The 121,896-nt window shown below is 50.5% G+C and overlaps 5 protein-coding genes across 14 annotated transcripts in view; 4 read left to right on the forward strand and 1 right to left on the reverse strand.

Annotated features, from left to right (window-relative positions):
• Positions 1-11,646, forward strand: part of HEATR6 (HEAT repeat containing 6) — a 17,576-nt gene extending 5,930 nt beyond the window's left edge. The window contains exons 8-20 of the mRNA XM_086624638.1: positions 492-781; positions 1,153-1,330; positions 1,640-1,846; positions 2,403-2,502; positions 3,069-3,418; positions 4,331-4,453; positions 5,009-5,095; positions 6,093-6,227; positions 7,411-7,533; positions 8,566-8,690; positions 9,357-9,453; positions 9,960-10,164; positions 10,617-11,646. Coding sequence (XP_086480764.1) covers positions 492-781; positions 1,153-1,330; positions 1,640-1,846; positions 2,403-2,502; positions 3,069-3,418; positions 4,331-4,453; positions 5,009-5,095; positions 6,093-6,227; positions 7,411-7,533; positions 8,566-8,690; positions 9,357-9,453; positions 9,960-10,164; positions 10,617-11,167 — 2,571 coding nt within the window. The 3' untranslated portion in view covers positions 11,168-11,646. The remainder of the gene's footprint in view (positions 1-491; positions 782-1,152; positions 1,331-1,639; positions 1,847-2,402; positions 2,503-3,068; positions 3,419-4,330; positions 4,454-5,008; positions 5,096-6,092; positions 6,228-7,410; positions 7,534-8,565; positions 8,691-9,356; positions 9,454-9,959; positions 10,165-10,616) is intronic.
• A 12,586-nt stretch (positions 11,647-24,232) lies between these two features.
• HNF1B (HNF1 homeobox B) lies at positions 24,233-46,139 on the forward strand. Of its 2 annotated transcripts, none has more exons than XM_086624600.1 (9): positions 24,233-24,639; positions 29,505-29,704; positions 30,989-31,253; positions 31,830-32,071; positions 39,047-39,210; positions 42,100-42,232; positions 42,360-42,551; positions 43,251-43,369; positions 46,119-46,139. In XM_086624600.1, the coding sequence occupies exons 1-9, from the start codon at positions 24,302-24,304 to the stop codon at positions 46,137-46,139; spliced, it is 1,674 nt and encodes a 557-aa protein (XP_086480726.1). In that variant the 5' UTR covers positions 24,233-24,301. The 2 variants fall into 2 exon arrangements, with proteins under 2 accessions (XP_086480726.1, XP_086480724.1); XM_086624598.1 differs by having other exon boundaries at positions 24,302-24,639; positions 31,067-31,253.
• A 10,422-nt stretch (positions 46,140-56,561) lies between these two features.
• On the forward strand, positions 56,562-64,344 carry DDX52 (DExD-box helicase 52). 2 transcript variants are annotated; one of them, XM_009985612.2, is made up of 15 exons: positions 56,562-56,648; positions 56,782-56,998; positions 57,521-57,651; positions 57,847-58,032; positions 58,292-58,435; positions 59,094-59,205; positions 59,504-59,576; positions 59,728-59,931; positions 60,305-60,395; positions 60,919-61,041; positions 61,267-61,417; positions 61,805-61,880; positions 62,621-62,692; positions 63,344-63,436; positions 64,017-64,344. In XM_009985612.2, exons 1-15 carry the CDS (start codon positions 56,562-56,564, stop codon positions 64,102-64,104), a joined length of 1,848 nt encoding a protein of 615 aa, XP_009983914.2. In that variant the 3' UTR covers positions 64,105-64,344. The 2 variants fall into 2 exon arrangements, with proteins under 2 accessions (XP_009983914.2, XP_086480772.1); XM_086624646.1 differs by having other exon boundaries at positions 57,527-57,651.
• Positions 64,345-65,585: 1,241 nt separating this feature from the next.
• SYNRG (synergin gamma) lies at positions 65,586-105,477 on the forward strand. Of its 8 annotated transcripts, none has more exons than XM_086624563.1 (23): positions 65,586-65,668; positions 70,349-70,395; positions 71,737-71,855; positions 73,738-73,868; positions 74,190-74,295; positions 74,875-74,986; positions 76,127-76,426; positions 77,139-77,363; positions 79,829-79,906; positions 80,604-80,800; positions 81,623-81,871; positions 82,710-82,846; positions 85,317-85,435; positions 85,613-85,675; positions 88,167-89,117; positions 97,417-98,016; positions 98,373-98,536; positions 99,268-99,321; positions 100,039-100,135; positions 100,403-100,551; positions 103,382-103,492; positions 103,952-103,987; positions 105,006-105,477. In XM_086624563.1, the coding sequence occupies exons 1-23, from the start codon at positions 65,586-65,588 to the stop codon at positions 105,135-105,137; spliced, it is 4,260 nt and encodes a 1,419-aa protein (XP_086480689.1). In that variant the 3' UTR covers positions 105,138-105,477. The 8 variants fall into 8 exon arrangements, with proteins under 8 accessions (XP_086480689.1, XP_086480690.1, XP_086480692.1 ...); XM_086624564.1 differs by having other exon boundaries at positions 70,349-70,389; XM_086624566.1 differs by lacking the exon at positions 76,127-76,426.
• A 6,833-nt stretch (positions 105,478-112,310) lies between these two features.
• Positions 112,311-112,907, reverse strand: DUSP14 (dual specificity phosphatase 14). The gene has a single exon (XM_009989528.2). It carries the CDS (start codon positions 112,905-112,907, stop codon positions 112,311-112,313), a length of 597 nt encoding a protein of 198 aa, XP_009987830.2.
• Between the last annotated feature and the right edge of the window lie 8,989 nt (positions 112,908-121,896).

Genomic DNA, 121,896 nt, shown 5'->3' on the forward strand with positions numbered 1-121,896 from the left:
TCAACTAAAAGTTTTGTTGGAAATGTCTTGCTTTACTGACGAAGAGGCCAAAGTTTAATTTTTGAGGCTATTCAGATATAAACTGCTTACTTACACTAAGGGATTACTATACTGATGTTACTGTTGCTACTAATAAGCAAAGTTTGCAAACTCTCAGGTACTACAGAAGTATCTGTATGTACAGTGTTGTTTCTGTATGTACAGTATTGCAGATACGTGTAATTGCACTTACGTGCAGAATTGCTGCATCAGAAGATGCTAGATAGCTGTGATGACTCTTGGTTAGACTAAATCTCATCCGAAAACTCAGGTAGAAACTTGTATAATTTAATGTACTATACAGGGGGCTTTTATTCTGGATTAGCAATTAGTTTTGTTTTCAGATGAGACTTATTTCCCTTAGCTTTACAGCTATTAAATGTTTGCGCATCTTTCGAGATGTTATTTCAAAAGATTAAAAAAAAACACCTCTATTTTTTGTCTTGAAACAGAACCGAAGAAAAAAGTCCAAAGGGAAACAAAAGAAGGGAGAGTGTGGGGAGGAAGGAAAAGATCTGGGTGATGGGGGAAATGAATCAGTTCTTGGAGCAGACCTGCGGAAGTTACACTTGGGGGATGTGCAGAACAGTCCTTGCTCGGATCCCCGGACTCGTGCATCGGGTGTGGCGTGCGTGCCTGCTGGAAAGGATCCCTTGTCTTCACATTGTAGCAGTTGGAAAAGAATCAGCAGCAGTGAGTCGGAATATTCTGATGCTGAAGGTGGAATGCAGAGCAAAACGAGGTGATTGTTGTTGGTGTAAACAGAAGGCACGGTAGCAGAGTGTCCTGTTCGTAACAGTTCCAGCTCAGGTATCGCGTTAAAGCAGACCTTCTGTTCCTGCAGGTCTGGCACAAGTTTTACTTTGTGCAGACTCTTCCACAGGATCCTAGCACGCTGTTCTTAATCAAAACTGTTGAGAAAACCGCCGTTCCTTTTGATTTATGTGGTGATACAAGAAAATTGGCAGGCAGTAATTCATATTGGATTGAAAGTAAATTTGTTCTTCCTCTGAAAAATTTCTTCTCACAGCTAGCCACTGATACGAGTGAAAGAGGTGAAGTCCATTACTTTTCAGTGCTGCTGTTTCATCAGTCTTTTTGTTTGTTTTTCAGATCTTATCAAGCCAATGTTCGTCAAGGGGCTCTAGCCTGTTTCCTGTCTGCTGTAAAATCAATAGAAAAAAGAATTCTTTATGGCTACTGGTCAGCGTTTGTTCCTGATGCACCTGGTATTGGCAGCCCCCAGTCAGTGTCCTTGATGACTATTGCTTTGAAGGACCCTTCTCCAAAGGTGAGGCAGTTCTGAGTAGAAAAAGCATTGTATTTTTCCTGTAGTATCTTAAGAGTTGTGTGCTCTGGCCTTCAGTAAGTACTTTGGCTACTGTAGCTGTGTTGCTTGGTCACTGTACCGCAAGGAGTAAAAGAGGGTGTATTGGTTAAGGAAACAAAAGATTGTTTGTATACTGCTTAAAGTTATGAGAAAAGATAGCTGGAGTTGAATTTTCTCTTACCGGAGAAAGAGGCTTTCATAAATTTTAAAATTCTCCATCAGCTTGAAGGAGGTGTTAAAAGTGGTAACAGAAATGTTTTATCATTTCAGACCCGTGCCTGTGCTCTTCAAGTTCTTTCAGCCATCCTGGAAGGTTCTAAGCAGTTTCTTTCTGTAGCTGAAGACGCTAATGATCACAAGAGAGCTTTTACTCCCTTCTCTGTAACTATTGCTTCTAGCATCCGGGAGCTGCACCGCTGCCTGCTGCTAGCCCTGGTGGCAGAATCCTCTTCTCAAACACTGACACAAATAGTCAAGGTAACTGTGCTCTGAGTGTTTCAAAGAGATGATCTTGTTCTCTAGATGAAGTCTTGAAGAAAGATTGCACAGAAGTTATTGTAGCTGTTGAGGCCTAAATTGGGGGAGGAAATAGACCGTTGTCATCTCACGAGGCTGCATTGACTGAGTGTTCCTACAGAGTTCTAAGGTTTCTTTTCTCTTGAGCCCAATTCTCTTGTCCCTGCATTTCTTTCGTGTAGTCTTTTTGGAGCTGAGTGAGCCTATGAAATGATTTGGAAGACTCACTTTGGCTTGAAAACTGGAATCCAAGTTGGAAAAAAACCCCAACAAATGCTTTCCATGGGCTACTGGAGTTCCTTGGCCTTTATGCCAGGTCACAGTAGTTAAATACTTATTCTTAGGAGCCAAGGTTGCAACCAGTTTTCAAACAGCAGATAATTGAGGCATTTGTTTTCGGGTGCCCTCAGATAATTAGCTATGTAAATGACATAAATTGCATATGTAAAACCAGATCTGTTGCAGGCTGAGCCGACTTTGTAACCACCACTCAATGTGTGTTCTTTGTGTGTTTCAGTGCCTCGCAAATTTGGTTTCAAATGCACCATACAGCCGTTTAAAACCTGGGTTGCTGACAAGAGTTTGGAACCAGATAAAGCCATACATTTCTCATAAAGGTTTGCATTCTGTTTGGCTGGAGCCTCTTTGCACATGTCATATCTTAATTCAGCATTAGTTACTACAAAATAGTTGTGGATTTCCACGCCTCCTGCTTCGTGAATACATAAACATATGTATTAGATATAGATGTAAGGAAGAAATTATTCTTAGATATAAGGAAGATATAGGATAGATACAAGGAAAAGATATAGGGAAGACAGGATAGATATAAGGAAGATATATTCCTTCTTTAGATCTAAGGAAGAAATTTTTCACTCTTGAGGGTGGTGAGGCACTGGCACAGGTTGCCCAGAGAAGCTGTGGCTGCCCCATCCCTGGCAGTGTTCAAGGCCAGGTTGGATGAGGCTTTGGGCAAGCTGGTGTAGTGGAGGGTGTCCCTGCCCATGGCAGGGGGTTGGAACTAGATGATCTTAGAGGTCCCTTCCAACCCAAACCATTCCATGATTCCTGTCGAATTATATGTTATGATCTGTCTTGTCTGAAAACTGCTGGAGAAGGATGCTGACCTGTCAGTGAGAAGCTAACGGACTGGCTTTTTCTTCCCCCACCCTGTTTCTTGCAGATGTGAACGTTCGCGTTTCTAGCCTCACATTATTAGGGGCTATAGTATCTGTCCAAGCACCTTTACCAGAGGTGCAGTTGCTTTTGCAACAGCCCAGTTCTTCAGGGCTAAACAGCAGTGGTAGCACAACCCCTCACCGTTCAAGTTCTTCTGAGCAGTGGAGAAAAGCACTCCCCTCGGAAGGGGAGCCTCCAGCAGGATGTACGTCTTCAGAACCATGCTGGCTTCTCCGTCTCTGTGTTTCTATCATCATTCTGCCCAGAGAGGATTCCTGTTCTGACAGCGATGCCAACTTTCCAGCATTTTCCAGCATTTATGAGCCGTGTCCCCTTCGACTGGAGTCCTTGCAGGTGGGGATGAACAGCCAGCTTCTGAAATGAGCAGCCTGGTGTCAGCCAAGCCTCAGTCGAGGGTTGCCTTTGCCCCCAGCTCTTTCAGCGAGATGTAGGCTAAAGCATTTGCTGGTGCAGCATGTCTGAGCTGCTGTGATGGAAGGAGCAGTAACGTTTTGATTCCATGCCTGTGGCCACAGCATAACCATCCCATAGTAAACCTGCTGCAGCAAGTTCATGTGCCTGTGATTTTTTGTTACCTTCGTTATTTTAAAATATTATTTGGTTGTGTGCATGCTGGCATCTGGTGAAGGCTGTGAGTCTTGCCCATGCAAACTCCTCCATACAGAAGCTAAATTAAAGTTTTGCTAGAGCACAGCGGGGAATAACCTCACAGTCAAAGAACAGTCTGCAAGGAGCTATGGAGTGATGCTGGTAAGACTAAAGGGGTACCTGTGAGTGTTGAGACTTGGCTTTGTTTTTTTTCGTGTCACCACAGAAAATAGTAAGATTTTGTAACGTACATCCCAAGGAGTCTCACTCTTTTTCTAGAACAATGAATATTTGTTAAATCCAGCTTCACAGAATGCAGCAGCAATGTGACAAGGAGATACAGAATGTGTTGCTCTTACAGGCACTCTCCTGCTTAGTGTTTTAGCTAGAGGAGACCTCACTTACATTAAATAATTCATTGTGTTGCTACCTGATAGTGCTTTTGTGGCCTTTTTTTGAGCAAGGTAATGGAATATGGAGGGTTTTAATTAGCTCTAGTATTCTAGAAGCTGTGCTGTGAGGTGTATCTCTTGCATCAGAGTTTAGCATATTGTCCCAGTGTTGTTTAGCTTGTTATCCTCTCAGTATTTATTTGGGGTGTTTTGGTTTAATAGAAGGAAAAAAATGCTGAATGGAATTTCTTTTGTTTGTGTTTAGGTGTTGGCTCTTCTTGTAAAGGGTTATTTCTGCATGGCTCAGAGCTATTTCCTAGAACTTGGAGAAGTGGCTTGCAGATGCATGGAAGAAATGGATCCATCCATTCAGCTCCATGGAGCCAAAGTAAGAGCATGAGGAAACACCAACGTTGTTTTACCCAGTCAATTTTAGCTATTTGTGTGCTTTGCAAATACAGATGAGTAGCGATGAATATTCGGAGCATCTTTGTGTGTTTGATGTAGCACACCATAAAGAGCTGGTGCCTGCTGTAGCTCTTTGGGAAATGCAGTACCCTGACACTTTGAGAAATGCACCTTCTGCTTCCAGTCTTGAATTCTTACCAGAATTTCGTTGCTCTGCTGAGCCTGCAGGGAGCCTGGGACATGCAAGGACTGTAACACTGGCCTGGTGCAGGAACTGTAGTCTGTCACCCAAAGGAAAGCTCAGAGAGATTTCATCTTTGCTCAGCAACTTGTTATGCTGTTCTGGCTGGGACTTTATGTAAGAAAGGCTGTTCATCTAATTTCTTCTTAGGGGCAGATAGAGTCCAAAACAATACTGAATCTTTTATTTTTGTTCCCTGGGTAAGTAGGTACAGTCTTAGGTAAAGGTTGCTCTAGTTCTGTGGTACTTGAGTCATCTCTGATAAAGACCTAGTTGCTTTTTGTTGTCTTGCAGCTTCTGGAGGAGCTGGGCACAGGTGTACTGCAGCAGTACAAACCCGATTCAGCCGTTGCCCCTGATCAGAGAGTGCCTGTCAGTGTGGTAAGTGCGTGGGCTCCCTCTGCGATCCCACTTCACTCAGCTTCCTTTCTTGAACCCTCTGCAAAGTCCCTGGTGTGGATACGGATAAATCAATTGCAGGAAAGCAGAAAGGGACTCGGTACTCTGCAGCTTTATAGGTGCTGATATGTACAATTTTTGTAGACTTCCTGCATTATTTTGGCATTTGTTTTTGTCTGTAGACAGGTGTGGTGGTGTGTTTGTTTTTTTTTTTCCTTTTACATGATGTTAACACTGCCTCTGCCTTTTCTCATCTCTCCCCTTCCTGCCTGCTGGAAGAACAGCGCAGGTTTTGCGTGTGTCTACTGCTGCGTGAAACCTAGCCATACACAGTTTTGGTGTATTTGTGTTGTTACAAGAACCAGCCTACGTGTTCTGGTTGCTCACAAGGGCAGAGAGAGTGGCCAGAACCATAATATGTGTGACTTCAGAAAAATCTGTTGTTTGAGGCTGTTTGTTGGGTGAGTTTGTGGAAGAACTGGCATTCTAGTAGTAACACAGGCCTGTTTAAGTCTTGCTTCTGTGAACAGAAGGCAAGTTTAAAAATTTCTTCAGTGTATGATAAGTTTTGAGCTGGTCACCAGTGACCCTACAAGATAGGAAACGTGTCCAGTAGCACCAGCTTCCTGTTACTTGATAGGAATGTAAATTGTCAGGTAAATGAAAATACCCACTGTGTGAATTCGAGAACGGGATCGTAATTCTGCCTAATGCAACCTAATCCGAGTGTGTGTGGCCTTGGGAAGGAAACAAACAGAACTCAGTGAGTAAGTACTTGATAGCAGTACTAAAATGTCTTTAAAATGTTTCTGAATGCTGAGTATTTTAGGCTTCCAAACAGTTGTAATCACTTGCATGTCTGATTATGCTGCCTGCTGTAAGTATGTCTTACAGATGATCACAGGAAAAGACAATCTGGTGTAGAATTTAGGCATGACTGCTGAGTTTAAGTGGGTAAACCTGGCTGCTTCTTCTGTAGGTTGTAACTTTCTGGACGATGATGTTGAATGGCCCCTTACCTGGCACTCTTCAGAACTCGCCGCACGCGACTCTTCAGACCAGCGCCTGTGATGCCCTGTCCTCCATCTTGCCAGAAGCTTTCAGCAGCCTGCAGGTGAGAGCACTCCTTCCTGCATGGCATTCTTACCTCGAGGCTTCGTTCTTGGCTACCAGGTTACAGTACTGTAAAGCCTTTTGAAACTTATGATGGTAGAGAAGCCTTCCAGAATTTATTTTTTTTTTTACATTCCGAACAAGTTGTAGCTATTGAAGACTGGAAAAGGCAATGTTGGGAGTAATTACTCTGTCAAAACAGTCAAACTGTGGGTCACAGAAGCTGTTTGGCCTTGCCCTGAATACTGAGCCTTGGTGATGATGCATGGGAGATGGAGGGCAAGAATTTCGTTGCATGAGGGAGAAGTGAAGGGTTGTTATTTTGCTGGTTAAGTCTTTGAAGAGACAGCTGAGCTAACAGCCACGGACAGACGCTGTTCGCCCGTTTGCATGCATGTTTTTTCTTTTGGCTGGCTTTAAAACACCAACCTGCGGTGATTACCCTGGCAGAAGTGAAGAAATGTGTTGGCCTTACTCTCCTTTTGCAGCATGAAATATGCTTTTAGACATGAAAGCCTTGGCAGTGTATCACCGCTGCATTGTACAGCTCCTTTCATGTCACTGTGCCCTTCTTGATGGGGAGCACTCTGCCAGATCTCATTTGCCCAAGAATTGCTGGTACAGCAGTATCTCTGGAATTCTCCGTCTGGTTTCTCCAAGTACAGCATGTGCTTCATCACCCCGTACTTTGATCCCATATACTCTTGTCCCTGTGGCCATGTGGGGTCAAGTCAGTGCCCACTCTGACCCTTTGCTCTGATGAAACAAAGATCTTTGTCATGGTTTGGTAAACTGACAATCTGTCCGGGATGAACTTAGTCTGCCTGGCTGTCCTTGTTAATGAAGGGGAAAGAGTGAAGTAAGACAGGAAAAAGCAACTGATCCAGCCTGTTTTAACTCTGCTGGGCCATGCCTTCTGCCTTTGGATGATAGTTAATATTTTGGTTTCCTTCGTGGTCTTATCTAACAGCAACAAGATCATGTTTGCTGGAAGCATTCCCGTTTCCTGTGTGGTGTCCTGAAACGCCAGTCCATTTTTCTTTAAAGAAAAGAGCACGCTCTGGCTGGTAGCTTCTATAAATTCCACATATTAGGGTCTTTCAGGGTATTTGTCAGTTGTCTGTCTTTGTGGGACAGAGATCTTTTCAGTTTCTCTCTGTTGCCATGACTGCTCATCGTTTCAGAGTGACCAGCAGGTACTGTGTGTCACACTGCTGCTCGGCCTGAACCACAGCGAGAACCCCCTGGTGAAAGCCGCTGCCGCGCGCGCGCTTGGAGTCTACATCCTCTTCTCTTGCCTTCGGCAGGTCAGAACTGGCCCGTTTTTCTTATTTTGAGCTGTTTTCGAATGGTTTGATGAACCATGAGATGTGGGACGCGAGTTCTTTTGGAATGAGTTGGCCTTTCGTCTTGGTTGTGGTCTGTAGTGTGTAACAGCTGTTCTTTACTGTCTCCAGACCTGCTCTTGCCTTCTGTGTGGTGAAGGGGACGAGTGCAGTTTTGAGTGAGATGAAGCAGAAGCCAGAGTGCCTCATAAGTGAGAGCGAAAGGAGGGAGGTCAGGGCTTTCCCCAAGCTCGCAGGGACGGAAGTGGGAAAGGCCACGTTGACACAAAGATGCTGCAAGAGATGAGGTAGAGGTGGGAAGAAGGAAACAGCTGTACAGCGCTCAGTGGAGTTTAGCGAGTTGTTATGGGAAGGCTTCAGTTTTGCTTAAAACTAAGTAAAGCTTATTTAGAGAAAAACGCTGATTTGTTTCCACCAAAAAAAAAATGATCTTAGCTTGGCCGAGCTGGAAGACTGTAGTTTTCGCAATGTGGCCTTAAATGGATGATTGCAATAAAAAAAAATCTATGCGGTAGCTGACGCTGAGATTCGAGTCCAGAATATTTTGAAAGAAAATCCTTTACCATAGGCAAGGGAAGGAAAACGTGCCATAGAAGAGAAGATTACACGGGCAGCTCAACAGGGAGTTTGGAGAAGCAATTAATTTCTTAAGAGTGGTATAAGATTGGCAGTCCAGGTAATGATGTTAAAATCCAAAGTAACTAAAGCACCGATAAAATTAAATAATACACTGAGAGCTTTCAGCAACAGCCACCCGAGAGAGCAGTGAACTTGGTCAGCACGCAGGCTTAGACCGTTAATTAAAGATCAAAGCTGTACAGAGAGCACCATAAACACGTTAAAAGTTGTCGCCTCAAAAAAGAAGAGTTTATTAATAGAGCTGGTCTCTGAGCAGGTGTCATTTTCCCTAGAAAGTCTGGAATGTGTATGCTACTAAGGAATTCACCTATGTGTTTAAACTTTCTAACTCTGCAGCAGTTTTTACTTTTATAGGATGTGATGTTTGTGGCAGACACGGCGAACGCTATTCTGAATTCCCTCCATGACAAGTCTCCCAACGTCCGTGCCAAAGCAGCCTGGTCCCTGGGCAATCTGACAGACACTCTGATCATCAACATGTACGTAAGCGGCCCCGGAGCTCCTCTCTCTGCCCGTATTCCCATGGCATCACACAAAGGGAATTGATCTACTTAGTATCAAAAAAGCCCAAATTTGTTTTGGGCTGTGTGTCTGCCAGTGTGTGACACTGTAGTAGGAGTATCCTGTATCCATTGGGGGTTGAGTTCTACTAAACTGCTTGGGTTTGGGTCTTTCTGATCCTTAGTTCTAGAGTATATTCCAAGTTTGCTTTTCAGTTTTCTATTTCTCGTACGTTACTTTGTGTAATTGCGTGTTCCCCGGTTCCTTTACTTCCAACGTAACACAGAAGTAAAATTAATAAATATTTAACACTTCCTCAAGCCAAAGACTGAAGGAAGTCTGACCTACTGTTACATTTTTAACAGGAGAAATAATGATCATATATTCCTGCTAAAGAATTGCCTCTGGGCAATTCATTGCCCTCTGTTTTTTATTACAGACTTAATGCATTGCTAACCGGCTTTCTTGCATTGATAGTTTGGTTTTAAATTAATAAACATAGTGGTCACATGTAGTGAGGTCTGCCTTACATATTAGCCTTCTAACGAGTGAAGGTTGTTCATGCGCCTTCACAAAGGATTGTATCACATCCTTGGGGATGGGTTGTCCGAGCTGGCCTTTCCCAGTGTGATCCTTCTGCTTAGGGAAACGATGGGACAAAGTTTTCAAGAGGAATTTTCTGATCTGCTGCTATTGAAAATGTTACGGTCTGCGACTGAAGCATCCAAGGACAGAGACAAGGTATGACTGAGGGGAAGGAGGGTGGAGTTATCCTAATGTAGTTAACGCTTGCATTTTTATTTCCAAAAAAAAGAAAAGAAAAAAAAAAAGAAAAAAAAAAAAGAAGGAAGAAAGGCACCAGTTTCTTTGGGGCGTTTTGCCCCAACAAACAGGGAGCTGCAGCTCAGCATCTTCTCTCGAGGGCTGGTGTTTGGAGGTTTCCCGTGTTGTTCGACCTGCAGGGTGTTCGAGTGTACTTTTCCACAGTGCAGAGTGGGTTTTTTATTGTGGATGTTTATTGTTTCGGGTTTTTTTTCCGGGGCGACCACTTGCAGAGAACGATCTTTCTGGTGGCATTTAGGAAGTTACCACCTGAGACACCAGTTGTGATTCCAGATGGGCTCCTTGTTAGCTCTGAGCGTGGTTTCACAGCAGGCTTGATAAAAGTCCAAGTCTGCACGCTCTGCCTATGAGCTGGAAGCCAGAACAGTGGGGTTTTGAGGTTGTTTTGTGCATGTGTGTTCCAGGTAAAGAGCAATGCAGTCCGGGCCCTTGGAAACGTGCTTCATTTCCTTCAGCCGTATCACATAGCAAACCCCAGGTTCAGGGAAGCCATCGAGGAATCTCTTCAGGCCCTTATTTCCACTGTGGAGAGCGAGGCCACTATGAAAGTGCGCTGGAATGCTTGTTACGCGCTGGGGAATGTGTTTAAGAACCCTGCCTTGCCACTCGGTGAGTAACTCGTCCCACTGGCTTTGGATTTGCACAGCAGCTTGTGGTTTTGATAAGGAGGTCTCTGTTACAAATGCGTTGGGGAAAAGGGGAGAAAGCAAACTGGGCTGAATCTTGCTGTCGTCGCTTTCCTCGAACTCCTGCCAGTGAAACGGGTCAGATCCTGCGAATGCCGATACGGGCGTAATTGTGCTGGATTCAGTTGGATCTGTCATGTTAGAAAAGAGCATGAGGGTGGGATTGTGACTGTGAATAGATGCAAAATGTCATTTTTCCTCTTATGAAACTTCAGAAGATTAACAGGTTTTTTTAACTAATTTTTCATTTCGTAACCTCTGACTCACATTTATTCTGGTCTAAATGAATCTCCTAAATATTTAATGGGCTTACATGTACTGTATTTACAGTGTTGTGTATTTTGATTGTGGGTTTTGTTGTTTTTTTTTTTTTAGGAGAGGCTGCTTGGACCGCGCAAGCATACAGTGCACTTTCCTCAGTAGTGAAGTCCTGCAAGAATTTTAAAGTCCGGATCAAATCAGCCATGGCCCTCTCCATCCCTAGCAAGAGGGAATGCTATGGCTCCACTGAGCAGTTCTGCCAAATCTGGAGTGCCTTGGTGGTAGCCTTGCAGAAGAGTGAAGACACTGAGGACTTCCTGGAATTCAAGTACAGTGCCAGCCTCAGGACACAGATCTGCCAGGCTCTGCTTCATTTGTTAAGTCTGGCAAAGAGCACAGACCTGCCAGTCATCAGGGACACCATAACGGCAAACGGGGATGCAATCAAATCCTATGTCTTGCAATATCTGAAATGTGGAGCTGAAGAAAACGAAGCAGGAATGCACACGGACTCGGGCGAGAGGGAGAGAGTATTAAAAGGAGCTATCGAACATCTCAGTGGGATCGAGAAACAGCTGGGGGGCAAAGCTAGGGTCCGAGTGGCTGTTTATCTGGAAGATGTCCTGGCCAACCATGCCAATGCCACGGAATTAACAGAGGCTTAGAAAGAAACACCCGCTTCAGTGACCAGTAGCTTACCCTTCTGACTGGGCGCAGAGAAGGAACACACTGCCTTCTCTTACACGGGGTATCCAGAAGAAAAGTTTCCTGTTGCTGGTATTGAACAATTTATTTCAGACTTACTGAAGTCATTCATAATGCCTGACGAAAAGATCTGTAGAACTTAACTTTTTAATATGTTTTTTTGTGTGTTTAGTCAACTCTTAAGTTGTCCTCGCTGGGTTTTGTTTGTACACTTAATTACAGTGTTACCACTTGGAAAACACATGCCTTTTCCTTCTTTGTTTTATAAAAACAACCTGTTCTCTGAGCTCATCTAAAAGTGTTTTGTTGCTGCTGCTGCTGTGTTCAAAATCATGTTTGTAAAGGAGAGGTCTGGAAGAATTTTGTTTTTCTGAGCACTGCAAATGTTGTCACTCTTGTGTTCCTGCAATAAACCTAAACATGCCAAGATTTGAATAATCCCTTGGAGCAAAACACTTTGCCTTTACCTGTCTGTGTTCCTGGTGTCTGACACCTGGCCTGCACCTCCCTGCTGCCTTCGCACATCCTGTCTTCCAAAAACCTGAAATTCCTTGTTTTCAGGTGGATGGTACTGTGCTGCGTAAGCCAGAAAACTCAAAGTCAGTCCTCCGAGGCTGGAATTTTGACTCTTGGAGTGCTGCCCCTGGCGCTCTGTCCCCTTTCTGGGGGAGAGGCAGCCATGTTCTAAACGGTGTGTGGGTTCCTTTGTTATCCCGGAGTTCTGTCCCCTTCCTGTTCCTTCAGGACGCTGTTCCCTGCTCTCTGTTTGCTCTGTGCAAACTGGGGGAGGACGGAGCTCTCTGATGTTGCTGGGGGCAAATCGGTGCCTCCAGGAATGAGCCGGTCTGGGGGGCACTTGGAGCCCTAAGTGCCTGTTGTCCTTGCCGCTGGGTGGGTGTTTGAACAGAGCTCAGGGCAAGCCTTGGCTGTCATAAAAGTTCTTTGGGATGCAACATTGGTCTGCTTTGTTTTTCCATCCTCGCCGCTGATTTCAGTGGGGCTCAAGTATCCGAAACCCCTTCGGAGTAATGGAGCTGTTCTCGCTGGACGTATGGAGCTGGTTCCCTGCCAGGAGCAAGTACTTCTCCTGCTGTACCAGCCCGCAGCAGGAGCAGCTCTGCCAGCGGCTGGCACACAGTCAGGCTTGTCTGTGCCATGAAGTGCTGAGCAGCTGCCTGGCTTGGAGGCTGAGGAAGAGCGCAGCAGAAGTGAGCATCGCTGCTGGGCCCCATCCTGCCTCGGGAGCACCCCTGGCTGTGCTTCCGATGACAAATCCACACTGAAGCTGACACTTGCTCCTCCTCTCCCTCTTCGGCTGCCGCAATTGTGCCTGTACCCAGCTTTTGAGTTTCCACCACGTGAATCAAACCTGTGTTTGGCTCTAGAAGGAATCTGTCCAGATACCAATGGAAACATGACTGTGCCTGGGTTTCTTGCCCAGCTTTGCTGACAGCCGTAGAGCCGCCTGTGTACTGGACCAGCCGAAATACTGGTGGTAAGGCAGCTGTGGGACTCGGTGTCCGGCGCGTGGTCGGGCACCAGATGTACCAGTGCTGTGTCTGTCCCAGCAGCCCACACCCGATGTCAGTACTGGGAGGAGGATGGCTGTTCTGAATGGAAAAATCCGTATTGATTCAAGAATTACTTTGCTTTGAGAAGAGTTTTGCCTTTGTGCACGGAATCACACGAGTGATGTAGCATCTCTGCCCGCGGAGCACCGCTGTGCCGCTGCAGAGACGGGGCCGCGAGCCTGAGCCTCCGTTCCCCAGTTGCAGCAAAGAGGCTGCGTGGGCACCCCACGACCACACCAGAAGCAACTGGCTTGTTCCCAGCGCTGAGAAATCCACCTCCACAGGTATTTCACGTGACCCATGGAGCAAGTGGGAGCTGCTGCGATTCTCAACAGCGTGTAGCCAGCGTCTGTGGTTTTTATTACAAACTTCTGTGAAGTCTCACCTGGCTCCTGAAACACCTAAGGGCTTTTGAAGAAACGTGGCCTTGTGCTCGGAGCGGCACTGAGCGAGAGCGGTGGAGGCAAACCAAGAGCTCCAGTGCCTGGATGAAGGAGGTGAGCGTCCCTGCTGAGCGTGGGAGCAGCCCGCCCGCTCGGCGCATGGCCCAAATAACCACGTCCAGTGCTTCACCCCATATTGGGGAACCTGCAGCTTTTCTCAGACGGAGAGATAGGAGTGTCTTGTACCTTCGGAAGCAAAAGCAGTTTCTCGGTGGCCTTGGCTGAGGGTGGCGTAAGCAGTTTTCTCCGGCTGAGCCATCCGTTCAACGCAGCGCACAACGTGTTGCCAGATGCTGACGCAGAAGAGGTTCAGCACCTCCGGATCCGCTGAGCCTCTTCCTCAACATCTGGCTACTGTCTTTCCCTCAAGACCGGACAAGAACAAGGCCACGTGTCTGAATGGCAGATGGAGTTCAGGTCACTGGAAAGGGACCGAATTGGCGGGTTGGGCTTCGTCGGTTGGTTGTGCACACCGCCAGTTTCTCTCTTCTGTAGCTGTTTCCCCAGGGATGCTCGTAGTCTCCGAGCATCCCAGGCATCGACTCGACCCATCCCAATAAGCACTGAAACACCAGTTTGGGTAGAGAGTCTGGATTTTGTGATCTCACCACACACACTCATTACAAACCTCCTGCCTGCGAAGAGGAGGACGTAAGGTGGGTCTCACGCTGCCACCAGCCTTTCATTCTCCTGTAGGAACACCCTTTCCCCACCTTCTGGACACCCTTAGCTGACTCTGTGGGGAAAAACAGTGCGTGCACAAGGGAAGGCGGGGAAGCAGGAGCTGGTTTTCACTCTGCCTGGTGGAACTCCATCCAGCATCTTACGAAGATAAAGACAAACAGGGCGTCACCTCTGCCTCCCGCCAGGGCCAGCAGCGCAGGGCTCGGCCCCGCTCAGCAGCTGCACCCCCTCCCCTGCCAGTACATGGGTGTTGCTGGGGGAATGCACATCATAGTGGGGTGGAGGGGGTAGCTACAGAGATTCAGGCCTAATTTTTGTGGGCAACATCTAAAAAGCTGCTGGGTGGGGCCTGGGTCAGTCATGGGGGTCAGCTGTGCCTGGCTCCTGCCCCGTGGGATAGTTCTGCTGCTGGTTGCACCTGGGTGCAGTCCTGGGGATGCTGGAGCAGAGCTGGGAGGGGTTCTCCTGCCTGACCCCATGGTGATATGAAGGTCAGTGATTTTACGTGTCCCTTTAGCGTCACATACTCATTTTTGGTGTCCTGTGGAGCAGCGTGGGCTGTGCACGCCCCGTGCCGCTCGCAGGGCGGATGCAGCCTCCGTGCTCGGCCGGGGCCTGGCGAAGCACGAGGTGCTCTGGGCCAGCGAAAGGCAGCACCTTCCCCACCCCGGCCAAGGTTTTATTGTCCTGCCTCTTTATTGTTGTGTTTACAAGCCAGGCGCTTTATAGGTTTTCCTATGAATAGTTTCAAGGAGAAGGTAATTACCTTATCACATGCAGGATGATTTATAGCCAAGGTGGCAAGGGACATTCGAGCTCCACATCGGCTCCGTTTGAAAGACAATCTGCCCGTTCTTCTGCACGGGGTCACCGGGTGGGTGCAAACAAAAGGGGCTTTAGTGCCCAGTCCCAGCACTGGGACATCTCCTGCGGCGGAGCCCCGGAGGGAGCGTTTCCCTGGGCCTTGCTGATGGCGCTCGTGCCCACCAGCAGCTCCGGGGGCTTCTGCGGGGCCGCTGGCGGTGGTGGGCTCTCCCCAGTGCAGCCCAGCAAGAAACAACCCCGGGAGTTCAAAGCTCAGGTTGTAAAGCCCTTGTTGTAATCGAATTGCGTTACCTGGATCAGCGAACACGCGGCGCGCTGGGCGAGAGCCGGCGTGGCACCAGCGTGCCTCTCGGTGGGACCGCGCTGGCGTGTGCGGCGTGTCTTGGCACTTGCTTTCGGTGGGCGAAACCCCTTGCCAGCAGCACGGGACTCGGCTCACAGCGGCTGCGGGGCTTGTAACACATCTCCCCTTACCTTCACGCAACGATTTTTATTTTTGGGTTGGTTTGTTGGGTTTTTTTTTCCTTCCCCTGCCCCCGTAACTGCCTTTTTATGGGTTCTGAGCAAAGGCGATTAATTGATCCGGATCGATCCGATCCCTCGGGGCTGTGGCGCTCCGAGCATTCCGCCGCAGCCGCTCCCGGTGGGAAGGGCCGCGGTCCGGTACCCCCGCGGTGGGAGGGAAGGGGCCCGCTGGCCCCGGGACCTGCCCCGGCCACCGGGCCACGAGGTGGCACCACGTCCCCGGCCACCGCCGAGCGCCGTCCCGGCGGTGCGGGCTGCCCACGGGGGGCGGCCGCGGGACCACCCCAGCGTGGGTTGGTGGGTACCCGGGGGGTCCCCTTTGCAGAGCATGGGGGTGCCGCCTGCCCGCGCACCCACTGCCCACGCCGAGGAGGTGCCCACGAATGGCGCGACCCACGCGGGGCACCGGCACGAGGGCGCGGGCGCGTTTCTCCGTGTAATAAACGGAACCGTTCTTCTCCCGGCTCGGCGGGGGCTGGCGGGCAGGGGGGCTCCGTGCAGCCCCCGGGGATCCGGATGGTGCGTGGCCTCGCTGGTGCCCACCTCCCCGGGCAAGGGGCAGTGGGGGGCTCCTCCCCTGGCCCCTCCACAGAACTGGGGTGGGGGGTCACAGCCGCAGTGCTGAGCGCTGCGGGGCCGCGGCTCCGGTGGCAGTAACGGGCCATGGGCACATGAGCAATGGGGTGGCGATGGCAGGGGTGACTTCCAGTGGCGGGGTCAGAGGGAAGGGGCCGAGCCTGGGTTCATGCCTGCTGTCTCTGCCATAAAAAATGGCTCTGTGCTATCTCGCAGGCCGGCCCTCCCTAGCACCCGCTAATTCGGTGATTTTTATCCTGTCTGTTTTCCTTTTCTCCCCTCTGCCCCACTGCAACCTCCCGTCACTCCTCCCTGGGGCAGCTCCGGGGTCGTGCTGATGGATGGTCCCCGGAGGAGGCGATGGCCGGTGAGGGGGCTTTTGGCACAGCCCGACCCCTCCAGCGGGTCTGACCCGGCCGTTGCACCAACCTCCGCTCCGAGGCGATGCCCTTCGCCGGGCTGAAATCCCAGTGCAGGAAGGATCAGAGCAGGAAGGGTGCAGGCAATGGGCGAAGGAGTGCAGAAAAAAACAATGAGACATCCTGGACACGAGCAGTGCCAAGCAGAGATGGGGACAGGGACTATAAAGGGGCTTGGCGAGACCTGGGGAGTGGAGCCATCCCTGGGCTCACTTCTCCCCGTGCCACCTAGGGGAATGGGAGCCCACGCTGCCCTGGGGGGGTCCTCCGGCTCCCCGGGAGCCCAGACTGGTATTTCAGTCTAGACGTCCTGGTATTTTTTCCGTCCAGCAAATTTCCTTGATGGCCCAGTGGCGAAGCACAAGCACGCTTGATGTGCTGGCACGGGCGCTGCCGAAGGGTGGGGGGTTCCCGTAGGGGCACAGGGGACAGAGGCTGGGCAGAAAGTCCTGGCGAGGCTGCGGGGGACCGGGAACTGATGAAGGGATGACCGATGCACCCGCCACCCGCTCCTGGGGAGGCGGGAGGAACGTTTGTGCTGCAAGGGGAAGGAAAACTATGTGAAACTTGAAATTTGCTCATAAAACCAGGCTTGCTGGGTGGAAAACTTGCCGCATCTTGCTTGAGCATTGGCCCGGTGTGCAGAGGGCTGCAATGGGCTTGCGTGAAAACCTTTATTCAACAGCCGCCGCCGTTCCTGCTGCGCCGCGTGCGGCCGCCCCGTCCCGCGCACCCGGCAGGGTTGGGCTGGGTAAATACTTTGGGGGGGCGATGGGCTCGGTGCTGCCGGAAACATCGCGGTGACTCAGGGGTCAGTCCCTTCCCCTCGGTGCTGTGGGCACCGGGCTGATGGTTTCACCAGCCTGCCCGCCCCAGCGGTGCTCGTCCCATTGAGGGACCCTGACACCCAGCCCGGGGACCAGCTGGGTGGACAAAGGTGGCTTTCATGGCCCCGGCGGGGCTGGCCGTGCTTGGGCGGCCTCCGAGATGTGTGAAATTCGGCTTTCGCCTGGCTCCTTCCTGGAGCGGAACTGTTCTCAGCGAAACCGTCCCCGCCGCCCGCCCTAATGGCTTTTCTCTGTGCGCCCGCATTAATGAACGCGAGGCCCAGCCTAATCGGAGGGAAGCCATGCAAGTAATTGCTTGAATTTTTAATTCGGGGTTATGATAGGGGAATCAAAGTCACACGGCAGCCGCTGAGGCCGCCCGCGGCTCCGCACCATTGACTCCCGCAATTTGCTTTTGATTTTTGCCCTCCCGGCTCCCCCCACGGCTCGGCGGAGACCCCGCTGGGGCCGGGGCTGGACCCTCCCAGGGAGGGCACCCGGTGGAGAAACACATTTGGGGTGGGGGTCCCACCTGCAGTGGGAGGTGGGGCGTGCTGGGCCAGCGTGGCATTGCCCGCGGGGGACCTTGCTGCGGGCGCGAAGGCGTTTGCAAACCTCCAACGGCGTTTGCGTGCCTCCAAAACCCTCTCCCAGTGACACCCACACCCACACTGGGCTGTGCTGCCTGCGGGGAGTCGGGGTTTATTTTCCTTTTTCCATTGCGGCAGCTCTTGCCATCAGCCCTGGGAGCTGCCAGCAGTGACCCCCTGCCCGCTGCGCAGCCGGTGCCACTGTCCTTGCACAACGGGGCTAGCGACACACGGACGGGCACTCTCAGCCACAGGGTGCGCCGTGGGACGGCGGGCCTGGCCAGGCTTTGGGTGGGGGTACCCGGGCTAGGGGCTCCCTGCGGCGCAGCCGGGGCTGGCACCAAAGCTGCCCCCAGGGAGGGCACCCCGTCAGCAGGGAGCTCCTCCAGCCCCGAGCATCTCCCGGGCCGCGGCACGCTGCCACGCTGCTTTTTGTTTTCCCAGAAAACAACCCCACCTCCCGCGCCGGTTCCAGCTCGCTTCCCCCCTCTTTGTCTTAAAATTAATAAAAAGCCGGAGGACGCGCGGCTGCTCGGCAAAGCAGAATGGCATCTGCAAAATGTCCCCGCGTGGCGAGGCGGCGGCTGGCGAGGCTGCCCCCGAGCCCCCACTCGGGGCTGGGGTCTTGGGAACCGGGCGCACTGGGAGAAGCCGTGCTGGTGCCGCGCTGCGCCATTTGGCACGGCCACGTGTGCGCCGGACCCCGCGTGCTCTCGGGGAGCCGCTGGCTGGCAGGCGCTGCCCCGTGACCCCGTGTTTGGGGTTTGGGCCGCCGTGGTGTTCTTTGTGCCGCGATTCCCGGGCAGATAGCATTGTTTGCCCTGACACGTAAGCCGGTGACAACCTGCGAGAGCTCTGGCATGGATTCCGGCGACGCGGCTCCCAGCCTGCCCCGCTTCCAGCGCCTTTTTATAGCCCAGCAGAACTTGTTTTGCCGTGGTAGCAAAGCAGAACCCGAGCGTGGGCTGGCAGCCGCGGGGGGACACACAGGTGGCTCGCGGTGGGCACTGGGTCACGTTTGCGTCCCCACACCTCCAAATGCCCCCGAGGCAGGACCCGGCTCCCCACCGTCACCCGGCCGCAGCGCCCGCCTCTGGATCAAGACTTGGGGAGGTTGAGGGAAGCTCCCAGGCTCTGAAAATGGGGGGATCTGGGGTTTTGGGGGGTCCCAGAGAGGGCTGGGAGCATTCTGCCAGGGAGGGGATGTGGTGGGCACAGAAAGGCACACTGCCACGGCCATGGGCAGGGGATGTGGCGAGGCAGTGCTGAGCCCTGGAGGGGTCCCACCTGCGGGTGAGGGGCCGCGGGCACCCCTGTGCCCCCCCCACAGAGCAGCAGAGCCTCAGGAAAGGACAGGGGGGTGAAGCCGGATTATGAAAGTGTTTCTTTGCTTTGCTTTTGAGAAAGGAGAACTTCAAAGGGGCCATTTATCACCAGACAAAGAGAGTCGCGAGTTATTTGCAAAGTGTAAGGGAGAAGCATTAATTATCGGAGTGACAGACAACGCCGCTGCCGGGTGTCCTCCTGCCCACCCCTCCGCCCCGTCCCGGCAGCTCCCGGCAAGCCCTGGGTGGCACCCGCCCCCCTGGCCCTCCTGCTGTGCCGGCCCCGGCCCCGGCCCCCGCCACGTCTCCCCTCTGGCTGGGGCTGGGTGTGCTGGGTGCTGCCGCAGCACCCGAGCTCCTGCCCGGCACTGGGTGGTGGGACCAGGACGATGGACGTCCCCAGAATGGGTGCACCCACGTGGCTGCTGCAGCTGGAGGGGCAGCATGGGGAGGTTCCCTGTTGTGTTCCCAGTGCTGATGCTCCACTGAAAGGCTGGGAGCTGCTGGCAAAGCCCACCTGGTGCCCCAACCCTGCCCTGGTGCTCCTGTCTGGTGAGACAAGGCCACGGTGGGAACCAGCTGGGGACAAATTCGGTGCCTTGGAGGCCGTTGAGCAGCCTGGGAGCATCTTTCCCCACGGCAGCCCGGCTTGCCCCAGCTGTCTGTGAAGCCCGGGTTCTACCGGGACTCTCTGCGCTCGGAGCGGGGCCACGTGGATGGAAGAAGAGCCATTCGGGGCTGCCTCGTGCTGCAGCTCCGCGGCCCCTCAGGCACGTCCCGTCCCCTTCCCCAGGAGCCCCTGCCAGGCCCAGCCTCATGCCGAGCGGGTTGTGCAGCGTGGCCGGTGACAGGGTGTCCGTGCTGGTGGGATCTCCGTGCGGGGGACCGCGGGTGATGGGTGATGGCCGTGGCTGTGGGATGTGGGCAGCAGGGCTCAGCCTGGAGCTGGGCCACCAGACCCCTGCAACTCAGCCCCCATCCCAGAAGCGCTGCAGGGGGAGAGCCACAGCTTCATCCATCATCCAGGAGGGAGAAGACGAGGAGCAAGAGCATTTAGATCCCAAACTAAAGTGCCAACAGACCCAGCCACCCTCGGAGGGTGAACGTGGCACCGTCCGCCCCACCTCTGCAATGTTGGAGGGCTGCAAATATTGGGTCCCCCGGGGCCCGAGGGGTCCCCGCAGCCCCGCAGAGCGAGCCCCGCGCGGGGCAGGCAGCTCTCCCTTTCATGTCTGATCCCTCCCGAAACCACAGCTTCCCTTCGCCCCGCGCGGGGATCAACCGCGGGTCATATTTAATAAAGGTGGGGATGGGAGAAGGCTTCAAAACATTACGTCACCGCGGTGTGGGGGAGGCGGAGGCAGGCAGGGAATGCGAAAATCTCGGCCCAAGTGAGGGCAGAGGAGAAAAAATATCAGTGAGGGGATTTAATGGCCCTGTTTTGGTGGGAACTCTCTTGCCCACTGCCCGCGAGGTCAGAGGCGGTGTGTCTGCACGCGCTCAGGCGTTAAATGAAACTGTACGAAAAAAATGAGAGGCATATACGAAATGCACAAGCGCGTCCGCGGCAGAAATCCCCCGGCGCCGCGTGAGTCACGGCGCTGTGCCCGGCGCTGTGCCCGGCTGGCCCGCCATGGCGGCTCGCGGGAGAAATCCCCGCGGCTCCATGCTGCCCGTGTGAGTGGGCACGAGGCTGCCCCAGCGGGGACATCGGGGTGCCCGGGCAGGTGTCCCTGCCTGCCCCAAGGTTTCCTCTGCCCGAGACGCAGCCGCACGGTGCCAGGAGCAAAGTCCCCCGTGCCGCAGCCTTGCCCGTGCCCGACCCCACGGGGGTGGCCATGGTGGCCACGTGTGGCACGGGCGGCTCTGGTGTTCGGGTGAGAGCTGCTGCCCGTGCTCGGGGCAAACGCTGCCGGTCCCTCCGTGGGCAATGGAGGAGGTGGTGGCTGCGGGCGAGAGATTGCCCAGCAGAGGCAATCGCACCGGGATGGTTATTCCCTTTCATGGCTGCGAGGGGATGGGCTTCTAGTCTGGCACTGGGGAGGCCTTTTGGTGCTGTGGGTGACGGGGGAGCAGGTGGTGACGCTGCATCCAGCTGTGGGAGCTGGTGGCTAGCACCGGGCACCCAGACTCTCCTGTGACACGCACGGGCTGGTTGCAAACCAGGCAGCTTCGGAGGGCTGGCGGGGAGAGCAGAGCGTGTTTGGCTTGGAAAAAAACCCAACCAGCCCTGTGCAGCCATCCTGCGTTCCCAGCCGCAGTCACCTCCCAGTGAAAGCTCAGGCTGATGCTCACGCTGGGCTGGTGCCTTCCCCCGGCTGGGAAACTATGTGCTCCCAGCCCCGTGGGGCACCCACTGGCCCCCCGAGCCGTAATGACCACGCTCTTCTGCTGAGAGGAGTTAATGAGCTGTGCCGGACAACGATGGGAAAAGGCGGATTGCAGTGAGGCTCCTGACACTGCTCGGAGGAGCTGGGCATGGAGGAAGGGGGAAGAGCAACAGGGTGAGAGAGATGGACCAAAACCGATCTCCACTTCATTAGCCAGGTGGCTCCAAATGTGTGGAAACAGGACAAGGTCCAGGTCACCCACTGTGACAGAACATTATTATCATGCAATGCCATGAAGCCTGTGCAAAGACCAAGTCAAAGCTCACCAGCCCACTTGAAAGGGAGAGGGGACCTTCTCGGAGCAAGAGCCAGGCGGTTCCCAGGCTGATGGCAGGGTGGGGGTATCCATGGGTGGGCACAGCCCATGCCGGGGGATCTGGGCACTCAGCCCGGCTTCCTGCTCGCCCCTGACACCTGCAGAGCCCCCCACAAGCTCTGCCCCAGGCAGAAGCCTGCGCAGGGGGCAGCGGTGGGAGGACAGCCTGGGGGCACAGCAGGTGTGAGCCCACGTCCTGCTGGCAGCTAGTTGTTGCCCAGGGATGGCAGCAGCTCTGCGTGGTGCCCCAGCCCCAAAGTGAGGTGGGTGGTTTGGCATCTCACCCATCACCTGGGATCAGGGAAACTTTGGGGTGATCAGAGACCCACCACAGTGTAAGATGAGAGCACCTATGGGTGTGAGGGACCCGGTGGGCACGTATCGCTTGCTTGCCCTCCCAGGTGGGGACACTCACCCAGCAGCCTGGTCCCTGCACCCTACAGACACTGGGAGGCTTGTCCATTCGGGCACTGGACTCCTTTGGAGCACACCTGAGCAGGGCTGGCATCGGGAGAGGACCAACCTGCTGGTGCCAGGCGCAGCAGAGCCTGGGGCCCCCCACCCCCCCACTGCGGGCACAGCAGAGCAGGGGCTTGCGCGGCGCAGGACGGGTACGAGGGGGCCACCTTCGCCTCCCCAGCTCTGCAGCCCTGAGCACACGGGAGCAGAGCAGGGATGATGCTCAGCCAGGCTGGGGGCTCCAGGCAGGGAGTCAGGAGGGGCTTTTGGGTTTTTTTCTGTCCTCTCTTCATTAGGTTGTGCTCAGCGTGCCACATGCCCGCAAAAAACCCTGCCCAGCCATCGTGCCCTCGTCCCCAAGCTCCCCCCAAGCACGCAGAGAGGTTTCTCACTGCCTTTGCGATACCCTTGACCCCCAGCCCTCCCACCCCCAGCTGTGGCTCTGCCCCCCATCCCCCGAAGGGCAGGGGGGCTCCGAGGGTGCTGCGCTGCCGCCCCGGCCCTGGGCTGCTCCTGCGCTGCTCCGCGGAGCAGGAATGGCTCCATCTGACCCCGCACCAGTGGTGCGAGCCGTGCAGCCCCCAGCACGCTGGCTCCCGCAGACGGGCACAGGATGTTCCCAGCCAGGCTGCGGGGCTTTTCCTGTCGCTCTCCCTGGCTCTGCTGGAATCTGAACTGCTGCCACCAGCTCCCCGGAGTGTTTTGCAGGGGGGGACCCATGGCCTGTGGCAGCAGAGACCCACAGCTGGATCCCATGGGGCTCAGGTGCTGTGCTGTGAAGTGCTCAGGGTCTTCATGGGTGCTAGCAGCTGGCAGGATTTCGGGCGAGCTTTTAAGATGGGCAGACAGCTACAGCTTTGGGTACCCAGGAAAAGTCTGAATCTGGGCTGGAAAACGCTGGGTTTAAAGCTACCATCGTCTGCCACAGCTGACGTCCCCGTGCCAGCGAAAAGCGGTGGGGAGGGAGGCTACCGAACTGAGAGCGCTTTGGGAGGCTGGGGGGGGCATGACCAAAGATTTCAGACACCAGCTCTGCCTTCCCTGCAGGGTCCCAGGCCGCTCCGTGTTGGGCTCTGGGTTTGGTGGTGCCTCTCGTACTCGCTTTGATTGAAATGAATTTGTTGATCTTTGGGACTCGGTGCATTTACACCGTTAGGAAAAGCAGATTTTGTTCAGATCCTGGAGCCTGGCTTGGGCCTCTTCTTCTGCCCACTTCCCACCCCACTTCCGGCTCCCACCCCTGACGGCTGCCAACCTTCAACAGGGGTTTTGTGTCCCCTCAGCACCCCGTCCCCGCAGGGTGCCCTTTGCTGACTCGCTGACAGTCCTTCCGTGCTGCCCGCAGCTGAGTTGCGCTGAGCCTGTCCCCAAAGCTGCCCCACAGCGGGGGCCAAGACCCCCATTGGAAACCCCTGGCTTGGGGGTGCTCTCCTGGGGCCTGGAGCCTCATAGCCTGTACCCGCTGCGTGCCGGAGTTTGGGCAATGGGACCCCGCACGGTGGGGGATGCCAGGGGCCTGCGAGGCCTGGGGGGAGTTTTCTCAGCTTGGCCCCCTTTCAGCGCAGGGCACAGCCCCTGAGGGAGCCGGACCCGCCGTGGGGTCATCACCCGGCCCCGGGGGTGCGGGCAGAGGGGTGCCCGTTGCCGCCCTGGGGCTGTCGGGGCGGTGCCGGACGGCGGGGGGGGGGGGATGATGCCCGCGGCGCTGGAGGGGACAGCGCGTCCCCACCCCCGGGGCTGCGGCTGCCACCGGCACCGCGGCCGAGCCCCCCGACGGCAGCCGGGGCTCCAGCGCTCGGAGCCGCCGTCCCGTCCCGTCCCGTCCCATCTCGCCGCTGGCCCCGCCGCTCCTTCGGGGCCTCCCGGCGGCCGCGGGCAAAGTCCGTCCCAGCGAAGCCGATAAGGGCCGGGGCGGGGGCGGGGGCGCGGGTCTCGGGCGGGGACCGGAGCCGGAGGAGAGGCCTGCCGGGCTGATTTGCATAGCATATATGCCAAGGATATATGCCAATGGAGGCCGAAATGGCTTAGTAGAGGGCGGCCCGCGCCCCGCAGCAGCCCGCCGGCCGGGGCGGAGCGGCAGGCGGCCGGAGGGAGGGCGGGAGGCGCGGGGCGAGCGGCGGGGCGCGCCGCGGGCGCCCGGGAGGATGGTGTCCCAGCTGAGCGCCCTGCAACGGGAGCTGCTGGGCGCCCTGCTCAGCTCCGGAGCCACCAAGGAGGGGCTGATCCGCGCCCTGGAGGACATGGTGCCCGCCGCCGGCTTCGGCGTCAAGCTGGAGAGCCTGCCGCTCTCCCCCGGCGGACCGCCCGACGGCAAGGCCGCCTTCCCGCCGCTGGCCAACGGGCACGGCAAGGGCAAGCTCCCTGGCGACGAGGGCTCGGAGGACAGCGACGACTTCGACACGCCGCAGATCCTCCGCGAGCTGCAGGCGCTCAACACGGAGGAGGCCGCGGAGCAGCGGGCTGAGGTGGACAGGATGATCAGGTACCGGTGGGCACCGGGACCGGACGGGTACGGGTCGCACCCGGCAGCGCGCCGGAGTCCGTCCGCAGGCGCTCGGTCCGACGGCCCCGGCCCCAAGCGCCTTACCCGGTGCGTCCCGCCCGGTGGTGGGTCCCGGTGCGCCCTGCCAGCCCCGTGGGTAATCCCGGTGTGCCCTGCCCGGTGTGCGCTGCCCGGTGGCGGGTCCCGGTGCTTCCGACTTGCCCCGTGGTTGTTAGTCCCGGTGGCCGGTCCCGCTGTGCCCTGGACCGGTGGGGCTGTGCGGCGGTCCCCGTGGTGGCGGGGAGCCGGAGGAGCTGGGAGCCCTCTCCGAAGGGGAGCGGGCAGGGAGAGGGGTCGGGGCTCGGCGGCCGCGTCCTCCCGCCCCGTCGGGTGCTGCCAGCGCGCCCATCGCGGCGGGGCCGGGGGGCGGCCGGGGCTGCCGGGCCGCGGAGGCTCGGACCGGCCGCCGGCTCCGTCCCTCCGCCCACCCTCCGCACCGGGTGATAAAACATAAACTGCAGCACGTGGAGCCCGGGGTGTTATTAATTTATTTCTACAAATCATCAACAGAAAGATACACAAAGGGCCGCGATTAGGGCGAGCGGAGCGGCGGGTTATTCATTGCCGAGGTTGTAAACGGGCGGGGAGGGAGGAAGGAGGAAACCCCCGAAGGCGGCGGGCTGGGCTCCTGCCCGGCCCGGGGATGCGGCTCCGGGCCGCGCCGAGCCGCGCCGATCCCGGCCGTGCCGCGCCACCGGCAGCGGGGCCGCCGTCGGGGCGCGGCGGAGCAGCCCCGGGCTCAGCGGGCACCACCTACCCCGGGACGGCATCGGCTGCCCTCCGTACCCCGGGGCGAGGAGCGGTGCCGAGGCGGGCAGCCGCCGCTTCTCCCGTAGCCGGTGGCGCCGGGGCGATCGTGGCTCCCCCGACAGTGCACCCGGGACCATCCCTGGGTGCAGCGGGGGCCCCTCTGTGTGTGCCCTCCTCCCCCCTGAACTGCAGTTTTCATACCTGTCTTGATGCCCCGTCAGCACCCCGAGTGCGGCACTCATCCTGCCCCTGGCTCTTGCCCCCGAACAGCCCGGGTGCCTTGGCAGCGGCACGTCAGGGCCTGGATGGGGATGGGGGCACCGGCGCGGGCGATGTGGTGTGCGTAGCCCTCGGCTCCAGGCCTGCCCTGGCATCGGCAGGGCAGATGGTGCCTTTTAGGGATAGGGCTGGGCAGCAGCACCTGTACCCTGCGTAGCACCGTGCCCTGCACCTCTGGGTGCTCCTGGCTGCACCCGTGCCCGGGGTGGCAGTGGGGGTGCAGAGGAGGCTCAGCCCCAGGTTTGCTGCGCTCCCACAGGTGTTTCTGTGCAAAGTTTGCCTTTGGTGCAAGCAAGAGCAGGCACATGTCCCTGAGGAGCCTTTGCAACGAGCTGGTGTTTGCTCTAAGAGGCCTTTGTACTTGGAGAGGCAGCCGGGTAGAGGAGTCAGGAACCATTTATTGCGGCCATGCACGGGGGCCAAACCCCCTCTGCTCCCTATCCCCCAGTATCAGTGTCCTCTCCCCAGAACTGGCTCAGACTCGGGCTATTCCGCTGTCCCTGGGGGTGCTCAGCCCTGCGGCTCTTTTTGGGACCGCTGCGGCGCGGGTGGAGGCCGGAGTTGCCCGTTGCGGTGCCGTGATCCCAAGCGGTTCGCCTCAGCCGTGGCCCCTCGGCAAGCAGCGCCTTCCCTTGGGCCTGTTCATGGCACCCAAAGGGCTTCAGCTGATCGAGCGGGAGAGGAGAGACCGCCGCACCGCGGGCACGATGGCCCCGACGCCGGCACGGCGGTTTCTCGCCCACGGGTTGCCATGGCACGCAGAGCCCAGCTCCGGGACGAGACACCCCGTGGTTCCCTCCCTGCCCCGTCCCACCTGCCAGGGCTCGCCCAGACCCCAGTAATGTATCCCGGTAGCACCCAGATCCCATGGGCCTGAGGACCGCGGGAAAGCCACCCGCCCTCGGGAACCCGGCCGGAGATGACCCAAAGCGGCTCCGAAAGGCGTGGGGGGCGGCGGGTGAGCCCACCTCCCCGCGCCGATGCCCTGTGTGCACAGGGAGATGCAGATTAGATAGATCATTTCTGTAGGGAGCCGGGGTTATAATCCATCTGTATAAATTCTTGGCATTTTTCTCCCAGGATGTGGAGTGTATTTACCTGTTTTCAAGGCTGACAAAGGGGGTGAGCGGGTCCGGGGATCCCTGGGGAGAGGGACAGGGATTTGCCCCCAGCTTGTGCCTGAGCCTGGGGTGGGAAATGCCTTTTTCCCAGGTGCCAGCATTGACCGAGCTTTGTTGGGTTAATTTTGTACAAGAAAAAACCACCTTTCCTTGATTTTGGTGGAGAAGGACCGTGGAGCCTGGGCTGTAAACTGGTTTTCCAGTATTACAAAGCACTCCTCTGTGGGGTTGGGTTGTTGTTTTTTTTTTTTCATGTAAAGTCCTGGTGAAGATTGGACAATTAATGTGTTTTTTTTTTTTTCATTTCGGTGACAGAACCGAAAAAAATGGGCTTGTGTTGAATCAAAAGGTTTTCCTCTCTGGCTTTTTAGGTTAACCGAAAAAGAAAAAAAAAAAAAGGCCAAACAAACACTCAAACGTTTCATATTGGGTCAAGTCCAAACATTTTGTTTAACATGAAACAAAATGTTTGGGTTTGGTTTCAGGTTGTTTAACCCTTTTGAATACGGTCGAGTTGATTTGTAAAGAAAATCACTGCTGAGAAATTAAGAGCCCAATAATTGTTTTGAAAGTGTAAGTGTGAAACACGCTGGGAATATCAAGGTGAAGCCTTTCTTAAAATAATAAAATGAGGGGAAACTTTGGGATTTTTTTTTTTCCTGATTCTCACAGATTTTTTTCCAGCCAAAACACTGCCAAATTTTATTTAAATTCAGAAATCACGTCTGTAACCCCCCCGAGTCACTCGTTTGACATTTTAAAGCGTGCTCCATTGCACTGCCTCGAGATTTAGCTCTGGGAAAACGATGCCCTTGGCTGCGTTGTGAACCAACCCGCCATTAGGAACCATAACGAGCTCTGTTCCATTAACTTATTAGTAATCAGTAATTAGTAGGATCAGTTAGGTGGCACGAACCGCTTGTGACATAAGTCCGTGTGAGCCCCTCGGCTTGAGCGTGGCGAGAGCCGCGGTCGGCACGGCGGCCGGTGGCTTCGCTGGGAAGGAGCGCGCGGAGGAGAGCGGCGCTGGAAGGACGTTTTCTTCACATCCTTCTTCTTGGCTCCCGGCTTCTCCTGGGGCACTGCGAAGACCCCAGAGCCCCAAACCCCCCTGTGCTGTGGCCATCCCTACAGGCTCCTGGTGCCAACTGGTTTCCCCGCGCCGGCAGCCGGTGCCTGGCAGCGAAGTGCCCCTGCCTGCTGTCGGCACCCCCGTTTGCTGCGGGGAGCGCTGAGCCGATGGCCCGGCCACACGCTGCCGCGTGGTTTGGGGCCAGGAGCGGGCTTTTCTGTTCACACCACGCTTAACCCGGACAGGGGTCCGGGCTGTTGGGAAAACTGGAGTCAGCGCGTCCGTATGCCCGTGCATCCATACGGCTCCACAGGTCCGTGGGACCGTCGCCGTATAGAGGACCCCGTATATGCGGTGGGGTTCCTCTGCCCAGAGGATGCCAGGTTGGGCACAGGGACAACATCTCTGGAATGGCTCCGTGCCTCCTTCCCTGGGTCTGACAAGCCCCCGCCGCCGTCAGCGGTGGCCCTGCTTGGCTACTTTTGCTTCGGATCCAACCAGCTTTGTTTTCACGCTGCATTCGGGACAAAAAGTAAGAAATCTAGTTGGTTTTTTTTTTTTTAACCTCTGACAAGTTGAAGGATCCGAAATAAGTAATGAATTGGGAAAGCAGTGGGACGGTTATTCCAAGCGCGGCGTTAGAGTATCGCATTATTTGAGTGCAGGACTGTGACCAGGGTCAGGCTCCACACCAATTTTTTCAGAGTTTAAGAACTTCCTTTTAGTCCAGCGTCCTCCTGTCGTGCCGGATAAAGCCAGGGGTCCGGAGCACAGCGAAGGGGTATCGGCCCGTTCCTCTGCCGTCGCGTTGGGCTTTCGTTGGCGCTAAAGACCGCAGACAGCGTTTCGATTTTTGGCTGTAATTTTATTTGTTTCCTAGACTGGTGTCAGCTACCTGAAGGACACCGAAATAATGTGGATTTAGGAAAAACTCGTTTTACACCTGGATCTTGCGGGAGCCAAATTCAAGTCTTTAAAAATATCGAAGAATGACTTAAAATTGTTGGGAGTGAGGGTTGGTTTTGGTTTCCCGTTCGGGGAGTCACTTGGCTTTGTGTGCCTGGTCTGACCTTCGCTTCTCGGCGTTTCGCGTGTGGCCCGTGTGTGCGCCTCGATTGTTGGGGCAATCGGGTCTCTTTTAAATGAATATTGAGATTTTTAGGTAATTATCCCTGCAGGAATGGAAGGGAGAAGCTAAAGCAGCAAGCGTGGCGGGTGGGGTGCGGTGGGCAGGTGGGGGTCCTGCGGCAAGCCCGAGGGCATGGGGCATGGTGCGGGTACTGCACCCGGGAGCGGGGGCAGGAGAAGCATCCACAGCACCTCCAGATGACAGATTTCTGTTAATTCAGAGAAATAGGCAGTGTGGGATTCTCCCACAAGCCCCTGTCCCGCCAGCCCCTGCCTCCCCCGTTTTGGGGGGTCAGGGTGGCAATCGGGGAAGGACATACGCTCAAGGGATCTCGTGTCCTTCCGAAACAGGTTTTGGAATAATAATAATGGGTTTCCATCATGGGAAGAAGCAAATACTGGGTAATTTCCCCACCTCCAGCAGAGATTAACCCTTCGTTTCCCTCCCCCCTCAGTGAGGACCCGTGGCGGGCGGCGAAGATGATCAAGGGGTACATGCAGCAGCACAACATCCCGCAGCGGGAGGTGGTGGACGTCACCGGCCTCAACCAGTCACACCTCTCCCAGCACCTCAACAAGGGCACCCCCATGAAGACGCGGAAACGAGCCGCCCTCTACGCGTGGTACGTCTGCAAGCAGCGGGAGATCCTCCGGCGTAAGTACCCGCGCCAGCGCTCGCCCTCCCTTGGGGGCTGGCAGGGGGGAGAGGGGGTCCCCGCGTCCCCATCCTGGTATCCAGCACATCCAGAAGCAGCCCCCTGCCCTCTTCCCTGGCAGAGCCCCCGCTGCGGCTGCCTGGGAATCACCCCTGGCTTTGCCCCTGACCCAGGCTGCCTGCCATCTGCCCCAAAATATTTTTAGAAGTAAAATGACTTTACGGCACAGGAAAACGGGGCGAGAGCCCCTCTCGGTCACAGCGACGCTGCGCGAGTTCCCCCGAGCGCATCCACACGGCTGAGTGTCTGTGTATTTATATTCGTTGGAGGTGGGAAGGCAATTAATGATCACACACGAGATGCCTTTTCCCCTCTGCTTCTCCAGGCTGCTCGTGTTCCGCAGCTACTTGCAAAAAAAGTAGAGAGAAAAGAAAAAACCCGTAAATCGCCCCTATCCGTAGCACGGTTTTGGGGCAGCTCGTGCTGTTTAAAGCGCAGATGGTTTTGAGCAAGTACACAGATTGTTGCTTTTGTGCAGCGCTCCCACCGACTCCTGCCCCGGGGTCGGGCCGGTATCGCTCGAAGCAGCCCCGTTTTGGGCTGAGCTGCAGGTTGGGGTGCTGACACCCCCTTACTCTGCCTCCCTCCTGCTAAAGGCTGCGCTATCCAGCGGATGGGAAGTGCAGAAAAGGGTTGAGCACCAAATACCATCACTATGAAAACACACCTTGGGATGTCAGAGCAAACGGAGCCCGCTCCAGCCTTGCCCTGCATTCCCCCTTGTCGCGGGGGGAAAAGCCATTTTAAAATAGGGAGAATTCCCCTGCAAAACTGGGAATAATAAAACCCTCCCATTAATCTCCCTTTACTGCCGGGTCTGAGGCAGGCCGCCGGGGAAGGTCACCTCTGGTGCCTGCGTGCCTGGGCGCGGGGCCGGCGTGCCGCCGCGCTGGGCGAGCAGAGAGAGGCACCTTCTTGGGGGGCTTTGCAGTCACCCTGCCTGGCTTCCAGCTTGCAAAAATCCTCCTGAAATTAGTGCACTGGCAGGGACCCTGCCCTGGGATCCGCGCGAGCCCTGAGCATCGCCTGCCCCCTAAACACCGGCCCCGAGGGATGGGTGCAAGGCTGGCCCCATCCCTGGGGCGAGTGGCGGGGGGCACGGGGTTTGCGCCAAAGAGTGCCAGGGTGGTGGGCTCGGGGTGCTGCGGGTGCCACCTCCGCGCGGGACGGTGCCTGGGAGCGGTGGCCATAGGCCAGCTCACGTCTGCTCCTTTCTCTTTCAGAGTTCAACCAGACAGTCCAGGGTTGTGGAAATAGGACAGGCAAAAGCAGTCAGGATCAGCTGCTGTTTCTCTTTCCAGAGTTCAATCAGCAGAACCAAGGGGCTGCCCAGCTCGACGACGCCTGCTCCGAAACCCCCAGCAAGAAGTTGCGTCGCAATCGGTTCAAGTGGGGGCCAGCCTCCCAGCAAATCTTGTACCAAGCCTACGACCGCCAAAAGAACCCCAGCAAGGAGGAGCGCGAGACGCTGGTGGAGGAATGCAACAGGTAAAGGCTGCCCCGCGCCGCCCGCCCCGCGGCCTTGCTTCCAAAAACCACACGCCCTGCCACGCTCCCGGCTCGCAGTCCTGGCCACCAGCTGGTGGCACAACTTTGCTGAGCTGCTTGGCCTCTTTTTGCCTTGTTTTGCTCATCTGGGGGATGTCCGGGGCTGAGCAAGCTCTGCACCGGGGTGGGGATGCTGCAGGAATGCCACGGGGATGCTGCAGGAGTGCCACGGGGGTGCTGCAGGGGTGCATGGGGATGCTGCAGGGATGCCATAGGGATGCTGCAGGGATGCCATAGGGATGCTGCAGGGATGCTGCAGGGGTGCCACAGGGATGCTGCAGGGATGCACAGGGATGCTGCAAGTGTGCACGGGGATGCTGCACCATTACAGCAACGTCAGAGGGAGCAGAGATGGCTTTTATGGCATGGATGTAGTTGAAAGAGCAGGCAGGCGTTTAGGAGGGGCTTAAACGCCCTCAAATCCTCCAGTCCTCTCAAGACACCCTGCCGGTGGTGCTGGCAGAGGACCCCCTGCCAGCAGCACCCTTGTTCCAACGTGTCCCCTTGCACGTGCAGGGCTGAGTGTCTGCAGCGAGGGGTGTCTCCCTCCAAGGCGCACGGGCTCGGCTCCAACCTGGTGACGGAGGTCCGCGTCTACAACTGGTTCGCCAACCGGCGCAAGGAGGAGGCTTTCCGCCAGAAGCTGGCCATGGACGCCTACAACTCCGGCCAGCCCCCGCACAGCATGAACCTGCTGCTGTCTCATGGTTCCCCCCACCACAACCAGCCCAGCGCCTCACCTCCCAGCAAAATGCCAGGTGAGCCCTCGCCGAGGGTGCTCGGGCAGTGCCGTCGGGGCAGTCGTGGCACTGGCTTCCACTTCTGCTTGGGGTGCTGAGCCCTCGGGGCCGTGCAGGATCGGGGGGAAGATGGTTACCCTGGTCCCTGCTGCAGCTTGGAGGGGCCGGGGCGTCGCTGCAGTGTTATGGCCGGGCGAGCCACGTGGCGGGGGCTGGATTTCCGTCCTGCCAAGGATTAATCGGCGTTTGCTTGGTTGGTTTAATTCACTGGAGTCCCTGCGCAGGCTGGGCTGGGCGGGGAAAGGCTGTGCCCGGGGCAGGGAGGCAGGCTGACCTGGTGATGCTGGGCCCTTGGGATGCAGCCCACTGGTGAGCACTGGTTTCAGGGAGGGGATGCACAGGTGATGCTGCAAAGCCCGTAGGAAGACGTGGCAGCGTGTCCTGGTCTCGCTGCAGGGCTGGAGCTGGCCCAGGCTGGGAGCACGGTGCTGCACCGTCCCCATGCCAGCGCAGAAGGAGGTGGGTGAAGAAAGCTGCTCATGGGGTGCAGGGCTCACCCCAACCTCCACCTCTCACGGTCCGGCCCCGCTGTGCGTGGTGAGGAGCCGACTGGGGACAGCAGACCTGTCGAAAACTCCCGGGGGGATTTGCTCAGGAGATAACGCCGCTGGGAGGGGGCTGCGCACCCGGGGCGGCTAATCATGGCGAGGGGGGTGGCGCAGCGTGGGGCGAGAGGCATTGTTGGGAGAACAATCCCCATTGTCCCTCTACCTGCAGCCAACGCCGCCGGCCCCGGGCAGGAGCGGGCGCTCGGCAGCGGGGGGTCAGACCCCAACCGCCCCGCGTCCCCCCTTGGCCACGGCACCGGCACAGCCTGGCTCGGGAGGCAAAAACCAGTCACCTCTTGGAAATGACCCTGCCTGGCTCGTTACACACACCCAGCTCGTTACAAAGGCAAATTAAAAGAAACCCGTTGTGGCAGAGAGTCCCTGCGGGAAGGGCAAGGTGCCTGGGGAGAGGAGGCTGAGAGCTGGGGCCGGTGCCAGCCCTTGGCTGGACCCCAGCCCCTGGGCGTTAGCAAGGGAGGGCAGCCCCCGAGGGGGACCTGGGGGATGCGCCTGGGTGGGTGCGCAGCAGCCGACCTGCTCCCATCCATGGAAGGGACATGCAGCATCCGACCCGCTCCCGGGAACGCGCCGTGGGGCCGGCCAGCGGTGACCAAAGTGTGACCCTGCCCCAGGAATGCCCCGCACAATGGCGGGGATGGAGTGGGGGGGGGGGACACGTTTGTCCCTCCTGTCACGGGCCGATTGCTTACAAGGTGCCCTACAAGCACATTGTCAGCGGAATCAGCTGTTTTCGGTGTCGGCCGGCGGGCTTCACAATACCCCACCAGCATGCAGCCCCGCGTTGTCATGGCGTTGCCCCCCCCCGTGCATGCTTAATTGACAATTAAGCCGGGGCTTTGAACGAACCCCGCTGCCTTTGATGTGCCCCCGTCCCGCCAGCGCGCAGGCACCCCGCGAGAGCCTTTCTTTTCTTCTGTTAGGGGCCGGCAATTACTGTAACCGCGGGCATTTATCTCGGGGCTGGAGGGCCCTTAAGCCCCAACCTTTATTTTCCAGTCGGAGCAGTGGCCAGCAGGAGCCGGCCGTGGCTATAGGGCCCGTGACAGCCCATTCCGAGCGGCTTTTGAGCAGGGCAGGAGTGATGGCCGTGGCGGCGGCGAAGGGCCCCTCCAGAGGGGTCAGGAGGGCTCGACCGCGGGAGTTTGTTGGTGGCCGGCGCTTGTATCCATTGGCTTTGCCGAGGAGGAGGAGGAGGTGGCCACGGCGAAGACTACCGTGGGGTTTGAGGGCTGGTTTGGGGGTGATGGGCAGGGATGGAGCTCAGCCATGTCTGCTTCACCTGGACCAAGCTGGGTCTGGTGGGCTCGCAGCTCCCGAAACATCGCTGGGTCCATCGCTGTTAAAACCTCCTCCGGGAGAAATTTGGGGACCCACTGCCGTGGCGGGGCACAGGGCAGTGCTGGCGGGGCCGACCCCGCTGCCTGGCTGACCCCATCTGGGGCTGGCCACGCTGGGATTTGAACTGCCCTTGCACCGCGTGCGGCGACGTCTGGAGCCCTCAATGCCTTAACAGCTTAATGACAGCACCGGGACGCTGCCCGCGTCCTACCCCCGCGCGGCCCCGGCCCCCAGGACGTCCCCCGGCAGGAAACGACGGGGCTGGCGGCGCGGGGCAGCTGCAACGTCGCTCCGGTGCCCGCAGACAAAGAGGGGTCACCTGCTCCTCGGGACGTCAATGGGGTCTTGCGAAAGGGCGGAATGACGGCCGGGCAGGGATAAGAGCTGTAAAAGTCAAGCATCCTCCCGGCCTCTTCTAGGGGACCCATCTGTCAGGCCTCGAGCTGCAGTTTTTAACTATTTGGAGGTAAATACTTCAAGCCCATCTATCTGGGAGGCTTCTCAGACTCTGGACTTTTCCCTTCCTATGGGGTATTATCAGCGATCTTGGTTCCCTGTTTGATTTGAAGGTCACTCGGGGCTTTATCTCGGTGCCGTAGACTCTGGCTTATGCCATTTTTATCTTCAAGAGCCCCGAAGACAATCAGCGCATTGATGAGATTAGGTGCCCCGCCGCCCCGCTCGCCATACCCCCACCCTGCATACAAAGGGCCGCCCGGCGCCCGGCGGACCCCGCGGAGCCCCGTCCCCACGGCCGGGGGTCGCAGCGTTGCCTCCAGCCCGTCCCGAAAGGTGGTCAAAGCATCCGTCTGTCTGTCCAGCAGGACCTACGCTGTATCAGAGCAATCATGTATCCACACACACACACACGTATGAATGTACATTTTTTGGATATATTTTTAGATATCTCTGTAGATGTAGGTAACAAAAATAACTCAGTACCCCCCCGTGATTCTTCCTAAACCCAAAGGGTAATTTAATTTTTTTAAAGGAGATTCCATCAATAAACCCTCGGTCCAGGGGTGCTTCAGTTTGTACCTGGGTCCTACACGTTGGTCCCCGGGGTACGTGCGGGTTCTGGTTGCAGACCCGGTGCCAGCGGTTGTAATATTTTACTGTTGGGCGCATTGTGGGGCTCGGTGGGTACGGTGCGCTGTTAGGAGCTTTTCCCGGTTTTATGGGGGGTAATTAGAGCTTTATGACAGCAGCGAAATGGGAGGGTCCGGTCCCCATAAACAGGTTTATAATGGATATAAACTATGCACCTCTGTAACTTAGCAAGATTAACACTTTAGGGACAATTTGAGTGGCAGCCCAAAAATCAGAGCTGCCCGCGGCGCTGCCCGGACTGGCATTTGGGAGCGGGGAAACGGTCCCATCACCGACTCACTGCTTCCATGGTGTCAGTAGGCGCAGCATCGCCGAGTCCAGCGCAACCCCAAAAACCACACCGGTGCTTTTGCCTTTCTCACCCTACTGCCAGGCTCCCGGTCCGTGCCGGCGGTGCACCCCGGCGGGTCGGGCAGAGCCGTGGTTGAACCCGTGCCGCTGCCTGAGTCACGGGTGATCAGGCAGGGCCCGTTTTGGGGTTGGGCATCGCCGGCGGTTTGCAGGATGTTTGCGAAGCTCCAGGCTGGTGCCGGGGCGAGCGGCGCAGTTGCCGGAGCAGGTCGGGATGTGCCGTGCGACGGTGGTGGCAGGAGTTCCTGCTGCATGGGAACACGTTGAAGAGTTCAGTGAGGTTTTTTTTAAAAAGTACAGTTTAATTGTCCCAATGGGATGTAAAGCAGAGGAGAACCAAGCTGCTTCGTTTCTTTTGCCTGCCAATGTCACGAGACTGGTTGTACCTCGAAAACGGCCCAAGCCTGCGATGAAAACAGCAAAATCATCCATTAGTGCCCTAAACACCCCAAAAGCCAAGTTGGGGGAACGGGTCTGGCACCCCTGGGAGACAGGAGGGTGCCGGGGCTGGCTGCAGGGAGCCGTGGGTGCACAGGACCCCGCAGCAGCCGGGCTGCGGGGTCTGGGGGCTGTCACGCCGCCCGTCCCTGTCCTTGTTGGCTGGAACACAGGGTTAAGGCTCCCGGAGCCGGACCCTGCAGTTTGTCTGGAAACATGGGAAAGCTGTAAAACCTTTCACGGGCAGTGCAGCTCGGGGGCCGCTCAATAGCCGGGTCCCATAAACAGACTTTTATATTATGGCTGTAGTTCCAGTAAAAAAAAAAAAAAAAGCCTTCCAGAGGGCAGCTCCGCGGGCAGCCCCTTCCCGTCATCCCATCCAGGCTCCTCTCTCGGGCGGCTGCGGGAAAAGGCCGGGGAGGAATAAATCTCTCTGCACGGGGGCTGCTTCCAGCTGCGGAGGTGCAGGAGAGCGGTGGGAGAACAGTGGCGTCGGGCTTCAACGGCTCCTGCTCGTAAACCCCGGAGCCCAGAGCCCCCCGCTCGCTCCGGGAGGAACCTCCACGTCCCAGGGCAAACCGCCGGAGCCGTCCCTGCACATTCGCCCCGGCCGCTGGGGTCCCCGGGGGGGTCCCATGGTGGGGGCGAGCGGTTGTGCTGCCAGGGGAGGGTGGGCTCCGGGGGCTTGACACCCATCCCATTCTAGGAATGGGGAAAAGCCAAGCTGGGATAGTTGGTGGGTTCCGAAAGCTCTGCAAGGCAGCTGTGGCAGAAGGCGTTTCCTGTGCCCAGCAAGCGGTTTCTGGGCAGACCCAGTGCCCATGGGCTTTGGGGATGCAGGAGCCCCCCACCAGCGCAGCCCCTGCCTCCGCGGGAGTGGGGTCCTGGTGGGGGCTGGACAGTGGCACCGCTGCCGCCATCCCCGGAGCCCACCCTCGCGCTCCTCGGGAGAGTTAATCTTCCTCGAGACTCGGAGTCTTCGGCGGTTTTATCTAGAGACCCAAAATCTCGGTCACTGGACTATCTGCAAATCTCAGCGTTGGTTATTGTTTCTCGAACAATGAAAGTCTCGTCCTTGGGATTGTAAGGAAAAGCTGGAAAATCAGCTTTTCCCCTCTCGTATGTTTTAAAGACAACTTCATGGCTCCGGCTGTCCTGACTCATGAGTTACAAACATCCTCGATTGGATACAGCGCGATTTTGGCTTTCAAACTGGATTTTTGTTTGTTCTCACTGAAAGCTTCGCCGAACCCCAAAGAGATTGAGCAGAAACTCCCGTTTTCTTTCCAACAGGAGCTGCCTGTGCTCCTCCTCTATCTTTAAGATCAGAGGCAAGGGCTTTATTTTATCTGCCCTCCCATTGTTTAAGCAGCGCGGCGGGATCCCGGGCCGGCGGCGGCTGAAGCACGCTCCGCACGAGGCCGGGAGCGCGGGGAAGAATGCGTGTGACAGTGCCCCGGTTGGGTAATGTTTGCCCTGTTCACGGCAGGGACGTCCACTCGGACCGGCAAATATCCACCTGCCAGAGGACATTCTTTTATTATCAGGGATAAAAGGGGTTTGCTGGGAAATGATCAGGACCCAGACACGGCAGGGAGATTCCGATCTGTGGGATGTGTTTAACCAGCTGATGGGGAAAACTGGGAGGCGACTGAAGGGTGACTTTGCCGTGGTTTTGGCGGAGGGCACGGGTGGCCATCTGCACTTTGGCAGGTGCCTTTGGTAGCTCGTGGAAAACTCCCAGACTCTGGTTATAATTTTCTTTCCTTTTCCTTGATTCAGAGGTTTTTAGAGTAGCACTTAGAGCATCCTCTGCCGGGCCAGCCGACATCAGCTCTTCTCCTCAGGCACCTGGGAGAAAGAGATCCCAAAATCCCAGGAGGAAGATCCTTTACCTGGGTGGGTTTTGTAGCTGGGGATGTCCATGCTGTGCCAGGAGAGCTGAGGAGCTGCCAGCATCCTCCCCAGGCTGAACCTCTCCGGCTGACCATCACTTTGGGGAGCCATCCCCAGTGCCTCTGCGCAGCGGCGGGGGTGACGGGCGGGCGATGCTCTTGGTGGTCTCGGTTGGGAGGGTGGGCTTCGCCGCCGTGGTTTTCTTTCCCAGGAGAGCTGCAGGCTGTCTGTCCGGCGGCGGCTTCGATCCCGGGGCAGTTCAGTGAACCCGGCCGCGAGCGCGGTGCCGGACTCCTCGTAATAAATGGCTTTTTGCCGTAGCCGTCAAGGCAGCCTCTTAAAAGACGCTTTTGTTTCCCGCGGGTTTCCCTCGGTTAATTATTTGTGATCTGTGGATGCCTTTCCATGACACATGGCTGATCATATGGTTATCAGTGCAGGGCGTTTTAGCCAAATTAAATATATTTGTGTAGAAGACCTGTGCTCCAGCCAGGTTTCTCTCCTCGGCGGTGGTGGGCTGTGGTCTGATTTGGAGGTTTGTGTGTGTCTGGTCCCTCCGTCTTCCTGCGGTAATCTGTTAATCATACACTTGTCGAGAGGGAAATGGGATGCAGAAGGGCCTGAGAAAAAAAACGTGAGCCGTCGCCGCGCAGAGCCGGGCAGCGCCGGGCTGGCCGGGAGCCGGGGGAGCCGGGGGAGCCTCGCGGAGGGGAGAGCTGGAGGATGCAGAGTCGCTCCCTGCAGCTCAGGGTCCCCAGGCTGGTGTCTGAAAGCCACGGGGACATGGCAGGAGTTTGCACAACGGGTGCAAATTAAAGCACAAGGGGTGCAGGTGGGTGTCCAGGCTGCTGGCTCGGGTTGGGCTCCCACGGGATCAGCCCTTTCCGCCCCACGGCATCAGGACCCACGGGCAGCCCAGCGCTGGCTGTTCAGCCATCCCTCACTGTAATTTGCTTGCTATAATTTCCGAAAGTGGGGTTGGGGAGAAGCCAGGAAGCGGCACTGGAGGAATGGGCATGTCATCTGGTGCCATCCCTCACATTTATTGTTTAAGGGTGTCGTTTAGGAGCTTGCACATCCGTTTGCATCCTTGTGCTGCGCACGCCGAGGGAGCCGGCGACGGGTCGGGGGGTTCCCCTTTGCGGGGCTACTTTGGGAGGGGGTTGGCACAAGTGGGGCACCGTGACTGGGGTGCCCACGGGTGATGCCAACGCCCGGCGGTGTTTTGCAGGGGTCCGGTACAGCCAGGCGGCGAGCGGCGAGGCGACATCCTCCGGGGCCATCAGCCACCACGGCGGCGGTGCCATGGTCACCACCAGCCAGGCGGTCCTGCAGCAGGTCTCCCCGGCCGGCTTGGACCCGGGCCACGGTTTGCTCTCGCCCGACGGTAAAATGGTGAGTACACCTGGCCTATTGTGGCGGCGGCGCTGATAAGATAAGAGGGCCCAGCGGGCAAAGCAAACACGCTTTCCCCGGGTTTCACACGCGGGCCCGCGCCGAACAATGGGGCATTGTGGGGCCGGGGCCGCGGCGCGGGTGTGCGACCGTCCCCGCTGCCCGCCTCAAAGGTGGCGCTCAGCCCCGCGCTCCCCGGCGGGCAGCGGCGCGTTTTCCGAGCGCGGCCCGTAAACGCGGCAGAGCCCCGCTCCGGTTTTTATTGATCGCATGCCTGGCGGGGCGGATCACTGTTTGCTTTCTCCTGCCGGTGACATGGCTATTGATAACATGCTCATTCATTATTTTTTTCCCCCTAAGCCCTCCCGAGTTTGGAGTTTCGCCAGGGAAGCGTTTTCCTTCCAAGCAGGGACCTCCTTGTCCCGGGGCATCACCCGGGGTGTCCAACCTGCCAGTGCCAGCTCCGGCCCCGGAGCTCCTGCCTCTCCCAGTCCCCTTCCCCACGTGCTGCAAGGGCTTTGCTGGGCAGAGATGCAAACTCCCACGGTGGCTGATGGCAGAGATGGGACATCAGCGTCCCCGACACCTGCAGGGCCATTGCAAAAAAAATAAGTGGTTGTAAATGCAGGGCTGGGCTGGGTGTCCAGTGCCCGAGCGCTCCGGCTGCTCCTTTCTGCGGGCGCCTGGCTCCAGAGGAGGAGGGCACGGAGGAGCAGGGTGAGGAGGGGGTGCAGGGGTCAGGGCAGGATGGGGCGGGATGGGACGGGAGAGCACAGCCCGTGCCCGGAGCAGGCTGGCGGAGGTTCGCATGCGGCCAGCGGCTCTTCCGGGAGGAGTTTTTTCTGCTGAAAGTGAAAGTCAAACATGGCACGGGGCAGCGGGGCCGAGCCCGCTCTTACCCAGTTTTCACTTCCGTTTTTTCAGGGTTGGCTCTCTTGCCCCCTTGTGAAGCTGGGGGGCTGCCAAGGGGCTTGGCATCCCCCCCCTTAGCTATGGCACCGTTTAATTTTGCCTTTTCTTCTGCCGCTCTCTGGCTCGTGCTCGCGGGGGTCTCCGTGCAGCCCCTCGGGCTCCAACGCTGCCCCTGCAAAGCCAAGCGTGCCCCCCCCAACGCAGGGGGGATATTGCAGAGCAAACTCCCCCCGCTCCCAGCACGCTCCCTCCACCCCGAACGCGCCCGTATCTCCCCAGGGGTGTGTTGAGCCTTATGACCCTCAGCCTTGAAGTCATAAAATGAGTCAGGGATAAAGGCAGCAGCAGCAGCCGGAGGCACCGAGTGCCCGGGGCAGGGGTCCGCGAGGACGAAGCAATGCAGGGCTCAGTGGCAGAGGCTGCCAGCACCCCCCCACCAGCTCCATTTGCAGGGGCCGTGTTGCAGGGGTGGGTTTGCCGGAGCACAGGGACCCTCAGATGGGCAGAAGGGAGCTGACAGCAGCCGGGCAGCGTGGAGACGGAGCGGGTTAAACTGGGAAAAGCAACTTGTTGAAGTGCAGTAGGCAGAGCGTGCGGCAGTGAAAACTCTGCCGGGTTATCGCCGCTGCACGGGCATTGCTCAGCGCCGTCGGGGACCGCTCGGGTCCTCGGCAGCGTGTGGCCCTGCCAGCTTATCTCTGATCTTCAAGCAGGGCTAGCTTGTGCTTGCTGGTGATTTAATAAAAATATGCTGTAGGCTGTGGTTTCTAGTAAGCAAACATGTGCCTTTAATACCCCGCACGAAACCAAAAGCTGCCAAGGAAGTTGCTGCATCTGAAGGCAATCGATTTTTTTCAGGGAAGAGTGTTACTGAAGCTGTAGAGAGCTTTGGTGGGTCACTCTTTCCTGCTCCAGTGTTGCCGTCAGCCATGGTAGTGTCAGAGGGTCTCCCCTGAGGGTCCAGTGTGTCTTTCCCAGTCATGCAGTTTCCAGAGGATTTCTTGTGGGTGCAGTGCTTTGGGTGTAAACCCCCCGGGAAAGGAGCCGAGGCTGCAGGCGAGCGGCGTGCACTTGCTGTGAGCTGTTTGCCTTGTGCAGCCGAGTGTGGTGTGACCTGGCCTTGGAGAAACTTTGAAAGTGGAAAATACCGGATCAGGAAATATGAGTCACTCCTGGGCTTTGGAATTTATTGACGGATTTGTTTCAATTGCAACGGGGCTATCTCCAGCTCACATGTGCAAAATAAACAGGGTGCTCGGGCTGGTGTCTGGAGGTGTCACACGAAGGGCTCGCATGGGGGACGGAGGTTGCTCAGTGCAAGAGGTCTAATTAAGGGGATTAGGAGAAGGTGCAGCAATTAAAGAAGTCAGGCACTTGGCCCCCTCTTTGCCCTGGGGACCCGCTCTGCTCCTCTCGCACGCTCCGAGCGCCTTTGTGTGTCTGATCCCTAAACGCTGACCCGCGATCCCAGGAGCTGGCTCTAGCCGAGCACGCCTGCCCCGTCTCACCGGAGTCCTGCCAAAAGCGATGACGGGCATCACCACCACCACATCTTGTCTATCTGCATCCTGTCTTTTTTCTTTACCTGCCCGAGTGTATATTTCCCACTTTCCTCTACAGCCCTGACGGTGAGAAGTTAATGAGTGATGAGAATCCTCAGCAGGAGGAGGGCGGGAGCTTGGACTTGGGGGTCAGGATGGCAAAGGCTTGGGATGCGCCGTGTCCCGGCGCCGTGCTGGGATGGAGCTGGGAGCCAGCACAGTTCCTCACCACTGTGGCTTTGCTATTGATTAACAGGAGGTTCAGGCGTCCCCAGGGCGGTGGGACCTGTGTGCGCTGAACTGAAGGTGCCCAGGACTGCAGCCTCACCCTCCTCCCAAAAATCTCCCAGCTGAAGCGGGCAGGCAGCAGGGGAGGGTGCCGGGGCCGCCCTGGCTGTGTCTCTGACGGTGGCTGTCCTGCCTTGCTCCCCAACAGATCTCCGTTTCGGGTGGGGGGCTGCCCCCGGTGAGCACCCTGACCAACATCCACAGCTTGTCCCACCACAACCCGCAGCAGTCGCAGAACCTCATCATGACGCCGCTCTCGGGAGTCATGGCCATCGCACAGAGTAAGCGCGCGCCCCGAGCTCGCCTCCGCACCCCGCGTCGGCCCCCTCCTCCTGCAGCGGGGACGGGGGACACCTTGTCTGCTCCTGCCGGCGCCGACGGCCCCGTTCTGCTCGCTCTCTCCTCCAGGTCTGAACACCTCGCAGGCGCAGAGCGTTCCCGTTATCAACAGTGTCGCGGGCAGCTTGACAGCCCTGCAGCCGGTGCAGTTCTCCCAGCAGCTGCACAGCCCGCACCAGCAGCCGCTGCTGCAGCAGTCGCCCAGCCATATGACTCAGCAGCCTTTTATGGCCACCGTGACTCAGCTGCAGAACTCGCACAGTAAGGAGGGTCCGGGTAGTAGCTGCTATGGGAAAGGCCCGGGAAATCCGTTCGGATGGAAAATAAGCTTTTGCTCTCGTCCTGCTGGAGCTCACGCCCTTGGCTGCTGCCTCTCTCCAGCGGGTACCAGCCAGTGCGGGGCCATGAGCAGGATGCACGGTGGCCACATCCCGCTCCATCCTCTCCTTCCCCTGTGCCACCTGCCATGCCACATCTCCCGTATTGCCCCGCTGCTGCCCTGCGACCGGGTGCAGCCCCCACCTGCTACTTTATTTTTCCTTCTGCGTTCTTATTGCTAAAACACATGCTTTGCCGAGGGAGGTGGCCGGGCCTCTTGTGCTCCCTGCGAAGCAAACGCTTCCCCACTGTTCCATGAAGGGATCTGGATTCACCCCTGGGGCTCATCCATCATCCCAGCACCCGGCTCTGCTGCAGGGGGATTGCAGAGCTGCCGGCGGCTGTGCACGGTTCAGTCCCCACTGATTGCCCTGGCCGAGCCGCTGCCTGAGAAAGTGGCAGCTCAGAGGCAGACGATGGTTTCTTTCCATGGATTTTTGATCTGAGTGGTGCCTCCGCCACGCTCGCTCCCGTGCAGCATCCCTGCGACCTGCCGGCACGCAGCACCCAGCTGCTCTGCCCCAGCGCGGGGGCTGCGGGGGGCTTTTCCATGACAGCTGCTTGTCTCCCTCGTCCCCGCAGTGTATGCACACAAACAGGAGCCTCCCCAGTATTCCCACACCTCCCGCTTCCCCTCGGCGATGGTGGTGACGGATACCAGCAGCATCAGCACGCTGACCAATATGTCTTCCAGTAAGCAGGTAATGGCCCGGCAGATGTGGCCGAGGGCGCGCAGGGGTGGGTGGGCGAGGGTGGAGTGGGGCTGTTTCTCCCTGGATGTGGGGCTGGAGGAGGGTGTTGCAGAGACCCCGTCCTGCTGCCTGCGCTGGACCTGCGTGGGCAGCTGAGGACGAAGGCTCCAGCACTGGAAACCCTGTCCCAGCCCCTTCGTGGGCTCTGAAAAACCTGCTTCAGCTGGTGTGACGGGGTTTTGGGTGATGGTCCCACTGTGCTGGACAGCAAGGACTTGTCGTGGTGGTGTCAGCTGGGTCCTGCTCATCCCTGGGGCAACTTCCTCACCACGGGAGCATCCTACTGGGGTTCAAATTGGGCTGAGAAGGGTGGGACCAAGCAGGGCTGGTGCCTTTGTGCACGGGGCAGATCGATGCCGGCTGGAGTCGAGCAGAGGAGCCGGGCTGCGATGCGCCCCGGCATCCCCCAGCCCATAAACCTTCCTGACCTGCCCGGCGCGGGCGCAGGTGTACGGCAGGACTTATCCCGGTTCAAATCAGGTGTGCGAGGCCGTACTCAGACAATAGTCCCTTTCTAAAAGGCAGCTCTGGGGACTGTGGGAAATATGTGGCCCTTATTGATTGCTAGATAAATAAGAGAGAGCCTTGAACTTGCAGTCAGATAAACTTTCTTACTGAGGTTTGACAGGGGAGAGGGAAAAAATGTCTGCAATGGCCACAGAGTAAATACGGCACGGGATTGCCGTGAGACCCCCCGGGGATGCTGAGGTGGGGGGCGAAGGAAGAGACGAGCTGAAGAAGGGGAGAAGTGGGGAGAGGGGCTGCCCGGGGGGTCTGGGGTGCTCGGGAAGGGGTGATGAACGCCACTGCTCCCCGCTCGGCTCGAGCTCCCGCGCTCGGGGTGACCATTTATCTGCTCCCGCGCATCTCGGTCCGGGAGGCGGTCAGGCGCGGCCGCGCTCCTCGGGAGCACCATTTCCTCCGCGCGGCTTTATCGGCCCATCTGGTGTGCGCTCAGCCCGAACTCCCCCTGATTAATCGTGCTCTCCCGCCACGGGCTGCCTTTGATGCCGGGCTGGCCGAAAGGAGCCCTGGGCACGCAGGAAATAATCCCTGGCAGAGAGACAGCGCCCGGCCATCCCCGCTGCGCCCTGCGATCAGCCTACCTTGACGCTGGCGCTGCCCGGGGTGATGGGGGCTCCCGCGGTTTTCCCGCTCCATCACGCTTTCGCGCTTTAATTAAAGCAGGAGGAGGTCTGGCGGCTCAGGATGGGGGGAGATGGGGCCGGGCCCCCCCCGGCTGCCGTGGCAGATGGGTGCAAAACGCCGAAGGGGCACGTGCCCACCCTGTTAGCCCCCCCTGTATGTGACAAACAAGCATGGGCTGGTCCTGCAAGCGCAGAGGGCAGGATCTGGTCCCTGTTGCCCTGCACAGGGCTGGAGCAGGTGCTGGGGTTGTGTGTCCCCCCCCAGCACTACCTCCCAGCCCCTGGGGCCTCTTTTCCTACCAACCATTTGACATTTATGCTAAAGCTGGAAAAAATACATCCCTGAACATTGATTTTTTTTTTTTTTTCCAGTGAATGCCCGTTGTTAACAAGGCGTGGGGTCTTGCTAACAATGGGGGGCCCCGTAAACGCTGCTCAGCCCCTAAATGGCTCAAACACCCAAATATTTTTGCACAGCCCCGTGAAACTCCAAGCTGGGGCAGGGGGGGAAAACACAATGCTGCTCCCAAGCATCCCCCCCTTTGCAAGAGGAGAGACACCCTCGTGCTGAGCCAAACCACCCTGTTCCCCAACAGCAATTCTGCACCCCGCAGCCCCCACGCCCAACCCTGCAGACCCGCTCTGTGGCGGAGCGCGGCTGCTCCCGGTCCTGCCGGCGGGGACGGAGGCTGGAGGGGCGTCCCCGGTGCCCCCCCGGCTCTCCATCCTCGCTGCGATGGCTTATCAGATGTTGTTGTTTAGACCTGGAAGGGGCAAATACCTCCCGGTTCCTTTGACAACGCTTGAGGCCGAGCTCCCATTTTTATGACGTTGGCAAACACCCGATAGCCGCGGCCTGTCCCTAATGACATGTCGCGGGAGGCTCCTGGCGTCTCCTTATCTCTGCGTTACGATGTTTGCCGTGTGCTCCAGCCCGCAAGGTCACCCGTGGCTCCCGGCCCCCCCACCCCACTGGTGACCGGGGGGACCCCAGGTTGGGATCCCACCCCGAGGGATGGAGAAGGGGCTGCTGTGGTGGGGCTGGTGCAGCGGCGGGGGCTGCTCAGCTCCTTCCCTGGAGACGTGGGCAATGCCAGGGGACAGCGATGAGTGCGGCCCCCCCACCCCACGCCCACCCAAGCGCAAGCTCTGGCGCTCAGCCTTATGCCAGGCTGCTCTTGGCAGTGGGGCTGAGCTGCGTGGCATGACCTCTGCAACAGCCCGGGCACAGACAAGCCCTTTATTATTACTATTATTATCATCATCATCATCATCATCATCATCATCATCATCATCATTATTATTATTATTATTATTATTATTTTGGGGAGGGGGTGGCAGTATCTGGCTCAGAAAGTGTTTTCCCAGTGCCTCACCCTTGAGGGTGCTGGGGAGGGCTCGGGGCCAAGCAGGGCTCGTGCAGCCCTGCCGAGGTCCCCGGGCAGTGTGGGAGGTGATGCCTCCGAACACTTTGCAACGTCCCCGGAGAGCCCCCGCAGTGCTGCCCTCACCTCCTGCCCGCGCTCACGGTGCTGCTCTCTCCTCCCCAGTGTCCCCTGCAAGCCTGGTGATGCTCCACACCTCGCTGCTTTTGCACATAGCAACGGGATCTGATTTTTCCACAACATCCCGCCGGTGACCCGCGCGCCGAGCCCCGGGAGTCGCCAGAGCGAAGCCCAGCGCCGCAGCGAGGAGCCCAGCAACCCGAAACGGAGCCGGAGGCTCGAGGCTCCCCGTCGCCCTTCCGCACCCCGCCGGGGACGAGCCCGGCATCGCGGGGTGCCCACCCGGCGCCGTGCCTCTCCTTCCCTCCGCGCAGTATTTCCAAGACGTGTCTTGGGGATTTTTCTTTTCCTGAAGTATTTGCCTTCCAAGAGGCCGTAGGCTCTCCCGAGGAACTGGGAACAAGCTGTCCTGGGAACTGGCAGAAGGGGAAGATGGATCATATTTAAGTTATTCTCCTCCATCCGACGGACTGAGAGGGACTTGGGTCTGTTACTTGGCGTTTGGAAGGAGGAATTGCATGTGCTGTCGAACTGAGCCAATTAAGCTGTAAATATAGGTACAGTCTGCTCCATCCTCGCCCTTCCCCGCTCCCAGACATAGAGATTTATATAAAAGACGTAAATTTTGTCCAATGGATGTAAACTACTGTAATTAAGTGCAATTCCCCCATCTGTATATATTGTTCCCGAATCTCTTCTCTCCCTTCCTTTTTTTTTTGTTTGTGTTTTTTTGTTTTTTTTTTTTTGTAAAGGTCAGAGCTGAGGATGGTTTTGGTTTTGTATTTCTTTTCTTCCTTTCAATGAGTTAATTCAAAGACCTGGGCCTGTGTGAGGACGCCGGTCAGGCAGCACCGGTCTCTGCTCGGCGGGAGGACAGGCAGACGCGTGTCCTCCGCACGGTGACATCCCACGTGAAGGAAGGGCACGGGGCGAGACAAGCGGAGCCCCAGCAGGACCTGGACTATCCACGTGGGGACAACCACCACTATGGAGACCACCTCAAGGGACTCTTCTGCTTTTGGGGGCTCTGGGATGAACTGTGGTGGGGTGGGGGAGGGCTCAGCAGCCCGGTTGACACATCCAGACCTCTGGGAAGCGTTTGGCATCGGCGGTTTTCAGGTGAGCCTGTAGCATTTGGTGCTACAGAGGTGAATGAGGCTGCCAGGAATTCTGCTGGGGTCTTCCTCAAATGGCGTTCAGAGACTGTCCCCCTTTTCTCCTCTCCTTGGAGCATGGAAGGGACTGAGTACCCAGTTACTGCCTCGTCTCCTGTCCAGTAAATGGCCAGTATGGGTGGCTTATTTTCCACCATGAGCAGGTTGATGATGAGCCTTGGTGGCTCCACCTGTATCCATAAACACAGTGCTCCTGTCCTCATGGTGTCACCTCCGAGCCGCAGCCGGACGGGCAGGCACTGGGGTGTGATGGGAACACGCCGGTCCCCGCCGGCTGCCTGCCGTGTCTCGCCGGCAGCGGCTCTTGGAGGAGCTTTGCAGCAAGATCTCCAGCTTGTGAACAAGCCCACCTCTGCAGTGAGGGCACATGCCAGCCAGGCACCTGCTGAGGACACCAGGCTCCCTGGAGGGGTTTAGGTGCCCAAGTCCCACCTCCCAAAGCTGCGGAAGCTGGAAAAGGCGGCATCTCCCCTCCTGTGAGACACGAGCTCCTCCACACCGGCTCCCTTTGGACATGGATCTAACGCTCCACGGTTGTGCAAATTTCTCTTGAACTTTGCAGCATGTGCCAACTGCTGAGAGTGATTTTGAGAGGTGCCCGTGGATGGATGACCACTGCCAAAATGAAAAACACTTGGAGGATTTCTTTGGGGCAGGAAAGGCTCTTTTGCTCTGTGTGTGTACAATGTCTAGGGCAGTGGGACCGCAACCCTTACTGGGACTAACAGGAGTTGCCCTACGGTGAATAAGTCATCACGAATTGGAGACCAATATTCAGAATGACATTTAATTTAATGTATACCATAATTAAATACCATTTCTTTTGATTTATTGCTGCCGCGTGGTCTGTAAATTCCCCAGTCCTCGTCTGCCGTGGTTTGGCAGACGTCAGTCCAGGAGGCAGGGGCACGGGCTGGCGGCAGTGACCCGTCCCTCCTGCTGGCCCTGGCAAGGCTGATCTGGGTTTCTACGTGCCTGAACAGGGCGAGTGAGGTATTTTGTAGGAAGCCCTAAAGCAGCAAGAGGCTCTAAGAGGTCAGACCTGTGTCCTCACCCTCTTAACGATGCACTAATGATGCTGCCCTTAGCCCAGTTTATTTCTCATCCTCCGCTAACTTTAGCAGCCCCGTGTTAAGCAAACCAATTAGGAGGCAAGTGCCAGACAAAGCCAAACCCCATCCCTTTGGGATGCCGAGCCCGTGGGCCAGTGAAGCAGGAGGGGGAGGCGGGAGAGTGCGCTGCGGGCGCTGTAAAGCTCTTGAAGATCTTTGATTGCGAAGAGCTAACGTAGCTGAGTGACTCGGAGCACGTCGGTAGGAAAGGGCGGCCCTTCGGAAGATACTGAAGGGCTTTGGTTTGAATCGCCTTCAAAAATGACTGGTTTTGGTTTGGCACCAGTTTTTTTTTCGTAAGTTAGGTTTGGGCTGCTGTGGGAAAGGCTTTCAGGGCAGCAATCTGGTGCTCACCTTCATAGCCGGGGCAGGACACCTCGATAAAAACCTTCCCATGGAGTTTCTTTGTTTCTGTGATTTTTAGCTACCCCAGATAAAAATGGGAAGCACAAAGCTGGGAGAGGACGGGAGCCTTGAAGACTGCTCGGTCCCTCTCGTGCAGACTCGGAAGTGATGCTCTCTTTTAGCAAAATTTGGAGAGAAAAGATGAAAGTTTTATTCTGAGATCCCCTTTGCACCTTCCTGCTCAGCAAGTCCTTTCCAACACACCCGAGCACCAGGCTGAGCCCTTTTGAAATTCTGTTCCTAAATACTGCATTCCCAGCAGGGCCTCATCAGTCAGGGCAGAAAGGACTTGGAGTCATCTGCTGATGTTTTGCTCCATGAGTGGCTCGTGAAGCTAAATGGGACAAGCTTTCCCCACCTGCTGCATATGCAGCATCAGGTCGAATTGGTCCTGCAGAGGCATGGGGAATGCAGCGGGATGGAGGGGGCGGAAGAGGCACTGCGTGACCTGCTGCAGCTGAGCTGATGCTCCCAGAGGGTGGTACCTTCTGGGGCTTGATTTCTGCACCAGCTATAAGAGAGACACAGGCTGAGAGGTGTGGAGTTTGGAAGCCACATGTAAAGCACCCTTTGGTAAGTGGCCTGGTGTTGGTGCTGCTCTCCAGAAAATCCCATGGAGAAGGTAAGTGAGAACCATGGGGAAAGGAGACTCTGAGATGCAACCCCATCTGAGAGGGACCTGGAGAAGGGAAGAGGGGACTGAACCAAAAGAAAACTGGGAAAAAAGGCATCCAAACAAAGATACCAGTGGAGAAGGTGGCTACTGTGGAGCAAAGAGTAGGCAGGATAAAGTCAATAATATGAACAGAACAAAGGATTTAGAACAGATAGTATTGACTCAAGAGGTGTGAACTTATGAAGCTGCCAAACAGCTCATTGTGTGCTGTCACCCGCCCCTGGGTAGCAGGAGACAGGAAGGCAGGAAGCATGAGAGATTCCTGGAGGATGCTGTGGATGCTACATGTACCAACGCCTCCATGGGGAGAAAGGTTCTCCTGATTTGAATTTAACCTCTGGCTGAGGAAACCTTTCTGCCCAAAGAAGTGCCATCCAAAACTGCCTCCCTGAGCAGCCTCTGGGCTGGGGCTGGCCCTGCCCAGACCTTGCCGTGTGCAGGAGAAGCACTGGGTGGGGTGTTTGCTCCTGCAGACGCCCTCGCTGCCTCGTTAAGTTGTTGGAAAATACGACGTAATGTCAAGTGAGGCTCCTGGAAGACTTTTTTTTTTTTCTTCCCATTGCTGTTGGGCACGTTGTGTTTGTCCATGATGCAAAGAAACTGGCAGAGACGCGGCAAAGTTCGTTTGTGACCAGCAGAGTTTTACAGGGCTGGGTGATTATTTTACAGTTCAAAGCTGCTCACGAGGGAATTCCTTGCACATAAGGATCTGCAGGCTGCCACGAGGCTTTATTGTTCATAACAAACTGCATCCTCCTTCCTGGCAGAGCACAGGGACGCCACAGCATTTAATTTGAAGTGCAGGTGTGGGTGCATGGAAAAAAATCCCCCAAATCCCAGCATTGCTGAGACCAGGGAGTAACAGGCAGGGTCAGGGCTGCTGTGGCTCTCGGTGATGTGAGGACCTGCTCTCTCCAGGCAGGTATTTCTCCAAACTTTCTGTGTTCCTTCCCCAACCGGGATGCGCAGGCTGTGGGGCAGGGAAAGGGCACGCATGGGTGTGTGGACGCCCCGAGAGGTGCAGTGGTGGGATGCAGGAGGGCTGGGCAGGAGCATGACCTCTCCTTTGCCTCCAGAGGAGAGCACAGCCTGGTGACACTTGCCTGGCTGGGTAAGTCCTGTGCCCTGACCACTTCCTGCTCACGCCGCAGCATGGGCGATGCTGCTGGTGAAGTCACTGGGTCAAAACCAGGTTAGTGCCACCCTCACCGCCTGCCCCGGAGTGGCGATAGGGCTTTATCAGACCACAAGCACGAGCCCTCAGCATGGGGCTGTGGCCGTCCCTGGGGACCAGGGCTCCTTGGCACTTATCACCTCCATAATAATGGGGAGGAACGGAGCCAGGGAAACCCTGTCCAGGGCCAAACCCTGTGTGCCAGCTGCTGGACAGAGGGCTGGGGCACCCTGGTGCTGGGTTCCCTGTCCCCAATTGTGTGATGGCAGCCTGGTGGTGGTGCAGACCTCACTGCCAGAGCAGTGCCAGGCTGGAGCGGCACCAGGGCTCAGCTGCCATGCCCGGGGCTCCAGCACGGGCCAGGCTCTAGCCCTGCTGCAGCCAGTCCAGCTTGTGTCGGCTGGCACTGAGCATGCGGATCGCTACAGATCTCCCAGGTCATCCCTGCGGATGAGCGGGCGTCCTGCTGGCCTTCAAGGCAACAGCCTCTCCAGGGATACCGAAATGCAGACGAGCTATTTCAGCAACTTTAAAAATGTTGTTTGGCGCCCATGTAAACACACCAGGCTCCAAATGTGCCGTCTTTCCAGACTTGTTCTGCCAGTCCAGCCGGATGGCCGGATCTGCTGGAAATTTTGGCAGGAAAACCAGCAGCAGTGGTGTGGGGCTGTGCAGAGCTGGGGCTCTGCTGGGGCTGTGCTCCCTGCACCCTGCACACCACTGCCCAGCAGTCCCAGCGCTGCCCGCCAGTGCCGTGGGTCGAAAGGGAAAGCATTGCCAGTCCCCTGCAGACAGCAAACACGCTCCGTCCTTTGAAGCCTTTGAGCGGATTTGGTCAGGCTGGTGGCAGAGTTTGAGGAGTACACAGAGAGGAAAGCAGAAAGTGCTTGCCTTGGGAGGCTGTGCTGTTTGCAGATGCTGCCAGCTCCCCACTGCGCTGCGGTCCGGCCGCAGGAGCTGGAGGAGTCCCCGTGCCAGGCAGGCGGCAGCTTTGGGCAGCGTGCATCAATCCCGTCTCCTGCTGATGTGGGGTTTCCATGATGCATTTGCAGGATGTCTTCACAAGTTTCTGAAAAGGTGGGAGAGATGCAAGACATCAAGACCACCAGCAGCAGAGAACAGCACTGTACCAGTTTACTCTCCTAAACCAACGCACCTTAAAATTCTCTCAGCAGCTTGAGAAAACCTCACTCTCTGCCTGCTCCAGTGCATCTGCGATTGATCCTGCAGCTCCGGGTGCTGTGACCTTCCCACCTCCTGCTGCACTGCCCCGCACCGGCCTCCCCCCAGCAGCCAAGGGACCTGCAAATCCCGGGGCTCACCAGTCTGTGAAGATCTTGCAGAGCCTTGATATCCCACCCTCATCCTACCACAACAAGCCAACACGGGCGATGCTCCACGTCCCACGGTGAGCAACCAGGGCTGCCTCTCCAGCCGTGAGCACCAGCAGGTCCGTCCCTGCAGCCCCTTTGCTCTGCAAAGGTCCTTCGCAGGCAGAAGAAGGCTGAAGTGGCTCGCTTGCCTTCTCACTGCGAGTGCTACGAGATCTCCTGCGCAGATGAGATGGGCAAGACACCGCCCTGGGTCCTCTGGGGACAAAGGATGGATGCTTTGTAGAAGGAATCTGGTTTCACTGCGTGTGGTCAGGTTAAACATCTGATGTGAATAGACTGGGCCAGGTGGACTGGGCTGGCTGCTCCTCAGTGCAGGTAGGTAAACACCTGAACAAAACCCCACAGCTGATGGTCCCAGAGGCAGAGACACGTGGGAGGCTCTGATGCCCGGCCGCTCAGCTGGCACAGGAGCCCGGCTCCCCGTGCGTGTTCATTTAATCCTGAAGGGTGATTTTCCCACTCTGTGGATGATGGAAGGCCAACAGGTCCTGCAGCAGCACTGGGGCAAAGGAGCAGTATGTGTTGCTGTGAGCCAGCAATGGGAGTGCTGGGGGGCCACCAGCATCAGGGGGAGAGAGGTCCCTGACCCCCTGGACTTTATTTCTCTGACTCAGGGATAAAATTTAAAAGTTGAAAAACTCAAACGTGCGCTGAAGAGTTGTCCCATCCCAGTATGTGTGTGGTACAGAGCCACGTAAAACCTGAACCTCAGACATTTTACGTTATCTTCCAATTCCAGGAACTTTGATTTTACTTTTGTACTCAGCAAAACTAATTCTCCCCTCTGTAATTAATATGCTGCTCAAATGGATTCTTAATTACAGATAAATCACAAATCTACATGCTCAACTGTTATGCTTTTCAAGTAATAAAAGAGATCATTTGTCTTCCTCAGATGAACAGAGCCCAACTAGCACACCATTTCCCCTTTATGAAGAATCCATTTGCCTTAGAAAGAAAGTCTTTAAAAAAACATTGCAAGGATTTCTTGAATAGGGGATCAAAGCTCCCACACTGCTGGAAACCATTTTTGCTAAATAAGATGTGGGTAAAGGGAAAAAAAAGTAAAAGTTTTTTCGTAGTGGTTGGGATTACAACACCCTCGGGAGGGACAAGGATGTGGGGTCAAGAAGTTGTGACCAGGTTAGCAACACAGGGAACAGAAGGGGAGGACAAAGGAACAGAAAGTGGAAACGGACAGATGAATGAGGAAGCGTGTTTCTTTGCCGAAAGAGAATGGATGCTACACCAGTTCATACTGAGAGCTAAAGGATGAGGGTCTGTTAATGGATTGGGGGACACAGCAGGGATCAGAGGTCATGAGTGCACTCAGCTGGGCTAATTGACTGTTATGTGCATATTAGCCATGATAATGTGGTAGGATAGCGGGACGTGGGGAGCAGATATGCAAGAGTTCCACTGATCAGCGCCGTCCTGTAATTCCTGTCTTACACCTGCTAAGCAAATGCAGGCACCCAGGCAAAAGCTGGAGGCCTTGGCTGGCTTTCTTCAGGCGGGGAGCCCACGGCGACAGGTAAGCATCTCCGACCTGATCGTACGTGTGATGGAATAAACTCGCCCACCGGATTTGCTTTGCCATCTTTGGGGTTTTTGTTTCAGCCCTATGATCTGACCAAGGCATCTCACCAGGACGGCTTCTACACTGCTGCAGAGGTGCCCTGAGCACCCCCGTGGGATGGGGGCTGCTGCAGGGTCAGGGGTGTACCCTGCTATTAACCACCTGCCTGTACCTGCTGTGGTCCCAGGGGCTGCCTGCAAGAATAACAAATGAAAAGGGAAAACTGTACAGCCTGTGCTCTCCCCCGCATCCCAGTCCAGTCCACAGGCATCCTGCCAGCAGCTCCAGGCAGAACGGGGCTAGCACTTACCCTCCTCTGCTATAATTTTATGCCAGCCCCGGTGTGTTGGAAGCATCGTGTTCCCCAGCACGTACAAGCAGGTGCAGGGGGTTAAGATAAAGACCACAAACTGGTCCAATAACTACTGCGTTCACCCCATCTGAGTGTGGCTGCGGGGTGTTGATGCCCCCTCTTAGCTGGCACAGGCACCTGTCTCCCGTTTGCTGCGGCGCAGATGGAGTGAGAACTCCCTGGCAGGAGGCACTTCCCTTTCTCTTTACTGATTTGAACCAATGATAAGGAATAAAGCAAGCCATCCTTTGCTTTGTAGGGTTTGTGCAGTGTGCACCTGAGAGGGGTCCTTCTCTGGGAGGCTTCAGGTCACTTTGCTCAGCAAAGCAAGGGCAACGCAGAAAAAGAGTGAAATCAGCTCCAGTTGATCCAGGTACAGGATCAGTTTTGGACCTGACTTTTGTGGAATCGAATAAAACAGGATTGCCCAGGTGACACCAGGCTGCTGGAGCGTTAATCGCTGCGCCCGTGGCTGGTCTGAGCTGAACGGGATGTGCTCCCGCACCACGCGCACCCGGCCACGGCCTCGCTGCTCGTCCGGTGTCAGCGCCGACTCGGCAATTAGCGCCCAGTGATTGATAGAGCAGCGCCGGGGAAGCAAAGCTAAACCTGACGCCGTGACAAGAGTGGTTTTGCTTTGCGTTAACTTAAGTTGCTCCATTTTGTACTTCGATGACTTCTCCCTTTCCCTTCCAACACACAACACGACTTTGCAGCCCGAGTCCTGGCGCCAGCTGCTCCGGGGCAGATCAACCTTGGCGTCAGGTGCTTGGCCCCCGAGGCTGCCTGTACTGGAAGATGGGAGCGTTCCCACCGGAGGGTCCCTCACTCCTGGCACACAGCTTTCTGCCCGGCTGGTCCCCAGCGCTGCCGCCGCAGGAGCAGAGCTCCTTGCTCCAAACACAAAGGGATTTCCCAGTCAACCGATGAAGAGAATATTTCCCATTTCCTCACTCTTGAATTTGCTGACAGCATCTCTTGGTGAGTGATGGATCTTGGAGATGATTTATAGTTCTTTGTTACACAAATGCCTCCACATTCTTCCCCGTGCTCTCGCAGCAACCATTAGTCATTTCTCCCAGCGGAAAAGCGGGAGCCGGGAATGGCCCGAAGGACGTGGCATCATGTCTCTCTCCCACACCGGCGTTACTCGCCGTAAATCCGCCGTCGGGACGCCGAGGGAAGCGTCAGCGTCGCGGTGTTCTGCACCCGCCCGGGTCTCTGTGCGACCACTTCCACCCGTCCGCCGGGAAGTCAAAAGGTTGGCCGAGAAAAAGCGCTATAAATCAGGCAGATAGGGGCTGTGGGGAGGATGGAGTTTGTGCAATTTTTCATCTCCAACTTTGTAATTAAAGCGGTGAACGTTCCAAGAGGAAAAGCCGCTGCCCGCATCTCTTAAGGCTCTCGGGTTTCGGCGCTGCAAACGTTCAGCCTTTGAGATTTTTATTACATAAACCAGTTTCTGTAATGCTCTTGTTGCTTAATTGGATTTCTGTTTGTTTTGCTTCAAGAACATCGGGAAAAATATCTGTATTGTTCGATCTGATACCGAGTACGAGGGGGCTCACCTGTGCTATTGGGTCTCACAGTCTATCGTAACGAATAAATACATGAATTAAACAAATTCTGATCTTAATCTATGCAAAGTTTCCTGATCACCCTGAGCAGCTGAGCCAGTTGCTCTGTTGCCCCTGCCATTGCCTCGAGTGTTTTCTTTCCCTCAAGCACAGCTGTGAGGCCGGGTTGTATCAGTGGAAATCAAGGATTAAACAAATTAATTCGGCGCATTCCGAATTGGGAACATTAATTTAGGTGGCACTGGGACTTCTAACCAGCTCCACAAAACTCAACGCTGAAACGTTCTGTTGATGTGGGTCTTAAAAATCAGGAGGGTAGTGCGGGACCGAGTCCGAAGTATTTTTTTAACAAAATGGGTTTGAATCAAACGGAGGGAGAACATTCCTCTGCGTTCACAGGGAAAGGCAGAGCCACTTGTTACAGATCACAACGGGAATTCCCAGTCAATCCACGGAGCGAATACAAACCAAGGGATGATCCAGGCCAAAAACTTCCCCCAAAAGCTTTTATCCTCTTATTCAGCTGTGCTGAATTATTTTATTCCTTAAAAACAGGCGAAGCAGTCAGCGCAATTAACCCAATTAACTCGCCATCAGGAATACACAAAAGGATAAAACGCTGCCATGGGCCTATAAGGATGTAGAACAGTTTTATGGCTCATTTGCCAGGATTTGATATTTCTGACGCGTTTTAAGACCTCAGGCAGATGATTCCGAATTTTTTAAAAAGGGAAAACTCCACTCTGCTGTGGGTTTCTCCCGTTCGGCTCCTTCCAGACCCCGTTCCTGCAGCTCCGCAGGAGGAACGGGGTCTGGAAGGAGCCGAACGGAAGGAACCCACAGCCACACCGGTGGCCGGGAGCGACCCGGGGCTGCGGCCTACAGCGAAACGCGGCCCGCTGAAGCCTACGGGCGCGGTTGCCATGGCAACGCGGCGCCATGACACCCCCCCCGCCCGCGGGGGTGGTTGCTAGGAGACGCAGCGCTCGGCCCCGCCTTGGAGCCGCCGGAAGTGCTCGCTACTTCCGGCGGCGGCGGGGTAGCATGGAGGCGCAGGAGCTGTTTCGGCGCTTGGGCGCCGGTGCCCGCTTTGACGTGCGGCGCTTCGGGCAGGATGCGCGGCGCTTCGGGGTGCGGGGATGGAGCCAGGCGCCGTCTCCGGCGCGACGCGGGGCCTCCAGGCCGCGTCCGTTCCGCGCGGCGGGCCCCCGGGCCTACGTGCGGCCCCGTCTCACCGGTTTCCCTCCTCTCTCCCTCCTCGCAGGTGATGAAGGGGAGTGGCGGCAGCGTCTCGCTGGAAAGCCTCGACTTTTTCGGCCGCAGGTCTGCCCAGGAGGGCTGGGGGCTCGCAGGGGCTGGAGAGGTAAAGGGTGGAGAGCAGCAGGAGGACGGAGCAGAGAATAACGACGGAGGCGTGGCAGGAAAGAGAAAACGAACTGCAGAAAGTACTAAAGGGAAAAGGAAAAAGAAAAAGACACAAGGTATGAGACACACAGGGTGGTGAGGCACTGGTACAGGTTGCCCAGAGAAGCTGTGACTGCCCCATCCCTGGAAGAGTTCAAGGCCAGGTTGGATGAGGCTTTCAGGAACTTGGTCTAGTGGAGGGTGTCCCTGCCCATGGGCAGGGGGGTTGGAACTGGATGATCTTTTAGGTCCCTTCCAACCCAAACCATTCTGTGATTCTATGATTTACCTACACATACATTCATACTTGGCAGAATATCCTGATGCAGTTCATGCTTTTTGCTTGTTTCAGTTTATTTTAAATCAACAGGTGCTGTAGGTCATTTTACCAGAGGCTTCTGGGTTCTTTGGCTGGCCTGTGTCAGAGCTGGTGAAATAATTGGGCCAGGATTCGGTGATAAGGCACGGGGATGTGATTGTGCTCCTGAAGTCTTCATTAACTTCAGTGAGAATGAGAGAGAAAAAGGTTGTGAGATGTCCTTTTTTACAAAATAATTTTTGCCTGGGTTTTGCTAATTTCCATTTTTTGAAACTCCCAGAAGGAGCGTCAATGCCAGAGTTGTCAGAAAGTAATGGAATAAAATGGATGTCCTCTCTGGAAGCAAAAATTGAAGATGCAAAAGACAAAAAACCTACTGCAGAAAAACTTGAACGCTTGAGAAGAGAAAAGGTGAGATCAGGGGATTCTAACGTAGCAACAGATTACTTGGTTTCTGTGGGCATTTCATCCACAAGTTGAGGTTCCTTTATGGTGGTTTCTCCTGGGAGGAGGGTGACTGAGTATGGGGAAAATAACCAGGAGATGAATCTGTATGTGTTTAGTTTTATGCTGTCAAAGAAAGAAAGAGTTTCTTTTGCCTTTTAGGTAAACCGCTTCAGAAACCGGCACAGGATCAATGTCCAAGGAACAGATCTTCCCGACCCGATTGCCACGTTCGATCAGCTTCAAAAGGAATACAAAATCCACCCGAAAATCATGGAGAACATTCAAGCTGCTGGCTTCCACGTGCCAACACCAATCCAGATGCAGGCTATTCCCGTCATGCTTCATGTCAGTTTTCTGCTGTTGCACTTTATTGCGGGGAGTATGGCAGGATGTGGAGAGTGGCCTCTCTTTGGGGTCACGTCAGTGGTTAGTCGTCCAACTCTAGAGCTATATCAGCTGCATCAGAGTTCAAAACTCAGCCTTTACAATATTATATATTTTGGGTTAGTTTGTAGCTTTAATATTTATGTGAACGTGATTTTTGTTCATTTTTTTTCTTCTTTTTTTCTAATAAAATGTAACACCCTTCTTGTTTTTCTTACAGGGTCGGGAACTTCTAGCTTCAGCTCCTACTGGGTCTGGAAAAACACTGGCATTTTGCATTCCTCTCTTGACACATCTGAAACAACCTAGGAACAAAGGGTTCAGAGCGCTGATCATATCGCCTACCCGAGAACTTGCTAGCCAGGTGTGTGCTGAGGGGAGAGAGGGAGTGGTTGTCACACTGGCGTACTCCAAGGTTTTCACTCTGGGAATCAGTAAAACAGCAGCTCAGTAAATATTTTTTTCCTTTATTACCCTCAGGTATCAGAAAAAGCCAATTTAAACGTGTCATTTGTCTTCTGTGCCATAGGTACATATCTAGCATCTCAGTCTAATCTAGATGATTAGATTAGTCTGAAGATTCCTTGATCATGTTTTAAAACAACTGCCCAGTGCTTAGGTGCAATTAATACCTACCTTGGTATTTGGGATTGCTAGAAGAGACTTATCTGTTTGTCCCAAACACAGCATTTCGATGAATAACTCTATGTTGAAGCTTTGTTATTAAACTGAAATAAAAATTGCAGCTCTGGGCAGAGTTCCATTTCTGCTCAAATGGGAGAGGGAGTTTGGGGGAGCTGCGGCGTTGGGGTCAAAATGTGGTGGTCAGATCTGTGAGAACTTTCAGGGGCGTTGTACGAGTTAGAAAGCTGCGGTTTATTGTGCTGAGACGACTAGTCAGCATTGTTTTCACACTGAAGCCGGGGTGGTGTTTGAAACTGTAGGGATTGCCTGCAGTTTTTCTGGTCAGAAAAGCCAACCAGATCGGTTTGATAATTTAATCTCTGTTGCTGCCTCTTCAGACACATCGGGAGCTGGTGAAGTTGGCTGAGGGGACAGGTTTCAGAATACACATGATCCACAAGGCAGCTGAAGCAGCAAAGAAGTTTGGGCCCAAGTCTTCTAAGAAATTTGGTAATTGTTGTAACTGCTTGGAGTGCTTCTGAAAATTTAAAAAATGTCACTGACTTTTCTCTTCTGGCCTGTGTGGTTTTGAAGAGATTGGTTAATACCACTCAGGACGTGCAATCTATTGCTCAACGTTCAAAAAGTAGCTGGCATGGAAGAAACAGGAACTGAGCTGCACAGTGGACCTTGTTAAACCGTACCTCTGGCAGATTGGATTGGAACCTGTGTTTCTCAGGGCTCTGTTAGTCTGGTTTATTTTGGGTCTTTTTTCATGTTTTGTTTCTTTTTTTCCCCCTATCTGTAGATATACTGGTTACTACTCCGAACAGACTCATTTATTTGCTGAAACAAGATCCTCCAGCAATAGACTTGACCAGGTACTGAGAGTCTTTATCAAATTTGGCTTTGCTACTAGCTCTGCCACTGAAAAGTGGATGCGTGCGTAGGCCTTGCGCCTGTGATGGTCTGTTAGAACTTCTGCCTTCTCCACGAGTGACTCTTACTAAAAGAAAACCTCTCTGTCCCTAGTGTGGAGTGGCTGGTGGTGGATGAGTCAGACAAACTGTTTGAAGACGGGAAGTCGGGGTTCCGAGATCAGCTGGCCTCCATCTTCCTGGCATGCACGTCCCACCTGGTCAGGAGAGCCTTGTTCAGCGCAACCTTTGCGCATGATGTCGAGGAGTGGTGCAAACTCAACCTCGACAGCGTTGTTCTGGTGTCCGTTGGAGCAAGGTAGGTGTGCAGTTCTACTCAGACTCTCTCATGGGTCTTTTTTTTTTTTTTCCTTGCCTGGGTAAATTATTTGGTTTCTTTGCATCATCAGTCTGGTTGGTGTCTGGTTGGTCTTATGTCTCTGTTGAAAATCTGAATACTGCAGGTTGCTTGTCTTCAGAAAAAATTGTGTAGGCATACAGGTCTCTCACGTATTTACAGATCTTTTCACTTTATCTTCAAATAAACATTGATCTTAGAAGCGTGTCCTGGTGAAATAAGTTTGTTGTGCAATGTTTCTCATTCACCGGGTAATATTTTATGTTTTTGAGTGTCTATAAATATATAAATAAACTCTGCTGGTTACCCACTTCTCTTGGATTTCTCATTTCAGGAACTCTGCAGCAGAGACAGTAGAACAAGAGCTGTTGTTTGTTGGATCTGAGACAGGAAAACTAACAGCAATGAGAGAGCTTGTTAAAAAGGTATTTTGGAAAGATGAGGACGTTCTGTTTGCTATGGAACTGAACTGTGTGTTCTGTCAGAGACTCGTCGTTTCCTGGGGCCAAGACTTCTCTGTGACACACGTTAAACCATTGTCCACATCTGCTGTACGAGAGGAGGAGTACCCTATCTGTGAAAGCTGAGAGGGATCCCCGATCTTGGTTAGATATTTGAGCCTTGCTTAGGGGCAGTTGTGTTACAGTCTGTTTGATTTCACAGTGTGAGTGGGTTCTTCACATTGGGTGAAGAAAAAAAAAAAGTCTGTTCATTTCTGTGGATTAAAATGCAATCTGATGCTTAAGTTGGGAACTGTTCCATCAAAGATAGTGGAGCTGAACTTGCTTAATTCTGACTCCCAAAGATTTGACTAGTCAGAAAAAAAAAAAAATCATCCTCTGAGATGTAAAATACTGGGACTGATTAAGTCTCTTCGGTAGCTCTGTGTCTGTAATAAATAATGGTAAGAAAAGGACTTGAACCTTAGACAAACTTATTTTTTTTCAGGGTTTTGCTCCTCCAGTCCTTGTTTTTGTACAGTCTATCGAGAGGGCTAAAGAACTTTTCCATGAACTTATTTACGAAGGCATCAACGTGGATGTCATCCATGCGGACAAAACTCAGCAACAGGTAGGAGGATACAGTTTCTTTTTGAGAAACACTTCAGAAAGAAAGGTAAAAGTAAGAGTGGTGTAATGTAATTTCAGGCAAGTTTGACAGTAAATTACTGCAGGCTTTCATTTAGAGTTTTAGTTTTATTCGTTAACATCATGGCAACTTCCAGGAAACAAGTTCACTTCCTTTCTCAAATTGCTAATTCAGCTGTTTCCAAGTACCTTTCTTTTCTTTTCCTAGAGAGATAACGTAGTACACAGTTTCAGAGCTGGGAAGATCTGGGTGCTCATCTGCTCAGCCTTACTAGCTCGAGGGATTGACTTCAAAGGAGTGAATATGGTCATTAATTACGATTTGCCAACGAGTGCGGTGGAATACATCCACAGGATAGGTAAGAGATTGTTCACAACTTATGTCTTTTTTTCTCATTTCCTAGATCTTCTATGTAGATGCGCTGGTGCATGAGCAAAAATCCTGAAACCAAGCCTCCTCTGTTGCTGCAGCACTAGCTGCTACATCACTTGAACCAGTTTATATCTGGGCTCAACTTTCAGTAAAACTGAGTTACTTTTTGTCAGTCTTCTACGAACTTAAATATTTAGGTGCTTCAGACATACCTGTGCTTTCATCCAGTAGGAACAATCTTTGGGGACTGGCTGCTTGGTAGTATGCTCAGTATGCTAACACACATCGGGAGGCTGGGGCTGTGAAGAGGAATAGAAGAAAGGGAGATATTTAAAGTAAAATACCTACTTCTTGCAAAATTTGTGTTTGACAGGTCGAACTGGAAGAGCAGGGCACACAGGAAAAGCAGTGACTTTCTTTACAGAGGACGATAAACCTTTATTACGGAGGTAAATTGGAAACATAATACAGCAAAAAAGGTTTTTGTTTTCTGTAGTAGTAGTATGCTCTGGAAACCCCACACTGCTGTGAAAAGCTCTTACAAACAGAGAACTCTATCAGCATGGTGGAACTGCAAGGTGGTGCCACAGTATGGGGAAAGACTGAGGACATTGCCATTTTAAGGCATCTTTTTGAAGCCTTTCATTAATGCAGCGAGAGGGAAACTAGATCCTTTCACTTTTCAGTCTCGTTGCCGGTAACGACAGCGGGATGGCGTGCTTGGTAGCACCTTTCAGTGAAATGGAGTTATTCTGACTTGGACCTCCCTAAAGGGTTTGCTCTTGGTCTGGTTTTCCTAAATCATTTGCCATGTAGAAAGTATGACTACTCCATGCTGTGCTTTGGGTTTTTTAATCCAGTTCTTCAACTCGCTTGTGTCCAAAATTAACTGGTACAATTCTCTGTTTTGGCTTATTGCTTTTTCTTCATCTCCTTGAAGACTCTGCTCACCCGGAGTTCAAATTTGTCCAAATGGAGTCACTAGCTTCACTTAAACCTTTTGTGGTTTTTTGTTTCATCCTCACCTTACCTCAAACTTGCTTTTGTGTCTATTTCTTGCTTTAAAAAAAAAACCACAACAAAACAAAAAAACAGCTGGTTGTTAGGGATTGCTGTTTTCCACAGAAGATGCTTGTCTTGTCCCAGCACTTGCTGCCAGAGTTAATCTCTTCCCTCCTCTCCTTTCCAGTATAGCCAGTGTTATTCAGCGAGCTGGCTGTCCTGTGCCAGACTACATAAAACACCTTCCCAGACTGCAAAGGTATGTTCATTTGAATACTTCACCACTTCAAAAACCTGCATGAGTGCTGCTGGGTGTGTAAGGGTTACAAAAGATCTAGTTGTTCACAGTATAGTTGCAGTTGAGCTGCAAAAGTTTTATACAGGGTGATCATGGCAGTTTTTTACTCAAGACAAAAATGGAAACAAAAAGAATTCTCCTCTTGGAGTTTTCCTGGTGTTAACTATTTTTCTGTGAGTTCCCTGGAATCTGCTGTGGACTTGCTGGGCCCATACTCATGAATTGGGCTTCTGATAGATGAAAGTAAGTCCTTTACTCTCTTGAGTTACTTGTAGTAAAATTGGTGTAGGGGTGTATGCATATAGATAAATGTTTTTTTAATTAGTGCTTCTTTTCATACTTTTTCATAACTTCTAATAGTATATAAAGTAGAAATCCTTACATGTTGTTAAGACTTATTGATTGAAATGAAGTTTGTTTTAATGTCTAGGAGATAACGTGGCTGAACAAATCTTGGAATAAACAACAGATTGTAATCTGTTGCATAATGTAATCAGATGCATAAATCCCTAACAACTAGTAAAGGATTTAATTATCTGTTTTATTTACTTTGGATATTCGTTTTTGCCCTTTAAAGTAATTTAATACTTCTTCACTAAATGTCATTCTCAGCAAACAGAAGAAGAAATTCATTAAGAAACCATTGACAAGAGAATCCATTTGTACCACCCCTGAGTGCTTCTTAAAAAAAGCCAAAAGAAAAACGTAAGTAGGTTTTTCTCAAGAGGAGGTAAGAGATGTTGTTGATCCAGAAAAGGCCCAGACAGCTTCCTCCGAAATAACCAATAACTTACTTGGATGGGCCCCCCAGTCACCATGACTTTAGTTTAGTGATGGTGAATTTTAGTGTCAATATCTATCTACTGGAAATGGGATTAATGCCATCAGTTTGCCTCACGTGGCACCATGTATCAGGGGATAGCAAGCTGAGTTTAAACCACTGGCCTTAAAGCCAGACTTCAGACTAGCTGTTATTTGACAGAACCCATCTGCTCTTCTGGCAGAGGGCTGGCGTTGGTTTTACCACAACCGAGTATTAATACAAAAAGCAGATCTTAAGTTGTGCTGACTGGAGCTCACAGAAGATCGGCATGTAGCGGTTTGATATAGTAGAGGTGATCACAAAGAACACTGTTACCACGTTTTGCAGTGTTGCTACCGAAGGATTTCTGTTCAGCTGTACTAATACGATGTGAAACGACTAATGTCTGTGTCACCGCTATGTGCTTCATCTTTTTTTACACATAACGTTCAGGTGTCTTCATCTCTGCTGTGTTTCTTGTAGGAAATCTACAAAGGAAAATTTTAAGGAAAAGAAGAAAGTTAAAGAAGATAAAAATGGCAGTAAATTACAGACTGTTTCAAAAAGCTGAAGAGCAACAGACTGCTTGTGAGCTGGGGCTGACACTTCTGTCCATACTGAAGAAAAGAAGAATGAAGATAGTGGCAAAGGGGAAGGGAGAAAAATATTTCTTGTATTTCCTTCTGGGTGAGGATGGATGTTTACATGCAAGAATGTCTCTACTGAAATACCAGTTGAGGATTCCTGAATGCTTCTTATAGAAGCTGAAGGGTGTGCTCTTGCAGTAAATGCCCTGTATTTCTGAACAATAGTTCAAAAGTAGCATCTGTTTGTGTTACTATCGTGCAGTTTTGTGTTACTCCTTGGAAAATACTGTCAGTTCTGCGTTCAGATCGTCCCTAACGTGTTTGTCAGGCTTCCAGAAGATTCAGTGGTAGAAAACATACAAAGCTTCCTGTTAGGCTTGATAAATGCAGCTGTCAAAGCCTTCCCTGGACACCTGAAAAACAAACCAAACCAAACACTTGTATTGGATGTGAAAGTAAAGCTGTGCTCCTCCTACTTTTTTTTTTTCTGTAAAATCATTTTGAAATAACTAATACTTTCCGTGTCTCTAAACTCTAGTATTTCTTACTGTTTCATCTTTAAGTCTCAAAACAGAATAAACACGGTCACAAAAGATTCTCGTACAAGGCTACAGCCTTGACCAAACAAGTCTGCGGGTATTATTTCATTCCTGTTGCACAAAAAAGCCAGGCTCCTGGTGTTTCCACCTCATCTGCCATCTGTGTTGTCATTCCACTGTTGTGTCAGAGTTCTGGTAATGCAGGAATGGTTTCTCCTTTGCAACTAGAATCCTTTAAGCAAGGATCCTGTACAGGATTGTCTTCCTGCTTTGTCATACCTAATCCAATTCAGAACTGGATCCCAGCTCTGTGTAACTCATTTACAGCAGAGCACTGGTAATTGCTCTGCCCAACTGACTACTCTGAAACTGGAGACTGCATCCTGTTTTGCTTGTTCCCAAAGCACGGAAGCTGAGTTCTTTTTGCTTTATTTGCAGAATTGCATCGTATATTTGGGTTATATAGGAACTCATGTCGTTTTTGATGTCTATGAGCAAATTTGCCGTATATTTTAATAAAAATGCAGTTGTATATTCTGATAAATACCCAGTTGCCTGCTGCAAGATACTTGTGACAGATCGGAAGTGGGATACGTTTAACAGTTTGAGTGCCAGAAGATGCTGTGGTTCTCCTTTTGCAGGACTTAGTTTTGGAACGAGAGCTTAAATCTCCTTTAGCTCATTCTCTAAGGCTGCGTTCGATTTTAACGTGATTTTTGACACAAATCAAAAATCTGTGGGATGCTCGGGATGTCACACGGAGCCCCCCCTTCTCCCGCGGGTCGAGAACAACCCCGGGGCGTTCTCCCGCCGCCGCCGCCGCTCCCCGCGGGGCCGGGCCGGGCCGGGGGCGGGCCGCGGCCGGGCCCGGCCCCGGAAGCCGCCGCCGCTCAGCTGACAGCCGCTGCCGGGGCCGGAGCGGGAAGATGGCGCTGCGGCCGGGACCCGGCGCGGGGGGTGCCGGCGGGGCGGCGGGCGGCGCGGGCGGCGGCGGAGCGGGGGCCGCCAGGTCGGTGGTGGTGGGGCCGGAGGGCTGCGGGCAGCGGGAGCGGGGGGCCGCGGGCGAGGGAGGCGGAGGCGTGCGGAGAGGAGGAGGAGGAGGAGGAGGACAGCTGGGGTGGAGATGGGGGGTCTGGGGGCAGAGACTGGCGGGCGATGGAGGGGCTAAGGGGGATGTGGCGGGGCGGACAGGGATGGGGAGAGCTGGTGGGCGATGCTGGGGGGCTGTAGGGGCACAGCGGCAGGGCCTGGGCAGGGGGTTGGGGAAGTCCCGAGTGGGGTGGTCGGGGGTCCCAGGCGGGGTGTTGGGGGGGTCTCGGGTGGGGTATGGGGGGTCCTGGGTGGGGCGTGGGTGTCCCAGGCAGGGTGTTGGGGGGTCCCAGGCGGGGTGTGGGGGTCCCAGGCGGGGTGTTGGGGGGTCCCGGGTAGGGTATGGGGGTCCCAGGCGGTGTTGGGGGGTCCTAGGCAGTGTGTGGGGGTCCCAGGCGGGGCGTGGGGGCTGCAGCCGCAGTGGCTCCACTGTTCGCTGGGGTGTAACTGCCATTTGGGAGCCCACCTTATCCCCCGGCTCCTCGGGGCTGGGGCAGTCGTAGCCCGCTCGTCAGGCTCCGCAGCCGCAATCTCAGATATCGGGGCGGGAAGGGATTTCAGGATTTCGGGATTTCTCCAGCCCCGCTCGGTGTCGGCAGCGATAAACGGTGCTTATCGCCAGCGGGCAGGTGTTGGCCGCGGCTCCTGTGGGCAGTTTTCCTTCCCCTCCGTCCCACGAAGGGCGCTTCAGCGAAGAGGGAGGACTGAGGAACGGTGTCAGGGGGAGGAAATGGTGGTAACTGGGCCGTGCGAACGTGCCGTCGTGGTTTTGGAAAGGTTCGGCAGCGTCTTTCGCTGCCTTTGAAGACTTTGTGATTTATTTTTTTTACCGTAGGCTCTTGCGAGCTGTTTATCCGTTGTCCTACTTCTGGGGAGGCCGGGCAAATTGTGCGTTTGACAAAGGGCGTTTAAGTCCATCGAGTTGTCTTGGCTTTTGTTGGGGTTACTGGGAACACGAGGAGGGGGGGGCTGCACCGGGGCGACCTTCACCTGTGCCGGGGTCCCCAGTCAGCTGGCTGAGCCGGGTCGCTGCGCTGGGGAAAAGGCATCCCAGGGGATTTCTTGGGAAGAGAAGAGCCGAAGCGCATCCGTCTGCCTGTGCGTGCCGTGGAAGGGACGGGAGGCTGTCTGTGTGTTTTCCTGGGTATATATATCGGAAAAAATTCTCACGAGGGGCTGGATAAACTGTCTGGCAGCTTAGAGCAATGCTGGCTGCTCAGCAATTTAATAGGAAAGTAACAAAAATGTTGTCAGCAGACTGTAAGTTTTGAAAAATAACGAGATTTAAAAAGAATTGTTTCCCATTGTAAGTATTTTGGTTTCTTGGAGAATGGAGTCCGGAGGTAGAGGAAGAGTTCTGTTCTCTGCCTGCGAGGGTTCTTTGCCTTGTTTTGCTTGGAGCGTTGTGGGTTTCTGCCATTCAAAACCACCGCGACGGTCTCTGTTGCGTTGATAGAGTTGTGCTGGTTGGGAGTGAAGGGTTTGAAAATTCCACTTGTAGACAGGAGAGTGTTATGTGTCGTTTGGAGCTTCATCAGTGAAGGATGAACACGGAAAAGGAGCTGCTTCTCCCCACGCTCCTGCCTTTTGACTGAAGCTGTTGGTTGTTTTTTTTTTCTATTTAAGCTTCATATTTAAAATACTTATCTGATAGACATTTACAGATTTGTATTACTACTTTGAGTTCTGTCGTAGGGCAATTGCTTTGTTTTTTTTTCGTATTTATTTTATTTTGTGCAGCATATTGCATATATTACACCTGTGTTACCCAAAGTACTGTGGCTTGTGGCATGGACCTGGGTGGTAAAGTGCTTCTGCTGTTGAGAACAGAAATGTCTGCAGGTGCTTTAAAGTGGTGTGGAAATAACAGGGAGTAAGAAACTATATTAAAATAGTATGCTTGATAATAGTCAACTAATCTGTATATTTTAAACATCTGGGGTCATAAAAGTTTCAATTGCCTAGAAAGTGCATTTGGAGCACAACACTGGCTAGTAATGTTTTTTTTTAGCCTCTCCTGTAGCATACTGGTCCTTACAGGCTGCTTGATTTATCATGCTCATCTGTTTTTTTTTCCTTTTTTTTTTTTTTTTAAAAAAAAAGGAGACTGTTCTAATTTTATCTGTTTATTTTTAGTTCTTGATTCTCCTGTCATAGAATCATAGAATGGTTTGGGTTGGAAGATCATCCAGTTCCAACCCCCCTGCCATGTCAGTGTTGTTATTTTGAGATAACTGGAATTAAAATGTTTTCTTTAAAAGAAAGTTACTTCTGCTGCTCCTATCACTGTATGGTTTATGGAGTTCCATGGTTTTCTGTAGCGCATCCATTCATCTCACAAATTTCTCAGCGAGGAGGATCAGCCGCTTTAAAAGCGTGTGGGCTTTGCTTTTGCATCTCTGAAAAGTAGCGTAGTAACGAAGTTCCTGGTGCTTGGATAATGAAGGCGTTGGGATTGTGTGCGTGCACGTGTGGCCGGTGTGAGCAATTGCACAGCTAAATCTTGGAGCGAGGTCCGCGGCGAATCCGAGTGCTGTGCTGCAGGAGCTTGCTCTGCCACTTCTAACTAGCTCCTCTTCCAGTGCCCTCTAATTAGCTGCAGGGTTTTTTTGTTGATTGATTGTTGTTTTTTTTTCCAACAGAGAAAATAAATAAGTCAGGAGCTGTGTAGAAAGGGATAAATATTTAATAGTCTGGCCTTTGTTTGCTTCCAACCAGCGCTGGTACCTTGCTGTGCTGCTTCAGTTTACATTGCATTTGCTGATTTGGAAGAATTTTTGTTGACCGGCTTCTCCGAGAGGGAAAACACGAAGCTACGAACACTTTTCCATACTTGTGAGCTTTTCAAAAATAACTTTTAATATGTCATCGTTCCGATGAAACTAAGAATGGTGTATTTTTGCAGCAGAAGTTCTGAAATTACGCGCGTTTCAAGGGGGTGTATTGCCGAGGAGCACCCTGTACTGACATCTCATGGGAAAAAAACAACTGTTTCCATAGATGAAACCAAACACAGGCAAAATCCACTTAATTCACTGGGCTTCAGCCCTTGAGTGGAGAAAACAGCTTTTCTGACCAGCACCGGAGTTCAGTCATGGGTCCCTCTGTGATTTTTTCAGTCAACTGTTTGTCTTCGTGATGTTTGTATGCTGAGAAGTGGATTAAAAATGAGCGAATTGAACATCAGTCTGTTGAGTAGACCTTGGCCACTGCGTGAACTGAACTCGACCCAGAGAAGCCCAGCACATGTTTTGAGTTTTGAGATGAGGTGGCGTGTGTCTGCACAGTGCTTCAGACTGAGAACCCCAAAATTGTGGTAGTCGAGGGTGGTAAGACCTAGACCCGGTGGAAGGTGTAGGTTCGAGTTCATTGTGGAAGGAGAAATGAGCAGATTGTGGTCAGGGTGAAAGAGAAAGCTTCAGTGTTAAGATTCTGAGCCAGGGGATGAACTGAAGAGTAATATGGGTTGTCTTGGTGACCACGTAACCTGCCGTCTGTATAGTGGGTAGGTGCAATTTGCTCCTGGATCAATGCATAATTTAAATTCCTTATTTTATCTTAGGACTCATATTACACAGCTCGCTCGTATTTATAAACCAGGTTGGCTTTTGGAATTTCCTGCAGGTTTTGTGAAACCGTCTGCAGCCATTTATGGTGACGTTTTCTCCTTTACTCATGGCACTTGCTTTGACATCCGCCCTCGTGCCCAGGAATATTGAATATCTAGAAGTGTGTTTCTCTTCCATGGTATTTTGGTGCAATAGCTGCCTGGGATGCTGAGTGAGGTTCTCGTTTGGTAAATTGCTGCTGACGTGGCTTTCTGAGAGTTGCTTGCAGATGAGACTTTTAAACGAGGCCCTTGTTTGCTGTGTGGCCGCGCAGCACGGGCTTCTGTTTGAAAGCGAGGGCTAGCGATTCCCGTTATGAATTCAGCTGAAATTTCAACAGTTCTTCCTCCAGGTGCACTTGGCCTTTGATACTCGAATGAATGTTTTTTCCAAGGCGCTGTTTTTCTTGTAGTTAGATCTAATTGAAGAAACAGAAACTCCATTTTTTGGTGATACTTAGTGTTTCAAAGGGGGCAAAGACGCCCAAGTGGTGGGGTTTCGTGGATGGTTTGTTTCTCTGCAGAGAATTGTTACTGAGCCGCTGAGAACTGTTGTTTGGTGCGGTTAACGGTCTTGCTGAATCAGATACTTCCACCAGGAGATGCTTATTCATTCTGCGGTGCGTGAAGGCCCAGCCTGCACTAACAAACTGACCTGTTCCCACCCTGCGTGGGTGCCGAAACTCTCTCGTGGGTGGTGTCGATGAGTCAAAGCCGTCTGAGTGCTGCTGGGGAGGATAAGATCTATTTCTTCCTCTCTTTGCAGCCCGTGACAGCGCTGGCGTTGCTGGTGGGACTCTCTGGTGCTTTGGGGGGTCCCAGGGAGGGGTGGCCTTTTCCCTGTGGTGGGGTTGGGTTCTGCCAGACCTGCAGGAGCAGATGGGTGGGAGGCTTTGGGTGGTGGCGTTGACCTGCAAATCGAAGTAACTTTCCCATTCATTTATATTTGCACTAAAATTACAGACTTTCATGTACTCTTTTTTCTTCCTCCAGCTTCATGTTTCCTGTCGCAGGTGGTTTAGGCCCCCCTCAAGGTATGGGTGAACTTAGCCTTTTGAGCACGAAGCTCTTTACTTTGTGTAGATACGTTAAACAAAATAGTTCTGCGCTGATGCTCAGAGCATGATTATTAATTGAACTCCATAGCTGTTTCTCCCCTTGCAGTCAGTACTGGTAAGCTGACTCTTGCAACTCTATTTATAAAACTTTCTATGCAATGTTGAAGAAGCTGTGTTACCAGAATGCCAGATTAAAGATCTAGGAAAGCTGTGTCTCCGTTTTTAACCTGAATTTGCCTTTAAGATTTTTGTGTTATTTTGAGTGTGGTATTTAACCTCTTTATGCTTCACCTACCAGCTGCCTATGCCCATATTGTGTGGGTGTTGCAAGACCTGGTAAATATTTACAAAGCACAGCAAGACCCTGTGACAAGAGTCACAACCTGTGTGGAAAGTACTAATACAATAGGAGAGCCTCAGCCTTAAATTACCTTTGTTCTCATTCCTGTTGCAGTGCTGTTTGTTTAATTAATGGAAAATACAGAGAGAACTTGTAGGGAAAGTGGAGAGTTTTCTTACAAAAATCCCAGGGACTGATTTATGGATTATTCCTGAGTGTGTCACGTCCCTCCTAGAGTGCTTTTGCTTATGATGTTCAGTTCTGCACAATTATAATTATCTCACGGCGTGCTGGTAACCAATCTGGGTTGGTGTGTGTCTCCCAAGATGGCAAAATATGAGACATGAAAATACTGAAACATCATCCACGTGGCTTTATTCAGTGAATTAATATATTCACAAAATTTTTTGACATTTTTTGGACAAAATATTGGGAGAAAATTTGTCCGATTTTGCTGAAGTTTAGCTTTTACTGGCAAGTATTGTAACCATTCTAATATATGCAGTTGGCTAATTAAGCTACAGGCAAGTTACCCAGCCAGATCAGAGTGTGAAGTTGCGTTGCGAAATGATGAGTTTATTTCTCAAGACTTGTCTCCAAAAGCTGCCAGTTTGTAAGTCTTCCCTTTCAAGAGAAACGGACAATTATCAGCACCAGTCAACCTCGTTAATTAAATCTTGTTAATTGGAAATGGCCCTTTCAAAAATCACATGGGAAGAAACCCACAGAGAAACCTTAGGATGGTGGGAGAATTTATCAGCTTAGTTACTGGGAAAGCCCCATAACGTTTCTTCCCTTAGGCTGACCAATATCTAAATTAAGGAAATTCTACAGCTGCCTGCAGCGTAACATATTTTTTTATTTTTTAGATAGTCCGACAAGCCTGAGAGTTTTTTCCTTTCCATTTCTGGTTTAGTTTAAAAAAAAAAAAAAAAAGCTTTAACACTAACTGGGAGTTTACCATATTTGATGTTTCGTTGCAGGGATGATTCCTATACAACAGCAAGGATTTCCAATGGTTCCTGTCATGCAGTCCAATATGCCAGGCATGATTGGAATGAATTACAGTTCTCAGATGCCTCCTGGACCGATGACCATGCAGGTAGTGAAATGTGGACTGAAATGAGATACCGTGGTGCTTGTCTGAAAGGTGACAGCTGATGCCATAGTTCTCTCGCAGCTGTGAGTGGGGCAAGAGGGCAAAACTGTGCTAGAAACTGAAGTGTTGGTATTAGCCCGTAGTGGGACATCATATTTTATAGTATTCTCTTGGAAGATATTTCTGGTAAGTTAAAGAATTCTCCGAGTTTCATTGGGATCTGGATAGAGAGAGTGGAGGAGTTTGGCACACATTACTCAATGTTGTAGAGTAGAGAGAATGTAGTGTGAGGACAGTACTGGTAATATTTAAAGTAACTTGGACATTATAGCCCACTCAAAGTTGTCAGGATCTGGGCTTTCATTTCATTGTATGTGTTGTGACACCAAAGTGTGGTGAGAGAAGTGTAGTCTCTGAACAGGAAAGGAAACAAAAGCATCAGCAAGATGTTGAAAAGCTACCAGATACCACCTACTCCAAAGTGTGGTTAGTAATAGTACTGAAGTGTTAAGTAACTATAATTCAAAACTCCCACAGCGTCTCTCTTCTGTCTTTTTAATTTTACTTCATGCTTTCTCTTCTTTTGCTTTGGTTGTATGTGCTTACCCTAAGGTGGTGTACTGGGTAGTATTTGAAATGAGACCTTTATAAGCTGATAAGAAGTGGCTGTGTACACAACCTGATTGATCATGACCAATTCACTGAGTTGTTTTGTCCCTTTGTAACTCAAATGCTGGAGTTAACAGAACTAAGTTTACTGAGTGTAGGTGACAATCCATAAACTTTCTTTTAAACACCTTGTTTAAAAGGAATCTCTTAAATGTGCTGTATTTTCTCACGTGACTGATTTTCCCATTTGTCCTACTTCCTATGTTTCATTCTCATTCTTTTTCTTGCTTAACATAACTTTTGTCTTTAACTCTGCCGTTGCTAAGTGAGGAGTAAGAATGAAATATGAGTAGCCAATATTATGTTTTCTCTCTTTTAATCTTTTGTTTTCTATTTAGTACCATATGTGCTTATGTACAAATTTGCACTTTGCTGAAATTCAATATTTTGGCATGGCTTTGTAGCCAAATTGCCATGTGACAAATTGAATTTATTGCATCTTTCCATCTCCTTGCACTCCCTTCCCTTCCCACCCCCACCTGAAATTTATTAGATTAATTTCATAAAATTTATAGTAGGAAGATGTTTTTATGAGAACTGCTCTAAAAATAATAAACAGCTTTTGTTCTCTTCCTATGTTTGCCAATACCAAATACAAATGAACAGTAAGAAAAGTAAATTGTTTTCTGTCCTCTTTCATATTAGGAAAGCTTTGCTGCTGTAACTGTACCAGAATCTATTTCTCAGCAGATGCTTATGATACAGATGCAATTTGTTCAGACAAGTCTCCTCCTGGCTTTCCCTCCCTCGGACCCCTGGATGAGCTGTGTTTGCAAAACGACTACTTTAGGAGCGTGCACCTCCAGCGGGGAATTTAAGCGCGATCACTTAGAACAGGAAACAAAAAACCTAAAGAAAACCCAAAAGCATGGTACTGAACCATGTGTAGCGCTGTAGGGTGCCTGTAACCTTCCTGCTCTGGAGGTAGGTTGTGTGGATTTGAAGTCCTGGCTTTTGCATTTGGCCAGAAGCCCAGTCCTGCCCTTAAAATCCTGTTACAAGCGTTGTGCAGAGGGACGCGCGCCATCTGCTGCTGCCCAGCGCTTCGGTCTGCGCTCAGACACTGCTCATCCAGCTGTTCTTAACGCTCTGAATTCCACCAGATCTGTCTGCTTCACGATTCGGCAGGGCATAATTGCCGGGGGTTTGGCTTTTTCTGTGATTAGAAAAAACCAAATAAATAAAAAAATCTTGGCGTTGTATTCTTTTGTTGCAGGGTGGCATGCCCTTAGGGCCGATGCCAGCGACTGGAATGCCTTACATGGGACAGGCTCCTTTCTTGGGAATGCGTCCAGCAGCCCCGCAGTACACCCCTGACATGCAGAAGCAGTTTGCAGAGGAACAACAGTAAGTGATGCTTTACTGACTCTTGGGAAATTCTTCTTTTTCAAGGGGGAGATGTAGTCTGGAGGGGTGATCCACACAGTAAAAATATTGGTGGTTTCTCCAGAAAAGCAATCCCTTTAGGGTTCTAGAATATTGTGAGATCATTCCATTGCATTTGAAGGCCATCTATGAAATGAGTTGTGACTCTGAGAAGAAGAAGTGTTTGCACCAAGCCATCTGAATTTGAAACAGAAGAAATGGAAAAATCAAGCAGGAGCTTGCCATGAAATCGTAATGAAAAAATATTTTTAGATTTAATTTTTTTTAATCATTTTGCTTCAGGAAGAGGTTTGAACACCAGCAGAAATTCTTAGAAGAAGAGAGAAAACGGCGGCAGTTTGAAGAGCAGAAACAAAAGCTGAGACTCCTAAGCAGTGTGAAACCTAAGGTATGTCCTAAATAGTAATTGGGGTGTTTCTTTCTTCAGGCTTTTTTAAATGACTTTTAACGGAATGGTCTCTTTCAACAAGCAAATAATCGGGGATTACATCTTGAAAAGCATCTGGAATAGTCAGTCCTTTACACGCCCTTGGTGCAATGTAAACCAAGGCTGGTGTTTAAAATGAAATCAGCTTTTGAAAAAATAAACCAACCTGGTATGTAACATTTGGGAACAGATTGAGTTTCTGGAATAGAGAATGTTTGGTGGCTTTGTCCAAAGTTTTGGGCACTTGCAATGAGCTCGAAGGCTCTTATCTGCAAGAATACAAATAGCTGAGTAAGGTTTGTGTATTGTTCCTGTGCATGAAGCTAGCTCTAAAGACAGAAGCAATGTTACGGTGTAATATGCAATATAAACACTTTCTAAATATGGGAGTTATTGTTTTTATGCTTCAAGAAGGCACTGCTGGAGAAATAAGGGATTAATCTAACAGCAGACATTGCTGATTTTGTACTGAAGTGTGACTATTGAAAGAAAACTGAACTGTTCTGTGAATTTCTCAAAATGTGTTCTGTGGTGTTTCAGACAGGTGAAAAAAGCAGAGATGATGCTTTGGAAGCCATTAAAGGAAACTTAGATGGTTTTTCTAGAGATGCTAAAATGCACCCAACACCAGCATCACATCCAAAAAAGCCAGGTTTGTCACTTTTCTCATCTTCCACCTGAAAATAAAACTCTAATGTTTGCAATCCTCAGCAGGGGGAACTAATTGCAAGAAGTACTTTTTTTTCGGTGGTGTAAAGTGAGTGGCTTAACTCTTTTGTAAAATAAAGTGTTGTTCTAGCAACTGTTTGCTGGGTCAGGTTATCAGGGTGAAATATTAGATATCAGTTTTTATTGGAAGACTTGAAATCTTTACAAGAGAGCTTAATGTGCTGTGCTTCATGTGAAATATGACAGAAATTGATAACGTGTTTGTTCTTTCCTAGTCAAAGCATTAATTAACGTTTTGCAGAGTCCTTTTGAAGCCAAGAAGTGCTATCCAAGTGCTAAGAGTGATCAAAACACTGTGTAATGACTTCAGTGTACTGTAAAAGTGCTGTCGCCTGGGCACGGTCAAACCGAAGCCTTCTGTGTTCTCTTCTCAGTAATTACTATATTTGTGACAATCACTGCTAAAGATGTCCTGTGGGTTGTAGTATAGCTCGTTCTGGGTCTAGCCTGAAACAAAGCTTATCTAGACAAGCTTTTTCCTCTATAACGTGTTTATCTCTACTGTTTGATAATTTTCGAAGTTACAGGTGGTTTCTGACAACATTCTGTTGTCTGTAGATTTGCCCATCCTATATAATTTCTCTTAAAATGGGTAACTATGCAAGGGATCAAGCAGCAGGTTAGCTAAATGAGTACACATTTCTTACGTATCTTATGATACATTATTGAGCTTTAGAGGATAATACACTCCACGGAGGGAGAACGTCCCCCCATGCACACCCTCGTTACGTCTAGTTTGAAATATTACTTCTTGGTTTGTTTTGACCCAGTCTGTTTAAAACAAACAGAATACTTGCATAGCCAGTGCTAGGAATCAAGTTTCAATCAAAATGTTTACATTGTAAAAATCTGGAAGAGAAGATGCGTGGTTGGAAGTGGCTGCTCAGTTTTACCTGATGTGTTTGTTACGCTGACAGTAGTAACTCTTCACATCTCTGTCAAATAATGCATCCACTCTTGTTTCCCCTCGCCCATTTGCTGTGTGTACCTAGTATTTGCTGCTTTTCCTCCCTTTCCACCTTTTCCTCAGCATTTTCCATTGTGTGTTCATTCCATTTTACAGATCATCCCACATCATCCCATTCTGCTGTAACTGTTTCCCACCCTGCTTTTCTCGATGATGAAGAATTTAGTGACTTTATACAAGGGCCTGTTGAAATCCCCAAACTGGTGCCTCAACCCACCTCTCAGCCTTTTCAGCCTTTCCATTCTGCTGCTGAGGCTGGGCAACTGCTTTCAGAGAAGGCTGTGGTCCAGCCTCTCCCTCCAGCCCAGACTCCAGTGTTATCCATCCTGCATGGTACAACTGGGCAGGTTCCTTATTTTCCTACCTCTGCATCTTCAGCCAATAGTCATAAACCAGGTAACTCTAAAGTATCTTTTTCTTTTTACGTGTCACCTCCTGTCATACAGCTTCACAGAATCTTTACTTGTTTCGTTGGGGTTTTTTTCAGTCTGGCTGAAAGAAGTAATATATAGGCAATTAAGTAGAAACCTGCTGATCCATGGGAAAAGATTTCTGAAGTCTCCTTCCTTCCCTTAGAACTGCACAGTAAAAGCAAGTCACACGTGAATCCAAAGATTGCTAAATATGCAGATGACTGATCTTAAGTGAATTAAGCCTTGTGTGCTAGCATCTTCCTAAGTCTGTGTAGTAAAAAAAGATGCAGTTGGAATGGTGGTATAAAAAATTGCGTGCTTCCTCTCTTGGAGGCTAAACGGATGTTGGTGAGATTAGCATGAAGAATTTTGCAGATGTAAGTAGATACTGGGCACTTCTGCTACTGATTCCTAGATGATTATGCAACGGTGACTCTAACACAGCAGATAGTTCCATGTGTTCCTTCTCTTACTTGTCCCTTATTTTTTTGAATTTGTTGTGCATGCATGGTGAGTAAAGGGCAGAATCAGGCTATAAATGTTGGAACAGGGTGGTGCTGTTGATCTGAGCTGGGATGGATACTCATCTTGATAACTCACCAGTGGTACCAATATTACTTTTCCTTTGAAAGTGTGGATTGCGATCTGGGTGGTTCATAACAAAAACCAAATAATTCCTCCTGCTGTTTATTCAGGCTCTTCCTTGGAGGAGAAAGTCTTAGATTATGGCTCAAATGAATCTGAACAAGAGCAAACCAAACTTAAAACATCCGAAGTTGGGCACAAAGCCTCGGCTGCAAGCCAAGTTCGTCCCAGTCTAACCATCAATGACTGGGATGTTGTAGGTGGACATGAAAGTGGTACCACTGCTGCAGAGATGCACAAGGCTTCAGAACAAAACATAGCAGTTGAAGAGTGTGGTGAGCAAATGAAACATTTGACAGAATTTAAATCTAATAAGATGCTGCTTGAATGCTAACACTCTGTACACTAATTCTAAGGCCAATCCTGCATAATTTTGCTCTGAACGCCTGCTTGAATGATATGTCAGTGCCTCCTGCTACTTGCTAAAAGTGTAACAATCATGATTTTGCTCTGAACCTTTTCCATGTGAATTTACTGCTGTAATCACTTTTAACATGTTTGTTTAATCAGGTCTGCTGTTTTAAAATACTCTGTCCTCTTTCTTGGAAGGGGGGGAAGATGTGCTCTCTAAGGATTTTTTTTTTATGTTGTTTTTTTTTTTTAATTATTTAAGGAAACTTATTACTAAAAATGATCAGTGTCATGGTGGGTTTTCATCTTTTAACTTTGAGGGGACAAAATCTTGTTAGGTTAAAACTCACAGCTAGTTAATATTTATTTGCCAGACAATTTGCCACTCATACGCGTTCTGTCTAAAACTATCTGTGCTTTAGGGATCAAAATTTCAGAAGCTGGAGTAGGTAAAAACTTTAAGCAAGCTTTAGTTCCAAATTGGATTTTATTAAAGCTGCCTATTGACTGTTTTTGGTTTATTCCAATCAAAATAGAAGCAAAGTCTCTGGTGCACCTTGACTCTGATGTTGTACTCAAGGGTTACGTGAAACATGGGCTCCACTGTAGTCAAGTATGATTAAAATACATGTAGTCCTTTGTGTAATCTCACTTTACTGGGGGGTGAGAGGAGATGGAGAAGAGGGAGAGAGCTCCTGGTCTGTAGATAATTGAATTGGGCACTTTCTCAAGCATTTATTTCTTTCCTAGAAGTACCATAACTTTTTATTAGTGAACTCATGTGTTCCTCTCCTCAGTCACTGGATGTATTGCTTTCAAGTGTTTTCTTATCCAGTATATTTAAGAAACATTACTGGATGAAGTTAAATGGTCCAAATGGACATGTTTAGTAAGTGGAGGGGCTTTGTAATACACAGTAAATTGCTTAAAGTGACTTTACTTTAAAGAATATACAGCATGAAATAAGAGCTGTGGGTTTATTCATAGTTCAGTCAATTGCATTTTTCATTGTGTACAAACCCAGCTCAATCTGATGCCTGATTTAAAAAAAAAAAGGGGGGGTGGGGGGTGGGAACTACCCTCATTTGAAAGTGTGAGACAGAGTGAGTTTAAATACAGCCTGCAGATGAAGGTAGTGTTGGAAGTGATTATGTGGAGCATCAATAGTTAGGAACAGTTGCAAATGTTGCTAAGGGTGCTTTGAAGGGTGAGCTGAAGTCCTTTGTGAGGAACAGAAGTTTAGTAGTTAATGCTGAAAAATGGCAGACCCTTCGTCATCTGGGTATTATCAAAGCTTTGAGTAAGACTCTCCCACCTGTCAACTAAATACGGCTGAGAATTCCTTTTCACTTCTCATATTATTTGATTTTTAAGGAGCTGAATTTTATCAGAGAGATTCAAGGATGAGAGGCAAGAATTGGTAGAATGCAGAAGTATATGGAAGGGTGATTAAAGCTGAAGAGTAATGAGACTGGAGGAAGGAGCAAATTTATTTTACTTGGCTGGTGAAATGGAAGGAATTGCTTATATTAAACTGTGCTTGGAGCTGTGGGATGACTAGAAATTAGACTGCAGTCAGGAGAGTATCCATCTGGAAGATGAGGAGATGCAAAGGCACTGGTAAAGACAATGAAATCTGAAACGGTTCTGATTTTTGTCAGAGCTCTGTCCAAGATGGGCATAAAAATAAAATCTGCTCAAGGAGACTAGATAGGAAGTAAAATGTGGAACTGACAGGAAAAGTCCACACAGTGAAGAAGGAAATAACCAATTCACAAGGAGCAGAGCGTGGCAGACCATGTTGTGAAAGCCTGCAGTAGTGAAGGTGGCTATGATGTCTTCTTGAGCTGCAGACTAGCAGCAGTGAGGCCATGGGTCTGTTTTTGTGAACACAGAAGGCTGAGACCTTGCTGAGACTCAGTCTCATAGGCTGGCTGTGGATTTCCCTGATCAGGATGGTCTGGTGGAGCAGTGTGGTTCTTATGGTAGGTATGAAATTATTTATTCCATAAGTAGCCCTAGTAGCATATAGTTGATGGGATATGATGGGAACCTTGATACGGCACAGAACTGCTGCTAGGAAATTTTGAGAGACAATGAGACTTGAGCTTCTGTACAACTGGAAGTTAAGAGGGAGGCAAACGAGGAGCTCCTTATTGCATTACGTGCATAACTCTATTCTTGCCATTACTGCCAAATCATTCTAGTTATGTTGAAACACATATTCCTGCAGTAGCTGTTTTTCCTCTGAGCGCAATGATTCCTATCTGAAATTTTTGCCTGAAATGCTGATGATACTGGCCAGCTATGATCTAAGATCTTTATACTCTGAATCTGTACATCCTAATACAACTGTCTTTCTCTTTCTTGCTGAATGGAATACGTTTAGGAGTTGGAGTATTCCCTTCGCAGGACCCGATTCAGCAAATGATGCCTCCGTGGATTTACAACGATAGCTTGGTGCCAGGTAAAAGAGAAAGTGGGCAATGTAGGGTGTGAAGGTGCGTCTGCTTACGTTGCCATTTATTGATCAAAGCATTATTCTTTGGTCATCACGTGGATCCTCTATCTTTGCGATGTTACGTATTTACGGTGGCTTTATCTGCTTTTGAAGAAGTATGGGTTTTGTTCCAGCATGTTAAATGTTTAATCTAGAATTTATTATGACAGAGGGTTATGGTAGTGGAGGTTTTATTGTTGATAATACTGCTTTCATGAGTAGTCTTGTTTTTTGGCCTGTCTTGTCATTAAGCAGACTCGTTTCTTAAGGCTATTTATTGTATATATGCAAATAACACAGTAAATAGAAAATGAAGTGCTGTAGTAAATATTGATTACACTGAGGTTTAAATACATAAAGCTGCTATAACTATCTTTTTATATAGATTATCCTGCAATTTCATTAAACAAACATGTTTCAAAATGGAGCACTAACTGTATACAATATTTATTGGCTTGTGTTAAACTTGTCTGTAAAGACCATCCAATAATGCATTTAGATGGAACATGATGATACAATACAACGCCAGAATGCTGTCGCCTTACCTTACACTTTGTGTTACTAATTTGAGGTAATATTGACTTTGAGACAAAATAGAAAAGCAATCTTAAATTCACTTGAAAACAGCGGTCGTCACTGTCTGACACTGACTCCCTCTTAACAGAGTTGTATAAGAAAATTTTAGAGACCACTTTGACTCCTGCTGGGATAGATACGGCTAAACTCTATCCCATACTGATGTCATCTGGGTTGCCCAGAGAGACCCTTGGACAAATATGGGCTTTAGCCAACCGCACTACCCCTGGGAAGCTGACAAAAGAAGAGCTCTACGCTGTCCTGGCTATGATAGCAGTAACTCAGGTATGCCTAACGCTTGGAAATCAGTGCAGAAAGGCAGTTCCCGTAACTAATCTGCCGTAGATTGCGTGTTAGCACAAGTGGCTGGTGTACCACACCTGTAGTAAAACACTACTTCTTTTGAAATCCAGAGAAGAAGAATTTGTAATCCCTTGTAACTTCGGTGGGATTATAATTTCATCCCCTGAAGTCACAGTTCAGCTACTCCTTTCTTTAGTGTCAGTTGAGGATAGTTGTTACATACACATGAGTTTGGTAGGTGTATCTATTTCTGGTAGAAAATACTGGCTGTTTTTTCTTCTGTTGTATACCCATCTGTTTTCCTCAAGCTATATGGTTCTCGTCTCCCTTAGCCTGTGAATAGTGTAGCTACCTCTTTCCTGAACCAAGGGAGTGTTAATTTTAGGCTTCTGTTCTCCATCAGCATACTGTCATCTCTTAGCAGTTCTTTTCCAAATTCCAGCCCTGTGTGAAAACTAAGGCAAGAGTATCTTGAGCAGTGAAGATCAAAGCTGAGGCACCTTGTAGGAGTGGTGCTTACTAGACTGGTTTCCTAAAAATCAAACAAGAATGCTGTCAGATCCCTCTGCCCACCCAGGGAAGTGTCATTATCCTCTGTGTAACTCCAGCACTCAGTGTGTTGAAAAGGATTCGCTTACACAGGCTCTCGATGGGATGTTTTTTTCTTGGGAAGGTTTACTTGAAGCTTGACCAGCACCCTACTCGTTCATGATTTCAGTAATGCAGGCTAGAACCTGGCGTGAGGATGCAATATGCCTTTTTGTTGATGTGTGTATGGTCGTCTTTGCTCTTCTGCCTTTGCAGCGAGGAATACCTGCAGTGAGTCCTGATGCGTTAAACCAGTTTCCAGCTGCCCCTGTTCCTACTTTAACTGGATTTCCAATGGCGCTGCCCGCCACAGTGAGCCAGCAGCCTCTGATGCCCACCGCCCCACCAGTCTCCATGCCTCTGAGCATTGGGCCGGCCGTGATGGGAATGAACATGCCGGCACCGGCTGGCGGAGCTGCAGCCCAGCCTTCGGGAGGGTTCGTGCCATCCTACCCGCCCAGCCAGGTTAGCTCGCCCGTGTCACCTGGCACATCGCCATCCTCCTGGAAAGAGAATTGGCCTGACTCTTTCAAAGCTACGTAGTGACAACAGGCTTTGAGTCAAGAGCAAAAACCAGAGCTGAAATCTAGCACGTGGCATCCAAAAACATGAAGTCACGCCACTAAGGATGCTCTTTTATTTTTCCATTTCTCTCTGGTGGCATTAGAAGAGGTACAAAAGCGTTCTCCATGACAAACTAATTGCGTCGGAAGAGGATTTTAGTTGTAGTTAGGATTTTGTAATATGCGTAAAATGGAATTTTAGGTTAAACTACACAGCAGACTATTAGCTGGTAAAATAAGAGTTTTCAGGAGAAGCTGAGAACTATGAAAACCTTTGGTTTACAACACTGTAAATCATGTCGAGGCATAAATTTTGCTCTTTGCAAATATGGTTCATCCTTCTTCGGAAAGTATTTCTTCTGATGCTTTTGCTGTGTGTATTGATTATACATTATTGATTGATTTACATTATTGCTGTTTGTCCTGTATTAAAAGATCATATGGCTGTGATCAATAATACATTTGATGTGAAAGGTGTAGAGTTCCTATTCACCTGTTCTTCATGCGTACAACTTGTAATCCTGTACTCCTTGTGTGTGTTTTGAGTTGGGTGAGGTGCAGGCGAAGTGGAAATGCTGACCATGCTAATTTTGCATGCTCGTGTTGAAAGTTTTTTTCCTTCTTTTGCCTTTTTTTTTTTTTTCCTCTTAAGTCAATCACACTACTTTAAACTGCTTTCATGCTTTATGACAATTTGAAAAGACAACAATATAAGAATTTACATGCTGTTTGTAATTCAGGTGGTAAAACCAGAAGATGATGACTTCCAGGACTTTCAAGATGCTTCAAAGTCTGGCTCACTAGATGACTCTTTCACTGATTTCCAAGGGGATGTATCCGGCTCCTCCAAAGCAGCCGGTTCACAGCACCGGAGCAGGTAGCAGATCTTTGATTTCCAGCCCTTCAGTATTTTAGAACTCTTAAGAAATGAAACGTTTTCTTCTTTTGAGGGTAGCTTTCTAGCCTGTAATTTTCTTCTGTCACCTGACTTCTCTGACAGTTTCTTTTGAAGGTTGTTACAACTACAATTAGGATTTCTGAATCAAAAATGGCATTTGATGTGCCATAGATGGTTGGCCGTTCTTTAGCATTCTAGTCATCACGCTGAGGTGAATTGCATTTATGAGGTATGGGGGGGTGGGTTTTCAAGTGTTTCTACAACAATTTTGCTGTTTCTACAGAAATTAAAAGTTACTTCAAACTGTGCATTCAGGCAGAAATCTTACATAAAGCTGTCCAGAAAAAGTACACTGGGGGGACAGAGGAGTTCTGCGTTTCGTATGACCCCGTGTTGCTGGAGTTGACAGAAACCATTTGCTGACATCAGGGTATTCAGGCCCTGAATATGGACCGCAAAATCCGTGCAAGGAGCGCGACATGGTCCTCTTAGATGATGGAGAACTCCAGTGGACAGGGGTTTTCTTACTTGTATCGTTTCTCTGGCCAGCGCTTAAACGTTCAATAACTGGCTGTAAATCTCAGTTGAAATCTCATTCAGATTTCAGCAGCCTTGGCTTTTCATCTGGCAGACTGCCAAAACCTAATTCCAGATCAGGCAAATTTTGTATAACAAAACAAGTAACCCTGTTTACTCCCTTGGAGAGTTTACAATTCATCTTTCAAAGTCCCGTGATTACAAAATCTCGGCGTTATTTCCTTTTACTGCACGTGGCAAGCTTACGTGCCTCCCAGGTGGCTGTGACTGTAGATGTACAAATTTTCTGTGCGTTGAACTGGCTGTGCTCCGTTGCAAATAGAACTAACACTTTCCAGGTAAGTGATTACCAGGTGCCTCCTCGACACTGACGTCAAACGGGGATGCAGAACCAAACTGTTCTGTTACACTGTGCCTAACGGCATTCTGTGTAAGAAATTTAATTTTGCTGATGTCAATCAATGCCACATGCATCTGAAGATGCTCTCTTTTAAGAATATCTTAATTCGTGTTAGTCGTTTTGCATTTAAAGCTACTCTGTTACTGAAAGTTTTAACAGAAACAATGTTTGTAAATTCCACAATGGGAAGTAGGGGATCATAATGGTTTTTTTTTGATGTTTCTTTTTCACTGCAGCAATTCTCTTTATTCAGTTGTAAAAGCTTTCTGTTTCGAACAGAATGTCACAATGAGCTATAATCTAATTGCTTATGGAGCTTTATTTGAAAAAAAGCCATCTGTAGGGTACAGATGATTAACCATTACATTCACCAAGATTGCATGTCTGATAGCCTGTTTTGCAGTGATGTGAAATTTAATTATATTACCATAAGCTAGGTTTTTTTTTGACGTTGCACTGTGTCTGCAAGCATCACAGACCGTCAGTAGCACGTGTGTGCAAGTGCTGGGTTTATATGTTGCTTGTAGGCTGCTGATAAGGAGATTTAAATGGCTCTGGAAAGATTTGTGCTTCAGGCCAAAGAACGCCGTAGAAATCCATTCACGTTTTCGGTGTGCATGGTATTGAATGACATAAACTAGAGGTAAAATGCATCATTCATATGTAAAGGATGTTGTTCTGCAGAGCTGCCAAGGTCTGATAAGGAGGCTGGCGTGGAGGGCAAGCAAAGCTCTTGCAGAATGTCTTCTAAATCTTACAGCAGTTGCTAACATGGTGTCAGGTTATTATGGCAGCTTTACTATATAAAGTAGAGTGTGTTTATATGCAAAAAGATTTGCTTGTGTAACTGTGGGCTAATCCTTATTTTGCTGATTAGATAGCTACCTAAACTCGCTGATTTGCACGAACAGAAAAGCAAAGTTATCCTTTCCTTCCTTTCTAACAGTGATTCCACTTTATTCTCCTGATTTTGCAATATGTAATGAAATGTAAACAAAAGTAGATAAGCTGGAAGTATGGAGCTGGCACAACCACGTGCAGGTTTAACTCTTTACTATATCTAGTTCTATCGGGGAGTATTGTTCTCACGCTGCCCTGGGCGAAGTGATAAATTAAACAGCAGTGATTCCTGGGGTATGTCTGTGTGCTTATTCTCTCCGGGGCTAAGAAGTCCTGTGGCGTAAAGTTCTGGAGTGTTTTGTTCATGTTTTGGTACAAATTAAAATCAGTAAGGGTGAAAATTGTCTTCAGGCCTAAAGAAATATAATTAGGTGAGATAAAGTGTGAATTCACCCATCAGTTGCCCAGCTGCCTGTTTACACGCTCTTATTCTCAATAGATATTGAGGTAGTTTGCATCAGGTTCTTGATGAAGAAGTCTTTAGGGTACAAGCTTAGGTTAGATGATCCAAATTGTGTAGTCATAATAAGAGGTTCCTTTAAATACAACCTGGAAACGTAGATTTCTTACAGATAAATTAAGGAATTTTGCTTTTATCTCTCTTGTTTCTAGTGTTCCTTCTTTGCTAATGCCACTCCCAGGTAATAAGACACTCTTGTCAACTGACAAATATGCTGTGTTTAAAGGAATTGCAACTGAGAAGCCTTCTGAAAGTACAGCTACTTTTGGAGGTAAAAGGAAAATATACAACCACTTTGAGCACTTTATTGCAATACTTAATATATCTTGGTTTTGGCATTGATAAAATGTTAATATTAAAAATTCAGAGAAACTATGCCACTATAAAATTTATGATACAAGTTCATAACATCTTTATGTAACTTTATTTGTTTTCTCACATTTACTAGATTGTGGAGACAAGTATAGTGCTTTCCGTGAATTAGAACAACCATCAGAGAGCAAATACTTAGGTAAGCAGAATGTTTTTTCCAACTGCTTTAACATGCTTTCATGATGGTTATTTTTTTTTTTAGCAATTCTCTATGAGCTGCAGAATTTCCATTGCTAGAATTCCAGAAGAATGGTGCTTCTGCTCCTCTAAACAACTTAGCAGGAAGTATCCTGAAAAAATAGTCCTGTATATGATTGGAACAATCTACAAATTGTCCTTCTAGAAGATTGGCATCTCTTCTGGATGCTTCTGAGTTTTGTGTTTTAAAATAGCGACACGGTTGGAATGTGTTTGTTTCAAGTAAGGAATTGTGTATTCTTAGAAGACGGAATAAGATGCTTCTGGACAAAATTGCAACTTTTTTCTATTGTTAGGGCAGAATTTAAACTTTTCATGGTCTCTGGAGCTCTAAGAATAAATTTGATCCCTTATTTTGAAATTTGTGTTGAACTGTTTTCGATTGGGAAAAGAAAGACCTAGATGGCATCTGAGGTGCAACATCAGTGTAATTACAAAACCAGAGTTTCCTTAAGCCTTTTCCAGAACTGTCTACATCCAACTCATTTATGCACGTAAGTGGTAATCTCATCTTCTTAATCAGATGGGAAGAAGATCTCAACTTTCTCATATTATCAGTAAAAGATCATAAGATAAACATAATACTAATTTAACTTGACTTCCACAGAGTTATGGTATAACCACAATTTTATCTCATTATTAGAAAAACATTTTAGATTCTAGGATAAGACTGCTGACCTCAGTTCACTCCTACTCCTTATTTTTCAAAGACAGGATTCTTTTTTTCAGACACTGAGTTTCTGAAACTCCTGTGATGTTTTGCGAGGTTTTCATGCTGAGTACCTCTTCAGGATTAAATGCATGCAATGAAGTGAAATAATATATTATCTGTTTCTGTACGTGTTCTAAAATACAGCAGATTACTATATTTACCTGCTCTCCAGGTCTGACTACTCTTAACCCTTTCACCAGCTTACATTTCTAATGGAAAAGTTTGCAATTCATCAGTAAGTTTAGTTTGCTGTGATGTTGTAGTTCTGATCAATGAATAGCAATTTCATGAATATTTGTATTGATTTTGGGCCAAATGAATTGATTTGGAGGGGTGGGAGGATGGAAGGAATATATCAGGAATAGTCATGGTCTTTTAATACCATTATAAAGAGTATTCTTTTAAATCTTGGTTAAACTAACTTGAAGTACAGCACTGTGGTAGCTTGAGAATTAAATGTTAATGGTGTACTTCTAAAATAGCACAAAGTCTGTTTATTGGACACTTGTCTTAAAAGTGTGCATCAATACTTCAAAATTACAAATCGTCTAAGTACGTACGTGCTGGTGAATGGGTTAAACAACTCATCGTTTTTCACGTTCAAAAGAAATTGCTTTATTAAAAAAAGTAATTATGTAGGAACAGGAAGAAACTTATAAGACTAGTACACCAAAATATTTAATGTAAATTCAATGAAAACGTTGTTACCTAATGGTTCATCAGGTTTAAATTATAATCCTTACACAGCACTATCTTACGTTCAGTGTGCAGTTGAACTAGAGATCTGCACATCTTATGATTAATCATGCTGACTTTCATGTGAAAGTCTCTCTCCAAGCTCCCCAGTAAAACTCTCATCAGTCTTAGCAGAAGCTAGAAGATGCCTGAGTGATATTGTATTTACTAAAGTTTTGATCACTTAACCCTGGAGTATGTTTAGGTGAGCCTGGCAGAAGGAAAACACAATAGATTAAAAGGAGAGCTTAAAAACGTCCTACAACAACACGTTAGGATCACTGCCTTGTGTTCTTTTATGTTTGGAGCTTTGTCTCTTCCACCCGTTGGGTTCCCTGTTGTGCCTCGTTGGACAGGCTTGTTGGCTGGCTGCCTTCTTTCAAGTCAACTTCTTTCAGAAGTGCCTTCAGCCACCAGGCACGTCCAGTTGGTCTCTACCATGTTCCTCCAGCTTATCAGCAGGGTCGCTTTTTTCTCAACCCTCTGCTGATGCCCCGTGAAGAAACTGTTGGGCAACATGTTGAAGGGAAAGAGGGGGAGAATTGCTTCTGCAAGAAGGCAAATACTATATTGGTATAAGTGAAATTCAAGATTATGTTAATTGCTTGGCAAATATGGGAAGGATGAGGTGGAAAAAGAATTTACCTGGAAGCTGAATGAGACAGTACTGGTCACCTTTTGAATCTATTGGCCGTGGTGTGTTTTGATATTAATTCAGTGTAAAGGCAATTTAATATGACTTTGAGGCTATTTGAAAGACTTAAGTGTTTGCTGGAATGAATATTGGAATTGCTGACCTTGAAACTTGTGTGGCTCATAGAGTTGAGTTTGCAGTTCTACGTGCATCCTGAGGTCTTAATTGAAATAGTTTGCATAAAAGCTTCTGACATTGCATGGAATAATTTGCTTGCTTGCATGGCGTGAGTATGATGTATTTGTGGTCAGTGCAGTGTCTTAGTACTGTTTTTTCGTTGTTTAATCTCAGGAGAGAACCTTGCAGAATTCAAGCCTGCAGGGACCGACGACGGTTTCACAGATTTTAAAACCGCTGACAGTATCTCACCACTAGAGCCACCTACAAAAGACAAAACTTTCCCCACACCCTTCCCTTCTCTGCCCGTTCAGTCAAAACAGCAAACACAAGCAAAGACCTCTTTGAATCTAGCAGACTTAGATCTCTTTTCCTCTTCTGGAGAAAACAAGCAGCCGTCCTTTCCACCTGCATTTAATACATCAAAATCGGGCTCCTTTCCTCCGCCACCCCTTCCATCTACCACTGCCCCGCCAGCACCCAGCAAAAGTTCAAGCTTAGCTGATGAGTTTGGAGAGTTCAACCTTTTTGGGGAGTTTTCTAATTGCGCATCAGCCAGCGGACAAGATGACTTTGCAGATTTTATGGCTTTCAACAACAGCGGCGGATTTTCCGAGCAAAAGCCAGATGACAAATACAACGCACTTAAGCTGGAGGCCGGTCCCGTTCCTCAGTCTGGCTCGTCTGCCAGCACGGCGAAGAGTGGGCAGACTCCTGCCACCTCCGCGACGCCCACCAAATACGATATCTTCAAACAGCTTTCCCTGGAAGGCTCTGGCGCAGGCTTTGAGGAGGCGAAGGACAACACGCTCTCCTCAGTGAAGAGCGACGACGATTTTGCCGACTTCCACTCTAACAAGTTTTCTTCCATGTGCAACAACGCAGATAAGTCCCTGGTGGACAAGGTCGCGGCTTTCAAGCAGGCCAAAGAAGACTCTGCTTCGGTGAAGTCGCTGGACCTCCCTTCCATTGGTGGCAGCAGTGTCGGCAAGGAGGATTCTGAAGACGCGTTGTCTGTTCAGTTTGACATGAAACTGGCTGATGTGGGAGGAGATCTTAAGCATGTCATGTCTGATAGCTCTTTGGATTTGCCAACAGTTAGTGGCCAGCATCCACCAGCAGCAGGTGAGGAACTGGTTAGATTGCTCTGGTAACGTAGGCGGTGGAGGTTTCGGTGTTCTCGTGTGCTAAATTACGGTATTATGCACTGGTCTTTCGACGGTGAGACTTCCGAACCCGTGCACCCGCTCGCCAACAGCCCCTTGGCAGGGCACTGTTTATTTTTTTTGTCTTAGAAGACTATAAATAGATTGAACGGTTTGAACTCCGTGCCAGTTTAGTTTTGAGATTTGACAACATCGTATTACTGGTACCTGTTAGCCACTGTCACTTACGGGATTCGAGTGGAAAATTTTCTAACGCAAACAACGTCATTCCATTCGTGTTAGCAAGACGAATGGCAGAGTCTCGCTTTAGTCTCTTGGTTTCAACAAAGCCTTTGGCTTGGGGACTTAACCCACTCCGCACTTCTAAAAGGGTAGGCAGAACACTAATTTGTGCTGCTAATGAAAAGCCGTCTAATTAACAACACGAGTATATTCCCGTTATGGTGGGGCTTCGTCCGTGCAGCCAGTATTTTGCAGGACTGCAAGCAGAAGTATTGCACACGCTTTTTAGAGTTAATACCCTCATTGGAATAATTGTGCAAAGGGGCTGTGAGAGCTCGTCTCACAACCGGTAACTTTCGGACCTAAATTTAAAACCACAGGACTCTTACTTATCCTTACCAGGTTTTCACCTTCTTTAATTTCCCTTTATGAAAGTACTCCTGAGGGAGTGAGTTGGCCACCTCTGATCTGATCACATATCACAAAACAAATTTCCCAAGTGTCCTGCTTTTTCTTTTTGTATGTCTATAGGGAGATAAGATGTAGTTAAATGTTTCGTGGCCTTCAAAAATGTGGGAACCATTACTGTGTTCTAGCGACGAGTATTATGCAGTGAAAGGCTTTTCTGAACAGGGGGGAGCACACGAACTGTAAATGTAAAAGCTGTTACTGCAAGAATCAGTTATTTCCACACGAGATATTTCTTCCATTTTTGCAGATATGGGTAGAGAAAATATACAGTACTGTAATTTTGCATTATATGATATTTTTAAGTAGGGGAGAGAATTAAGTTGGCAACTGTGACGTGGAAGATACTCTCTAACAGGGTACAAAATATCAGGAATAATTTATTAGCAAAGACATTTAATTTTCATATTACTGCTTGGTAAAATTCCAAGTCGAGTGAGCCGTCAAAAACGTAGCACCTACAGTGTATTCTTGAATGTTTACTTTGGTTTTGAAAGCACTTTTTCCTAATATTTTTCTAGCCTCTTTTGGTGGTAGTTTGACTGACGTAGCTCTGCGACAGGATGTGAGCTTTTGCCACAGAAAGCGGTGACTAATAATTGCCATTTGTGGCAGGAAGGACTTTTCGGGTCTGTTTAAAGGGGTTAGCCGATCGTGTGCTTCTTGCTAAACTTTTGAACTCCGAAGTATTAATTAGAAGCTATTTTTATTAAACTTAAACAAGTCTGTATTCTCCTATGGTGCCAAGCTAGATGTTTTTCCACAAGGAGAGCTTCGCTCCGTTTAACTCTGTCTGGATCGTAGCGGAGCGTGATCTGCTACGAACACTTCTGTGCTCACGTGTTCCTTTCTGTATGTCCGATGCATTTCAAGCCATGATCTGCTGATGTTCAAGTCCTTTTTTATTTCAGTTTACATAAGTTAAAAAGCAGATTTATTTTTTTTTTTTCCCTCTAATTAATTTCCTTCGATCTGTAAATCTAATGTCAAAAAGGGACAGTATCCCTTTGCCATCCTCACTGCTGAGAACTGGGAGACTGGTCATGGGGAGCTGTGTGTTCGCACGCACCGTGTAACATCTCCGGTGAAACGGCAGCGGGACAGAGGTGCCGATAAATGATTTGAATTTTCTGACACACCGACACAGAGGTCTTTATCCTTTGGCTACGAGATTTCACGTTGCATAGCTTCCAGGTATGGGCAGGTAGGTTGCTTTCGCTGGGAATTAGAAAGAAATCCTTGAGTTGCTTCCCATACAACGACTTTGGTCTCTGAGGGAAGAAAGGTTTTCAGTTTTGCTCTCTCCAAAGGGGATACTGTCTCTTTAAACTTTGCTATAATTCTTTGTGTGGAAGGTGGATTATACTAATGTTGCCTGATTTCTCTTGCATTTACTTCGTGTAACCCTTTGAGCACTGGCTGCATGCTGTTAGTTTTCAACCAGGCTGCTTCTTTTAAAACCAAATTTACGTTTTGCTCGGGGACGAAACCATTTTAATGAGCACCTCGTTGTGGTACGGGAACCTAATTTGTTCTGCGTCCTGCCGAACGCCGCAGCGAGAGCATCCCCTCGCCCGGCTCTTCTCAAAGGGTTATCCATTTGCTGCACTTACAAATCTGTAAAGTACCTTTTTCTTTGGCATTATTGGAAATCTCTGTATATTTTAATCAAGTTCAGGTTTTTTGCTGCTTTTCTAATGTCTGATTTCGACTAAACATTTCCTGTGTGAATGTGCCTTCTCAGATCTGCTTTGATATCTCTCTTCTGCAAGTATTGACCTGCATGCTTTATTCCGATAACGCCCTTACGAGCTCCTGTGTATCACTCTCTTTTGTGATCTGTAAGTCCTGCTGTGTTAATAAATATTATCTTGGCATATTTTGAAAACGTGGGGATGTGTGTGATTTGTTGCAAACCAGCAATTTGTCTGTTTTTCCTGCAAAATACAAAGTTTAAAGTTATAGTATCCCCTTGAGCTGGCGGGCGCCTTTCTCTTGCCGAGCGGCGTGTGGGTGAGCTTCCTTCTCCTCTTCCAACGCTTTGACCTCGCTCCCCGTGCGCTTCTGGAGCTTGACATATCAGGCTGAGTGGTATTTTTTTTTAAAAGAGCAGTTTTTGAGAGGGATTGAATCGAGGAGGTGCGTGGATGGCAGGGTTGTTGCCCTGAGTTGGTTTTGAGGGTACGGTGGTCGTTGAGTCTTCTCCCCGGCTGGATTTCCCTGCTGCCAGCCACGGTTATGACACACCTTTGTGAAGGAGACCAGCTGGAAAACGTGTCACTATCTAGGCCTTTATGAGTAGGAGCCCATTAAACAATATTCTGGTATTTACTTAGCTAATCTAGAGTGAGTTAATCGGTCACGTAATTATGCCACTTCGAATTCCTCCAAATCCTGGGCTGCTAATAGTTCAGGCTTAATGTCCAATTAGCAGGCAAGGTAAAAAGCTAAAAGTAATTGAGATGTGGAATAAAGTTAGTGTGTTTCACCAGCACAAACTGGGTTTTTGCAGTTCCTTGCCACAAGAGCAAAAGCCGGACCAGAAACCAGAATGGGTTTTTTTTTCTTCTTTACACCAATCTTGAGAGACTTCAAAAGGGGAAAAAAGAAACCCAAACACCACAAAACCAAAACATGACCTCTCTTGTTCTGGAGATCCAACAGGTTATGCCTAGCCCTAAAGCTTTTTAAACTGAAGGCTTGAACAGAAACCTGAGAGACTTAATTCTGCAGGGCTTGTGCTAGTAGTATGTGTTCAGTTAATCATACCTGGAGAAGGGAGAGCAATGTTCATGACTCTTGACTTTATTACGTTTCTGCCCAGACTTGACAGTCAGATTCACTCACTCGCTCTCATTTAGTGTAATTCTGCAGGTAGAAGAGCTTAACAACACTTACTTCTCCTGCGGAGGCCTCCGACAGCGGAGTGGAGGGCACGTACGTGTGTTGTTCCACAAGGTTTGAAGGCTTTTCTCTGCCTTTTTCCTTCATTTTTATTGATCTTATGGTCAGCATTCTTGATGGTTTCCACCTTAGCATCCTCAGCGAGAGTAAATCGGAGTAGCTCCCTTATTAATGCTGTTCCAGACTGCACCAGCTGAGAAATGGGCTTTGGATTTTTCTGGTTGCTGATAGACGTAATGTTGATGGCAGCAGCACATACGAGCCTCTGTGTTCTTCCAGTTTCACCTCCGTGATCGGGTGAAGCCCCACTGGAAGCAGCAGTACAGAGGTGGTGCCTGTCCCTGTCCAGTCTCTGGACTTCTTGCTCAGACTGTGGTGATGGTCCCATCTACCACCGGCATCGCCCTAACGACCAAAAAATTACACAAGAGTCACGTTTATTCATCAGAATTTAATACAAACTGAAATATAAAAAACTCGAAAGTCTCCTATGTTGGTTACAGCCACTAAATATATTATAATCTTCTGAATAGTTTTTTTCAGATTTCTTTAGAACATCACTAACGCTGTCAAGGGTTTTCCTTAAACGATTAAACTGTTGACATTGAAGGCTCCAGCTTGTCAATTGCCTCCAGCCATAACTTAATCCTTGGTAGTTGAAATAAATTGTTATAGTTGGCTCAAATGAAGGATGTCAAGTTTTTCTGTAGATGAGATAACACTGGGAAAAAGTGTTTTAACTGTATTTCATCCTCTGTCAGTATTCTCCTGTACATTCCTTGGCAGGTATTGCTCTGCCTCCCTCCAGCAGCCGTGGTCCCGGCTTGTACAGCTGGAGCTGTCCCCAGGTGATGATCAGGCAGGTTGCACAATGCTTTTGGTAGTTTAAAATAGATGGAAAGTAAATAGTAAATATTTCAAACCTTTTGCTTTGAAGGAAATACAAATTGGGCTTGGTTTCCACAGCTTTCGCAAACTTGCTGCGCTCCAGCATGACGCTTTTTCCGTTCTTAGTTCACGAGAAAATATTTTTAAGGGGAAAAAAATAAATGTAGTTACGTGACTTTTGAATGGATCTGCCTTTGATTTTCACAGACACACACAGACCTGTCCCACATCTATACGTGATTTGAGAATCTATATCCAGTGTATTTAACCTGGGGTGTGTTCCATGGTCTCACCAGTGCAAAGGCAATGGTGCCAACGGCATGTGGCTTTAACTCTGTTGGGAGGAAGAGCTTTTGGCTTTTTGTGACAGAACTAAGCTCAAATCTGCTGTGTTGTTTCTGAAACACACCACGGAATTGCTGCTGAGATTAGTAAGGAATACTGGTTTGTGACTATATATTTCACTGAAATCTATTGATATATCTCTTGTGGTAGGATTACAGAATTCCTAACGCATGATCAAGTCAAGATTTGCCTTGCTTTGACAGGGAATTTGCTGTATGCCCTCCAAAAAATGCTAAGAAATCACTTTTAACCTTAGAAAAAAAAAGATTGTGTATCCCCAAACCAAAGCATTTTCATATAATTTTGAATGGATTTAGTCTCTGCTCATTTCCTTGATAAAATTTGATGTTCCTCATCAGTTCAGATTCTGCTCTTACTAAAGGTGTCCTCCAGCTCCGTAGCATCTGTCTTCACTAAGTGTGATGCTTAGTTAGAACTTACTTAGAAGTAATTTTTTTTCCACTTAATCATCTCTTGCTTTAAAAAAAAATATTACTGATCCACACTTAAATTTTGAAGTGCTGTAACAGCAGAATGGAGCTTTTATTACCTCAGAGGCTGTAACTGCAGCACTGCAACTGGAGCTTTCGTAGTCATTAGCTGGATCTGTGGAATTGGAGGAGCAGTTCTTAACGCCGCTTAATAAAACAATCTTTTTGCTAATAATAAAGATACCCACATCACAAAGAGTTCTCTAGGGTCAACCAAGAAGTGCTTTTCACATGTAAACTGCTTCTTCACTTATTAGCCTGGTGGCAAGTTGCTCTGCTACCTGTCAGGGGAAAAATCCTCCACTTCTTATGATGCAGCAAATGCGCTGAGAGCTCGGCCAAGCCTTCAGTTTTGCCGTAGGACGAAGGTTCTGTCTGTGCACAACCATCTAACAGGTGACAAATGATTCGATGAAGTGCAGGGCATGGCACAGCAAAATGTTGGTTTTTTTGCAATAGAATAAAAATTCTGATAAAAGGTAGTTTCCCTTGGATTATGGACAGTTACACCTACGTTCTTGTTTTTCGTACTTTTCAATAAATTGTTTTAGGACTGCTTTGGCTGTAAACACTTTGTGTCTGAACACAGTGTTTTCCCTGTAATACAATACTCTTAGGAAAGTTTATTCACCAGAGTAATCCTTTCATTGAAAGAACTGAACTATTGCATTTCATCTCAGCTTTTACACCTGTGCCCGTGGGTTTCACGTCTGCATGAATTCACCGAGAGAATCTTGAGTCTTAGTTTGTGAATAATGAAAATATTGTTCTGCCTTCCCTGCCGTGACCTATTGATTGCAGGCGAAGCAGAGGGATCCCCACCGAAGCCTGCTGCTGGTTCCACCTGTCCCTGGGCCAGGATCAGCTCAGGAGAACCCTGACCTGGTCCTTTGGGATGTGTTTTCAGCTCAAACTCTTGCTGGTTATCAAAGGAATCATTCACAGTACGATTGTGCAGATCTTCGCAGTAGGATCATCTCTCTTTCTTTTCACTTCTTGGTGAACACTGAAACAATAGCGATGCTTAAATCTTTGCTGGGTTTTGGAGTCAAGGCATATTGGGAAAAAAAAAAAAAAAGAGTTTGCCTAGTACAGTGTGGTGTTTTCAAGATCCCAGGATTAATTACAGTTGGCTAACATTTTGTAGGTTATTCTGGCACTCTCTTTAATGCTAGTGAAGCTTTCATTTAACTTCTTTAAACAAAACCCTGCATGTGCGAGCACAAGGTGTGGTTTCTTGTGATAAATGACTGATCCCTGGCAAGTCAGTCAGCTCCTTTCACCTCGGAGCCTTCTTTCTGTTCAGTTTTGCCATAAGCAGGTGGTTTCATCTCTCGCCTGTTTACCCTTCTGTAAACTTGCTCTACACATTTAATATTCAGATGGCACTTTGAAACCCCGCCGTAGGTACGCGAGGTGCTAAGGTTTGTTATGGAGATGCTGTCATGTGCAAGCGCAGCAGCTGCGGGAAGGCTTTCCCTTGGGATGGCCGCTGGATGCCACGCCGTGCCTCGCTGGCCCGTGGCAAAGGGCCTTTTTGCTTTGTTGTAGTAACCATTAAACTCGAGCATTAAATTGTGTATTTGGTGGACTTCTTAATTAGCTAGCTATGTGGGTCACGCCTGGAAAGCAGCCTGAAGCGTAGCGTGCTCTCCCCTTCCAGTAAAATGAACAAATGAAGGCAGGAATGTTTTGTTAAAATGGCTCAATCCTCAGGCTGGCGTGGTCAGACGGAACAAAGAGGGCAGCTGGAAAGTCAGCTCCTTCCCTCCTTGGCTGTGTTAAACCGAGCTGCTCTTACAGCCCGTTCAGACCATCGTGTTCATCACAAGAGCCTCAGCTAGAACGATGCAAAGAGAATATATTTCCTGGTTGGGGTTGGCTTTACCTTCCTCCAGTTTGACCGCAGGCGCTGAGCAGCGGCTGGATGTCTAATCCAAACTGACAATTGTTAATGCTGGAAAACAAATGCCAAGTGTAGGAGAGTAGGGCTTTTTTTTATTTTTTTATTTTTTTTTAATGCTTTAATGAAAACTACCCAGCCCCTGGCTCTCTGTGCCTTCACTATGGATCAGTCTCAGTCTAAACGTGAAAGATCAGTTGAATGAGTGGCGGCCAAAGCGCAGCAGACTGGTCACTGTGTAAGCTCCTTTGCTGGCTCCAATGTATAAGCAACCAGACTCTCATACCTGCTCATGGCAGTTAGAAGAACCTATTGGCCCATATAATTGCCAGGTGAGTATAAATGTTTGGAGGTTTCTGCAAAATAATTGGATTTTCTCTATATTTAACTGAATAAATAGTTTGTAAAAGCTACAACACGATCCTCCAATATTCGTGTCGTTCCTGGAACCTGGAAGTTTGACGAGTCGGCCGTGCGGCGCTGCGGTAACTGTGATAAGCTTAAACAGGATTTCTTTTCTTATTTTAAATTCTTGCAGCACACATTTTTATACATTATTTGTATCAAAGCATGAATATAAAATTAAAGTGTATTAATACTTCATCGGAGGGAATGGGAAAGTTAGCCCAGTTTTCTGTGTGCTTGGTTTTGATAAGATGAAATAATGTGATAAGATGTTTGAGTTGCTAATGTTTACATTTTGACATTTTGATTGTAGATTCTGCAGCCAGCATCAGCAAACCGAACTGGTGATCTGTGCAGTCTGTACTGTCTAGAAACATATTTATTTTTTTTTTAAATAGAAGACAATATTCAAAGGTCAAGGCTTAGGTTTATTAAATGGAGAAATTTTTGTATTAAATGCTTGGGTGTTTTTCATATTATTTTTGTGTGAACTCTGGTTCAAGCCTCATTGAAACAACAATTCACTGTGTTTGTTCTTGCTGTTCATTAAGACTCTTAGCAAGTTGCTGTTGGTTTTGTACAGTGTAGAGGCAGAACTTCAGCTTCTAATTGTAGGGGTTTGTTTTTCTCAGATATAGACGACTTAAAATGTGCCCCATTTGGAAGCTACAACAGCGGGTCTGCGGTCAGCAGCCTGGCAAGCTATGACTGGTCCGACAAAGAAGACATTCATCAGGGCAAGAAGCTCTCCTCCTTTGCCCAGTCTTCAGGAAGTGGATCCTCTGCGGCTACTTCAGTTCTTCAGAAGAAGGAGACCTTGTTTGGCAGTTCAGAAAACATTACCATGACAACAGTTTCCAAAGTGACAACCTTTTCTAGTGAGGATGCTTTACAGGATGTTTCCTTTGCAGCCTTTGCAGACTTTAAAGACTCTGGACCAATATCCAGCGCTCCAAGTGACGATGACATTGGAGACTTTGGTGATTTTGCAAGACCTCCATCAGAAGCACGGGATGCAGCAGCAGCTGAGACAAATCAAGAGGCAGATTTCCTTGCTAGTGATATCTCTTCTGAACTGCGGAGAGAGTCCACAGATGACTTTGGAGAATTCCAAAGTGAAAAGCCAAAAATCAGCAAGTTTGACTTCTTGGTGGCAACTTCTCAAGGCAAGGTGAAATCTAGTGAAGAAATGATCAAGAGTGAACTGGCTACTTTTGACCTGTCTGTTCAAGGTAAGCTGCTCAGGGTGGAGGAAGCCCATAATGCATGTGCTTATCAAAGGCTAATTTTTCTAATCAAATTATAAATTGGCCAATGGAGATTGTTCCAAAGGCTCCTGGAAACAAGTTGAATCTTCTCATTGATTTCTGTTGCGTTTGGAGCAGGTCTCTTTCTAGAAGAATAAAAACTTTTGTGCCAAAAAATTGTAAGAATTGAGGAACTGGGGAAATTTGCACCCGTCGCCGAGTAAATAGCAGGCTTTGTTCTTCTGGGGTAGTAGTGCATCCCTCGCTACTACTTTATTCATTTTAAATAGTCCATGCCTTTGTGATTAAAAGACTAACTTGATTATATCCTAACTTTTTAGGGTCTCATAAAAGAAGCTTAAGCCTAGGGGACCGAGAAATAAGTCGCTCTTCACCTTTACCAGTTCTGGAACAGCCGTTTAGAGATCGTTCTAATACTCTAAGTGAGAAGCCTGCTTTGCCTGTCATCAGAGACAAATACAAAGACTTGACTGGGGAAGTTGAAGTAAGGAATTACCTGGAATACAAGTAAATTGGCAACGACTTTCATCAGTGTGATATCAAGGGTGTTCTGTATCCCAACTCTTTGAAACTTTAGCTGTTTGAATTTAGGGTATGATTCTAAAATGGAATGTGGGGAAGGTTAGATGTTTTGATTGGAAACTGCTCCTAAAGGTTTCTTTTTTCCTGTCTTTAAAATCTTGTGAAGTGAGGAAAAAAATGGTGTTGTGTGAGAGTCAGTCAGAATCACTTGACCTTGCAGTCTAAGCTTGTGACTGGAAATTAGTTGCGACTTAAATCTAATCCCAGCCTTGGCACTGAGACCATTGGCTTTGGGAAATGGTCTTAACTTTTTTTGGCTGTGCAGTAGTTATTTCTCTTGCTCATCTTGAGAATAGATGGTAAAAAGACTCAGATTAAATTCTGCTAATCCCCATTTCTAGAACAGCAGACCTGTAACAAATTATTGGGAGTAGGTATGTGCAATGCAAACGTTTCACCCATTCATATATGTTCTTCTTTTTGAAACTAGTTCTAACTCTCAGAAATCAAATTTTAGACTTCAGGTGCAAAGAGACTATTTAAAGAATGGGGGACAAATTATGAATAGGCATATTAAAAATTTGCATAGCTAATCTGCAAATAATCTCTTAAAATACCTGTCTACTATATGTCTGTTGTGGTGGGAGAAAGGGAAAAGGAACAAGATTCAGATTGTCCTTTTCTTTCAAACAGGAAAGCGAGAGGTACGCGTACGAGTGGCAGAGATGTTTGGAGAGTGCCCTGCAAGTAAGTGTAGCAGCTCCTCCGAAACCTTCTCCTCCTTCCTATAGGTACCGCTTCACTCAGTGTGTAAGACCATATAGGCACAGAAAGAGTGTGAATCAGCCCAACTGGATTACAGTTTTTAACCCAAAAGTTGTCACCCAGCAGGAGCGTTACCTCCTCAGTTAAAGATCCTGTGCTAATCTCCCTGCCATTTCTGATTAGTTTGGCTTTTGCCTAAATTTCCAACTTAACTAGTTAACGTGGTGTTCCTCTGTTTGGGTGCCCAGTTGTTCGGGGCACTGATACCAGCATCTGGCTCTTCAGTACTTTTTGAGAAATGGCCTTATTTAATGTGCTGTGCAAAGGGGCCGTTAATTTTCTGGTAACGAGCGTCAGATGTTTCACAGCCACATTAGTTTGCCTTAAAATTTCTTCTTTTGCATTTGAGTATTAGACAGCCAAAACTGGGAATGCTACTATTAAACTAGGTAGCAATGGATGCGTGCTCTTAAAACTAGTATTTTGGTAACAAAAATATTTAGGGGAATATGTTAAGGTTTTAATTGTTCATCCTTTTCCTCAATTCTACTTTTAGTTACAGCATGAATGTATAAAAACGTGGGATGGAGTTTGGCAATTATTTCTTATTTAATTTGCTTCAGTTTCTGTTGGGGACAGCCTTGTTTGTGAAACTTATTTTTGATAACCCCACCGTTCTATGAAATTTCTTTCCGCCAGGTCATAAAGAAAGCAAATGATACCTTAAATGGAATAAGTAGTTCATCCGTTTGCACCGAAGTCATCCAGTCTGCTCAAGGCATGGAGTATTTACTGGGTATGTTTTAATTTACCATGTCTCCTACATGGAACGTTCTCCTCTGAAGAACAGTGATATATAATCACTCCAAAATGGTATTATTTTTTAGCTCAATCTTTGCCTGCACTGAAATAATGAACAACTCTTTTGCTGAATAAATGTAAATCACCGTCCATGACCACCTTTCCTGCCATGCCTGTTTTGTGCTATTTTGGGGTTAAAGCTGCAGGAGCCTGTGCTTGCAGTGAATTCTCTGCAATCCTCCACTGTGTTTTATATCCCCAGGGGTGGTTGAAGTCTACAGAGTAACAAAGAGAGTTGAACTGGGTATCAAAGCCACCGCTGTTTGTAGTGAGAAACTCCAGCAGCTGCTGAAGGATATTGATAAAGTGTGGAACAACTTAATAAGCTTCATGTCACTTGCTGCTCTAACGGTAAGACCTTACTAAAAGAAACGTCATAATTATATGTAAAGTGACTTCACGGGGTGTCCTGACTTTACAGTTTGTATTTTTCTCTTGCAAAATGGAAATGCATGTATCCAGTTTAAAGCTCCCTGTAAGAAAACTGTTATTTATGTGCAGACATGACGTTATCTTACTTAGTGTCTTAATGATTGAGATGATTTCCTGTGTGTCTGTGCACCTCTCCAATGAGGGAAATTTAGAAAAACTTAAATAAGCCATTTTATTACCCAGAATAGTGTGACTGTGTCTTGTCTTTGTAATATCCCTGCAATTAGTTTTAATGCTCACAATACAGGAGCACCCAATGTACCAACACAGGAATAACTAAACTGTTTTCCTTTCTCTGTGCATTTGGAAATGCCTACGTTTGTTTTGGTTCTTGCTACAGACTAAATAGCTTTCCCTCCTCTGAATAGAACTGCCAGAAAAAGCTCAATTGCTCTGAGACAGCTGGTAGGAGCTCGAGAGCTTTGTACAGAGCTGGGCGAGTGTTCAAGGAGAGATGGTTGGGGCTTCCTGAGGGGTGGCTTTAAGAGGAGGAGCACCCCATGGGAAGGGTCTGCAAAGGAACTGGGAAAGAGAGGGGCACACTGGGGTCGGGTACAGAATCCACACAATTAGAAGGCAGGAAAATCACGTGAAATACCATTTATTTATGATGAAAATAAATAAATTCGTGAATGATTCATGAATTTTATGATGAAAATGAATAAATTGATGGAAATCACCTTGCCATTAAATACCTTGCACTTTTGTGTGTGTCTATGTTGCAGGAAATACAACGTGCAAAATGACTTTCTTTAACCACAATAAAACTTATATTTTTAGGGGACCATCTGTCTGTAGGTGCTTGATGCCATCGTGCATAATGGATCCCTTTAACTCAGTGTGTACCTAAGGAGCCTGCGACTCTTAGTACATCCCATCAAGCATCACTAAGTAGATAATTACCACAGTTACGTTTTCACTGAACATTTTAATTTGTGGCTTCCTTCTTGCAATGCAACTACGGCCACTAAAGATTTTTGCTGCCCAGTAAACTCTTGTTTGCAAGTAAGGCCCAGAGTACTTAATTTCTGCTCGAAATAGCCGTCTTCAGCTCGCTGTCATTCCCTGCAAAACAGGTGTTATAAAAAAATCAGTCTCTTTTTACACATTTTAAAGCTCTCCAGTCCACACAGCGGTGGCAAGCAGGTGTTTTTGGTGATGTCCCAAAAGCCTGTCATAATAGGAAATTCATACTTTCAATATTTTACTGCTTGGGAGATGAAGTTGATAAGACTGGGATTCATCTGTTTGAACTCCGGCATTGTTGATAGTAACAATCTAAAAAGCTATCAGGATCCTCTGCTGATTTAAGCAAGTGGATTAAAATTTAGTTCTTAAAATGCTTTTCCTTGGAAGATTACAGGGATTACCTCAAAGTCCAAGGCTTGGCCACGTGTTCTCCAAGCTGCAGCAGCTCCTGGCTGGTAGCAGTCCAGCTAAATTTTAAACATGCTGGGAGCTGTGAACAATGACTTCTCGTAGACACACAGTACCTCTGAAGTTATCCAGGAGACAAAGGCTCCTGTAGTTCTCAAAATCAGCCCTTTTTGTTTCTGTTCTCCACGTGGGTCACTGGAAGCTGTGGAACCCCATACCTTTTTCCCCTGGTGTTGCAGTTATGGATCCCAAATGATGCAGAAGTGCCAGTTAAACAGAGAGAAGTGTTCTAGCTCAGAGGCATGTGCTTGGAAAGGTTAATTTTATCTTTTAAAGGATTTCGTTACAAGGTAATTTTATGCACAGCCTTGTGGTTTTTCACTGCAAATTACAGGATGACCTTCTCATTTGCCTCACTCATGCTTTTGGTAAACAAATATTAGAGTGCCTTTATTAATTTGATTGATCTACTTAAAGATTAAAGGGTGTTTTTTTCAGAATTCCAATTATTCTCCAGCCATTCAGCAGGGGAGCGTGATCAGCATCCCTAGTGTGCGGACTAAGAGTACACGTCTTCCAGGATCCCACCATTTTCTTAAGCTTCTCAGTCATTGTTTTTATTTGCACTGCTATCTTCGAGCAAAATTTCAACACTTTTACTCCACCCTTCTGCAAAGTTTTAAATTATCATTTATCTTGTAGCTGAAATCTTACCGGAAAAGTGATTATATTAATTAATTAATTATTTGCAGGCTTGTTCTCCCAACCTTTGCCTCTCTTTAACCTGAACTTGTGCATGGCTGGTGACCTTAATTCTTCTATGGTTTGGTTAATCTAAATATCCCGCTGCTGTGCCATGTTCTGGATGGAGAAAAACCTTCAGAAAGAACAGCAACTGCCCTGTTTTGGTACAGACACCGCTTCAGATGTGAGCTGGTGGAAGCTGTGCTGGCCCAGGGCTCGTTTCCTCGCAGCTGCACAAATAGTTGTTGCATTTATTTATCGCCGTCCGGTTCTGAACACGCCGCAGTCGAAACGTAGCAGCCGGCTCTTTCCTCAGAAGTTTCTTCCCCGTTTGATGTGGGAATGTGGAACTGAAGAATTCTTTCCTTTGTAGTCTAACCCTTTTTCCAGAGCTCGTGTGTTACAAATTAGTGCTGGTGGAGATGGTGTAGCAGGGTTGCAAACAGGTGCTAATGGCTTTAATTAAATCATGTGTCAGTGTATGAGAAAACGTAGTATGTCGTCCCTGCCACGTTGCCGGTGTGATTCCGTGGCTCTCGGTAGCAACCAGATAGATAATTTTTATCATAATGTCTGACACTTTTCCAGCCACTGAAAATGCCTGAATTTTATTGTCTTGTTTCTTTAGCCAGATGAAAACTCACTGGATTTCTCTTCTTGTATGCTGCGTCCAGGGATTAAAAATGCCCAAGATCTTGCCTGTGGAGTGTGCCTCCTAAATGTGGATTCAAGAAGTAAAGTAAGTATAATGGCCTCTACCATTAAACTCATTTTTAATTTACAGTTTGGACTTTCCTTTAGGCCTTGGGCGTATTTAAAAAAAAAATTATGACTATAATTTGTATTATGGAAGTGGCAAAGGCAAGATCCGACCTGTAGATGGGACTCAAACAGTCAATGTCCTGTATTCATTGGGCTTTGAGTATGACACAGGTGTGGATAAAGGGCTGAGTTAAATTGTTCATAATGGGGAAGAAACTGGGATACTAAGAGTTAAAAAGTATATGTATATATATATATTTTAAAAATATATCTTTTAATTACTTTTCTTTATGAAATGCATCTCTGAGTATCACCAGGAGGGGATTATTGCAATGAGCAGAGCTGGGAGGGAATCCCAGGATATGTACAGAGTAATGCCAACCCATTAACATATATCGGCAGTTTTGCTGACTTTTTGGTTTCAACGTTATTTCAGAAAGAAGAGAAACCTGTGGAAGAGCTTCCTAGAAAAGTATGAATCTGTAAAAAACATATTCTTTATAGAATCATTCCTAGTTGAGTGTGGAAGGCCAAACTGCTAACTGGCCTTCAGCTGTCATTCTCAATTGTACCAATCATGAATCCTTTTCTTCTAGTCATTTTTTGTGACCGTAACACTTGATCCGATCAACTAACATGCTCTAGAGCCCCCCCTTTGTCTTGTCTGCATGCTTGTATCTCGTGAATAGCTTTCTGGTTTTGTGCTACTTCTGTTGTGTGGTAGAAAATTCACTGCAGTGAGTTTCTGAATTTGTAGCTGCCTGTGTGTCTGTTGCAGAAGGGGGGGGGACCATAGGGGTGTTTTTGCTACAAATATTGACTTTGGGCTATATGTAGTAGGCAGTGGCATTTTTAGAAATCTCTGCAGGAAATCCAGGGTGTAGGGAGCAGGGTTAGAATATTTTTTTTAAATAGGAAGCTGTGAAGCATTGGAAAGTATCTCCTAGCAACAAACATCGAGATGTTTTGAGCTTGCTCGTGGCTTCACACGCTCTGTTCAGCAGCTCCTACTGTAAAGCAAGTTCAATTAACAGAAGAAAGTAGATCAAATTCAACCTGAAATAACACTAATATCAAGAATCGCACCTGCCTAAATCACAGCAAAGCCTGACCCAGTGAAATAAATGTCGTAGCTATCTGCTGGCTGGCAGAACAAGCTTTTGTCTTGTATGGATGTGTAGCAGAACTGGGAGATGCATGAAGCAAGGTGAGTTAGTCACCAGGTGTCAGAGCAGACAGCATGCTAAGCAGGTGGCTCCCTTCATACAGGGTGTAACAGGCAAAGTATCCAGCAGGTGCTTTGTCCACCTGCAAACACTTTGCAGACTAAAATAAGATGTTGTTTACGGGGTGGTCTGCTCAGAGTGAGAGGGTCCTACCATGCTGTGCCATTCTGGGGTAACACCTGGGCAGGATCCGTTTTCCACTCGAGTTTCTAGATCCTGGAGTAGTTGAGACCGTCACACTCGTTTCAATTCTTGTTCTTTTAGGCCTTTAACTCAGAAACTGATAACTTCAAGCTGGCGTACGGAGGGCACCAGTACCACGCAAGCTGTGCAAATTTCTGGATCAACTGCGTGGAGCCAAAACCTCCAGGTCTCATTTTGCCGGACCTGCTCTGAAAACGGTGGCGCTGAAGACGGAGCGTCGGGTCTAATAACGCAGGGCACTGGGGGTAAATTGTGTGATGGGGTAAGTGGGAAGGCTTGAGGTGTGGCTAGTGTTTGAAATGTTGCGGTTTGGTTTTTGTACAGTAACGGGTTAAAGCCACCGTCACGCACAAATCGCTCGCGAAGAATCTCGCTTGAAACGGCCGAGGTTTCAGAAATAACCAGAGAAAATTGTAGTGTGGCAAAAAATGCGGCATTTCAGTCTTTCTCAAGATGAAAGCGGGTCCGTCTTTGTAACAAACCACTCTGCTAACCACGTGCACAAACCTCTGAGAGAGGCCAGCACCTAGCTTCCAAGGAAAACTGAAATGCTACGCTGATTTGCATGGAAGCGACCACTTAAGTACTTGAAGTATGTATTTGCAAACAAATCTTTTCTTTCATGTTTTTGGTATATGGACCATGGTGTTTTTCTTTAAATATTTGCTGCTATGCTATTACAATGCACGAGTCACAGTGTCTTTCAAGGCAAAATGAATTATTGACTTAGAAGGAATGAGACTGCAGAGAGCCGTTGTGTATTTATGCTTCCACTGTTCTGTATTGTAAATTATACTGTGTTCATGTGCATCACTGGTTAGGACTGGGGGATAAGGACTTGGAAAAAAATGTTGAAATTTTCCCTCTCTTATCTGGATTCTTTAGTAGAGGCAGCCGGATTTTAAAACTTGGAATCTTTCCTACTCTTTTGTGAATACCACCCAGACTCCTTCCTTGGACTTGCCCTGACCTCCAGGTGTGATTTGTGATGTTTCACCTGACCCTTTGGTGGTTGTGGAGCTGCATCACTGTTGGAAATCGGACTCCACTGATACAGGGAGTCTGCTCCCTCTGTACCTCTTACCTTCTTTTGGATGTTAGTAGGCTTTTGCTGATGGGATGCCTGCGTGTAAGTTGTGCTGTCTGTAATAATGTGCCTCTCTGACTCAGAACTGGCCAGACAAGGTGGCCCTTGGCTCCTGCTACAGGTGGGTGTGATTTAACACTGGAAGTTGGGGGTCTCAGGCTATTTTTTGAAGCAGGGGCTTGCACGCCTGCCATGTCATTGCTTATGGCAGTCCAGCTCTCTGGACAGGAGGAGGTTAGTATAACAGACTGTCACAAAATGTTACCTAAAGCACCTGATTCTCCCTTCAGATACAATATCCAGATGACAGTGCAATCAGCTGTAGCACCAGTTACAGAATTTTAAACCTAGTGGGAGCTTCATGGCATTATTTTAAGAGCCTCATCACTATACAGTCTCACTCAGTCTGCAGTGAAGTGGGGTGTGTATCCATCAGGTGCAACTTGCTGCTCAATTCTTTGACTGAAGTTTCTCAGATCTCTAGAAAATCTCCCTTCTCTCTGAAGATATCAACAGCTTTTCCCGGTTAATCTTGCCTCCATTACAAGTAGCTGACATGGAGCAGTGGTTATTTGCTGAAATTACAAGGAGGAAAAATGATGCTTTGTATTTAAAAAAAAAAAAAAAAGAGGCTTAGTTGTACTAAACTATTAATTATACCAAATGAAACAATCTTGGCTAACGAGTGCTAGGTGTTTGGCCCTCCTATTTACACAAATTAAAATAAATCTTCCTGCTGCCTGAAATGAGCTCATTCATAAAATAAGCAACGTGTGCCTCCAGTCGCAGGCTCACGCTCAGCAAGTGGCAGATTTTCCGTAGTGTGGCAGTCACTGCCTGCCTTCTGTTGCCCAGTAATTACCAAAAAAAGGGCAGTCCCTCATTGCTTGCTCTCTGTTTCATTTACTGGGTGTGAGATAGTTAGAGCAGTCAGCACCCCAGCTTATGACCACGTACGTTGTTTTCCATCGTAACTGGGGGCTGCTGGCCGGATCACCAGTGCAAGTATTCCCGGGGGTGTTGAGGCTCTGCTCAGCACAGGGAGCCAGCGCTCGCTTTTGCATCCAGAATTACAGGAGCACTTCAGCCTTGTCAGACTCGGAGCAAACGCCTCGTCTTGCTGCTTGCAAGGGGATCCTCGAGTGCTTTGGAGTGTCTGGCTGACGCCAAGGCTGTTGCTTCTCAAATGCCATGTTGGGAGGAGGGAGTTTATTGTCAGCGTGGGTTTCCACCACCGTTCCTGAACACTTAGCTAGATAGGATTTTTTTTTTTAATAATTAAAAGAGGAGAATGCCACAAATAAGAGGCCACAATGTGAAACTTAAGGCGAGCAGTATTTCAAATACAGTACCAGCTATGTTGTCATAAAAGCATTTTTCAGTGATGTTTTTCTTGTCCTTGTTAACATACTTGTTAAGCCAGTCAGTTCCCTCTCCAAGATGCATCCAGCGTGTCTTTTGTCCCATAAAACCAAGGAATTGACATTTACAATTACAATTGCAGCCGAGCTTACTGAAGTAGGACACTCCTGCTCGCCTGCTCCCTACAGAAGGGCAGGCAGTGCTGCTGCGTCGTGGCGAGCAGGAAGCGTTCTGAACACCTTTCCGTCACGGGAACACACCAAACGTTTGCGTGTAGATCCCCTGGATAAAGGCATTGCACAACGGGGATCATCTCCCATATCCTAGTCATTAAAATGACTCACTCTTGCGTTCAGCATCCTCTCAGATACTGCACTGCCAGCCGAAGCCCAGTGTCCCTGCAAGCTGTATCCAAGGTTACGGTATTTTCTACGGTGCGTCGTAGCAGACGACGTTCCCCTGCTCCCTTTGCATCCAGGCTGACGGACGCGCTGCCTTTCCCTTTGGTTGTGTGGAATTTCAGAAATGTGACTCCTTTTTCTGCACGTATGTTTCGCTAGGAAAAAAAGCACGAAACAGAGTTTTCTTTTTTTATTTAATATACGTGTTCTCTGGAGCTGCCTTGGGATTACCTATGGGAAGTGATTTTTTTCTATATATCTGTGTATATTTGGAATTCCAAGAGATGATTTGCTTGGTTATTTAATGTATATATGACTTTACCCAGTTGTACTCCCGGTGCTTCTGTGCTGTCTTCGTGTGTTGCAGCTCTCCCGTGGTGGTGGCCGTGCTGGGAGCACCCGGGCTGCTCCAGCCAATTCCCCTGCCCGTCCGGCGCCGTGGTTTGGTTTGAGTGTCTCCCCAGCCTTGCTGACCCGTGTCGGCTGTAGCTGCTTGGAGGTTATTTGTGGTGTGGGAATTGTTATGTTCTGCACTTGACCATTCCACTGGCATTTCCTCTCTGGCAGCAGTTTCTCTCCACCTGGGTTTGTTCTGAGCAGCTCCTTCCTTGAAATTCGTGCAGGATATAGTGATAGTGAAGTTCGAGCTAACGTTGAGAAGCAGCTCAGGAAAACCCAAGGAATGCTCCAATTCCTAGCTAGCCGTGGGTGAGATTAATTAAATTTGAAACAAAAACTGCCTTTTCAATAAAAACTGCTATTGTACAAACTACTTCTTCTGAAAGACTTTTGGTTTTTGCTCTCTGGACCTGTATTTAATTTGCGTTCTCAATATTAAAATATAAATGTCGTAATTTTATGAAGAAAAGTGGTCAGAAAACTTCTCTTTATATTGTGATTCTTTACTCTGCCCTCTGGGTGAACAGTATTTCTCTTCTAGAAGTTGTTTTGTGATTAGCAGTTGGAGCTGTTTCGGTTTGTGCGATGCTGGAGACACTGCTGGTATTTTACATCCAATGAGAATCAGTGTCATTAATTGGCTTTAGTACATTGTTTACTCCCTTGATTCTTGCAATGATTTATAAATCCTTTGTTGAGATTCAAACCTTGTACTCAACAAAGAGCTCATTTCATATCTGACCGACCTGTGAAGTGGCTCGTTCCAGGACGCAGCTAGAAAAAAAATGTTGCTTTAAGGTTGGCCAAAAGGGCCTTAAACATAGTGAAGCTGTAAGAGTGAAACCATCCCTGTGGCGAGCGTTTGAAAGATGTCTCACCAAATAACTTACTCCTCTTTGGTTTCTATGGGTTTGAGGATGCCTGAAAAACTGGATTTTGAGGGGGAAAAACCACTCACATGAAATATCTTTTGTTGGAACGAACACAAGAGGAACTTGAAATACCTACAAGTATTAAAAGCATTGGATTTCTCCTTGAGATAATCTCTAATGAGTATTTCAGGTGAATTCTGTGTTTCTTAATGTGCTTTATTAGGCAATTATGTTTTTAATGGGTCCAACTTTCCTTTTTCTTTAAAAGTCAGTCTTGATACTTTCTTGGCTGAACGTTACCATCTTCCTCTCCCGTAGGTACACGGGCTGCGTGTGTATAAAGTATAGATAATTATTCAAAATGGAGAATTTTTACCTTCCAGTTTTTATGTAGAAAATACTGTTAAATTATACACAGTCCATGTTTAGGTAAAGTTTAATTTCGAAAGCAGATTTCAGTTTTTAGTATTTTTTTTCCCCTTTGAAATGTCATGCTTTCAAAATATCTCCAGACTGATGATTAGTCTTGATTTTTAATCCCTAAGGCCCTTTTCTTACTTACCATTTCCCTCGTTGCAGTTTAACTCCTGATAAAAATAGTGAGATGAGTAGAATGTGGTTTTTTAAAAGCACAGTCAGTCTCCTACGTCTTGTTTGTCACCGAAACCAGGACACAACCGTGAAACCGGAACTGCACGCAGCTGGTGGCCAAACTCACCTTTTATTTCAGTGGGCCAAAACTTCATTCCTGCTCATCTGCAAAAGCAGGAGGAGACCTGGGGATGCGCCTTGTCCTCGTGATGCTGAAGGACACCGGGATCCATGTGTTGGTATTGTTGGAAGAAAACGGTGGTGAAGTAGTTTGGGTTTTTCATGCACAGTTTTAAGTGCATCCCGGCTAACGGATAAAAGACGGGTTTGCAGGGGGAATGGGCTGCGTGGAAGTGCATCCAAGAGATGTCTTCTGGGCTTTGGATGCCTTTGCGACGTTGAGGGATTTGCGGTGACTCATTTCACAGCGGTGTCGCCGGGCGCAGGTTTGGCATCGATGCAGTTGAAGCCGTGGCCAACCTCGTGACTCCGTGCCGTGGGGCGCTCTCGCGTGCCCACGTGCCACCAAGCCCCCCCCAAAAAGTGGCCCTGGGCCTAATTTAAATCTGTGAACTCCCTAGTGGTCCTCACTGACCCTGCTGGACCTCTGACCGGAGCCTGGACATTACCGAGCACCGTTTCCATCCCCTGGTGAGTAACTTTAAGCGAGTGGCATTTGCCCACCCTGTTAAAACGCTCGTCTCTGCGGTACGTTTGAAACCTGACTTGTGGGTCGGAGCTGAATGAAGCCTCCGTATCGAATTCACTCCGATCTAGACTTTGATTCCAACTGGGTCTGGTTTTACTCCTGATGGGAATGAGGCTGAGGCCGTCAGCGCAGTTCCGTATCTGCGATAACCGTGTTTCACCCCAGTGCCTTTTAGTCTGGGAAACCAGAAACCTCCTGGTGCTGCAGTCCGCACGCAGTGGGTCAGTCTGGAGAAAACCTTGAACTGTGTCTGCTGTTCCTTAAAGCCTCAGCTGTTCAGCAAGGACTTCGGAAGATAAAAATTTTGGAACAGTCAAATTAATTGCCTGGCTTTTGTGATGAGGCTCAGGAATTGCGGGACACCTGGATGGACTGATGAAAATCCATCAGCCGAGTGTCAGGAACAGATCACAGCGTTTTTCTCGGGACTGAAGTCTGGATTTGTTCAAAACCTCAGAATGACACCATGTTCTCGCTGTTACTTGAGGTACGTTAGCACGGTTCTGAACAGGAAACCAACACATGTTCTCATTTAATCTTTATTGATTTTTATTTTTTTACAAGTATAGAATCTCATTTAAGTCGGATAGCTATCGGCATCCAGCAATCTGCGTATTCCTCCTTCAGAGATGAAACAGAGGACACTAATGTCTCGTCGAGGAACGGACTTGCCTTGCTCTCCTGCTGTTCCAGTTACGCTTCGACGACACCAGTCCCTTTTCGTCCGCGGGGAGGGGAGCGACGGCCGGGAGGCAGCGCCCCGGGAAGGCTTCTCCCGCGTCTCGGGCTGGAATCGTTCTCGTCACACGCAGAACAAGGCAAAGCCTTCTCCGTAAAGCCATCCTTGTCCGGGAGGTCGAACAGATCGCCGTTTTGCGCAGAATTCTAGAATGCAACATAACCTTGAGGACATAATGAAGTGATTTAGAAATGGGCTAAGGCAGATCACGACCATACTTAGAGCTGAGTAATCAAGCGGATTTACCTACTTCCAATTTACTGGTTGACTGAATATTAGAAAACACAGCTCGGCCCCTCTGGAAGGTGGCCACGCACACGCAGTCTCCTAAACGTTTCTTTGGCTGTCCGGCGCGGAGAGGGTTAACCTCTCGCTTCTGTCTTGAGCCACGTTTGGACAAGACCTCTGTTTACCTTCCACTCACAAAAAACACCAGCGCTTTTCAGTAGTGTAAGTGTATTCCAGGACTATCGCCCCGGCATGGAATGAGTGAAAAAGGATCTTGTATTTATTTGATTTGAATAATCCAAATTTTATTTGACTTGTGGCCGACACGGACTGACTTCACTCTTTTTTTTTTTTTTTTTCTTATTTTTTTTTTCTTTTTTTTAACCTTTTAATACAGATTAAGAGCTGACTAAAAATCTCAAACACTATATACTGAGAGTCACTACGGATGTTAAAGAAAACACCAGCACTAGCACCACGACCCTGCACACCTGCCTTCCCGGCTCTTGGAAAAATCCCCCTGCCTTAGCGTAGGACCTCGTTCCTTCTGTGCTAGTGCCGCTCCCTAAGCCGCTACAGGATTTTGCAAGGAAGCAAACAAGCTAGTAACGAAATATCCAGGCTACCGCATCACAAAGCGCACTTTATTCATTAACTCTGCCAAGTGCCTTTTGGGCCTTTCCTCGGAGGATACTCATAAACCGACTGAAAAAGGGAGGGAGGCTTTACGAAAGGAAGAAACTGATAAGGAGACCTCATTCTGCTAAACCAGAGAAATGCAGATGGGGGAATCCCTGTCGAGAGAAAATGCTTTGAAGGGAATCGTTGGCCTTGCAGGTTAGTGAGGTGAGAATTAGTTGAGGTTCTGCTGTATGGTAAAGAACCAAAGTTGGCTGTAGAAGGAGAAGGGGATGTCTCCAGTCTGGTCGACTCAGAACAGCGTGTCCCTTCTGTTGTGCTTCCTGTCTGCAGTCACATTAAATTCCCCAGTAAGGCATCAGGGGTCTCCTCTCTCGCTCATAAACGTCTGGGATGATGCCATATGGTGTCTGTACCATTTTAACCGTCGTCTTCCCAAAGAGCTTCCTCTCGTAGTCTATCAGTTGCCTCCAGAAGCCCACGTTGGGGCGTATAACGGGGCGTCTTGATTTGACCCAGTTGTATGCCTCAAAGAGGGTCACCTTGTGGTACTTCATCAGGTAGGCGATGCAGAGGGTGGCCGACCTGCTCACGCCCGCGGCACAATGGACTAAGGTGGCCCCGTGCTTCCGCGCCACGCTGTTGATCTTGTCGGCGACGCTGTCGAAGTACAGGGAAATGGGGGCGTTGGGCATGTCAGCCAAAGGCACTTTCACGTATTCAAACTGGGGCCAGTTGAAATTGGGAATCTCGATGGTGGCGTTGATGATGCAGGTGATTCCCCGGGAGAGGAGCAGGTGCCGGTTGGAGGCGACGCTGCCCCGGCTCAGGTACAGCGAGGGGGTGATTTGGGCGATGCCCCCAAGGGCACCTTCAGAAAGCATTCGTGGAGCCATGAGAGTTCTCGGTAAGGAGTTGTGGCTTCTGGAGGTCATGGAGGATCTTGGCACTCACGCTTCCATTATGGGAAGAGATCCAGCGGGATCTTCAGCCAAGGGAAGGATTGTCTGGCCTGGTGGTGCTAGGACAGCAAGAGCTTCCTCCGCTCACTCACTGCAAAACACAAGCAACGCCACATGAGCGGGGCAGCTGTCCGAGGAGACCACGTCTACGCAGGAGAACAGGGAAACCCAACTCACCCCGCTGTGGCCTGGGCAACCTCCTGCTGGCAAACCTCCGCGGGGCAAGGTGGTTCTGGGTTTGCATGGTGCTCATTACCGTGGGGCCCCCAGGCATTGCCCGGACAGATATTAACAAAAAAAGTCTCCCAGCTTAATTAGCTCCAATTACTCGTCGAGGGTTTGGGCAGCCTACCCGTGGGCCTGGACAGCGTTTCACCCGGATTAGCGCGTGGAAGATGAGCTACGCCTTTTCCACGCTCAAAAGCAGCAACTTCACAACTGGCCGGAGTCCAAGGGGATGGTGAGAAACAGCTCACTGGGGCTGGATGCAGATGCCAGGGATTTAGATCACCCTGCCCTCTCCCCAGTGCCACCCTTCTCCTTTTTTAGGTGTATGCAAGGCCCCGCCAAAGCGCATACACAGAGGAAAGTTGCTCATTAGAAAAGGCAGTGAGTCACGTCCATCCAGGTCGGTAATCGGCTCCCATCTAGGCTGGGGAAGTGTGGAAAGAGTGACCTGGTTATGTCAGAAGCTGAGAGTCACACTGAAGCAGAGGCTGGGACAAGGGAGGCTCTTTTCCTGCTGCTTTAGTGACTGACGAACGCTTCGGAGAAAGACACGCTCCGCAAAGGCTCGGCTTCGCCCGCGCGAGCCACGCGTTCCCACCTCCCTCTGCTGGGCTCCCCAGCAAGGACCCCCACTTTTCTTTCCCCCACTCCTTCAGGACTTCTCCAAAGCCAGTGGAGAAGCCACAAGCAAGGGGATGAGCCCCAGAGCATTAATAATTTGCAAGTCCCTTTTAGGTTTGCAGTCTCCAGCTGGAGACATGACATGGGAGAGGCTCTGGTCAGCACGGGCCGGGAGTCCCTGCTCTGCCCAGGTCCATCTGAGCCCACCAAAGTGTCCCCGGGCTTCGCACGGAGGGGATCAGGGGGTGCTCAGCACCTCGGGTGAGAGGGTGTCTGTCCCTCCAGCAGCGAACCCGCTGGGTCAGAGCATCCTCGACAGGCTGAGAGACCCCGACTGCAGCTTCCCCGGCCCTGGCGCAGCGCTGCAGCCATCCGCCTCCATCCCGCGCCCCGGGAAACACCCGCAGGGCTTGGCAGCGGCTGGCAACGCTGCCAGCGGATTTTTGGCACGGCTCTGCGGTACGGTAACTTAATGAGCATAACGCAGCTCCTCTGTGGCTCGTTCCCTGCTGGCAGCTGCTGGAGCAGCTCCTGCAGCCACGGGCCCAACGTGCCGGCGCTGCAAGAGTTCATGCCCCAACAAGAAGATTTTTGCCGCAGCTGCGAGCGCTCGGCTTCCCCTGCGGACACCCCCACCGCAGCCACCCAGCTGGAGCGGCAAGGAAAGGCACGGTTTTCAAAGGAATAAAGTCCTTTGAGGAGGGGAAATCCCTGCTCTCGACTGGCAAGGCAAAGGATTCAGGCATTTACACTCGGTAACGAACTGTCCTGCTCCGGATCACCGGCCGGCACACGGACGCTGTGGGCTGCTGGAGCTGGGATGTCTCATAGAGCGTGTCCAACGCTGAGCTGGGGAGAGAAGAGAGCGTGGGGTTTACTGGGATGTGTGCCGGACCCAACTGGGACACCGGGCAGCCCCCCCTGCTGAGGCAGGCGTAAGCCACCCAGTTCAGGTGTTGTCCGAGGACCAGAAGAGAGGACCACAGCTCCACAGGGAGAGACAAAGGCCTCGGGAAGGCACTTGCTGCCGATGGCGTAATGTCACCGACGGCTGCCAACACAGCGCTCAGAATCTCGGCGGACCCAGAGGAATCTGAGGCTGGCACAGAAGTCATGATTTGAAAAAAATATAATAGTTTAAGTAATTAATTTGCTCTAACATCTCCTGTAGCTGTCACCAAGACTCTTGAGAGTGCAGGTGAAGCAGCTGCCTGCTGGGAAACGCTGCTGGGCCACGGGAGAGCAGGAGCAATGCCTGAGCACGGCTCTGGGCACGGCAGACCCTCCCTGGAGCTCATCCATCCGCCTCTGGCACCGTGGGGCCACAGCCAGGGGCTGTCGGCTGCTCCATGTGCCCTCCTCATGCCAGCGGAGAGTCTGGCGGGTGCCATGGCATGTCGCCCCGCTTGCTGCCGAAGGCCTGCTGGTGCCTTGGCCCTGCTGGGAGCAGGGCAGCAGCATCCGTGCCTCGCTCCCACAGACCAGGGCACCCAGATCTCTGCCCCAGCGGGACCCTGACACGCTGCCTGGGGTTGAGCACGCTCGCCTGCCCTGCCCACCCCACGGCCACGCTGCTCCCCCTGTGCTCCGACTGCTCCCCAGGGAGACTGGGAGCGCTGCGGGAAGGGCTTTGCTGCTTTCTATAAGGTGGTTCCCGTTTGCAGGCAGCAACTTATCCTGACATTTGCATGTGACAGGCTCGGCTCGCTCTGCCAACGCTGCCGGGCTGGCAGCAAACCGCCTGTGCGCCGCGTGCAGCCCGCTCCCGAGCAGCCACCCGAGACGGCATCGCATGGCGGCAGAGCGGGACAGGCAGTCAGACGATGGGCTTCCTGCTGCCAGCCACGCTGCTCACCTGGGAAGAGCGGAGCAGTGCAAGGGAGGTGTCTGTCTGTCCCACCTCCGGCAGCAGCAGTGGGGGAATGGGGTGGATTTTGGGAACGCTGGGAACGCAGGTGGGTGCCCACCGTCCCGCATCCCAGTTACACGCCACTGCCCCGGGGCTCCGAATGGCAGCACGGCCGCTGCTCCAGCCAGAGCAGCTCCCATCCAGGAGGAGTTAATGTTTCGGAGAGGAGCTCATGCCACAAGCGAGAGATAAGGCTGCTGTGCTCCCTCAGACCCAACACCAGTAGCCGAGATGGCCGTGGCAGGAGCAGATGCCGGGGGACGGGCACGCAGGGCATGTTTCGCGGCGCTGGCAGCAGGAGCTGGCTGGGATGCCACCGACTGCGATGTGCCGTCTCCGGCAGGTGCCGAAGCCGCGGTGCCGCTGCCCACGCGCGCCGGGCTGAGCAGCTGCTGGCGCGCGGGGAGCTGCAGACGGAAAGGGCCTCAGATGGCAGAGGCTGCGCGCCGGGCACGGCGCCTTCGGCTGACGATGAGGAGCTACCGCCGGGCTGGCAGATGCCAGTCCTGGTAGCTGCACCTTCTCGCAACCGCCTGCCTGGCCCCAGCCAGCTCCAGACAAAGGTTTCCCTAAAGTCTGCCGCTCCGCTCCCGTGAAACTCCATCTGCCTCCCTCAGCACAGCCGGGTTATCCTGCCGTGTCCCCGCTGTAATCCAGCACCGTTGCTCTTCGTGCAGGAGTTCCCGTCATTGTGCTGGGGCAGAGAGAGAGGAAAAGAGTGAAAAGCCTCTTCCCAGCCATTGCTGCGTGCAAAAAGAGGAGAAAAACAGCTGAAGCTCAAGCGAGGCACCCGCAGAGCCCAGCCCCGGCTGTGCCACCTGCGGTACCTGCCAGGGACAGTGGCAGAATGGGCCAGCACAGCTGCAAACGGGCTCCTGGCACGGGCACAGGGAGAGGTGCCACGGGTCCAGCTCTGCCTTGTTCAGCCTGGCACAGAGATGGGGAGAGCTGCACCCATACAGCCAGTTTGCACCATCTCACGTGAAAAAAAAACTGCACATCTCCTCCTCTTTCTTCCTGGTTGGAGCTCCTGCGTGGTCGTGCAGGCTGGGGTGGTCGCACAGCCTGCAGCCGGCGTCCCCGGGGTGCTGAAGCCCGTCGCAGCTGGCTCGTTGCAGCACGTCGCCCTGCCAAGGGGCCGTGGGTGCTCCCCGGCGCGATGCCCAGGCTGCAGGATGGTGCTGGGAGTCGTGCCGAGGGGTCAGCACTGGGAAAGGAGCAGCCGAAAGCCGCCGTCGGATGGAGACGGGCTGTGGTGGTGGTTTCATTCCCAGAGGGTGCAGCGTGGTCCTTCGGTGGTGGGCTGGTAGTGACCAGGTGTTCCTGCTACCACATCCTCGTTTGCTGAGCTGACTCCAATTAATGGATAATTAATCTTGTAACAGCTCTGACCTACAGCAAGCCTCTTCCTCGGCTCTGCCTTGGTCTTCCCCATGCACAGAGACCAGCTGCCACAGCCACGTGCTCATCTCGCTGGGCCCCACGGTGGCAGGGGTCCCAGGGGTGGCAGGGTGTCCCTGGCCCTGGTGACACAGGGGTGGGACCAGCACAGCCTCCTCCCTCCCCAGCAGATTGGTGGGTTCTGCCATTTCTCTCATCTGCATAATGAGGGGTGGGGGAAGTAAGTGGGTAATTACAGCCTGGAGATGACTCTGGGCTTCAAAGCCTCCAGGTCTTTTCCACACTGCTCCCAGCCAGAGCTGTCCTTGGGTGTGAGGTTACAGTGAAGGGGTTCATCTCCAGCACCCACCGCCGCCAGGACCTTGTCCCGCAGACCCACTGCTCCCAGCTGTGCTGCTCAGGTACGTCCGGCCGGTCCGTACGGGGCACCGCGTGTGTTTCTGCTGTACCTCGAGGCTGAGCTGTGCCGTTCACCTGCCGTTGGGTCTGTCGGGAGAAGGGGCAGGAGCTCTCCCGTGGTCGCTGCTCCCGTGCAGCCCAGTGGTGTGTGACCAGTTTGACTCCAGGTCGGATCCCACCTGGGCTGCGTTTCCCAGCAAGGGGGTTCCAAAAGCAACACAAAACACTGCTGTAATGGTTTGTGTATCGGTTCCAGTCCCTCACAAAGGTTGCTGCTGGCAATGCTTATGGCTGTGTGCTTCCAAATCTTGTGATAGCTGGAGTTTGTTTCTCTTGCTTTCGTTCCCTGGAATGTGGTCCTGCTAACAAAGGCTCAAATTCCCACAGGAAAGCATTCCTTGTTCCTGGACCTCCCGAGAAAGGCTTGAAAACACCTCTGAAGGCTCCAAAGACAGAGGCAAGCAGGCAGATGTTAGTTAAACGCACTGTGATCCCTAGGGCAGGAGGGGAGAGCCTTGCTTGTTGGTTTTTAGACAATAAGTTGGCAACTCCGAGCTTCTGGTTTCCTATTCTAGTGCTGCAGGGTGGTTTTCCCTGATTTTTTTGGGGTGTTTTTTTTTTATTTTCTTTTTTTAAAGGCTCCTCTGGCTTGAGAGCAGAGGCTGTGGCTTGCTCCCGAGGGGCTGGAGTAAGACTTGTGGCTTGTGCTGGGTTGTGTCAGTAACACGGCCACGTAGCTGGTACCTGGCACAGGTGAGAGCTTCTGCCGGGCCCTCCTGCCCCTGGACCACACGGAATTCTGCAGCCGTGTGCGTGGCTCGGTAGCCAGCTCACCGGGTGGGCAGGGACGGCTGGCCCCCCCGGCTCTCCGGCAGCCGTTCCGCTCCTCCTGCCCTAATGCCGCCAGGAGGGCTGCGGCTGCGCACGGTGTCCGCAGAGGGGTGCGGAGTGCCCGGGGGGCACTGGGCGAGTTTGGAGCCAGGGGAGGCCGAGGTGCTCTGCTGATGAAGCCCCTGGTTTTGTTCCCAGAGCATCATCTGGGATTCGAAGCAGGTTTGTGGGCTGGGTGTGTGAAATGTCAGGACTGAAGCGAGCCTTCTCCCCCTTCCCAGGAGAGGGAAAGTTATTCATTTTGGAGATGACAAATGCTCTCTAATGCTGCAGTAAAGAGAAGAGTCAATATTGCAGGCGCTGAACGAACGAGCCCGCTCAGGGCCCTTCCTGGCCAGGCTGAACAGCAAATTGCTTCAGAAATGGTCTCGGAGAACAGCATTTGGAATAAATTTCAGGCCGTTCTCAGGGTGGGGTCTTGCTTGCGCCGAGTCCACGGGGGTTGGAAGCGGGCGCGAGGCCGTCGGCAGCCCTGCCTCTCCCGGTGCCACCGCAGCTCTTTGCTCTGCTGGGTCTTTGCTTTCCTGCCTTTGGCTGCCGTGGGTGAGCTCCTGAGGCTGTCCCGGGCTCCTCTCGGGCACGTGGTTCGGAGCCATCAGCGCATCCTCGCAACGGATGGGACGAGTGGTTTGGTTTTTGAGGCGGAAAAGAAGGAAAGAGAAGCAGGAGGGGATGGTGGGGTGATTTGTGCTGCGACAGAGGGTGCCCTGACTGATCCCTGCTTGCAGCCTGGGTTACCCTCTCTGGCGAGCGCAGGGAGAAGCTGTCAGATGTTAAATCAAGACAATAATCTGTCTGCCCGAAGCTCCGAGCAGGCCTGGCTGCTCGTACAGCACCCGGCACAACTGGGTCTCCCGCGCTCGCAAGAACACACCGGTGACTTCCCGAGGGCGTCGCGGTGCGTTTCAGGCACGACTCCCCTTTACACAGGGAACTCCTGGGGTACGGCTGCAAAACCTCCCCGGCTTATCCCTGCTCCGCAATCCCAGATCAGACACGTTCAGCCCAGGAGCACCAAGTCCTGTTTCCCACGGCGTGGCACTGCCTCCTCCACATCCCTGCGATCCGGGCTGCTCCCATGACCCGAGCCAGCTCCTGAGGCTGCAGGGCTGACGAACCCCAGCGAGCCTGGCCCAGCCTGCTGTGACGTTGCCTTGGAGTGGTGACAGCAGACGCTCCTGTGTCACGGCTCGTCTCCCTTCCATGGGCACCGATGCCATTCCTGGTGTGCCGGGTTGGCGTGGGTAAGGCCAGGGCTGTGCCAGCCTCACCCAGCTGCCTCCCGCAGCCCAGGAGCAGCATCCTGGCTCGTGCAGCCGGTCTCTGCTCGCTCTGCAGGCGCGTCGCACCACCAAGCCTCACTCTGCAACCGGGCTTGCTGAGGTTAATACACGGAGCAAAAGTGAAGGGTTAACGAGCAATTGCAAAATGCACAGGGCAGCATCAGGGTGTGCCTCACAGCTGGCTGTAAATCAGCCCACTGTGCCCAGCTGAGGAGCTCTGAGCTCCTAAATGTCTAGCGGTGCTCTACCAGACCCTCAGCCCCTCCTCACTCCGGCTCCCCGATTTATTTTTATTTTCCAGCACAAAGGAGCAGAAGAAAAAATAATGGGTGGTGAGGTTTTTGGAAGGCTCTGAGGATGCCACTTGGCCTGTTGGCCCTGGCTGCCTGATGCCTCTCCCAGGCAGGGGCAGGCAGCTCCGCGGAGCCTTTATGCATGGTGCCACTATTTCCCCGGCGAGGCAGCAGAGCCTGCCCACGGGCACGCTGCGGGCTCCGTGCCACGCAGCCACCCCCTCCTCGCTGCTGTGCCAGCGGGAAGAGGCAGGGCTGCTTCCCTGCCACTTGACAGCTGGATCCTGCCAGCTGTGAGCAAAACCCCTCGCCACGGGGAGAGCTGCCGGCTGGCGCGCGGCGGCAAGGACTGGGCGAGACGGGGCACGGGTGCAACCTCGAGCACGCTGGTGTTTATAAACTCGTGCAGGATATAGCTGCTCTGCTCTGGGGACAAGCTTCCCTCGGCAACCAGCGAGAGGATTTTATGCAAGAAAAACAAACCACTTTTCTTTTTAAAGCGGTGTCTGTTATTTTGGAGCCACTGGCTCCTGGCTGGCTCTAACACGCCACACTCTGTGTGCCAATCGCTCGGAGAGAGCCGCGGGGACACGGGGCTCGCTGCGGGGCCCTGCTACAAGCCAGTAGTGTGGCCATCCACATCTTACTTAAAAACTCCAGTGGGGTGCAAGAAACACTCTTTAAAAACCAGAATTAAGCCTTAAACGGGATCCTACAGTTGTGGGCAGCATCAGTTCTGTACTCAGCTGAGCACCAGGGGCTGGTCTGGACCCCCGAGTGGAGATGGCATCTGTTCCGCAGCGCTATGGCTTCTTTCAGTGCCAGCCAACGGTGTCTGGATTGCAAGTGGGGTTGAGAAAAGCTCCCCTGCTCCTTGTGTGCGACCCTGGCGGGGTGCAGATGGAGGGGAGCTGGCGCACGCTCGGGGAGCAGACCCGTGCCTGGCTCTGGCTCCCGGGGTGCTGCAAGATGGAGCCTTGTTTTTCCCGGGGCTGTGCCCTGCGCAGTCACAGCCAACAGGAGGGACACAATCTCTTCCTTATTAGTTGAGCAAAACACCGGGACCTGGTGTGTTTGCTCGTGCGTGTGACCCTGCTGGGACCAGGGCTGCTCAGCTGGCACTGCAGGGCTCACCCGAGTCGGTGCTGCCGGGGCCTGTGCCTCGTGCTTATGTGGCAGCTCTGGGCTCTGCCCCATCCCTGCCAGCCCACCTCAAAACCCATAAAATCAAAGGCAGCTGCAAATTCACTGCAACGTGCCCTGGAAACTGTCCGGTGCTTCCATGCTGGCGCTTGCCCGGACCTTTTCCAGGGGCGCTGCCAACTGATGCATGCTCTGAACGCAGCCCCGCTTCTCCAGGAGGGTCTCAAAGCCTGCTCCCCCCCAGGAAACCTGACCGTGACATTCCCACACTGACGGAATCCCCTGCAGGCAGCCAAGCAGGGGCTGCCCACGCTTCCCAAGGCCAGGCAGCGGTTGGGCACAGGGGCAGTAAAAGCAGGAAGGGAGAGCAGCGAAAAGGCAGGATGGGAACGGGCTGGTCGGCTGTGCCCAGCCACCCGCCTGCAGCAGCTGTAAGGAATGAGGTCACCTTCTGAGCACATCGATGGGGTTGCTTAGGGTAACAGGAAGGGAGGCCAATTTTAATCAATTAGTTGGAAATCAAGTTTACACATGGTAGCAAACGCTTCCCGCATCGGCAGCGCAGGGCCAGCGCCTCTCACCTCCCCGTCCTCTGGCTGCTCCAGGCTTGGGGAAATTGGGTTTTGCCCCGCAGACGGGGCACTGAGCAGATTCAAATTTCCTTTGCAAACTGGGACTCCTGCCCCTGTGAGCCGCTGCTCAGCCTCCCCCCAAGGGGAAGGGACCCGCAGCCACCCTCCGCGCTGCGCGGTGGGATGTTGATGGAGGAGAAAATTGTCTCATCAGTCCAAGTA

This window comes from Tauraco erythrolophus, chromosome 21, assembly GCF_009769465.1.
Source record: "Tauraco erythrolophus isolate bTauEry1 chromosome 21, bTauEry1.pri, whole genome shotgun sequence".
Taxonomy (NCBI): Eukaryota; Metazoa; Chordata; class Aves; order Musophagiformes; family Musophagidae; genus Tauraco; species Tauraco erythrolophus.

Bases quoted from the DNA above. Each gene is read 5' to 3' on its own strand.
- HNF1B (XM_086624600.1), top strand. From the start codon at position 24,302: ATGGTGTCCCAGCTGAGCGCCCTGCAACGGGAGCTGCTGGGCGCCCTG. The intron at 31,254-31,829 runs GTAAAGGCTGCC...TTGCACGTGCAG, and splicing joins CTGGTGGAGGAATGCAACAG to GGCTGAGTGTCTGCAGCGAG. The intron at 42,552-43,250 runs GTAAGGAGGGTC...TCGTCCCCGCAG, and splicing joins TCAGCTGCAGAACTCGCACA to TGTATGCACACAAACAGGAG.
- DDX52 (XM_009985612.2), top strand. From the start codon at position 56,562: ATGGAGGCGCAGGAGCTGTTTCGGCGCTTGGGCGCCGGTGCCCGCTTT. The intron at 57,652-57,846 runs GTGAGATCAGGG...TTTGCCTTTTAG, and splicing joins AACGCTTGAGAAGAGAAAAG to GTAAACCGCTTCAGAAACCG. The intron at 59,577-59,727 runs GTACTGAGAGTC...CTCTGTCCCTAG, and splicing joins CCAGCAATAGACTTGACCAG to TGTGGAGTGGCTGGTGGTGG.
- SYNRG (XM_086624563.1), top strand. From the start codon at position 65,586: ATGGCGCTGCGGCCGGGACCCGGCGCGGGGGGTGCCGGCGGGGCGGCG. The intron at 76,427-77,138 runs GTAACTCTAAAG...CTGTTTATTCAG, and splicing joins AGCCAATAGTCATAAACCAG to GCTCTTCCTTGGAGGAGAAA. The intron at 81,872-82,709 runs GTTAGCTCGCCC...TTTGTAATTCAG, and splicing joins CATCCTACCCGCCCAGCCAG to GTGGTAAAACCAGAAGATGA.
- DUSP14 (XM_009989528.2), bottom strand. From the start codon at position 112,907: ATGACCTCCAGAAGCCACAACTCCTTACCGAGAACTCTCATGGCTCCA.